Below are 112,928 nucleotides of genomic sequence, written 5' to 3'. Positions count from 1 at the left end.
TCTGGCACCAACAACCATGCCACGCTCAAAATTGCTTAAATCACCTTTCTTTCCCATTCTGACATTCAGTTTGGGGTTCAGGAGATTGTCTTGACCAGGACCACACCCCTAAATGCATTAAAGCAACTGCCATGTGATTGGTTGATTAGATAATTGCATTAATGAGAAATTCAACAGGTGTTCCTAATAATCCTTTAGGTGAGTGTATTTGTAAAGCCAAAATAATACACTTGCTGTCTAAACTGTATTATATTTCAACTGGCTTCTTTGTACCATTTGGTGGTGCTACAAACTGGTGCTTTTCACTGTACAGTTTTATACATTGGTAAGACTTCTATTTGCTCAAATCCTCTATCTTTGCTTAGTGTTGAATGTCTTATTTCAGGTAATTGGTAGTTGGTAACTTTGTAGGCGGGTCAATGTGTAATGACTGTGATATTTACAAAGGAACCATTAATAAATAAATGATCTTGTTGAAACAAAATGCTGTGTTTTGGTTAATTGTATACAGTACATTGTCACCTTACATGAAATCAGAGTTCAAACAAATGTATGACCAAATTGAACAAACCCGACGGCACGTTTCATATCCCGAAGCAGGAAACAACCTTCGCCATCTTCTCTGACGTGTCCCCATGTCCATTCACGTCACGTACTGTATGTCTACGCCAACGCTGAAGAGCGTGCCAGAATAATGCCACGCCCCCTTTCGCCTCTGCTCAGTGTCGATGCCAGTCCGTCAGACCTGGAAGCTATTTCATCATGCCGTTACAATGCAGCAGCTGTGACATGACACGACAGGTAAGTACATGTCCATCATACCGTATTACTACGAAATGCCACAGGAATGAGTGCAGCTGCTGTTCGCTGGCCTTTTCGGGAAAAACATGTGAGGGGAATGGATAAACTCTACCGAAGGGATTTGAAATAAATACAACAGATGCGTTCTTGTCCAAACCACTGTGGATAAGGTTGGCGCATAGTCTGGTCTAGAGCGCGGGGCAGGCACGTGCACAGGTAAGGCTAAACCTGTGCCGAGCACACGCCTCCTTTGCTCTCTAGTGCTTATGTCAGGTGACATATGTGCGTCGTCCGTCCACTTCACGTGTGTCACTCACTCCGACCGGCATACGTGGTTTCTTTCAACGCGCGTCACTCACTGCCACCGCATCACCTGTCCGTGTGAGCCGACAACTCCGCCCACTTTCTCAGGTTCAGCACATGCCCCTCGGAAAGGTCTGTGCCCGGCCCTGGTGTGGGACCGCTAGGGTGGCTGGTTTGAATACCCGGTCTGACAATGCTAAACAAAGCTGTCGTTCTGCCCTTGAGAAAAAACGCCCATAAGGTGTCGAGAGTCTGGCTAATGACCACGCTTGAATGAAACTCTTTTAACCGCTCAGCGGTGAAAGCGACCGCGGCCCATCACATCTAGTGCGGCAGACGTCCCACACAGCCCGCCTCTGCACATCATGCCCATCACATCTAGTGCGGCAGACGTCCCACACAGCCCGCCTCTGCACATCATGCCCATCACATCTAGTGCGGCAGACGTCCCACACAGCCCGCCTCTGCACATCATGCCCACTCACGTCAGCGTGTCCGGACAGAGCTGTGGGTTTCTGATGCGTCGAGCCGGTTTCCCAACGCCGGTTCGCGGTTTTTCTGATGAGATCGCTCCGCTTAAAATCAAATCCTCCAGGTGGCATTTGCATCGCCCGATCCTGAGCAGTTGACACTGGAGACGAGGGAAGAGAGGAGACGTTTATTTGGTTTCTACTTTAAAGGCAATCAGCTCTAGCGTTTTTGGCGGACTTAAGCAAAATGTTATTTGGGGCCCCCTCCCTTAGCAGTACTTAGCGGTTGGGGCCCTAAGTGTCTGCTTATGTCGCTTATGCCTAGCACCAGCCCTGTCAGCTGCCGTAGTACTGTAAATGTTTTTGTTGGGCAAACAAAAATCATATTCCTAACTCACGTGTGTGGGTAAAATAAGATATGAATTGTCTTTCTCTGGGAAGGCCAGTTCTTGGGAAAGTGAGAGTTAAAATGAAATGCCATTGATGGCCTTAATGCTCCCATAAAGTATTTCTTCCATTCGGAAAGAAACGTCACTGTTTATAGTTTTAGCCTTCAGTGTTGTGTTTTTTTTCCCAGCTGTATTTGCATACATTTGTTTGTTTAATTTGAGCATTAGTTCATCTAAATTGGAAACAGATTGGAGATTGGAATATCTCCACCTGATTAATTCGGCCTACCCTCCCTAGCAGAAGGCAGGGGGATTATAATGGAGTAGCCCCGTCCTTGTAAACCATTGGCTGGGCGTGGCCACGGAACAGTGACAGGTCCAGATCCGTGGTCCAAATGTATTCAGTTATTTGTGGTGTGCACACAGTGACAATTAATCATTCGTAATACTCCATTCCACAGTTCCTCTGTCGCTTGCACCCAATCAGACTGTCTGAGGAGGGGGTGGCGGGGGGGGTGGTACTTACCTGAGGTAATATTATGCTAAACGGGCCCAGTGTTGGGATGGATCTGAGATCTTTCATTAATTCCGCTGTTCACTGAACTGAAGACAGAGGAGATTGACAGGCAATGGGCGTTCTGTCCCTCCTTTCACTCTCTCTCTCCCGCGCCCTTGGTCTCTCCGACATCCATTCTCGAGGCTCTAAAATGAGACGGGCTGCCTTTTATCCATCCCATCCCTAAAAGGACACGGTCGCCTGCGTTCCTGACTTCCATCCCAATCCCACTGTATTTAACCTGTCTGTTAGTGCCCGCGTCGGGGGAAATAAATGACTTCGGAAAACTTCGCGAAGACAAGCAAACGACTGGGTGGCAAATCCATCTGCACCCATCAAAACACGTGCTAATCATACTCATCTCGTTCAGTCTAGGCAGGGCTGTTCATAATGACTTGATGGTCCGTTCTGTATAATAACCCGGGGTAATTCAAACGCTGATTGGCTAAAAACTGCAGTACGCAAGACCGTACAACACGGGAGTGAATTTATTTTGTACTAGCAACCAGTCTGTATTTGCAATGAGGCACCTCATCGGTCGGTTGTACGTGTTCACTATCCTGCAGCTAAAGTGTGATTCTAGGTTCTCCAGGAATTAGCCGTGGTGTCTTGGCCGTGACCCATGCCTCGTCTGGCCTTATTGCTTAATAAGTAAGCGTTTCTATTTATCCCCACAGTAGTCAAGAGACTGCATGTCTGGCGCTGGCTACGGTGAGTACTAGTAATGTAAATGTTACACTTTTCCTCTCTCCCTCGTTGCCTAGATCTGTCAAATTCAAACTCGCTTTCCAGCAGTTGAATGGAGCTCTGCAGCTGTAGGTATTGTCACTCGCAAAATAAACTTCTGGAATCCATCCTGGTTCTCTTTAATCTGTTACTCTTTGAACCTTCGACTGAGCAATGGAGCACGGTAAAGTGTTCACAATTCAAGGTTTTTAAACCCGCACTGTGATCGAGAGGCTCTGTTGTCAGGATCTGTGAACGAAAGCCATTTCAGTGAGCCAAACCTATTTCAGTCAGAAGAACCTGCTTTAGTGAGTCAAACCATTTCATGCTGAATCAAATCTGTCATCTTTTCTACACATGCAATGCAGGATTGAGCTTGACTTTGAGCTCTGTGAAAAGATTTAAGGAACTTGTGAAGGTGACCATAAACAGAAATTTCCTCTCCCCGTCACAGTTCCCCCCTCAGGCTGTTTGACAGTCTGACAGCCAAGGTTGTCTACAGTATCTGTGTCCAATGAGCACCAGGTACTTTAAAGACTTGGATGTGCCTGTGCCAAATAAAGGCTGGTGACAAATGAAACTAAAAACATTAAGTATCTCACTGAGGTGTTGAGCTGCCACAAACCACAAGCACAGTTTCAATGTGTCTTGGCAGAGATTCCATGAGTCTCTGGAACTCTACTAGAGGGATGGAATGCCAGCCTATCGAAATAAATTACCTAATTTGGTTTTGTTTAAAGTGGAGGGTGCCGTCAATCAAATTGGTCCAAATTCTCCCGTAGGTGTTCAACTGGGTTGAGATCTGGTGATAGTGAAGGCTGGGTTGAGATCTGGTGTCTGTGAAGGCTGGGTTGAGATCTGGTGTCTGTGAAGGCTGGGTTGAGGTCTGGTGACTGTGAAGGCCGGGTTGAGATCTGGTGTCCGTGAAGGCTGGGTTGAGATCTGGTGTCTGTGAAGGCTGGGTTGAGATCTGGTGACTGTGAAGGCTGGGTTGAGATCTGGTGTCTGTGAAGGCTGGGTTGAGGTCTGGTGACCATGAAGGCTGGGTTGAGGTCTGTTGACTGTGACGGCTGGGTTGAGATCTGGTGTCTGTGAAGGCTGGGTTGAGATCTGGTGACTGTGAAGGCCGGGTTGAGATCTGGTGTCCGTGAAGGCTGGGTTGAGATCTGGTGTCTGTGAAGGCTGGGTTGAGGTCTGTTGACTATGAAGACTGGGTTGAGATCTGGTGTCTGTGAAGGCTGGGTTGAGGTCTGGTGACTGTGAAGGCTGGGTTGAGGTCTGGTGACTGTGAAGGCTGGGTTGAGATCTGGTGACTGTGAAGGCTGGGTTGAGATCTGGTGACTGTGAAGGCTGGGTTGAGGTCTGGTGACTGTGAAGGCCATAGCATACTTTATGATGCAGATCACTGTCATACATGTCAAAATATTCAGTGACTTCTTGTGCCTTGTGGAAGGGGGCATTTTCATCCTATAAGAAACCCAATAATGGACCCTCTTTATAGTTGCGTTCCTTTCCTCTTGCCATCTTGATCCGTAACCGAGGCCAACTGGGCCTTGCTCAGCATTTTTATACACACTACAGAGCATGATGGGATGTTAATTGGTTGATTGTATTCAGAACACCTGTATGGAAGCATCTGGATTAGTAACGTTCCTCCACTGATTTACTCAGGTTTGTGCTTTAATTTGTCACCCCCCCTCTAAGTTGTGATGTGAGGATCGACTTGAGTGAGTATTGTGAACATGGGGCCATTTGACAATATGCGACATTGAGGCTATGTAACTGAAATGTTTGTGTGTGTACAGAAAGTGTGCCATATTCACAACACTCCCCTTTCACAACACTCCCCTTTCACAAAACTCCCCTTTGACAACTCTCCCTTTGCCCAAGGCCAGGTTGTCAATGTTTTAGGACATACGAGAAATGGCTTGGGGGGAAATACATCAATGTGGGTTCTATTTAATCGAGCTGAACTGCAAGCTGCTTACATCTTTTGCAATGCTTATCTGCTATTATAATGCTTATATCTGTTATAATGCTTATCATACCTCCCAACTGTCTCTGGTAGTGAGTTATTGACTGATTAGGGCCAGCTAATGACTATGACAACATTCCCCTCGTTAAGACATTATCATCGGGGAACATTATTATGATCCAATTAATGCATCATTAGGTTATTTTTTCATTAACAAAGGGAACATTTATCATTGTTGTTTGTATGAGGACAACTAGCAAAGCAACGTTATTACAAAAGCATTTCAAAATGTTGATTGATGGACCGTGCTTCTTGGCTACTTTCCGATCGACTCACTGTTTCCCTGCTTTAACATGACTGTCACCTCCACTGTTTCGTCACTGTGAATTGGGGGAGATGGGGGAGATGGGGGACAGAAAGACCACGATAAGTTTACCCAGGTGGAGGAAAGAAAAAAGCTGGAGTCTAACAGACTGGACACAGTCTGAACAAAGTTTTGACAGTCTGGACAGTTGTCTGTTGGTACTCATTCTGCATTCTGGGAAAGACTGAGCCAAAAGGCATGCCCAGCAGAACCATTTTAGATTTTAGATCTGTGAAGTGTGTTCTTCTTTGAATTACAAAGAGCTCTTCATAGAGTTCTCATATGATAATTGCGGAATAACTTTTCAGGTTCCACGTAGCAGCATTTTCTGTTTGACAATGCAGCTCCATTTGTCATCCTGACCAGTGCCTCCATCTCTCTCTTTCTGGACAGCTTAGCCTAAAGTCCATGTGTAGTTACAGTTTATTATTGTGAATAAAAGACAGTGAACACAAAATGCCTGACTAGTTAAATTAAGTTGTAGATGGTATTGATGGTATTATTCAGTAAATATGGATGTCTTTGCACGTACTGAGTCTTGACAGTATTTGCAGAGTGTGTCCCAAATTGTGTTAAGATACAAATACAGTAATTTAAATGGAAACATGACAATTCTGAACTCAGAATGTTACATGTGCGTAGAAATTGACCAGGGGACATTCTTCTCAGCCCTGTTATAAATCTACAGCATATAAGGCATGTCATTAGACTAAATACTGTGTTTAAACCAGTTCAGACCCGGTACAAAACCCAAGAGCCGCGCCAGGTTCAGTCTGGAATCAACGAACTCTTGACTATTTTTAACTTCCTTGTTACGGAGCCTTTTATCTCACAGGTATATCATGTTGTTCTTTTATACGATCTCAGCGGCTGTGTTTTTGATCAGAAGTCGGTGTTGTTGTTCGGCGTGTTCAGTGAGCCTTTGGAGACGGCCGACTGAAAGCCAGGCCGCTGTGAAATGACTGAGTTTGAAACTCAATTTTGCGTCTCAAATTGCCCCCCTGTTCGCTACTTAGGGCACTTCTTTTGACCAGGGCCATGGCGTACATTTGGAATGTGGCCCGCAACACTGCAGTCTACCGAGTACGGAGCGGAACAAAACACCGAAGAAAAAAAAAACTGCCGCACATTTTAACAGCAGGCGAAATGCGCTTCCATTACACCGCTCTTCGCCAGCCCTGTTACCCGTTCCAGCTCACTTCCTGAACCACACACACACACACACAACGTAGACGTTAATCCAATAAAGAGTTGCTATTTTAGGCCGAAAAACGTGAGTCAGTGGGAGTTCAAGCGGAGACCAGGGAAGGAGGAAAGAAAGAAGAAAGCCGCTCGCCGTGTTTAATGAGGTGCTGTATAAAATATTCATACGCCACGGCACGGCGGTGGGAGTCACACTTAGGATAATTGGAACAGAATACCTGTGTGAGCGGTGGGGTTGATGGAACAATAATAAAGACCCACTGAACAGTGAGGCTTGAACAAAATGAGATGGAAGGGGGAGGGGCTGAGGGATGACCGTGGCTTCTTTCTGAGCTGGTGCTATAGCTGTTGCTGCGTATATGGGAAAGACGGCATACGGTAATAACGGACGAACATGGGTGAGATAATGTCAGCCTCGGGTTGATTAGATAGTAGCTGGGAGCGTGCCAGGGAGTGGCTGTATTTTTGTTACATGTACAGATGGAAATGTGGTTCGGAATGTTAAAACCCAGAATGCATGCTGTGTTTATTTCTACACTTACCTTAGCATTTTCGTCATTTATTGCCCACAGCAACTTACCGCTACCATCACCAGCTACAGTAGATCAAAAAAGATGAGGACACATCACAACCAGTTTCAGTGTGTTGACAGGATTTTCATGTTACATATAAAAAGACACCTGGATTTTAATTAAATGCAATAAAAATGATTTTATTTCTATACATTACTTTTACTAGAATTGTGTCCTTTTATAATTGAACACTTTAATTAGTGCCCAACTATGAAACTTGCAGTGTCTGATAATTGTCTGACTTGTTTATGATAGTTGAGGTGGAACGTTTAAATTTCCTGTACTTTCAAATTTATTTGGCAAACCATTTGGAAGTGAGCTGCAAGATGCCGCCACAAATAAACTCAAATTACCTGAAAGTATTTGTAAAACTTTTTTTTGGGTCATATTACCCCAGCCAAAGCTGACATCCATGAGCATACCTGGGCTTGACACGTTCTAACACAGTATGTAACTTCCAGGTAAGCTACTCTCAGCTGAATGTGTGTACTCAGGAATTTCAATGCCCCTGGAAACGGAATACCGCTGGGCATTTAAAGGCCAAGTTTTTTCCGACTGATATCAAAATGTATGAGAGCAGCACCCACGTTTGTGTTCCCCCATGTCAGACCCACGCTGTTCCCCCAAACTGGGGCGGGACGAGGGAGACAGTTGGCAGTGATTAGTGTAGCCTGTCTTATTAAACTTGAGTCCTGGGAGAAGGGAGTCTGGGGATTAGTATGTCTGATCATAAATGGTGGTTTCAGGCACACGTCCTTATTAACGACACTGTAGGAGGGATGTGAAATATTTTGGGGAGTGATATAGCCATAGACATGACACCTCATCCTAATAGGCTTTTGTCTGAGCTTCTTTTTCTTGTCCTCTGTACGTGTGGAAACACATTGTTCTCTTGAAACTGTGTCGAAACACGTGTTATGCTACTGTCGCCTTTTTGTCAAACAACACATGATGTCAGACCCACATCCTAAAATGGGCTGAACTGGGAGGGTGGACCACTTTTGATCAGTTCTTTAAATCAAAACTCCCTCCAGAATCTCCGCTTCCACGGTCTTCTTCACAAGCCTCTCACACAAACCTGACACAGTTTCCATGACATTAATGTAAAGCCCACTATCTCCAACATGCTGAAACTACCAATGGTAGTGAATACGTTTTGACTTAACGGTAACACAAAATAATAATAAAACCACTTGAGAAAAAAAAAACGTTGGTGAACTATGACAGTTAGTTAATCAGAGGGGAAATGCCATTCACATTTTACACCATGACTCAACACGCTCATATAACTGCTGTAATATAACACCTGGTCCATAGGATGTTATTGCAGAGCTCTGTTTGTCTCTCGGGCTCATCGTCCCTCTCTGAAGTGTCAGTAATCTGCTTTCACCATTGATCTGGCAGAGACTTGAAGGCTCAATTCAATCAAAGCCGTTTTCCTGTATTTACTCAGTTGCTCAATAGTCTAATTAAAGATACTTGCCTGGGGTACTGTTTAAGTCACCAGTGACTACCACCATAGCATGCCTTAGCACAGGTTAGCTTTCTCTTTTCAGAGTTACTAGTGTGGTTGCACTTGGTGAATGTTTTAAATGTAGGCTTTGTGAACCTGTCTACAGCAGATTGAAATTAGTCCCAGCCTATGGTGGATTGAAATTAGTCCCAGCCTATGGTGGATTGGAATTAGTGCCAGACTATGGTGAATTGAAATTAGTCCCAGCCTATGGTGGATTGGAATTAGTGCCAGACTATGGTGGATTGGAATTAGTGCCAGACTATGGTGGATTGGAATTAGTCCCAGCCTATGGTGGATTGGAATTAGTCCCAGCCTATGGTGGATTGGAATTAGTCCCAGCCTATGGTGGATTGGAATTAGTCCCAGTCTATGTTGGATTGGAATTAGTCCCAGTCTATGTTGGATTGGAATTAGTCCCAGTCTATGGTGGATTGGAATTAGTCCCAGTCTATGTTGGATTGGAATTAGTCCCAGTCTATGTTGGATTGGAATTAGTCCCAGCCTATGGTGGATTGGAATTAGTCCCAGCCTATGGTGGATTGGAATTAGTCCCAGCCTATGGCGGATTGGAATTAGTCCCAGCCTATGGCGGATTGGAATCCTCTGTTGCATCCTCTGTCCTTTGTATTGTACTCTACCCCGTTTCTTATATTTTCTGCCCTGGTTATGTCACCAATGCATCTATCTTAGCAACAGTGACTTTACACGTTTCTAGAGTCCGTAATAACAAACAATTAAAAAAAAAATCAATGTTTGTGATTTGAAAATGTAGATATATTGCTTTTTTTTGCTTAATGAACACATCATGAACACAACTAATTAAACGGGGCATTTGTTTACCAATTTTTATTGACCAGATGGAGCGATGCCTCTTCCCCGTCTTACTCCATTGTAGTCCATTTCTGCAGGATCATTAAAACGGCTTAGTGAAGAACGCAGCGCAGCAAAGTGTCATCACTCTGATGAAAGCAAATAGATTGTATTGGCAAAAGGATTTCCAGAGAACAATCGGTGGCTCACCATCCAAGAGATCATCCGAGAGCACGGGAATATGATTTGTTGCCTCTCCCTATTCCACGCTGCGGAGGACATGAAACGGCACATATGGCCCATTCCTCCAGAAATCCCCTTGAAGCAGTGAATAATGATGAAGTCAAATGAACAACACAAGTCAAGTCTCACTCAAAATGATTAATCTGGGTGAAGCTATAACAGATCAGTGTGTGTGTGTGTGTGTGTGTGTATACAGTGAGTGTGTCTGTGTGACAGGCTGCGACCCAGGGCGGTGGAGTGCTGGCGGTGATGTAATTTGACCATAGGGGACGTTGGGGACACTCAGGCAGCTCCAGCCTTGATGAAGTGCCAGGCAGTTTGACTCGGCCGTGGGCTTCCAGCCAAGTCTCCCACTCCTTGGTGACGCTGCTGGGGGGGGCAATTACACAAACTGCGGGGAACAATCGGGGCCTTGTGTGAGTCAAAGATCTCCATGTCACTTCAAGTGGAGCATTCCCAGAAGGTACCTCTGACTTGGAGCATGCCCAGAAGACACCACAGACAGCGGGAAAGGCCTTGCCTTGTCGCAGCGACTCCGCCAGGGCTTCCTGCGTCCAGATCACGCTGCTCTCTCTCTCTCGACCGGGAACCGTTTACAGGCACGTGTGCGTCGGAGGCGATCGCACTCCCCCTGCCAATGACGCCGGTTGAGCTCACAGGTGCCCGACCTACCACAAGGAGCCACTTGAGCGCGATGACATAAGGCAGAACTGCACGACATCCATCCCCCCCGGGGGTTAGGGTTTAGGCGATTTGCAGGCCGGGTCAACCTACTCACTCTATATCAGAGTGGCACATCAAAGTGTGTGGTTCCAATAGTAGACCATTTTGCCGTGACATCTAATCGGTTCGTGGCTTTCTGACTCTAAGTTTTGGAGAACACATCTAATTGCACCAGAACAAAAGGCAAATTAATCATTTGAACTCTCATGATGCAATTATATCCCAAGATCAAATCGATGAGGTATTTACTATCTTAGAAGGAATACGGTATTTGAGCTGTAGATGCATTACGACAACAAAAACACTAAAGAATATCAATATCACAGCGTTGGGCTAAAGCAGATTATCTGACAGCATGACGAACAGCTTTAGGCACGGTTATTGATTAAAGTAATTAACGTAATATACAAGGCCGTTCTCTAAATATCAACTGAGAAGCCAGTCAATAAAGTCCAACTCAATATATTTGACATTTGTCGTCCCATCCTTCGGCTTTCACACTCTTCTCTCTGTCCAACAATGTGCCGAGACTTGATAAAATGATTTTGTCCATTTTTTTTAGGCGTAAACAATGCTTTTAAATAGGTTCTCAAACCACTTAAAATAAACATTTTGTCATTGCATTTTTAAAATTGAACAACTACATGCACAATGAGACAGAGAGGCTCACAGCATAATGAACGTGTTACAGACACCATGAAATGACATGACACTTAAAACACTGCCTGGTATATGCAGGGTTTATATAAAGTCAAATGAAGGGCTATGATAGTATAAAGAAGCTGTTTGAAAGACAGAATAGGGCTAATCTGAAACACACAAATTGGTTATTCAGTCTTATTCAGGCACATGTTTTTAAACAGTGTCAAACAATCAAATGGAAAAATGCTAATATTTCATGGCATGAACGTGAATGGCAACGAGGGTCTTTTGGGATTACTTTTTGTGGAATTCCACCTTCATTTAGTTTTTTCTTCTTTATTTTGACAGATTAGAAGCCGGAGGAGAAAAAGTGAAAGTGGGACAGGAAGAAGAGGGAATTAAAATCCAGACATCGGGAGCAGTAAGATGGTACATTTATTGGAATTTCCAAACAAATGTAAACATACAATATAGAAAAGAGGTAAGCGGGTGAATTTAAATGTACTTAAAACTCAACTGAGATATACTGAACAGAGAATGCAAGATAAGACAAGTTGTATAATTAATTTGTTAATTTCATTTAAATAGAGAAGAAATCCAATATAATATATTGCTAAAAAATTTAACACATTTAATGACGATATTTTAATAAAGAGCATCTATGTAAACACAAGTCGGATTTAAATTGCTCTGCACTATTTTTAAAGGATTGTGGGTAATTAAAATGTCAAAGTTATCATTGTAAACAATATGTAAATATGTTGTTTAATTGATTTGTAAAATATTAAGCAGATTGCTGTGCCAAGAGGTGTGATGGATCATGATAAGAAAACCGTCAGGTAAGTTCATTAGGAAGATAAGGAGAGAAAGCCCTTCCTCTAGGCCGCTCTATGATAATGAAACCTCTCTATTCTCCAGATAGGACCGAACATCAACCTTCTAAATCGTCCTAACGCAGACAAACACACACAGTGATACACACACCACAGACCTTGGGGCTGTTCCAAACCAGTGTCTCGCTGGTGCCATCCATGTGTTCCAGACAGGTAGCCGACACGGTGACCCACTGTGACAGCCGCCCCGGGCCCTGGTCCTCCGCAATGCCGGCCTACGGACGTCAACGCAACCGTCTAAATGCAAATGGTTAATCATCCACGGGGTTCACCTCCGGGCCGTGTCTGAGTCGCCGACACACGCTCAGTTGTGTTGCTGCGCGGTGGGTCTGCGGTGAACGCGCACAGCGGCACCATCAAATATTCAAAACACCATTAACCCCCCACTGTGGTTCCTCCACCAGTGCAGAAAGCCTGCACCCGTGGTGACGTGCAGCCGTTGTAGAAAACGTTGTTTTGAGGGACCTGGGTAGTCTTATGTCCCTTTAATACGATCAACGAATGTTTCAACCCCAGATATGCATGGACTTTATTTAAAGACTATTTATATTTCTATACATCACCTGGTTTCACAGAGCCCCTCTATAATTCAAAACAACAGAATGCATAAACAGATTGTGCCACCAGTCCAACTGTCCTGCCACCATTGACTTGGATGGAGGGCATTGGTTCTATTTATTCTATTTCTGTGATCTACCATATTTGCATTCATTTGACGCTCATTATTCGCTCAAAGGAAAGTTAATTACACATTCACGTAGATGTCGGCATTTGACCTTCCGTGACCCCAATACATTCGCCGTTTTCACCCCCAGGGAAACACAACACATGCAGCGTGGATCAAGAACTGGGGCAATTAAACACAGATCTACCCCAGACAGGTGTTCTGTGACACTGATGCAGCGGGGAGTCCTAAATGCAGATTATTATCAGGGCAACAAACTGCGGTAGAAGGCCCAGTATGTTAAAATGTCTAATTAGTTTCAGACGAAAGACTAGAAGACTGCTTGAATGGTGCACATGTTACTTAAAACAAATATATTCGATATCCATGAATATTTGATGTCATCTGTGTTCCTTCGGCAAATGTAGTTTGACAATGAGGGTAGTACGCGCTGGCCTGTTCTTGGAAGATTAAAACCATAATTCTCCGGTTCTCGTTATACAGAGATCACTTTAGAGTGGACGAACCAGTATCCTTCAGGGCTGTCCATGACAGACTTTGAACACTCGCTGCTTTCAAGCCAATGTAACCCGCTCTTTTTGTTTGGCCTTCATATTATTTTTGATTTTATTTTTTTTCCATGCAATATGAAAATGAGAACGTAAGATATGGAAGAAAAGAGAGAATGAGAGCGACCGAGAGAGAGAAAATAGTTGTTCTTCTGAAGCAAACCCCCTGCCGTGGGTTGAACTCAACTAGAACCTTGAGCTACTTCTGGTTTGCAGCCACGTCTCATAGAATTATTTGACTCCTTTTCTGATTTCATTTCTCCATCATGCACCTCAGAATGAACTGCAAGGTGAGACGTTTGGAAGGTTTGTGTCAAAGAAACATCAGTCGTGTTTTACAGCGCTGCAGGACTTGGGCTCATTTTTTGAAAGACAGCCACACTACACCAAACATCGTCTTCAGTTGTTTTATTGTCTCTACAATCCCTGTAGAAATGAGACATTATTGCTGTTTCCCATTGAGGCTAAGAGACAGACAGGGCATGCCTAATGTACTGTAAAGACACTGTGACAACACAGTCAATTACATAGGCAGCATATCGGGGACGTTTACTTATTATGTTCTCCTTTGTTTAAACAACATAATTATAATGCATCTCGGAGATGGTTAATTTGTCGCGTGGCAGCAAACCTACGAGACAGGGCCCAACCTCTTTCCCGTGTGTTGTACACATTCCACTTCGAGCATCTGTCAGAATGTATATTCCCCCGCCTACACACACACACGCACACACACACACACACAGAGACCCGTACACACACAAGCATTTCAAGGACATATCAATTAGTAGCAGTGGAAGCAGGCAGATGGCTGTGAAGGACAGTTTCTCTGCCTCAGGTGAAAGGCTTTTGATGACAGGGAACAACTGTCAACTTGAACGCCTCTGATGATCCTGCGAGTCACACATTTCCCTCTGAGCGTCTTTCCCTCCATCTCTCGGCCCATTCTCACTTTCCCTCCACGCTCCATCTCTCACTCTCTCTCTTCCCCTCTCTGTCCTCTCTTTATACCCTCCCACTTTCAGTAATTTCTCTCGTTCTCTTTCAGACACACAGCTTCTAACCACCATAAGGAATGGACGGGTGACTTGAGGTTATGATAGATTTGTCAGAAATCTTTCTCTTATCTCTGTGAGTAGAAGAATAAGGAATTCACAATCTGAGAGATGTGGATGTGAGTGAAAAACTAAAAGCCATAAAGCCAGTGGAAACCAAAGATTTTCCAATTCCAGTTTTTCAATTACAGATTAGTCTGGGCGCAATCTGTTTGCCCATCAGACACCAAAGACACGAAACACAGAGAGATTTCCCCTCATCCACTGACAAGATAAAACAAGTAAACAGAATGAACATCTTATCTGACAGGCACCAGGACAATCGTGGTCTTGCCGTACAGACACGGTGGAAAGACCCAAGGCGTGTAACGGCGTCACAGCCTTGTAGCAACCGGTGTTGGGAGGCAGATAAACCGGAGGTTGTGAGGAGACACCAAAAGGAACCGCAATCAATTATCTTGCTATTGTCTCACATTCATCCATAATTAATGACGGACAAAGACATCCGTCCTCGCTACCAACAGAGGAAAACAAAGGAGCAGGCTGCTGTGTCTGTTTCTGGGTGTGTGTGTGTCTGTGTGTGTGTGTCTGTGAGTGTGTGTATGCGTTAGAGCACGTTGCGGCGCTTAAGGGAGAAAGTCATGAATAATAAGGACAAGCAGCAATCAACAACACCAACAGATACATAAAACACTTGTAAAGCGAAGGAAGGACAACCTGAGGCAGAGCAGACGAGGCACACCCCTCTGAGGATGTAGAATGTGCGCTAGAAGAAACCAGACTTGGCTGGGAGGCAATGGAGGTTCCATTATCTTCTACTTTTCTCAAACAATGTGTTTCTTGTTAGGCCATAAGATTTGTATTTACATTTTACATTTTGGTAACTAAGTAGACATTGCTAGAGCACTGCTGAGCATCGTCCTGACACTGCTTTTTCATCAACACAACCAGTTCTTGTAGAGAAGCAGTTTGATTGCTATCAGAGACACAAACATCAACACAACGTCTACACAACGTCTACACAACGTCTACACAACGTCTACACAACGTCAACACAACGTCTACACAATTCCGACTTTAACAGCACGCGTGGCAAATTAACGGGGACGCGGAAGCTCTGCAGATATTCAGCCCAGTCAAAAGTTATCAAATGGCTAAACACAAAATGATAAACATAAGATAATGATCTTGGCGTTCCTCGTTCCATCTCTCTGACTTTTGACCCAAACCCCATTTGGGGAGCAGGGCGCTGTGTGGAATGTCAACTTACAGTAGCTCATTACTCATCCAGAGGTAATCTGTCTTTGTTTATTTCTGACGCCCCAACGCCCCCAGGGACTTTGACTGAGCTTAATTTCCATTCATTATCAGAGGGACAACAATTAGACGACGTTACGGCTCCACCCAGAGCTGTAGATCTTGACGATCCATATCTGTCATTGAAAATCACTGCGTCATTCATAAAGTGTCAGAGTTAACAATGATTAACTGTTTCAATGGGATGGCCAACCTTCACTATTCCTAAGGGACACCTTTAAAATCCCTAGATGGCAGAGAGAGAAGTGGAGAGGGTTCACATCTTGGTACCCTGGTGGGGACAAAGACAATTCACCAGGATGGCAAAACAAGGAACATTTGAGGCATTTTTCGCTGATACCCATGAGGAAAAGGGCTCTTAAGGGTAGGTATACCCGTTTCCTGGAGAACTACTGTCCTGTAGGTTCTCTTCAACCGCGTGTGTGACTGACCTGATTTAGCTTTTTCATCCAGACAATTTTTTAGAATCAGGTGTGCTAAATTAGAGTTGGAGAGAAAACCTACAGGAGTTAGAATCCGGGGTTAGTGTTTGGAGTCAGGGTTGGACCTGGGAGTGCCCTGGGGTGGGGGCTTGTTGGGGGACATGATGGACAGCTTGTGACACCCAAAATAGCCGCTCATTTATGAAACTTTTTTTTAAATTAATGTTCTTGTTTTATTATGGCAATTAATAAATGAATACAATTCAAAAATATACTATTTTGCAAACAGCTAAGAGTCCTTGATGAGCTTGAGCTCTCTGTGTGTGTGTGTGTGCTTGTGGGAAAAATCCTCATGTGGTTTTGATTCGTGTGGCTGCCATCAGCTTTACTGCACCCTGGTGATCTTAAGGCAATGAGAATTATTTCCATTTGGTCTTAAAAGACTCTGGAGAGTAAAATTATTTCCCAAGCCAAGAGCTGCGGTAGCAGCTCACTCCCGCACCATAAAAATGGAAATGCAAACCCTGACTTGAAATTATAAGTCTTAATTTTACTGCCTTTTATTTCCATTCCTTCACATCCATTATCCTTAAGCACTGTATATCTGGCCAGCTGGGGTATTCAAGATATGCTAGGAGCTTTCTGGCTTCTGAAATGTTAATTAAATTATAAATTGGATTGAGAGAAAGTGCAAATTCTGTGATTGGGTTTCGGGGAGATGGAGTGCGATGGCGTGCTGGGTTTCATTCATCCCGGCTTTTAAGAAGAACATTAAGGAGATGACTTATGGAGGCTGAGGCCCAAATCCAACCCTAGCCCCTAAAACTCAGACCAGAGTCCCTACAGTAGGTCCAAAGGCACTGCGTCTCATTTACAGTATTTCCTCGGGTGTTATAATTGGGATGCAGCCCCCCCCCCCCCCACACCCGTCTGGTCATGAATTAACAAAATGGTCCAACTGTTGCAGGAACACTTCCCCTGGACCTACTGCACTTATTGATTTTTCTCATTCTCTGTATAACTGGCTGTATGTTTGTCTCTTTGTCACACACACACACACATACACACGCGCGCACACTCATTCCCAGTGCCGTTCGCCTTCCTGACTCCTGAGGGACACATCAGTGTCGGCGAATCCACGGGAAAACAGCAAACGGCCTGATTATGACCTTGGAGCGTCACGGATCCAACCCGACTTCCACCTGACATCCGTCAGCGCCGTCACGGGTTCCGTTTAAATCTTCAACTGACATTTAGTGGGCGTGGCTCAGGCTGCCTGGCCAATCTGCCAGACACCGTCTTGCCTGTCCGTTCCGTCTCCGTTCGTCCCCTGCCAAACGTCAGTCAGAGCGGTTTTACGGCTCCTTGGTTTCAGAAGGTAACTGGGACCAGGATGTGTCCACCACCGCGACCCTACGGCAGGTACAGTATATGTTATATTTAGTGAACAGCGCACGGATAGAATTCACCTGTCGCACACTTAAAAATCAGGACTGTGGCATCATTTGCGAAGCTTGCCTTTAAGTGCCTGGATGGGAGACTCACACCCAATAGATCAAAGAACAAATACATCTCACGGAAGAGATGAGGAGACCTCAGACACCTCAAAACATCCACCCTGTCTGTCTGCCTGTCTGTATGTCAATCTGTCTGTCTGTAGGTCAATCTGTCTGTCTGCATTGTCTGTCGGACTGTCTGTCTATATGGATATTTATCTGCCAGCCTGTTTGGATTTCCTGTATGTCTGCCTGCTTTTCTGTCTGTCTATCTGCCAGCCTGTTTGGCTTTCCTGTCAGTCTACCTGCCTGCCTGCCTGTCTTTCTGTCTGTCTTCCTGTCTGTCTGGCGGTGTGTCTGGCTGTCTTCCTGCCTATCTCTACTCCCAATCTGTTGCTCCCAGAATCAAAAGGAGCTGTGTGTTACTGGTCTCCTAATCTGGAGAATAATTGGGTCTACCATAATGATGCCTGTTCCATTTCCATCCCAGTTCCCCGTTTCCCATCGTACGCCTCCTCGTTAGCCCTCAATGTCAGACAATGTTACCAGCCGCTGATTAATGTGATTGCACCGATATCATATCCTGAATATTATAAGTGGGGAAATGTGATAACATCACTAATATCACTGTTGAGTGCATTTGATTGGATGCACTGTCTCGGCGCTGTGCCAAACAAGCCATCCGGCATGCGTTTAACTGTAGACATCATTTCAGATCATTTGTCTGACTAGAATGATCAGCGATGGATGGTCGCACCTGTAAATCACTCTGTTTTAGGGTGTCTGCTAAACGACTGAAAATGTAAATGTCACTGTACAGAACGTACGAGCGTCTCCTCTGGAAGCCACACCGTCCATGGTTCCAACAGGCAGAGTGTGACCCACGTTACCGAACAGCACGACGGAGAACGGCCAACGCCGGGCTCCAACGAGCGCCCTGAAGTGGAAAGCCTTTTCCGGTGCCCCCTCAGTGCCAGCCTGTGAGAGGGGGGTGAGAGTGTAGGAGAGGGTGATCGGGGGGTCTTTATGTAGACCCGTCAACTGACGGGTGTTGTAATGCGTAACGGCGATGAGCCAGATTTAAGCTTTCTGTCAGCACCAGCAGCCAGGAAATAGGAGGGCGTTTAATTAGTGAAAGGTAGACCCTTATCGCCATGGGAACGGCCGTGGCAGTCTTCATGACATGTTTTGCCACCTTTGAGGCTCAATGCCTTTTTACGTGCCTTTTCTCGCTCGCCCCCTCTCTTTCGCTTTCTCTGTCTCTCTTTCACACACACATTCCCTTTGTACCCCTCACAAACACATTCTCTCTCTTTCTCTCTCTCACACACAACACAGAAGGTATTCCTAATAGTTAATCCAATGCACTAAATAATGTGAGAGTGTGTGTGTGTGTGTGTGTGTGTAGGCGTGCTTAGGATCTAAACTAGAATGTATTTGAACTGTTTAAGTGGTAAATGGTACGTTCTGGAGTGCTGTACAAGCAGCCGTTGATGTTGTTCACAGAGTCCAACATCCAGACACGGTAATTAAAGACATTGACTGCACGCTGGTTACACATGAGACCATTCCTCTCCATTAGCACGCTGTCCCAGCTGGTGTTTGGGTTGTAACACTCTAAAACACGCTTTACTGCTATTCATTTTAACTCTTCCCTGTTCTCATCACCTTCCTCCCTACACCAATCCCTAACTCCTAACCTTCCTCCCTACACCAATCCCTAACTCCTAACCTTCCTCCCTACACCAATCCCTAACTCCTAACCATCCTCCCTACACCAATCCCTAACTCCTAACCATGCTCCCTACACCAATCCCTAACTCCTAACCTTCCTCCCTACACCCATCCCTAACTCCTAACCATCCTCCCTACACCAATCCCTAACTCCTAACCATCCTCCCTACACCAATCCCTAACTCCTAACCATCCTCCCTACACCCATCCCTAACTCCTAACCATCCTCCCTACACCAATCCCTAACTCCTAACCATCCTCCCTACCTCAGCCCTTAACTCCTAACTTCCCTACCTCCCTCCCCTCAGTCCCTAAGTCCTCACCTCCCTCCCAACCTCCTTCGATCCGTAACTCCCTCCCTCCCTCTCCCTCTCCCTAGAAGGCCACAACACAATAACTCCCTTTGCTCGCACCCTCTCCTTTTCTCTCCCAACTTTCTCCTCCGCTTTATCTCCTTTTTCCTCTCACCCACCTCTCCTCGCTTCCCCTTTCTCTCCTCCCTCCCGCCCACCCGCCACTCCTCCCCTTCTTCTCTGGCCAGTCTGGCAGGTAATTGCAGTCTGAGGGGGTACAGGCGCGCCGACAATAGAACCACAGCGTCCAGAATGCTTCCTTTCACTGGCCATGTAATTACCTAATTGAAAAGCTCACAGGGGAGACGGAGGAGAGACGGAGGAGAGACGGAGGAGAGACGGCGCGAGGCAGCGAGTGATTGTGAAGGACAGAGAGGCAGAGACAGAAGGTTGCTGGATGGAGAGGAGAACCGAGCCAATGATCCTCTGCCATCCATCATCCATCCATTCATCCATCCATCCATCCTTGCACTCCTCCCCTCAATCAGGTTAACAATGTTGAGCAGGGAAGGAGAGATGGAACAGGGGGATGAATGTAGGTATGGGTGGGGTTTGCCTGTAATGGGAAATGTATTGTTAAATGTTCAGGACGCATCTGGAGACAAGGGTACAATGGAAACAGACCGGAAAGGGGTGTGCTCTTCGCAGAGATCTCCCTTTCTGTTGGTTTTCCAAGAGCCCTTCGGAGTATTGTCTGGAGTGTGAATCTGCCGTCACACTACTGACTCTACCTGCCTGTCTGTTTCTCACAAACTGTTTACACATCAGCAATGGCTTTCACTGCCTGCGGATGAATGATGGCCTATAAAACGTAGCCTGATTTGAAGATTGCTATTAAATCTCAGAGGGTTTGCATACAAAGAGCAAAGTTTACTTTGAACAAAACCGTTGAAAGGCCCCCATTTTGCTGAATATACATATTTAGCTGTAGAATTATCTGCCAGTTGAAAGCCTTGGAACATGGTGAAGTGGGAGATCTTTTGTCCGTGGGTAACGCTCCAGCCCCAAAATTCAGGTGAGGTTTATAAAACTTTTGGTTTGTTTTTGTTTCAGGCCTCTGTGGTTCTGGTACAAAGGAGAGAAAAAATATTTCCCAAGGCTTCTATTTAACTACTGCAGACCTAAGTTACTTTTCATACTTGAGGAAAAATATTTTGCAATAACATCCATCTCTGAAAAAGCCTTACTAGCTTTTCTAGCTTCCAGATACTGGAATCTTTTCAAAGTTCTTAAAATATTTTTTTCTGTTTTATACAAAGTTTTGTGTGTCAGTGGAGTGCTACATCAAATGATAAGTGAAACCCACTTTGTAGAGCAAAAGGAGGCTACCTCTCTGTACATACCCCTCATATCTCTCTATCTTAAATAAGTTGGTGTGTTGTTGGGAGAGCTCACATCCTGATGGCGCTCCAGTTTTGAGGAATGAATAGTCTCAAAAAGCGATTTCTCACCTCCCCGCGCTGTGTCCTGTTGGTCAGGACGTCCGCGGCCCACTGAGTGATGGACCTGGACACGCCTAGCTTGCATAGTTGTCTTGTAGCACCTCTGGAATGACGGTATCGAAGGCTCACGCGGGCAGGAAAGTCCTTCTGAGTGGATCCGCTGGAGTCAAATCTGCAGCAGAGCTTGTTTGCTTTATTCGGCAGTGAACGGTCACTTATTGCTCGCGGGGCTTTGGGTTTGTAATCTGTTTAATTTCAGACCGACTGCTCGAGATCTATGACTCTTGTCTGACTATGGAATTGGGCCGCTTTAATTCCCCCCGGAAGCTTTTTCCGTATTCGCAGGAACGGCAGAGTAATCAAGGTGGTGTTGAGCTGATACCAGAACGGGTCGGTTGCTGTTCCGGTATCAGTCGGGAAGCACTGGCGTCACCGTCTCCATGTAAACAGAGAGCCCACCGGCCAACGTAGGAGAAAGCCGACACCAGCAACTGACTATGGCCTCGTTCCTTGTGGCAAACTATAATATACAGTGCACTACCTCCAAGCTCAACGTGTTTTAAGGGCTCTTGTAAAACGTAGTACGCTGGGGAATAGGGTGGCATTTGGGATTGAAGTTATGGAGAAGGCAACTGTGCCGTATATCTCCTGTTACTACTGGCTGTGACAAGCGTAACACAGTTTCCCTCGTACACTGGATGTCACTCGCGATATACTGACGGTGTATTTTAAAATTCTACGAGCGAATGTCGTCGAATCCAATATGCACGGTGTATGTTATTTCACAGCCCAGGGGGTTGAGTTGGGCAAGGACGGAGTGTGGAAAACTGCAAAACCTAGTAGCCCCGCCTTTTAATGATGTTTCGTCCTAAATGATCGATTGACAAAATGCTGACGAATGTTCCGCGGACTTCATTCATTTAATCCCGTCTTTACATCATTCCGCCGTAACGTTCCAGCTTGGTAGCAATACGGGGGGATTTAAATAATAATATAAGGCATAGGCTACATCCTCAAAGACACTGTATTCCCTATGTAGCTGTACACTCCTCCTGAGCACACCCCATTGAGCTCTAGTCCACGGAGCCACCTGGGACGTGGAGTAATTGAAAAATGAACAGCAGAAGGCCCTTGGCAAGCTGTTGAAATTACTCAGCCAAACTCCACTCATCCTCAGCCTGTGTAGCTTTTTCTCCACGGCGCAAGGAAAAGGAAAATATCAGGAAGCAGCCTCTTCTCCATCGCCATAGAATACGACGATTGTATTTCTTTGATTTCGATGTGACCTTCCCCTTTTGTTGCTTACACAGTGAAATCGTTGTGGGAAAACTGTTATTTCGTGGGATTTTCAAGTATAACAGCCTTGTCCTCTTCTGCTGTTCTCTTCTAAACCTTTTGTACTGTCTGCCCTATATCTTTCTACTCACTCTGTACGATCCACTCACTCTCTTAGCCCTCTCTACTCACTCTGTACTACCTTTTTACTCTCCTCTTTCTCTACTGCCCCTCTACTCCCTCGCCTCTTCCACTTTCTCGCAGCTCCTCTGCGCTTCACCTTTTTTTTCCTAACACATTCATTACTGTAGCCGCAGAAAAAAACGACACCTCTCCTCAGGCATAACAAGGCCTCCTCAAGACAAGCTTGTAACCTTGTCAGCCACTGGAAATAAATATATTTTATTTTGGATGGACCATAACACCATGTAACTGGTGCTCAATCCCTTCTCACGTAGTCTTCATCTCGTGGGAATAAGTATTATTTTGTAGGCTTGACCACAAAGGTCAATCAAATGAATTGATCATGTCTTATAGATATGATGATAAATGAATCACACTAACAATGTCCCAAATAGCTGTGTTCCAAACTGCATCATATTACCTACTAAGTGCACTACATTGGGCAGTATGTTACATAAGGAATAGGGTGGCATTTGGCACACAGATGTACTTGCTCACCATGACACCATCCCCTGTCGATGCTTTACAGCGCCAGAAAGCCTGTACGAGTGTTGTCGTTGGTCCGTCAGTTTCAGTTTACGAGGAGCTCCGGTCGGAGGCGGGGCCACGAGGGCCCCAGGTGGTCAACATTGATCCAGCGGGAAGGGCCGTAGTTAACACGCCATCAATCTAGCTCAAGTCCCGGGCCCCTGAGGAATAAATTAAAAGACGCCGCGTATCGGGGAAAATATAAAAATCTAAATGAATTGTGTCGGCGGTGAGAGTTTGTTCCGTCGTTTGCTTGGAGCTGATGTGGAGATATTGTTCAATCGATGACGACACCGGTCAGGCCACTGCCGAACTGGCACTAACTCAGAAGAGTTATTAGAATGGCTTCGGAGGAATATCAGCTATTGATTTTCACCCTCTGAACAGATGACAGATTGATTGCAATAGAAATAGCATGCCATTACACTAGAGACATGTGATATGTGAAATAGCATGCCATTACACTAGAGACATGTGATATGCTGATGTTGCCATTGGGAGCATTCGTAACTGTCATGGGAGTGTCGGTTTGATACTGTAGGTTTATCTTTTTCCCCCACTCACCCCAACTGAAGTTCCATCTGGAGAAATTAAGTTATTCAATTTATTTAATCTAGCTGATGCATGTTGTTCCAGACCTATTTCTGTTTCTTGAGATAGATATTATGTGTAGATAAATATAAAACATCCGGGACTGATACTCTCCTCACTGCAACTGTTTTCTGTGGCTCATAAATGATCACTTCTTGTCTGTCCAGCTCTCAAATAACATACAGCTGAATGTGCTAAAAAAGACAGCATTAGAAGAAATTAGTTTGGAAGAAATAGTTTCCAAAACGGCATTCAACCTTTTAATGTATAAAATATACTGCAGTGATCAGTTTGCACAGAAATGCACACAAAGTTAAACAAAGCACAGTGTAATGACATGAGACGAACACAGCGCAATGTGACGAACACAGTGTAATGACATGAGACGAACACAGCGCAATGTGACGAACACAGTGTAATGACATGAGACGAACACAGCGCAATGTGACAAACACAGTGTAATGACATGAGACGAACACAGGGCAATGTGACAAACACAGTGTAATGACATGAGACGAACACAGCGCAATGTGACAAACACAGTGTAATGACATGAGACGAACACAGGGCAATGTGACAAACACAGTGTAATGACATGAGACGAATACACTGATAATGGAAACTGAACCTAAAGCATGAGTAGGTGTTCATAGAAGGTTCCGAATAATATAACTTTGGCAATAGCGATCAACAACCACTTATTTGTAATATGTACAACACCAAACAATATTTCACCAACAATTGAAAACTAAAAAACTGTGATTTTTTTTCTTTCTTTCTGCAATATTCTAACCAAGACAATTCTCTGGCATGTTTCATGGACAGAACTAGCCAAAATATCACATTCTATTATTTTATAAAAAATAAAATATACAAAGAAAAACTGTTAGTGCAAATACACAAATGGCATCAGTAATTCCAGAGGTACTGTATTTCATCAAATGCATGAAACACAGAATATGATGATTGTTGTGTAACAGTTTCTGGTCAATAGTCCTCCTAAACAATAGGAAGAATGCTCCTGGATATTAAACATGTGACTGTTGAATGTAAAGCAGTACAGTGTCCAATCTTAGCTGCATTTCTATTCGTTCCAGACCTTTTAATGTGAAGGGGTAAGACCAGCACTGGAAAAAGTGCATTTAAAAACGTGTTTTATCTACAAATCCACAGGACCAACCCTTAGTCCGTGACCCCCCTTAACATTTCTAACATTACCCAGAATGCTTGGAGTAGTTGTTTTTCAGTACGAGTGGTACCATTAAGCTCACTGCGACTGCTCCATCTATGATTTAGTGTTTTTGCGGCTGTAAAATACAATTCTCCAATATGGATGAGTATCTAAGACACGGCACACATCTCTATAACAGCAGTGCTCCTCCAGCATGGGAAGTGCCAAACATCGCTGACGGCGCGTAGATGACGAAGCACCACACAAGGATGAGGAAGATGGATTGGCGTCGATGCCAGTTCAAAGTCATCTGCATTCAAAGTCATTATCCACTGATGTCTATTTTGGCCTCTCCCAGCCACGGGTCTGACCGCGGACGGCCCTCAGGATGACCCGAGGGCCCGGGAGTCCATCATGGGATTTGGAAGCTGTCCGAAGGGAAACCCTCGTCGTAGTTTCCCACCGACAAACATCATGCGCTGTTGCGCACCAGGGTGAATCCCCTTCACGCTTCGCCCACTGTGACGGAGACACTAAATTCATTGGATGGGTAACATCTAGAGGAGGAAGTCTGGGGGAAAAAACGCCCTGACGAGCAGGAACCAGGCTACCCTCCGTGTGGCGGCCCCTTGTTAGGATCTCTGTTGACGTTGGCCAGGCTATGAGACAGTCTCTTCGTAAACAGAACGTGGGATTTACTGCAGTATGTACTGGTGGTCTTCAGGAGCTCCTCTTCCAGTGGCATCAGCAGAGAGCCCACGGGGTCCTCCCCAAACGAGTACTGAGAGGAACATTCACATTATCAATCGCCTCACACGTTTCGTATTCACAGATGAAGACATGCAACACGGTTACCTAGACCAAGTTCAATACACGTCTTATTTGATTCCTTTAGTAGAAGCTTTTATTTGGAGCGACTTGTAATCAATTCATGGTTCAGCATCTTAGCATGCACGTCGTGCATGCTTTTTATGGTGTGATCAAACGGAATGGGTAGTGAAAATAAACCCTAACAAAGACATCCACAGTCTATGTTTTCACTTTCACATCAAAATGTTAATGAAGATGCTGAGGGGTTGTAAAAGTGGAGCGATAAAGCTGCCATGTTGTTAAAATACACTTTAGCACCACAGTTCGATTCCAGCTACGGTCTTCAATAATGAAGGTACTCTTACAGAACTCACAGGTGATAAAGGATTACAATTTCAAGTCTTCTAATTTGCCTGTGGTTTAGTAAAGGAATAAGGCGTTGGGAGGTGTGGTAAATAGCCAATGTACTGCAGTTAGGGCAGTTTTTCGGCACGACACAACACAGAGTGCCTAGATACAGCTCTTCTGCAAGGTGCATATACCAGAACACCTTAGAATGCCTGTATTGCGATTATAATGCTGTTACCAATACAATTACAAAGATAACAACATCTGTCTTGTTATACCAGTGGAACTAATCTCATATACTGCACATTTAGCCAATCAGCATTCATGGTTTCAACCACCTGGTTAGTAATCCCCGATGTGACACGTCCCGCAGGCATGACGTCTGTGGCAGGCTATTCCACATCATTAAGCGAACCCTCCGCCAGGCCTGGTAGACGTCTCTGCTGCTCGACCTACCTGGCGTATAGCATCGTAGACCGCCCTGAAGGCCGGCTGTTTGAGGTCGTGGTACACGCCTCGGTTCCCGTGGAGGACAAAGACACCTTCCTCCTCGGCCGAAACACAATTGCTGCCGTAGATGCAGTGGTCAGGACGATAGTTCCAGTGGCACGGTATCTCCAACAGGCACTCTGTGGGGGGGGGGGGGCAGGTTAGAGCTGCACAAGTAAAAAAAAAAAAAACTTTTTTTCCTGTGACTGGGGTTTGGCAAAGTCTGGATATCACTGACTGGACAGGATTACATTCGTAGAAATATAATTAATGAATGGGTAAGTACTTGACTTGTATTATGTCTATTAGTTTTATTTTTATTCATTTATTCCTACATGAGAGGTACAATTCAAATATACCTTTCAGCAAGGGTTTCTCTGAAGTTGTCCTAGCTCCTTGACTTAGTTTACTTACAGTGTATGGGGGTGTGGCATTAATGAACATTAATCTGACCACGTTGTATGATGTACCAAAGCAGATAGTGTGTGTTGAGTCTCACCAGGGTTGTGGTGAAAGATAATGTTGAGTAGGTCCTGATCTCCCCAGGTGATGTTTAGTTTATATTTCTGCAGTAGGGGCATGAGTAGCTCCTCCCACCTCAGACCAACAGACGTCATGTCATTCTAAACACAAACACAAAGATATCACATAATTCTAAATACAAACGCAAAGATATTCTAAACACAAACACAAGGATGTGATGTCATTCTAAACACAAATACAGTGATGTCATGTCATTCTAAACACAAATACAGTGATGTCATGTCATTCTAAACACAAATACAGTGATGTCATGTCATTCTAAACACAAATGCAGTGATGTCATGTCATTCTAAACACAAATGCAGTGATGTCTCGTCATTCTAAACACAAATACAGTGATGTCATGTCATTCTAAACACAAATGCAGTGATGTCATGTCATTCTAAACACAAATGCAGTGATGTCATGTCATTCTAAACACAAATGCAGTGATGTCATGTCATTCTAAACACAAAGAAAAAGGTTCCAGGAAGAAGGATTCCAGGGATGTGACTGAACATGGAGCATTGCGATACTCCATTATAGACAGGCTGTATTGCAATGGTGAACTCTTCTGGCCAGTGTCTATATTGCAGTTCCGAAGGCAGCCTATAAAGTCAACAGGTCAACATAATCTACTTTCTACTCTAACAGGTTCACACAATACAACAATAATGCCTATAATCGGTCAAGAATTAAACAAAAAGTATTCACATCAAACTCGTAAAAAAATTAACTCACCCTGAAGTAGGTGGCCCTGATGCGAGTCACATTCATCAGCATGACCCCGGAGTTGACGCCAGTCCGGCCGTAGTAGGGGTGGCGGGCGAAGCGGTTGTACCAGGCGATGCGCGGTTCCTCGTGCTCCGGCGCCATGGCGGCCAGCTGGGTGTCATTGAAGTGAGCCAGCAGGGACCACAGTGCGTCCACCGGCTGGAGGAACAAGATGTCCGAGTCCACATAGACCAGTGAGTCCAGCTCCTTCAGGATCAGCTGGGGGAGACGGGGAAAGAGGAATACACAGGGAGGGGTGAGTCAGGATCAACTGGGGGAGACGGGGAAAAAGGAATACACAGGGAGGGGTGAGTCAGGATCAACTGGGGGAGACGGGGAAATTGGAACACACAGGGAGGGATGAGTCAGGATCAACTGGGGGAGACGGGGAAATGGGAACACTCAGGGAGGGGTGAGTCAAGATCAAGTGGGGGAGACTGTAAAAGGAACACACAGGGAGGGGTGAGTCAGGATCAACTGGGGTAGATGGTAATAGGAACACACTGGGAGGGGTGAGTCAGGATCAACTGGGGGAGACTGTAAAAGGAACACACAGGGAGGGATGAGTCAGGATCAACTGAGGGAGACTGTAAAAGGAACACACAGGGAGGGGTGAGTCAGGATCAACTGGGGGAGACGGGGAAATGGGAACACTCAGGGAGGGGTGAGTCAAGATCAAGTGGGGGAGACTGTAAAAGGAACACACAGGGAGGGGTGAGTCAGGATCAACTGGGGTAGATGGTAATAGGAACACACTGGGAGGGGTGAGTCAGGATCAACTGGGGGAGACTGTAAAAGGAACACACAGGGAGGGATGAGTCAGGATCAACTGAGGGAGACTGTAAAAGGAACACACAGGGAGGGGTGAGTCAGGATCAACTGAGGGAGACTGTAAAAGGAACACACAGGGAGGGGTGAGTCAGGATCAACTGAGGGAGACTGTAAAAGGAACACACAGGGAGGGGTGAGTCAGGATCAACTGGGGGAGACGGTAATAGGAACACACAGGGAGGGGTGAGTCAGGATCAACTGGGGGAGACGGTAATAGGAACACACAGGGAGGGGTGAGTCAGGAGAAGAAATATCTAAATATTATGATCGCACCGCACATCGAAATAAAGAGAGAAATGCTTCCATCACTGCCCCCAACCCAGCCACAAACAAGCATTGGAAGCAACAAAGCACGTACCTTGAATAGCTGCTGTATAATTATGTTTGGAATATATTTTTCTGAGACCCAGTCAGGTAAATACTCCACAAAAAGTGCTTTGAGAGATTGGTACCACGGCTTTTCGCACAGACAAAGGGTTCACTCAACTTCATATAAAAACACACAAATACAGTGGAGGGTTCGTCCAAAGTAAAAGTCTAAGAACCATCCGTGTTTCTCTCCTAAACAAAATGAGTGCATTAGCCCACCTCGTGAAAACGGCACACTGAATGTGTTTGGCCTGCAAAGCAGAGAGCTATCCAGCTCAATTACTACAGCCCATCCACTTACCCACATCAGCCCCACGGAAAATGGAATCTTACAAAGGAGCTCGCCCTGGTGAAGTAGACGGTGATGCATTTTTGTCACTTAACTAAGGGGTCACGAACAAAAACATTGGAGCGGTTTTAGGGAAAAACATCTACTTTGCAGCCATGGCAACGGGTCAGGACAGTACAGAACAAATAAACGCACCGGGAGGAAGAGTCTCTGGGAAGCGCACAGTTTGAAGAGCTTCTTCCACTCCCCAGCGTTCCGCCGAGGAAAGGTGATGGGGTACACAGAGTAACTGAACCTGGGGCGCAACGACCCCGGCCACGACTCCAGCTGGACACGGGAGAATAACGAAGACAGCAATGGGGCACAATTGGTTGGGCTGTATGTTTGCCAGAACGCGAAACAGTTTGTTGTTAAAAATATCATCTTACATTCCTAAATCAATGACAGTTCACTGTCCGTTCAGTACTGCCCTCAGTATTTAACTGAACGAAGTCTGTGTTAATACTGCACAGTGATTTTAAAGGGAAAAACAACAGATATCATGTAAAAAAGTTAATATTCAGCACATTTACATTCATGGACTTGACCGTAGCACATTCATTAAGCCATGTGATGGAGTGGCAAACTACTTATGCATTACTGCATGTGTTATTACCAGTCACTACAAAGTTATAACGTGTTTACAATGAGAAAACATGTTACAACGACATAACTACAACATGATCTGCCCCAGTCACACAGCTCGCTGCTCTCGGCGCCATGGCGGTACTCACGACACGGATGAAGCTGGCATGCAGCTGGTCATCGGCGAAGATGTGCAGGCGGAGCGGTTTGATGCTGAACATCACAGCGGACTTCAGCATGGTGAGAGTCTCTTCCAGCCTCTGGCCACATGTCACCACAGCCAGGTGCATCTGCTCAGGTACAGCCCCTCCCACAACGCCAGCATGACCCTCCGCCTTCCTCATGATGTACCTGCAGATCGAAAGGGAACACACACACACACACACACACGTCAAATAGAAGCTTGTGGCTTGTTTAAAATCGCCAGGTTTACCTCACAACTCATGTTGGAATAGTTCTGATGGTGGACAAGTGGCAAAAGCACCCGCTCATCTGAACGTTTACACCATCGACCGGTTGGGTTTGAAGCGGAAGTTAAGCTTCAGTTGGACCTCGAGTGCAACTGACAAATACATTATGTTACCACTTCATTTCAAACCTTTGTTTTAGGAGTGAGTGGGATACCCAATCGGATAATCGTGTTTGACATTCACACTAGTTTCTCCACTGTACACTCGCTTTTTAATGGCACATCCAGGTGTAGCTAAATGAATACAACAATAGGTTGCTGAGCAAATAGCAATCAGACTTCAGACAAAGCTGTCTGGCAGATATTTGCCTGACATTTCAACAGCTGCAGTTGTTTTAATGAATGAACAAATATTCAAAGATATGAGGACCCCCCACCCGGAACATGTTTTAAAAAGACATCTGTTGAAACTGGTAGGGTAGTCAAACTCACGTCAAAGGGCTTGTCAAAAGGGTGAGAAAAACAGATCAGTTGTAAGAACAAACAAAGCTGTGTTTGCAGCTGGTCTGACTTCATTAATTAAACATGTTCATTACATAACTGAAACGTATTGTTTCAGCTGAATACACCACCGCCTATGCTCTTAAACAGTAAGTACAGTTGTTCAAACAGTACTGATAAATAAAATTATTAACATATGTAATTATTGGGCTTTATGCTGGGCCGTCTTTCAATACCAATTAAGACAATCTAACTAAACCACGATATGTTTGTAAAACTAAATCTACATCGAATTACACAGAATAGCCAACACTATATATATATATATGTAATCAATTTCTGAATACATGTTATGCCTTTATCTTTTGCAGGCAGAACAGTTAGTAATGCGTTGTTTGAGCTAAGCAGTGGAACAAGCAGTGCATTGTCACTCCGGCATTAATGATAACATGCAACAAGTTAGGCAGTGGAATAGTTACAATGGGTCTTTGTATCCATACATTTGTAGCGGCAGTGATTTGCAAATAACCTGACGCAAAACGCATAGGCTTTTGACCAGATAGCCGTTTGCTATTTACTTCTGGGACTGCATTATTATCATCATCATTTGTCAGTGGTGAACATTCCAATACACTGCTCGGAGATTACGTTTTTTTTTTGCCCAACTTATTATTTTGTTTGGTTTGAATTCTTAACTTACACATCATATTAATGTATGTCTAAATATCACCTATTGTACCAGTGTTGATCGGCTGGGCCTTTCTTGTCCGGCCCTCGCCTGCTTCCATGTCCACTGTCCCTCGGGTTTGGGGCGGCCGCGGCTCGTTGGAGGACATTCCTCCCACCCCCTCCTCCGACCGAGAGATCCGCGTAAAATAGTTTGCTATACACGTACAATGCCGAGAACACAGCGAACACCATGCACAGGATGAGAGCACGGATGTAACGCCGCATTATTAAAAGTAAAAGCGCGTTTAAAGCTCAAATGCATGACACCATGACACAGAAAGAAGCTGGCTATCGCCAGCCGGGCAAAACGCTAGTCTCTGTGGGAACCATAGGGGGAGGGGAGGCGTGTAAATATTATTGAAACCCTCCCCCCCGAAAGTGTGTGATTACTTTCGGAGGAAGAAAGTAGGCTATACAGTGTGTTATTTCCAAAATCAAATGTCCAAGTAGCCTTCCAAAATTGCCGCTAGCTTATCATATTTCTTAAAATATTTAGATGTATTGGCGAAATATTTGATTGGATAAGTGGGTTTACGCTAGATGGCAGTATTTGTATGTAAAATCCCAAATAGGCTTGTCGGGTTGTCGTACAAGTATTACATAAATTGGAGGCGCAACATCTCAGGACATCCGTGCATAGCACTCTCAACAGCCCATAACAGCCTTTGGGGTTTCAAGCCTCAACCAGAGTAGTTAATGATTCGTCCTTACAGTTGTTAATTTCCTCCTAAAGACAAAACAGATTTGATTCAACGTCTTAACTTGCTGAATGTGCCAGTGACACTTTTCCCCACTATTGTCAAAAACAACTTTAAGTCATGGTGTAGAGTTTTGCTAAAATAAGTGTGGTAATTATGTATATACTGGGGCTATTCTGGTACTATTTTGTAGTTTTTTTGCAGTGCAAGTTAAGACTGAAAAAACAGAAATTAGTCAGCCAATCACAGCGTAGGCAAAGGCCAGGAGAAGGTCGTGGTTGAACGTGAAGGAGATTTAGACATTTTGTTAATTTAATCCGCATAATGGTCAAGGTTGATGGATGGTTAAGGATTCCGTTAGGGAACAACCATCGTCACACCTACAGTAGCAAAGGTATTCCATCCAGTATTTATGACCGAATGGGACGTAGTACCTCGTCATTCATTTCCGCATGGCGAGGTGGGTTGCATTTTTGTTACCTTTTTCACCTGAGTTTGCACCCCGATCATATTATGTATGTACCAAATCCACTGGTCAGTAGAAGAACGTATGTATGTGCGTATAACGATAACGCGCTTGTTGGCATAGCAACAGGACTTGTTGGCAAAGTTTACCTTTGTGCTTGTCGGCGTGCGTCGCATAGCAAATTTGTTTGAACAAAAGTTTAGATCAGGGTCATTTCAACTCTGGTCCTCGAAACCAGTTGTTCTCCATTTGACAAATGCATCACTTTAATCGGGGTTTTATTTAAATCTGGGACTAGACGGATGCAATTAATGATAACAGCAGGCAGCTGGCTCTCCTTGGTTAATAAGTGTGTATCACACTTCCCAAATCCCAACATAATGCTTGCATACGCCCATGTAAACGACATATTACACAACCAGAACAAAAGGTAAAAAAATGAAAACAATTGGTTTGCTTTTTTAATATCTGAAACGTAATAGTCTACCTCCACTGATGTGTTTAGATCTCTATACATAAAAAGTGCTACTATCAGCATTTCTATCTGACCCTTTGAGATAGCTGGCAGATCTTCACATTCACAGCACGGATGTTGATGCTCATCAGAATAGCTTATTTTTATTAAAAGTTACATAACAGCGGTCACTTGTTTTCCTTCCACAGTGAACTCCATCTTCATTTAAACAAAAAACTGAAGCGCTTTAGGCCCAACGGCCACAGATGACAACAAGCAATCAATCATCAACAATCAGTTCACAAATAAAGAGACATGGTTCAAATGAAATAAAATGGCTCAACAAGAGACTTAGTGAAGAAAAAGCTTTTGACTGATGATTCTGACCAAACTGAAATTGTTCTAGAAGACTCCGTACAACACTTGTGAATGATCATCGGCCAGAAACCCTCCACAGGGATTTTCTTGTGGGCAGAGCCAAACAATTTCTTGGTCTGCTGACACACCTTCTCATGAGGTGAAAGGAGATTCTTCTCCTCGGTGCAACTGGACAGGTCATTTCATCTTTAAGAAAACAACAAATTGGTACATTTGTCATGGTTGAAACGTGTTGTCGGTCATGCTTACTATATACTGAAAGGTAATGACATAATACTCATCAGGCATCTCTTTGATAGTTAGTGATTAGTTAATATGAAAGCAATGAGAACATTCACATTGATGATATTGTCAAACTCCCAGTTGCATGGTCAATATGACTAACATGGTGATCAGTTAAAACCCAACCTCATGGGAAATGTGGTTTCACAAAATTCCACTCTAACAAAGGACGTTCAAGCCTATTTGTGATAATCAGTTTTCAGTGTTTACTTTTAACCCTCTTGTAGTTAAATGAAAACCACATGCTTCCCTGGGGGGACAAGGCAAAAACAATCTACACTAAGTGCTAGTTAAAGACAGGGAAGCTCAGGATACCAGGGGTATCACAGGAAGTAACACAGGAAGCTGCGGGAGAGGCTTCCTCTCTAGACCTTGGCAGTCAGGGCTTCTGCCAAAGGTCAAAACACGCCTGCTTCCGACCCGTCTCTGTCTGGACACGCGCTCGCTTGCGCTAACGCCACCGCGCTGACCCTGTCTCATCCATTGTTAAACGTTGACAATGACTGTCCAGAAGGTGGCGCCATTACAAGCTGCTGAAAATACGACTTGGGGCGGGGTCACGCCCCTCGGGTCAACTTGACGTTTTGTCATAAAATTAGATTCCAAGGTTTTCTTTTCTTCTCGGCGGGCGGCCCTTCAAGTTGGCCTCGATGGAGGATGCCACATCTGTCAAGAGTAATGACATGTTTTTACAGTTGACTTTTCATTTCAGCGTTGTTGCATTTGGAGCCTGGATCCCGGTGGATCTTCGATGTTGTGAGGCCGTCTTGCGGTCACGCTGTTTCAGTCCACGGTATCATGACCGCTGCCTGGTACCCGGCAAATAACCCCAAGCACGCTTCCATGACCGTGGGTTGTTCTTTGAAAATGACAGTCGTGAGTGTCTGATGTCTACAGACATACTGCCCTGGTTGAAGTCATCATGCCATTTGTGTTTGTAAAACATGTTCAAAGCCTCGTCAGAAATGTTCCATATTTACTTGCCCAGTTCAGCTAATTCAAGTGTGAAAAGGTCTGCAGTAAACTATCCAGATCCTCTTCCGTCCTGTTTAAATCAACTGACCTTTAAACGTGTTTGTTGTTCAAAAGATGAAAAATATATTTTTATTTATGGTTTCAATTTGTTCATCCGAAGATTGAAACCATAAATAAACTGAAGAGCCCATGCCCTCCTGGGTCTTCCCAGATCTACAGCCCTTCAACAAAGTCACACCAGCCATGTCACCACACCATCTCCCACCATGCACCAGACAACTCACAGCCAAGCCAGACATTTCACCAGATATCACCCTCCCAGTTACCAGGACACACGCCCTGGACAGAACAGCCTCCCACACAATGTTACTGGCGAAGTCACAGATGCAGAGTGTGCGAACGTCTTCTGACCACACCGCCCTCCTGTCCTGACCACACCCACCACGGTCTGCTGAGCTGAAGGGCACCATGTGATTGGCCAGCTGGTTGTAACATAATGTACGATTACGCTGTTGTTCTTCATTGTAGCCAAGAAAGAACATTGATGTGTGAGGCTCTTGGTGGCCACAGTGTTTGACTGAAAGCTTTTCATACACTGGCCGGCAATCACTGAAAAGCGACGCGTTGGGCTGTTGTTCACCACCGTGTAACGTGTAATGTTACAGGGACAAACAGACCGTTTTTGGGACTCCATCAGACAGGCCTCATTTGCTCCCAGGACCCGATCCCCATGAGGCAGAGCTGCCACATGTCTTCAGCTGTACAGAGATAAGCCGCCTGAGTCTTTCCTGTGTCGGTGGAACCAGCGATAGGAGGGGGGCTTGGGGGCTTGGCTGCGCATGATAAGCCCAGCGATGCCATCCTGTGGGCCTTATCGTCCGTGCCAGCGCGCCTCGACAGTTAGACCCGTGGCCAAAGAACTGTTGTCATGACGCCGGCGTCGGCTTGTCTTCCAGCAGAACGCGTCGCGGTGTGTCTGTCAGAATGCATGACCGCAGTGTCTGTGTGTAACATTGGGTGAACAACAGCACGGTTCTTCACCGATTGTTAAACACAGTCCTATTTTCACTTCTCATTTGAAACCGCGGCCCCAAAGCATGTTAAGAAAACGCTCCAGCTAAAACATCAACTGAAATTATGTCAGATCTCATTCTGGATAAGGACTGTGCAGTGAAGTTAAATTGCATATGTATACATGTGTTGTTGTTGTTGTAAATTGTCTTATAAAAATGTTGAAGATTTGAACTTTTGATATGTACCATAACTGATTTTTAAGTGTCCAAATGAAAAAAAAGTAATAAAAAACAAAGAATACTTCAGTAAGAAATCAATCAATCACATTTATTTGTAAAGCCCTTTTTACCACAGCATTTGTCACAAAGTGCTTTACAGAGACACCCGGCCTTAAACCCCAAGGAACAAACGACAGTAGTGTTGGATTTCAGTGGCTAGGAAAAACTCCCTAAGAAGGCCGAATTTTAGGAAGAAACCTAGAGAGGACCCTGGCTCAGAGGGGTGACCAGTCCTCTTCTGGCTGTGCCGGGTGAGATATTATGAGTCCAATTAGAATAATAAATACATTTCTCTGGGCTAAATCCAGAGTCTATTTGATTCTAGACTAGTTCAAAAGTATGACCAGGTGGACAAGAACAGGGACAGCAACGGGCCCCCCAAACCAGGTACTCCGCAGGTGTGAACCAGGACCTCATCTCCTCCTAAGATTTAAAACTGGAGGAGACTGAGAAAAGTTAGAAAGTGCATTCCTCATATCCCCCAGCACAATAATATAGCAGCGTTACACCTTGGAACTGAGACGGGGGGGGGGTCCGGCAACACTGTGGCCCTACCCGGGGGAGGCCCCGGACAGGGCCCAACAGGCAGGAAATCAATCCACCCACATTGAAAGAAATGACACGCTTCTCTGTAAAACAAGTAATAATGACAGTTATTATACTCACAAAATCATTAAATATAGGTCTATAATTATTCAAAACTACTGTTATTGTAGAATTACCCATAATATGTAGGTACATAATATTTATAAATAGCACTTCCGCTTTTCTGTAAAATTAAGCCCCAACAGTTTGTTCTAAATATTTGATAAAAGGCTGTCAATTGTAGTGCAAGTGGTATAAAGTAAGGTGTTCCTGAAATACTGAGAAACTTAATACATTATCCAGGATAAGAGGCTATTGTAATATCAGTTGACTTGGAGTGTTTTGGAGCATTTTACAAAATGCTTAGACACATTTTCAAATACATTGTGGTCATTCATTACAGGGGCTGTCCATGTTTATACATCTCTCTGTTTAAAAAAGAATTCTCTGTGCTAAAAAGAAGCATTCTGAGAGATTATCAGCACAGAAGTAAGACACAATGAAAAACTGGCCCAATTCCCCTGTAAGACACTTTGTAGTGAGGTAAAATCACAATGTGGGGGGCTCTACCTCTCGTCTGAGAGACAGAAAGAATGATTTGATGTGTGATGCTGTGAGCTATGGTGTACCGTCTCCGGCAACATAACTGGCTCCATTTAGAAACGTCCAAAAATTATTCTGGAAAAAAATCAACCTTCCTTTGCAAGGAAAATGACACTGAACTTTTTCTGAAAAAATTTTAGTATTGTCTGCCCTCTTGGAATCACGCAACAGAATTTAAAATGTGTTAAGCACTTTGAGATGACTATTGACAAAATGTTAAGAAAGTTGGGGTTTGATTTGAAGAGGTATTTTTTCCCCATTTACTGTACATCCAGAGTGACTTAAAGGAACAATTCAGTTTAAGAGCCATGTTCAAGGGCACAACAGATTTTCTACCTTTTGAGCTCAGGGATTCAAACCGTCAACTTTAGGATACACATCCAACGCTGAAGCAACATCAAAACGCTGTTCAGCAACATCAAAACATTTCAGAAAAAGGGTCAGTGTTGTTTTCCCTGCAAAGGGGCCAATAATCTTTTTGCCCAAGACAAATGTTAAACAGTTTAATTGGCTGTTCAGGATGTAACAGTTTATGCGCATTTCATGTCAAAATGTGGTGACATGCGACAAGGGAAATAGTTCGCACGTATTATCTGCAGAAAGCAAAAAGATATTATTTACTTTACCATTTTCTCATAATACAAATAACAATCAGAGTAGATCCTTTGATAAACACCTGTTGGCAAAAGTTTGCATCCATTAATGGAGACTGAGACAGTTTTCAAAGAAATCACAAAATGGCGCCAGGGCTACTGTCTTCCTTTCATTCATTGGTCTGAGATGGCGGCAGAAACTAAACAAACAAAACCCCCTAAAAGACACTGTTGCCGGAGTCAAAAGCTTTCCTCGCACTCCGAGGCGTACACTGGCCCACGCGCAAACCTTGGCATGGAATGGGGCTAAAGCCAACTGCACTCCCCTCGAATAACAGCCGCCTGTCAGCGTCCCACACCTCATGTCAGATCGCTCTGAACGATAAAAGGAAAACGGACGGGAGCGTTGGAAACAACACTCCCGCAGGCAACACCTTTTCCCAATCTGGGACTACTGGTTCAGCTTCCCAAGAGTAGACGTGAGCCCCGGTCTTTGGCCGTGGTTCTGAGATCCAGATCATTGGAAGATTGAACAAGTAGTAGGAGAAGCATAATGTTACACTAAAGCTGAACCAAACACGAAGACAACTAACACGAAACAATGTTTAGATTATCTTGGTAATGTATTACAATGATAGGCACAAAACATACGAAGACAATAATCCACAAAAACCAGAACAAACAGTGATATACATAAGAGGCAGGTGTGAAATAAAAATAACGAAATAATTAGCTTTTCTTTTAAAAAACGTGACCCCAAACTTTTCAAAGGTAAGGTATATTCACTCCACACCTTCTCCCTCCTCACCTACTCAGTCCTCACATCATCATCTCTCCTCTCCACACCTCCTCGCCCCACAATCTCTCCTCTCCGGCCTCCTTTGTGTGAATGTGCAGAAATATGTTTGTATTTAATTACACATTCATTCTCCCACCACAACCCGCTTGCGATCCAACAAGTTACTTTACAGAGGTCAGTCCCAAATGTATGTGTCAAGTCAGAAAAGAGAAAGATAAAGGATCTGTGCCAGTTTTATAATAAAAATAACTGCAACAATTTCTCAGCTTAATGGAAAAATTTGTAGAATTGATAGAAATTAGCTTTAAAACAGCAACATTGTGCCATAAACTTCATATGAACTGACTCTCCTCCAAAACTCAGTTTGGTTTCTGGGTCACAGAGAAACGAGGATGAACGACACGATTTAGGAGGAACTACAAAACGAGAAAGCTCTACAGACACAAAAATGTTGGTGTACTTTTTCCCAGAAACAAGGGGTGGCTACACTAAGCCTTTTCAAAACAAGTCACATATCAATACATCTAGTCTGAAAGTGAAAAAACAGAAGATGTTTCCCTGAAATCTCTTTGTGTCCTTACATGCAAGGAAGCAGCCTATCAGCACCTCAAGATGTGGAACCTAATTCTCATGCAAAGTCCTATATCAACATTTGGATTCTGCAAGCAAGAGCAAAGGGTCTGGAAGGGACATGAAGGGGTAATGTTTTGCAAACAACCATGGTAGGTCCGGTATGTGAACATGTGAGGGATGCCTAATGACATTCCAAATGTTGCATGAGAGCGGGTCATTTTCTCGCGGTGGTGGTGCTCTCACGCCTGAGCTCCGGACAGTTTCTCCTCTACTACTTCTGCGCCCCACAATAATAAATAAGCCTGATGTGGACCTTACATCTGCTTATCCCGGCCTCTCTGGGTAATGTGACACAGACGTTTGCCAGGCCGAGCGGCCCAACAGAGGCGATAGGGAGTGAAGGGGTTGGGCAGCCTCACTTTCTCATCCCTTCGCATCTGTTCGCCATTACGCTGCGTCCTTCTGGCCTAGGAACTCAATCCCTCCACTTCAGTCAAGAATGGCTTGGTCAAGCACAGGTCAGTCCCTCCCTTCTGTCGTGTCTTGACAGACTGTATTCTGGGAGCCGTGGTATTTGTTGTGGGGGAACGTATGCCGGACGGGGCCCCCAGCAGTGGAAAACACACCCCGCCCAACAAGTATCATGCCCTCTGGACGTTAGTGCAGAAATAAATTGCCGCTTCCAGACCTGTTTTTGCTGTAATTCCAACTCCTGAAAATTAACATCGAAGTTGGCAGGACAAAACAAATGGATCTCTATGCACAACACATTATGTGGATGATGTTTTCTCTTTCCAGAATTGTTTTGAAATGTCATAACACTTCATAACAACGGTTTTATTTCATGACAAACAAATATTTATTTTGTGGTATAACGTTTGTGTTGCAGTTTTCTGGTTGTGTCAAACAATGTGACAGCTCTGCAACCAGCTGAGGTCTGACAGATGCAATGTCCTGAGGGGTTCCTACTGTTTTCTGATAAGCTAATGTACCCTGCATATTCGCATAACATAACTGGCCCCTCAATTCAGTTTTCACGGCAATCTTGTCATGAAATAATAAAGAGACCTAGTCACTGATTACACATTATTTGTGTAGCAGACACTTATTTCCGAGCAACTTACAAGAGCAATTACAGTTAAGTGCCAAGATAATGGGCAGCAGCTGCTGAGGTAAATTACAGTGAATACCAAATATAAAATAAAGCAATGAATGGCATGTCATCAGCTGAGGGGATACCGTTGGTGAGATAATGTGGGCACAAATGGCTACAGACTTTCCCTGGACGTTGACTTAGAAATGACCCTCATATTTCCCATGTTCACTCTGCTAACAGCAGAGTTTTTCTCAGCACCTTTTGGCTTGGACCAATTTAAACGCCAGATTCTGGTGAGAAAACTCCGAAGCAAAGCAGCGAGCGTTCGGGGGCCTCTGTATCACTTCCATATTCAACACACCGGGGAGGCTTCATATGTTCTCCACGCATCTGAGAGCTGCCTCGTTTAACACGCAACATACCGCCTAATTGCTCACACAAACGGTTCATGTCTCCGAAATGTCAGCGCTTGGAATGGAATTAACATGGTTTCACGAACTAATCAGTTCTAACTGTACAACTGATTAGTTAACTATAATGTATTGGCCCAATGGGCCCTACTATGCATTATGTTGGAGAACCCTACGGTTTGGCTTTCATCACACGCCAGCCAAAGCTGTCTGACTCCCAGTTGTGGGCTTAACCTGACTCATGAATTATTACACAGAAACATGTACAGTATAAACACGTTCTCCCATGAGGATCTCCACTCTGCTCGCGTGACAAGTCATCTCACCGGAGTCTCCCCGCTTTTCCACTCCAGCGACGCCCTCTCCGCCCCAATCCCTCCATATCCCGTCCACTGAAAGTCCACTCCCCCATATCGTTCCGGTCAGGATGTTTCCTTCCTCGTTGTTTTTCCCCCTCTCCATGGCTTTTCCGATTTCTATGGGAATTCCTGGTTTTGGGGCCCAATCATTTTAGTTTTTATTAAGATGGGCTGATAAGATGCGCTGGGATGATTGCCGCGTGGAGCCACATGAGGAAAGGGCGAGGTGGAGACACTCAATTAGGCCTAATTTAAAGCAGCCTGCATAAGATAAAACAATTAGGGCATGGCTGCAGGGAAACTGGCCCTATAAAAGGAGGCTCGATATCAGGACTCAAAACAGTGGAAGCCCTGGTGAACGGCACGGTGGTCTTGGATCCAGGAATAGTTGTGGAATTAATCTCTTCTTACAGTATGGATCCGCCAGAGCAAAGTTAGAATGTGGCGAAAGCATTGAGATTATTGAGAGTGCAAAAAAAGCTGATTAACTAAATTCTAAATAAATACATACTATTTTTATGTGCTGCATATTGATTTCGTAACACGATATCTAGTTTTCCCCTCTACCCTGCAAAGGTCAGACGCTGTAATAGTATAAAAAAACCGTCTTCAGTGGCTTTTTGCTGTTAATCATTGATTTATTCTGATTGACTCGTTTGTTATTGCATCAGAAAACAAAATACTACATTGATCATATGACGGTCCAGGCTGTTTGTGAATATAGCCTTGGTAGAGCAGTGCTTTTGCAAAAAATATGTCAAAGCTTAATCGCTCACATTTCATATTTGCAACCGACTGAGACTCTGAGATTTTCCTCTCGTTATCTTTGTAATTGCTTCAACTAGAATTATGCTTTATCTCAGTGCACGAACTGTGTAGTTCTCCCTTCCTCCACCTTGGATTGTAAAACTACATGTATTCCCTGTCGGCTGTCCTTTGGCCACTCACCGTCTTCTTTCAACAGGCTGGATCTTGTATGACAGGGGGTCTTTAACAGGAAGGGACAGCAGCTAATGTCATTAGCTAATGACCGAATTAGTGTTTCCTCTCTTTTTATCTATCCAAACATCCAACAACACTTTGCTTTTCATATAGGTTCATACAGGTTCCATTATGGCACCAGTTTGTTCTCTGAGTACTCTGACGTCAATGAAAATGTGCTTGAAGCCATGTACACATAATACAGTAATCATAGCTAATCGGGAGCTTTGAAGTGTAACACTTATGGTAGAGGCCTTTTTCTCAACTAATATGTCCTTTTCTATAATTGCATTTTAAATCATCTCACAGACGATCATATCCACAGATACATACAGAAGCAATTAGGCTGTAAGGGCCATGCTAAAGGGCAGAAAAGAGATTCGAACCGGCAATCTTTTCTATTTCTGCTCAAAACGTTCTTGTCACTAAATTGTCTGCCACTTGTATTGCCGTCCTTTGCATCAAAAAAAGGAATTTCACGATGTGATAAAAAACACCCTTAATGCCAAACACTTAAAGTGGACGTGTGTTTGATAGGTAGCTCCTTGCTGGACTCTGTAGCTTAACCAGAATGAATTGGTCACTGAACATCGAACTGAATCTCGCTGGTCAAAAGAGCCGGTGCTCTCTGCCATTTTTAAATGTCACTGACTACACCATGCTCTGCCCCAAAGGAGCTGGGTTTCCTTTTTTTCAAGTAATTCGCTGCACTTTTTCTGGTGTTTCTGGTGTAATGTTACCCTTGGAATAGTCCCACGAGTCTCTTCACATGGTCAGTGTATCACTGAAGGTATTTAATAGATCTTTTCTCAGTACGAATCCGCACAATTGACATGGCGGTGGGGTTGACATGGCGGTGGGGTTGACATGGCGGTGGGGTTGACATGGCGGTGGGTTGGCATGGCGGTGGGGTTGGCATGGCGGTGGGTTGGCATGGCGGTGGGTTGGCATGGCGGTGGGGTTGACATGGCGGTGGGGTTGACATGGCGGTGGGGTTGACATGGCGGTGGGTTGACATGGCGGTGGGTTGGCATGGCGGTGGGTTGGCATGGCGGTGGGGTTGACATGGCGGTGGGGTTGACATGGCGGCGGGTTGGCATGGCGGTGGGTTGGCATGGCGGTGGGTTGACATGGCGGTGGGGTTGACATGGCGGTGGGGTTGACATGGCGGTGGGTTGGCATGGCGGTGGGGTTGACATGGCGGTGGGGTTGACATGGCGGTGGGTAGGCATGGCGGTGGGTTGGCATGGCGGTGGGTTGACATGGCGGTGGGTTGGCATGGCGGTGGGTTGACATGGCGGTGGGTTGGCATGGCGGTGGGTTGGCATGGCGGTGGGTTGACATGGCGGTGGGTTGACATGGCGGTGGGTTGGCATGGCGGTGGGTTGGCATGGCGGTGGGTTGGCATGGCGGTGGGGTGAACGACAGAATTCCAGCAAGACAAGATTTGCCAATGCGTCCAATACCACGGTTTTAAATGCGATCGGTGAACCTGAACTGGAGTTTGACAGCAGCAGGTCGGTCTGGAATGCTTCACGGACACAACGGGTCGATGCTCGGATACCGTGCTGCCAGCGCAACCGTGTCGGGCTGCGTGGAACTGCTTTGAACCCCCTCCAGCTGCGTCGAGGCCAGACTAAGTGCTGTGGAGTCGCATTCTATAGGGCACCAGGATGTTGTACAGGAGCAGAGTTTGTGGACACCTCACATAAATAGCATGTTAGAAACAAGATGCCGGCCTGCGATTGCTCTTGATTGCCATCATCCAACATGCTAATCGCCTGCCTGCAGAGGCCTTCCTTCAAGTCGTCTTATCAGGGGCCACAACTGTGCTTCTCCAGTCTGGGCCCCAGGAAACTAGGGGTGTGGTGCTGTTTAATGGGGATGGGGTCGTGTGTGTGTTTGTGAGTGAGTGTGTGTGTATGTGTGCGTGAGTGTGTGTGTGTGTTTGTGCATGCATGTGTGTGTGTGTGGACAGTACAGGGACTCGCTAGGATGTTGCCTACACACCAAACCGCTCGCTTGTGCCATCACCGCCCTGTTCCACAGGAGAGACTACATAAGAATGTTTCTCATTCCAGAGGGGGATTTTGAACCCAATCCATTGGTTGAAGGTTCGAAAACTGCGTCGGTCATCGAGGGACCCAAGCCACGGAAAGAACAGTTGTGGAATGTTGCTTGGCAAATATCAGATATTTAACCCACATTATTATCCCTCAATACTACAAAGAAACATACCATAGCTTTTCTAGACAAAATGTACCCCTTATTTCTGTAGAACACAGACCCTGGTCCTTAAGCCCGCCATCACACAAACAGCTGTACCCAAAACAGTGCTTTATACAACACCACACAACGTCTGCCATTTCAAAGTGGCCAGCAATTTACAGATGAAGAACATTTGAAAAAGGGCGCCAACAAACATTCAAGTCCTGGTTCGAGTCAAACGTATTCATCTCCGGTTCTAGTAGTCATGTAGCCATGATCCCTCTGCTCATATCTCAGTTAAAAGCCGTTCCAGAACCATGCCTGTTGACGGCAGAATAAATCAGCCCCCCCCCGAAGCAGCTGCCGGCTGAGGTCACTGGACAAGGCCTGGTTGTGTGATGGATAGACTTGGGGTTTCTCTAAGGTAGTGGGAACAGGGGATCCCCTTACAGGAGAACATAGCTCAAGGTTGAAGGGATCCCATTTTTGTCGTGCAGGACGTAGCGTCAGCGCATGAAGGACGGTGACCCTGAGGTGACCGCCTGGGGGTAAATCCTAGTCCCCACGGTTACCCGTTTAAGAAAGAAACACTTCAACTTTAAGTTTTCAAAACACAATGCATGCACAAGATAAGCAAGGGATGACTAATGGTCCCAAACCTTATAATTCTGCTCTGCATCTCTAGTCCTTGCATGGAAGGAGTGTTGAGGTTACCAGACATCTCTAGTCTTTGCATGGAAGGAGTGTTGAGGTTACCAGACATCTCTAGTCTTTACATGGAAGGAGTGTTGAGGTTACCAGACATCTCTAGTCTTTCATCGAAGGAGTGTTGAGGTTACCAGACATCTCTAGTCTTTACATGGAAGGAGTGTTGAGGTTACCAGACATCTCTAGTCTTTGCATGGATGGAGTGTTGAGGTTACCAGACATCTCTAGTCTTTACATGGAAGGAGTGTTGAGGTTACATTGTGACGGTTGCCGTGGATAGCGTTTGTATTTCATAGCAGTCATCCCCTCACCATGATATACAGTGATAACGGCATTGGGACTAGTTGGAAGGACTCATTGACATCCGACTTTGGTAAAAACAAGAGCAATATGATTACAACAGCAGCATAAATAGAGGTCATGCTTGTAACTCCACCACAACACAAAAGCAGTCCTGGAGATCGTGCAAAACCACAGGTCCACGACCCCAGCAGCAATGCCTACTTCGCAGGTTATTACACTAAAAACACAAGAATGTCCAAAGAGTGGAAAGAGACCCCACTAACAGGAAGACAACGTTCTGTGGGGTTGGTTGGGGTGGGGTGAGTTGAGGGGCGTAGATTGTAAATCACCCCTTCTGCTCATTCTTCCTCGGCCAGACACTCAGTCTATAAATCTCTCAGGATCACTCAACAAATCCTGGGGTAAGACTCTCTGGGGGGAGCTGCGCTCTTTAAAAAGATTTTGGAACAAAAGGTCCATGGATGTGAAATAACAGTTTCTGACTTTGATGTTGTCTTCAGTCTTGAAACATTCACTTCTAGTGAGATTTTAAGTTATTTTGTTGTTTGTTGAAAAATATCTGTTATTTACTGAGACAGTTCAACACATCATTCAGATGGCCTGTATGAGTTTCAGGGCAATGCATTAGGGTGAAACTAGTCCCTCAAAATAGTTCACACATCCCAACTTTCAGTGTGTGTGGAACAATGTCTGGCAGAGGTTTCTTTAGGAGGTGCGGGATGTCGACTGTTAGAGTTGGGTCATACACTCCCCCACCTCTGAGTCAGTCTTGAGAAACGAGGGTCAACACGGCCTGGTCTTTTTCCGTCACCACAACTGGATCTCTGTTTCTGCTCAGGGCCTCAGGCAACACAACACACACTCAGTACAAGCTAGTCACAGGTTATGAATACTGATTACACTGAGACGATGATCAGAAGCCAGCCAAATGGCAAAGGTTCAGGTGGGCTGGGCCTTCCGAACACATGGGCAGAACCCCCTGGTAATCCTGTTCAAGATGACTGGAGAAGCCTGGAATGTTAAGAATGATTGTCATGTCAGAGGTGAACAAACTACTGTTTTTTCATGGGGGAGCTGTGACGGCGATGCCTCAAGTGTAAAGCAGCAGAATTACGAGCTTGATTCAACCAATCCTTTCTTCAATGGTAAAATTAACTCACAGTTTGGTCTTGGGTACTGTATAAAAATCTAGACCTACCAGAGGGATCCACCCCCCGGTTTATATTTCACATTCATAATGAGAAATCTGTGATCCCAGGATTCATCTTGTTATTGAAGACAGAGGAGAAGAACATTGCTCTGGCAGGTCTGTGGTGGAAGGAGATTGGGTTTTCTATGTTTGTGAAGAGTGATCGTCTTTAATCCATTATTTCTCCCAATGTCAGTTCTGTGAGCTGACATGGTTCGGCTGTGTTGAACAAGCGACTGTGAAACAGATGGTAACGTCCATCGTGTTGCACACAGTACTGTACCAAAGTGGGACCTCTGCGTGTTTCACGGTTAACAGCATCAACAGACCTGGCAACGGCAAATCTACACCTGCGGACGACGGTTAATTACACTTCGGGATGAGTAACTGCCAGTAAACAATCCCAATGGAATCCATAGTTTTCGGTGAAAGGCCTTTTTTAATTTCTTCTTGTGAACCGTGAAACACACAAAGGTTATTCGGCTAATCCTTTTTCGGGTTGAGGCGGCACCGCCGCTTTAAAAGTATGTCAGCCGTGACCATGAAATGCGAGAACAGCCTATTAGGGTAACCCACTGTCAACGTCCTCCGCCTATCACCTCCCCTCCAACCACCCACGCGCTCACCGCCACTCTCCCACACCTAGCCACCACATTAGAAAGACACGTGGCACTGAGTCCACCATATGACACCAGGCGTTGGTCTAAAATCATCACAGACGGCTGTGCTGGGTCAGTTGTGTAATGCCAGGGTTACGCGGAGCTCCCAGACCCCAGGGCCGGGCCTGTCGAGCCGAGGACTTGTTTGTTTTCCCAAAAAAATGTGCCTTTTGCTGTGGCTTGTGAGTGAACGTAGATAAATTGCCTAATGTCTTTCCTGGAATGTAGAGTTCACAGGGAGGGCTAGATCGAGATACCGATGGGTGCTGATAAAAATACCCGTCTGTTGTTGTATTGACTTTGATGTGGCAGATTTTCTCCAGAGCGAACAAAGTAATAGGCATCGGCTCAGCTGCGGTATTTCCATTAGAGATAGTACATGCTAGTCAGGTTTTTTGTAGCCAGGCTGACAGGGTTAAGTAACGGATTACAAGGGTCACCTATAACTTCAATCCGACCCAATACTTCAGAAAATGGGTTGGACGTATTGATTGGAGGAAAGCTGTTCATAAGAACAAATAATTTCATTTTGTGTTACGTTATCAGGATACTGGCTCGACTGGAAAGAAAAATTGGCAGATTTTTTGGACATCTTTGAAAGCTTTTTCTTTCTGTTAAAGTCTATTTTCTGTCTATAACTATCCTTGGCTGCTTTCCAGATAAACGTATTTCACCAAAAAATGTCTGACTGACAAATTATCAAGATATTAATTTATTGAACTAGCATAAGGATTGTATTTATATTTTCACACGGTCGCCCTGTGGGAATAGAACCCATAACTTTGGCATTACCATCCCTTCTGCTCCATTCCCAAACACCAAGATGATATTCATAAAAATCAGCAGCATTCCCAGCTAAATCTCTTGTTTCAGTCAAACAAATGGACTAAAAAGAGCAGTTGAGGGTCATCAGACTGTGCCCCACCTGTTTTTGGTTTCAAGTACCAAATGTTAAGCCTAGTGACATGCATTATATAGAGCATGTCACTAGGCCCATCATACAATTCATTATAATCCTTCAATCTCATGAGAAAAAAGGTTTTATATTTGTTTGTGTTATGCATTATTGTCACTAAGATTTGTAGTTTCTTCTCTGGGCAGCCAAGCAGTAACACACCTGAGGTCAATTCATAGTCACCGGATCATTATGATGAATCCTCCATACATGGTAATGATGAAAACGTATTGACTTAACCCAGTGGTAAACTGCTTCTCAAACTACCCAACACGCAGGACAGATCCACACAATACTCCAGAACAGCCATAACCCATCTTTTATAGGTTGTAAAAATAACCCGTGAAGGGTTTTGCCGTGAAGGGAGTAGGGGTGCTAAAGCAAGAAGTACTGTCTATAAACACTGGGAGACAGAATGTAGTAAAAAAGGAAATAGTTTAAAGGGAAAGAGGAGAAAGTATGTAGAAACGGAAGGAAGAGAAGAGATGAAGAGATATGGAAATGCTCAAAAGGGGCAATTAATCACATAACCAAAAGCTTTGGGGATATTTTCATAACCCGATAGATGAATTACGGCTGTTAGGCTGTTGAACCACGGTTTGGTCAACGGTTTTGTCGCATCTGTTTTGAAAGTGTTGAAGTTCCTTTCTCCGGTTCCGCTTGACTTGCTGACCATGGTCACTTCTCTTGAACCTTTTCAGACATATAGCAGCCACCTTCCAGACAAAATAATGCAGCATCCGAAGCGTCTCTAGTGTGTCAGATACACCCAAAGCACTTTCAAGGTGTCACAGTCCCATAGCACTGCCTTTAAAACGCTTTGATTACAGCATGGTCATCTGTAAGGGCAAAATACGGCATTACACAAAACCTCTGGATAGTTTTCAAGCACCACTGATCTTGCGTTCCCTTGTTTAAATGAACACTGGTGCTGGTATCCATAACTAACTGAACTGTCAATCAAATATTACTGCTTCATCCTGGCAGCCTGCCTCTCTGAACACTTTCATTAAAAAGTACATTATTGTTTATTAACATGACTTAAGATATATAGGAAAAACTGAATGTATCTTGCTACCCTACCATAAAAGACTGAATAAAAAGAACATGTAGCACATTCAACTGCAATGTTTATATTTGTCAGTAAAACATTCACTGCCGGAGTAGAATTCTACGGTCTGAAATTATTTATCTATCAGAACAAAAACCTCTGGAGTACTAACTATTATTTGTAGCAAAAATTTTAAAAAATGTAAGCGGATACTAAATTGTCTTAAATATTATCAGTTGCCGCTATTACCAAGTTACTAGTAGTGGTTTATTCCTGAAAAACTGTAAAATCCCTCTCTCAGTGTTTGTACGTTGTCTGTCTCTCTCTCTCTCTCTCTCTTGCTCTCTCTTCGACTCTCTCACTGATGATCTGATTGGATCTCAACAGGTCAATTAATTTGATTCTTCCCTATGACCTCCTTTGATTAGTTCTGCAAAGGAAACGTCTCTGGACCAGCTGTCGCTTCGCTTCAGCGTTCGGTGGACTCTCTCCTTATCTGGCGGCCTGTCCTGCAATCTGGTCTCATGTTAATGTGTTCACTGTGAGATGGACCGATGAAGCACACCCCTCACAGCCAGTGCAACACAGACATCCAAACATCCAACCCAGCAAGCAGGCTGGAGAGAACATCGTAGCGAAAGGGTTAGAAAATCCCCCGACTTGCAGAGGCAATTCCCAGCAGGTCTGGGAACAGGTCCGCCAGGGTTGAGCTTTGAGAAACACGCGGCTGGCAACGTTTGAATGGGTGCTGCCCCTCATTCATGAAGCTCTTTGGGCCTCGCGGTGGCCCCCTGCCCTGTGGTAATTCAGTGAAAGGCAGAGGATTGTCAACTTAAACAGGCCCTTGGTGGGAACCAATGACAGAGGGATCATTGGGGGTGGAGTCTATAGTGGAACAGCCAGCCTGGGGCAGGTTGGCTTGCTACGGTACCCTGGGACAGATAACTGCGCAGAATCCAAATTCGCTGAGACACTTTCTTATGTACACCAGCAGACCCGATAGGTTATTGGGCAGAAGAAAATAGTCCTTGTAGTTTCTTCTGTTGCTCAAAACAAGTGACGAATTGGTCATGGTTAAATAGGGCTACATTTTGACAGTGGAAACCGTAATGGCATTATAATGTTTATTCTGTATGACATTTGTTGTAGTCTGTGGAACAATAATAACTGTGAAAGAAATATCTGTTTACTCTGATGTCAAACTACCAGGAATCCTGAGGAGTCAGGCAGTGGAGGGGTTAACTCAGATTGACAGACAGGTCTTTGAGAGACGTGGACATAGTGAGAGACATGGATATAGTGAGAGATGTGGACAAAGTGAGAGACGTGGACATAGTGAGAGACGTGGACATAGTGAGAGACATGGACATAGTGAGAGACATGGTCATAGTGAGAGATGTGGACATAGTGAGAGACGTGGTCATAGTGAGAGACGTGGACATAGTGAGAGACGTAGACATTGTGAGAAACGTGGTCATAGTGAGAGACGTGGACATAGTGAGAGACATGGTCATAGTGAGAGACATGGACATAGTGAGAGACATGGTCATAGTGAGAGATGTGGTCATAGTGAGAGACGTGGACATAGTCAATCAATCAATCAAAATGTATTTATAAAGCGCTTTTTACAACAGCAGTTGTCACAAAGTGCTTTACAGAGACACCCGGCCTTAAACCCCAAGGATCAAACAACAGTAGTGTTGAATTTCAGTGGCTAGGAAAAACTCCCTAAGAAGGTCGAATTTTAGGAAGAAACCTAGAGAGGACCCAGGCTCAGAGGGGTGACCAGTCCTCTTCTGGCTGTGCCGGGTGAGATATTAAGAGTCCAATTGGAGTAATAAATAAATTTCTCTTGGCTAAATCCAGAGTATATTTGATTTTAGACTAGGTCAGAAGTATGACCAGGTGGACAAGGACAGGAACAGCAACGGTCCCCCCAAACCAGGTAATCCGCAGGTGTGGACCAGGACCTCATCTCCTTCTAAAATTTAAAATTGGAGGAAACTGAGAAAAGTTAGTAGTACATCCCTCATGTCCCCCAGCACAATAATATAGCAGCGTAACACCTTGGAAACTGAGACGGGGGGGTCCGGTGACACTGTGGCCCTACCCGGGGGAGGCCCCGGACAGGGCCCAACAGGTAGGAAATCAATCCAACCACATTGCCAGGCATCAACCAAAGGGACACCCACCAACCGCAACCCCCCTGAATGAGGGCCGAGTATTGCTAGTAGCGTACAGCCCAACTGCACAAGTGCGCAATAGAGAGTCAACAACAAGCCAGTGACTCTTCCCCCGAAGGGCATTGGAGGGAGGGCATCCCAGTGGCGACGAGAGCCCACCTGGCAAGACAGCAAGGGTGGACAGTATCAAGCCTACTGGTCACCTTCACGCCCCCGGGCCAGGCTACACCTAATTATAAACCGTGCTGTAGAGATGAGTTTTTAGTAGACACTTGAAAGTTTGCACTGAGTTTGCATTTCTAACCTTAATTGGCAGATCATTCCACAGGAGTGGAGCTCTATGAGAAAAGGCCCTGCCGCCAATTGTTTGTTTAGAAATTCTAGGTACAATTAAAAGGCCTGCGTCTTGCGATCTAAGGTTACGTGTAGGTATATATGGCTGGATCATTTCAGCAAGGTAAGTAGGAGCAAGTCCATGTATTGATTTATAGGTTAAGAGTAAAACCTTAAAATCAGCCCTAACCCTAACAGGCAGCCAATGTAAGGATGCCAGGACAGGAGTAATGTGTTCAAATTTTTTTGTTCTAGTTAGGATTCTAGCAGCTGTGTGCAGCACTAATTGAAGTGTATTTATTAATTTGTCTGGATAACCAGAGATAAGAGCATTGCAGTAATCTAATCTAGAAGTAACGAAAGCATGGATTAATTTTTCTGCATCAGTTTTTGATAGGAAGTTTCTAATTTTTGCGATGTTTCGAAGATGAAAATAAGCAACTCTTGAGACATATTTTATATGTTCTTCAAAGGAGAGGTCAGGGTCAAGGGTAACGCCAAGGTTTTTTACAGTTTTTTGGGATACGACCATGCAGCCGTCGAGGTTCACAGTGAGATCTGCTAACAACGCTATTTGTTTTTTGGGTCCTAAAAGGAGCATTTCTGTTTTATTTGAGTTTAAGAGCAAGAAATTCTCTGTCATCCACTTCCTAATGTCTGAAACGCATGCTTCCAAAATAGCTAATTTAGGGGCTTCTCCATGCTTCATTGAAATATATAACTGTGTGTCATCAGCATAACAGTGAAAGTTAATATTGTGATTTCGGATTACATCGCCCAGAGGGAGCATGTATAGTGAGAAAAGTAATGGGCCCAGAACCGAGCCTTGAGGAACTCCAAAGCATACCTTCGACTTGTCAGAGGATATGCCATCCACACTAACGAACTGATATCTTTCAGATAAATAAGATTTAAACCAGGCTAGAACATGTCCACGTAGCCCAATATTGGTTTCCAGTCTCTCTAAGAGAAGGGAGTGATCAATAGTGTCAAAAGCAGCACTAAGATCAAGAAGCAACAGGACGGATGCGGAACCTTTGTCTGAGGCCATTAGAAGATCATTTGTTACCTTCACGAGTGCAGTCTCAGTACTATGATGGGATCTAAAACCAGACTGGAATATTTCATAAATGTTTTTTGTCTTTAGGAAGGCATTCAGTTGTTGGGAAACACATTTTTCTAAGATTTTTGAGAGGAACGGGAGGTTCGATATTGGCCTATAATTGTTTAATATGTCGGGATCTAGATTAGATTTTTTTAGAAGAGGCTTAATTTCCGCAATTTTTAGTGAGTTTGGTACGCATCCGGAGGAAAGGGAGCAATTTATTATGTTCAGCATTGGCTGACCTAGCACAGGAAATAACTCCTTAAGTAATTTTGTAGGAATCGGGTCTAGCTGAGAGTTTGTGGGTTTAGAACTCATTACAAATTTTGTAAATGTGTCGAGCGATACGGTATCAAAAAACTCAAGTGTCCCCATTGACACCTGATCAGGGAGGCTCCGGAAATTTTCCGGACAACCGAGATTTTTAGGACCATAACTATTTAGGGATTCAGTTATTTGTTTTCTAATGGTGACGATCTTTTCATCAAAGTAGTTCATGTATTCATTACAACTAAAGTGAAGACCCACTTCACATGCTAAGCTTTGCTTTTTTGTTAACTTTGCAACTGTATCAAAGAGAAATTTTGGATTGTTTTTGTTCGCCTCAATCAGGTTGGAGAAATAAGCTGATCGAGCAGACGTGAGTGATTTTCGGTATTGTACTGTACTGTCTATCCAGGCTAGTCTAAATACTTCCAACTTGGTGGAGCGCCACTTTCGCTCCAATTTTCTGGAGGCTTGCTTAAGTGCTCTAGTATTGTCGGTGTACCAAGGAGCAAGTTTCTTGTTGCGTATTTCTTTAGTTTTTAGTGGTGCAACTATGTCTAATGTATTTCGCAGTATTGAGTTTAGATCCTCGATTTGATCGTTTACAGATTTATTTACTCTGTCATTTAAGAGCGAACTAGTAAGAATATCAAGGAATTTATTTGTAATCCGAGAATTTATAGTACGGCTTTTGAAACTCATTGTTTGGGGGGCAAGTGAATTTCTTGTTTTAACGGTAAATGTAATAAGACAGTGATCCGATAATCCTGGATTTTGGGTGTAAATTATTAGATCTACAATATCTATTTCTCGTGACAGGACTAAATCTAAAGTATGATTGTGGCAATGTGTTGGACCTGAGACATGTTGGATGAAACCCATTGAGTCGATTATGGCTTGAAAGGCTTTTTGAAGAGGATCATGGGGGTTTTCCATATGGATATTGAAATCGCCAAAAATTAGAATACTATCTGCCATGACTACAAGGTTAGACAAGAATTCTGGAAACTCATTGAGGAACAATGTGTATGGCCCGGGGGGCCTATAAATAGTAGCTATGTAAAATGATTTATCGGCCTGGTTAACTTTCATGAGTAAAACTTCGAAAGAATGAAACTCTGTGATATGTTTGAGAGTAAGTTTATATTTACTGTCATAAATATTAGCGACACCCCCTCCTTTTCGGGATGCACGAGGGATATGATCACTAGTATAGCCAGGAGGAGAGGCCTCATTTAAGGCAGTGAATTCTTTAGGCTTTAGCCACGTTTCACATAAACCAATAGCATCTAGTTTATGATCAGAGATTAATTCATTTACCGCAACTGCCTTTGGAGCAAGAGATCTAATATTTAGGAGTCCCATTTTGAGATGCGAAGTGATACAATTATTTTTATTTTTGACCGAGGTGGAGGAAGGCTTTATCTTAATAAGGTTGTTTTTGTTAGCACTACCTTGTTTAACTTTTCTCAGCCTGGAACGAGTCACAGTGGCAATAGGTAAAGCTGTACTAACTACTCTGGCTATGCTATTGACAGACTCCACTATGCTAGCAGGCTGGCTAACAGCCTGCAGCCTGACCTGCACCCTATCTCATGTTAAAGCTATAGGAGTGAGACTCCTGTCAATGTTCCTAGACAAAAGAAGAGCACCACTCCAGCTAGGATGGAGTCCGTCGCTTCTCAGCAGATCAGGCCTGGCCCTATTTCTGGGAGAGTCCCAAAAAGAAGGCCAGTTATCTACAAACTCTACCTCCTGCGACGGGCAGAACTCCGTTTTCAGCCAGCGATTGAGTTGCGCAAGTCTGCTGTAGAGCTCGTCACCACCCCTAGCTGGGAGGGGGCCAGAGACAATTACTCGATGCCGACACATCTTTCTAGCTAATTTACACGCTGATGCTATGTTCTGCTTCGTAACCTCTGACTGTTTCATCCTAACATCGTTGGTGCCAACGTGGATAACAATATCTCTGTACTCTCTATACTTGCCAGTTTTAGACTTCGCTAGCACCAACCCCAGATTTGCGGCTACGTCGGTGGCTCTGCCCCCCGGTAAACAATGTACGATCGCCGGCTGATTCTTTAGTCTAATACTGCGTGTGATGGAATCGCCAATGACTAAAGTTTTCAGTTTTTCAAGTCCACCGGTAGAACATGCCTGCCGACCATTCCCCTCCGAAGACGGCTCGGGTCTTGACTCCGACTCCAGTGGGGAAAACCTGTTCAAAGTCTCAGTTGGTTTTAGCAACGATTCAGGTTTAACTGGTCGACGGCATTTCTTCCCAGTGACCAAGAGAAAGTTATTGCCCGGCTGCAGGAGCTGTGCCGGGGGGCTAACAAAACTATCGTTTCTACCTGGTGGCACTGACGCAGATTTTTCTATTTCTACACTAGCATAATCCTTGCCTGGCATTTGCGTCAGAAGCCGAGCCTCTAACTCTGCTATCTTTAACTTAAGACGAACATTCTCCTCCGTGTTGTTGCTACAACAATTACAGTGAAAAGGCATTGTAATGATACTTAGCCTCGGGTGTTCAGGGGTGAGTAGTTCTGTTAATTATGTCCAAAAAGAGTCCCGGTGTAGAAAAGTTGGGTAAGAGGTCAACAGATAAATATTGCGTTGGTAAAACTCTAAAATAGAATTTTGACCAATTAGTTTATATCGAGTAAATTCGAAAAAGTTTGGCAGGTAGCCAGGTAGGTAACAGCAGGCAGGGTACAGCACGTCAACAATCTTAGTGAGAGACATGGTCATAGTGAGAGACATGGACATAGTGAGAGACATGGACATAGTGAGAGATGTGGTCATAGTGAGAGACGTGGTCATAGTGAGAGACGTGGACATAGTGAGAGACGTGGTCATAGTGAGAGACGTGGACATAGTGAGAGACGTGGACATAGTGAGAGACATGGACATAGTGAGAGACGTGGACATAGTGAGAGACATGGACATAGTGAGAGACGTGGACATAGTGAGAGACATGGACATAGTGAGAGACGTGGACATAGTGAGCGGTCAGATCACAAATGATTCGGTCACCCTGTTTTGTTCCTATAACAGCATCAACATATGTGTCCTATAATTTATCTAGCCCAATGGAATCATACTGTATGTAGCCTACAGCAGCAGCTTAAGCTTGACATAATCAGAGTAGATCCGACCCTGGATAATGTGCTCTGCAGCCTGGTTCATCAGGCTTCCCTCGTGGTCTGTGCCTGACGTTAGCATTCGGCAGTGATCAGATAGGAATTCCAAAGTACAGAACATCTGTATCTGATAGAGAATTGACAATCCTATCATGACATGGTGCTGATATCTCTAAGCTAGCAATTAGCCTACTTCAACACCTCCGTCACATTTGTTAAGTTAAACTGTACTGGTGAGGGAAATGTCATAATTCAACTCTAAATCAGTAAAACATGTATTATATAAGGTTTTAGTTCCTTCAACAGGGTTTTTACGTTTTTTATTTTGACTGCACTTCAACTTGTATATTTTGCTAAAGAAATAAAACCAATCAAAAAGCTTATTTTCAATCAGTCAACATTTGGGTACATTTGTTCTTTTACTTTTTGTAATAGATGTCTCTGTCATTATTCCAACATTACCCTCTTATCATTGTCATTATTCTAACATTACCACCTTAAATATTAGAGTAGTGACTCTAACATTACCTCCTTGAATATTAGAGTCGTGACTCTAACATTACTTCCTTAAATATTAGAGTCGTGACTCTAACATTACCTCTTAAAATATTAGAGTCCTGACTCTAACATTACCTCCTTAAATATTAGAGTAGTGACTCTAACATTACCTCCTTGAATATTAGAGTCGTGACTCTAACATTACTTCCTTAAATATTAGAGTCGTGACTCTAACATTACCTCTTAAAATATTAGAGTCCAGACTCTAACATTAGCTCCTTAAATATTGTAGTCCTGACTCTAACATTACCTCCTTAAATATTATAGTCCTGACTCTAACATTACCTCCTTAAATATTATAGTCATGACTCTAACATTACCTCCTTAAATATTATAGTCATGACTCTAACATTACCTCCTTAAATATTATAGCCCTGACTCTAACATTACCTCCTTAAATATTATAGTCATGACTCTAACATTACTTTCTCAAATATTAGAATCGTGACTCCAACATTACCTCTGTAAATATCATTGTCATTATTTTAACATTACATTTTGTGTACTACAAGACAAACCGTATAACATCAGAACTTGTATTAAAGAGAGAGTGATATCTGAAACATTTATTTAGACGTGTTTTTTATTGAGACTCCACGTTATACCAATTGTGGTACACGTTGTTCTGTGTGTATTAGCAGTAGTCCTTCATTGATCGAGCCATTGGTTGTCTATTAGTGATGTTACCATAAGCAGATATATTAATAATGTATTAATAATAATGTAATTAATAATTAAAATGTACATAATTAAAATGGCCTGCAGGATCTCTACACAGAGAGGTGTAGGAGGAGGAGCAAACGGATCATTACAGATCCCAGCCATCAGGCAGAAGGTACAGGAGTATTCAATCCAAAACTAACAGGCTACGGGACAGTTTCTTTCCTCAGGCCGTAAGGCTGCTCAATTCAGGAACCCCTCTTCCCTTCCATCCATAGTCTCATGCACCTCCAGGGTCACCTCCAGGGTCACCTCCAGGGTCACCTCCAGGGTCACCTCCAGGGTCACCTCCAGGGTCACTGCCACTAATGTCTTATCCATGACTGTGACACTTTGCTCACCAAAACACAATTTCAGTGTTGTGCTTGTGTGTGTAAGACAAGATCCGACCCTTTGAGAAGAACCGGTCATTACCAGTAATGGGAATATATGTTTTTTAACCTTTACTTATACAGAGAAATCAAGACCCAGGTCTCTATCACAGATGCGTCCTGTGTTACAACAACGAAAACACACACAATTGGATATAAGACAGACATCAAGAAAAACAATTGACAAATAAAAGGACCTTAGATTAAATTAAAGCCACAAAAAAGTCTTACAGGTCATAAAAGATTTAAAAAAAAAAAACAGCTAATCATTCACTAGAAAATAAAAAAATTACATTCAATATTAATCCAATCCCAGGTGGATGCAAGGACATCATTAACACTCATGACAAATTATTATATTATAGCTGATTAGCAATCCATCACGTGGTTATTTCACTGGCCAAGTGTCATCACTGTGCGTCTTGCCAAAGACCTGATTCTACCGCTGACTTTTTCAAAAGACTAAACACCCAACAGAGAGGAAACCCAGCATGAGCAAAGTGCACTAGGGGGTGGAGTTAAAACCCAGGCCAGTCCATTCTGCCCTGCCATTGGTCCCCGCGAAAGCTGCACCAATTTAAAGCCAGACACCAGTTTGTCTCCTCTGGTCACACTCCTACTATTACTACTACAGATAGAGAAAGAGAGAGGCACTGTGTGAGAGATAGAGGGACAGCCCAAGATAAGCAGAGAGAGAGACACCCTGACAGACAGACTCAGTGTATTCCATGCCTGCATACGCCACCAACATGAGGTTAAAGTTCCCTATCCTGGCTCTGACCCTGGAGATTATCACCATCATCCTCTTTTCTGTGTTCGTGGTCTACGATGACGGGGAGAAACACGATGGACACGGAGACCATGGCAACAGCAACAGCTCGCACAAGGAGGCCAAGGACCCAATGACCCTCTACCCCAGTAAGTGAGCCTTGGTCCTCTCTAGGTTTCTTCCCCGGTTTCTGACTTTTCTGGGGAGTTTTTTCTAGAAAATATTCTTCAACATTGTTATTGCTTTGGGGCTTTTGTGAAAACCACTGATGTAAATAGGGCTTTTTGATTGAGTTATTGATTAATTTATTAATTGATAACTTAGTTGTTGCTGTCTTGGCATGATAATGACCACATTGAGATGAACAGACATACTTAGATCTTGAAGTGGGTAACCTCAGTTTGATGCCTGTATCCCTGTCAGTCTGGCTGAAGAATCATGGATCTGTTTGCATTATTTGCTCAAAGGAATGATCCACTCAAGAACAAACTCGTGGTGTTTGTTTTGCTAGTGTGTTGATACAAACTGTGTTGGATATCAGCAATCATGTTGTCAAGATACTGAACATTCCAAATACAGTTAACGCAGAGATAATGCAGAAAACAGTTCATGCAATGTTAAACACTTTTTCTTTTTCAGATCTTGGGTAGACAGTGAATAGAACATCATCATGCTATTGGTTATTAAAAAACCCTCAGTTGCCAGTAACTCCTTCACATTTTGTGAATCTGTTGTTTGTTGGTTGCTGTGTTTTGGTTATCTGTGTGTATTCAGCACCGATGCTTGTAGATGTACACCGCGGAGGTTTGGGAGGGGCAGGTGTGACCCAAAGAGATTAGCAGAGAATCTAGTTTTGGGGCTGTATATTTCCCAAAACCTGTCTCACTTTCTAAGGTATCTTGGTTGTTTTAAGTAATCAGAGGAACAATAAAAAAACAAGTAAAATAATAATAGAAACTGTTTAATAGCTCACACGTGTGAATGAAGGAGATATTGACAGGGTTTATTTTCCTTAGGAAAACTGTGGCATTCTACTAATTTGTCAGCTAATTCATTCAAAACAATGCAAATTCACACCTCGTAATGTTTTCTTGGCCAGTTACGGCTGTTTTGCTGTCTGGCATCTGGCCATCATACAGACTCATTCAGGCCCCATAGCTTTTCCATTCAGCTGTACAAACACAAGTTACCAAAACAACTACACAGAAAAACAACAACTGAACTGGACTATGAGAACGTATCAGAAGTCTAATGTTGCATGCGACGCTGGGTTGTCTTTATGATGTATTCCAAAGCGCCGCAATTAGAGCTTCAAAGCAGAGGAAGTAAGCGGAGGAATGCATTTTTGCAACGGCGAAAATCATCAAGGGACACAATCAGTGTTGATTGAGATGTAATTGGGAGGAACTAATGGGTTCTGCGTCCCTGTGAAAAACGCTTTTCCCTTGGAGAAGGTGGTTCTTAGTGGGTTTGATTCCTGGGTCCACCCAAAGCAGGGTCTGCATGTACTGTACAACAGCTCGAATTAGGAGTCATCAAATTGGAATTTACAGCTCAGGAACAAAATTAAGAGACCACTGCACCTTTTTCTTTCCTTTCCAAAATTTGAAAGTTCACTCAAAACCTTCCTTTTCAACTTTTTTGGAAAGGAAAGAAAAAGGTGCAGTGGTCTCTTAATTATTTCCAGAGCTGTATTACATTAGTTCAATAGACTATGCTTATTTGTTTTGCTTTTTCGATTGAATGTTCTCCCCTTCCAGTTTAATGGTGTCCAATTCACGATTGTGCACTTTCCTCATTGCAAGAATTTTCCAGCAGTTTCAGGAGAGTTGAAGATCGAGAGGTGCCTTCTCTTATGTCTCTCAAAGCTTTGAGGCTTCTTATTGCATTGCTACCAGGAAGGATTTGCTGGCAAATATGTGCCTCTGGTGTATTGAGCTTGCAGGTGTTCAACCAATCACAAGGTCTAGTCATAACACAGTGACTTAGACCAGTAGTGTAATCCCTTTCCCTGATGGCTTAACCTTTCTTCCTATTGGGCGCATAGCTAATATTGGACATTAAACATACATTTTGCGTTCTGCTTTTCTTAGGGCACCATTCCCTTGCAACCGTTTAATTATTGTGAGTCAACTTTTCGCATGTTGTTTAATACAGTCACAATTAGCGCACTCAATCAGTGCCAAAGAACCAAAAAAACATTGCATGCAACGTATAAACAACAAAAACATAGATTTGTTCAGTTACAATAGTCAAATCAACACACACGGATTTGTATATCCTATTGTGTATATATCTTACAAGGGCTGTTTGTATACATTACATATCCGACATTGTTCAGAATACGATTTCATGGAACAGATTAATATATTTGAGTTGTTTATTTGTAGGCGGATGGGCGAGGGTGTTCTGACCAATGCCAGAGCTGTTATAATGTATCCTATGACGTCTACGAAGCATGTGCAAAAAGTAATATTAAACCTGGTTTATAATCACAGCCCGTAACTGAACGCCATCCAGTGCCCTGAGTTACTGAGGGGGTCAGAGTCAGGCGCAGATAAGCACAATAATAAAAGAGGAATTCTAATGGGAGACAGCATCTGTTTAGGAGAGCCCATCCTGTTTATTCGGTCGCCATGCTTTGTGGCAGAGAGACAGGGATGGAGACACTGGACAAACTCAACTGTAAAAGCCCGTTAATCCCAAATCTAGGAAGTTATATTCCTCAAGGCGACGTGTTGCCCCGATCTTTTCCTAGAGATCCCCGTTAGACATTACACAGGAAGACAGCAAGCTCGAAATGAACTAAAAAATATACTTTTTGAGATATGCCAGATGGCTAGCCCCCCCACCCACACAGTGTTCCAGAGAAACATAAGAGATAGCGATGTTTATACATGGATACGCAATGATCTATGACATCAGCCTGTCCATTGTTTTTATATCTACAGTATGTATGGAATGACACGCTGGTTAGACATGTCCCCTGGAGACACAACACACATCCTGGTGCATAACTGACCCACATAGTCACAAAAAGTCAAGCATTTCTGGTCAAATTCTCCTTACAAAGATTGGTGCAAGTCAATTTGCTTTTTTTTTCTTATTTCTTCCAATTCCAAGGGCATCAACATGATTGGCTGCTTTTTATCTCATCCATATCGTCTCATTGGTAACATTAAGTTTACATCTGTCTGTCCACAAGATATTATACTGCTGCCAATCATATTGAAAACATTCCCTAGAACTGACTTTAACGAGCCTGTTTGCTTCGCTGGTGTCCTGACAACGCCAACCCGACCACACCCCATTGTTTTTACTGTCTGCCAACAGCAACACCTTGATGCACTTTCCAGATGAGCGCTCGTCATCCATTGCACAGAGACCGATGGCTTTTGGGAATTGATAGCCTGGCTTGCTGTGGACAGGCATTTTGGGGGATGGGATTTTTGGTTTGTGAGGAAGGATATGAGTGAGAATAGGAGTGGAGATTGAAGAATGAAGATCAGTCCCATAACACAGAGTCTGTAGCCTGAACCTTATCAGCAGACAGAACGACAGAGCGTCCATCCTACTGTACACACACACAAAGCACTTCTGTAGTGTCTGTCTGAATGTCTGTCTGTAGTGTCTGTCTGAATGTCTGTCTGAGTGTCTGTCTGTAGTGTTTGTCTGAATGTCTGTCTGTAGTGTCTGTCTGAGTGTCTGTCTGTAGTGTCTGTCTGTGGTGTCTGTCTGTGTGTCTGTCTGAGTGTCTGTCTGAGTGTCTGTCTGTAGTGTCTGTCTGAGTGTCTGTCTGTAGTGTTTGTCTGAGTGTCTGTCTGTAGTGTCCGTCTGTAGTGTCTGTCTGTAGTGTCTGTCTGAGTGTCTGTCTATAGTGTCTGTCTGAGTGTCTGTCTGTAGTGTCTGTCTGTAGTGTTTGTCTGTGGTGTCTGTCTGTAGTGTCTGTCTGTAGTGTCTGTCTGAGTGTCTGTCTGTAGTGTCTGTCTGTAGTGTCTGTCTGTAGTGTCTGTCTATAGTGTCTGTCTATAGTGTCTGTCTGAGTGTCTGTCTGTAGTGTCTGTCTGTAGTGTTTGTCTGTGGTGTCTGTCTGTAGTGTCTGTCTGTAGTGTCTGTCCTCCGCTATACATCCATCTAAACACACAGAACATGTGAGTACGGTCAACCATGTACAACACCCCAGTCCTTACGCATGCAGGAAGGAAACAGCAACATTATCCAGCAGCGATGGTAATTGTGAACAATGTTGTTGATTGCAGTCAGTTGGCATTTCACTGTAGGGGTTAAAAACTGTCTTGCGTTAAGCCAGACATTTCACACGTCACTAACTTCAGGAGCCTCTTTAAATCCAGATTGTAATGATTGTACACGTGTATTGCATTTCCTGCTGTGCGGGGCAATTCCCAACGAACAAAAGAGAACATCTGTGCCTTTTGGTGATCTGAAAGAGCAGGGATGTGTTTAACTGTGCTCTGTCTCCCATCTCAAGCCCTCTAATACGTTTAGAGGACTTGATTAAGATCTCGTGAAGTTGGTGAGTAGAACAGCGTGGGTCACTGCGTAAAACAAGTTTATCGGGCGTCTCAGTTCTCCATAACCCTGTTTGCAGACTAACTGAATTGCTCTTCCCTTCTCTGACCGCTCATGATTAACGGACCTCTTCGCGGCGACAGAGGTTCCCGTGTCTACCGTCCGCACAATGCCACGCCGGCACAGCTCTGTGAATCATTTGCGGAGCAGAAGGTTTAACAATGTCAGGAATCCTTTCCCCCCACTAACAGCCCAGGTTTGACGAAGTGCTCTCTGATCCATGTTGTTATTGTCTCCATTTTAATATGTTTTACGTCCTTGTGATTACTGGAACAAACAGGGGCGGTCTGGGCGGTCTGGCCCTGACAGACCTTCAGTAGAACCGCGTCACGGCGGGTCAAGTAGGGAAATTCCGCCGAGTTGACCTCTGACCTTTCCCTCCAGTGTTTCAGGATGTCCACGTGATGATCTTCATCGGTTTCGGCTTCCTGATGACGTTCCTGAAGAGGTATGGCTTCAGCAGCGTGGGCCTCAACCTCCTCCTCGCCGCCTTCGCCCTGCAGTGGGGTCTCCTCATGCAAGGCCTCTGGCACCTGGACGCCGACGGGAAGATCAGAGTCGACGTCTTCAAGTAAACACAATAAGTACAGTCAGGGGGACCGCAGCTGGGAGTGGCGCGGTGATACCCGAGATTTTCAGTAAATAACACATTCACTCAGAACAGCAATAATCAGTTTGCAAAGTCTGCAAATGTAAGGGGGACGGTCAAGAAGCAGAATATTCTAGATATATTGACTAGTTAGCAGAATAAATGAAACTAAGCTATTCTAGATATATTGGCTAATTAGCTGAATGACTGAAGCTAAGCTATTCTAGATATATTGGCTAATTAGCTGAATGACTGAAGCTAAGCTATTCTAGATATATTGGCTAATTAGCTGAATGACTGAAGCTAAGCTATTCTAGATATATTGGCTAATTAGCTGAATGACTGAAGCAAAGCGGTAGCAGCATAATTTGAACACGAGAAAGGACAGTTATAGAGAAATGCTGGAGTGCTGTTATCATCCCCAGTCTCTCTCTTACTCTTGTCCTGTACCTCCTCACCCGAAAAGGATGATCAACGCAGACTTCAGCACAGCCACTGTGTTGATCTCCTTCGGGGCGGTCCTCGGTAAAACCAGCCCCGTCCAGCTCCTCATTATGACCATCCTGGAGATTACCATATTCGGCATCAACGAACATCTGGTGGCCAACGTCCTGGGGGTGAGTGCCCCTAACCACAACATGGGCTTCAAAGTCGCAGCAACTATCAATATATTCCATGGTTTTCCATTCCCTCCTGATTACAGTAACTCCAACTGGGATTTCAGGTAAACCAAGGAATTTACTGAATGATCCCATAATTTTGCAACCCTATGTGCATGAACAGTATATCTTGACAGGTGGCTCCTAACACTATCTGGGGTCTTATATCAAAGGAGGTCTGGTAGAACACTCAAACCTGGCCTTCATTAGCCAACAGGAGAATTGTGAGAAATTCCTGCCACCTAAAACATTAGTTTGATTGGCTTAGTCTACAGACCAATCATTTGCTACAACACATTCTCCCACTTCGATGTATGAATTGTGCTATATAAATAAACTTGCTTGCTTGCTTCCAAACACCAAAAACTATATTGAAACGTTGTGAAAAAGGTGTTGGTGTAGGCTGTCAGTTGATTGGCAGATCTTTTTTTGTTTTGAAATGACTGGCTCTGACTGGTTGTAATCAAACTGTTGGTTTTTCATTTCATGCCACACCTCGCTGTATTTTTATACGCTGAAATAAAACAATTACAAATAGCAGAATCAGTAAGGTTACTGTCTGTAGGACAATTGCTGCTGGTTGTCATGTCAAACTAATATGTGCCAGTGTATTAGGGACAAGATAACCCAAGAACCATCACCAGACACACCACATCACCCACAACCAGACACACCACATCACCCATAACCAGAGTGACCTCTAGTGGTGAGAAGTGGCAGACCAAGACTATCACGACAAGACTCATCCTCATCAAAAGGACTTTAGCAAACAACATCACTGTGTTCATTCTTAGGGATTAACACGCACAGGGTAATACGTTCACGGTCAGTGGGGTAAAACTGTGGTACTGACATCCTCAAATCTGGCCAAGTCACATTTCCAACCAATCACATCACCCGTTAAGCAGACTGCGGTATGTGCCGGACTGTATTCAAATGACATCATAAATCGTTTTCTTCCATTTGTCCCGCATCGCAGGCCAACGACGTCGGGGCCTCCATGATCATCCACGCCTTCGGGGCGTACTTCGGACTGGCGGTGGCCCGGGTGCTGTACCGACCCGCTCTGAGGGACCATGAGAACAACGGTTCTGTCTACCACTCGGACCTCTTTGCCATGATCGGTAGGAGGGGCTCAGACCGTCACCACAGTGGATTGTAAAAAGCCAGTTGAACGCTGCTTCTGAAATCTCTCACTACAGATGCTGTATCTTAATTTGAGGCGGGGCTGAAAGAGTATAGCGCTTTGCTGCTTGCATTTCAGAAACATCCCTGGAACAATAGAATGACTATATTAAGTTGTGGCATCTGCAACTACTATAAATGATTAAATCAATCAATCAAATTCATTTATAAAGCCCTTTTTACAACAGCATTTGTCACAAAGTGCTTTACAGAGACACCCGGCCTTAAACCCCAAGGAGCAAACAACAGTAGTGTTGAATTTCAAAATAGAAGAGCTACCTATTGATAAAAAACCTAATCCGGCAATGCGCATCTCAGCAAATGCCAAGGCTGTATCAAATATTTCAGAGCATGGATGCAAATTTAAGATCACAAAAAAAATTATTAAATGGGCAGACGTGACCTGATCCTAGATCTGCGCGGAAAGAATCTTTTACTCATTATAACAAAAGTCCCCAGAAGGTATGTAATTGAAAGCATGGTCAAGACTCCTCCACATCATCTTACTCACATACGCCACCTGGTGGACTTGCTGTGAATCTGCCCAAAAACCAAATCCAACAGCAGTAGACCTCAACCAAAGGTTTGAAAACAACATTTAAACTTTAATATCTTCTCCAGGCACCGTGTTCCTCTGGATGTTTTGGCCCAGTTTCAACTCCGCCATCGCTAACCCCGGCGCTGACCAGCTCATGGCCGTCACCAACACCTACTTCTCCTTGGCCGCCTGCGTGCTCTCTGCCTACGCCATATCCAGCCTGGTGGAGCACAAAGGGAAGCTGGACATGGTGAGGCATTCAGCTAAAGGGTCAGATCGGTGCAATGCAAAAGGGCAGTGTTCTTCATTGCGTGGCCCGCGGGCTGCAGTTGGTCCCTGGTGGGCGTCCGCGCGGCCCGCTTGATGTGTCCTCTGTTGCATTAAGGATTGCAGTGTTTTGTCTCGTGGCGGCCCTCACCACAGATGTCAAAGTGACAATATCACCTCACCAACTGTGACTATAACATAGCTCAATCACCGGCACTTTTGTCTCATGTTTTTCAAAGGTCCACATCCAGAACGCCACCCTGGCCGGAGGTGTTGCCGTGGGAACCTGCGCTGACATGAACATCGGGCCTTTCGGGGCCATGCTCATCGGGTTCGTGGCTGGCATCATCTCAACACTGGGCTTCAAGTTTCTCTCTGTGGGTACCAAGGTCACACAACTCTGAACCAATAAGGATAAAGGATAGGACACTTTTTGGGAGCTGATTGTGTTTGAATAAACCAGTTTCAGGGGTCTGTTTGTGTTTGAATAAGCCAGTTTCAGGGGTCTGTTTGTGTTTGAATAAACCAGTTTCAGGGGTCTGTTTGTGTTTGAATAAACCAGTTTCAGGGGTCTGTTTGTGTTTGAATAAGCCAGTTTCAGGGGTCTGTTTGTGTTTGAATAAACCAGTTTCAGGGGTCTGTTTGTGTTTGAATAAGCCAGTTTCAGGGATCTGGTTGCGTTTGAATAGACCAGCTTTGTGCCCCCCCCCCCGACTCAGTCAGACCAGAACATGATGAAGTGAGTGAACAATATTGTTTTCCTTGTGGTTTCAGCCCATCCTGGCATCCCACCTGGGCATCCAGGACACCTGTGGCGTCCACAACCTGCACGGTATGCCCGGCATCCTGGGGGGCATCGCCGGCATTGTGGCTGTAGCAATGGGCAAAAAGAATGGGTAAGGCTTATTCGACTGCGATCTTCATGTTTTACATCCCCTGTCCCTGTGAATCAATTAAAACACTGAGCTGAAAGTCAAAGCGCGTAACACCTGGTGCTTTCTGCGTACCCGGAAGCGTTTTCAGTGCAGGCGGCCTCGTCTGGCGTTAGACAACAATGGAAGACTTAAAGGGTGCAGAGTAAAGGAACTCCTAGATGTTTTCGGAGGAGGCCCAATTCTGATATTTTTCACATAGAGGTGTTACACATGAAGAAAAATTACGATAATAATTTTGCCTCGTTCCCCGTTCGTCCCCTCAGGAGTGCTGCGATGCAAGCTTGCGCCCTGGCCTCATCCCTCGGGTTCGCTTTGGTGGGAGGAGCCATAACAGGTGGGTGGAGAGAACGGCTTTGGAAAGCTTTCGAAATGTCCAGGTTTTTCAATAAACAATTCGACTGACATTCTGAACTGGTTTCCACGTGCTTCCATATGTTTGATTAAATAACACTGAGAATGTCTATTCATGCAGGTCTGATAATGAAGCTTCCGTTCTGGGGGCAGCCTCCAGATCAGAACTGCTTTGACGATTCCATTTATTGGGAGGTAAACATCTGTCTCACGCTGACCACTAGCGATGGCCATTCGAGGCTTCATTAGCGTTATTTTAGCAGCAGGATATTTTGTTGACAGCACTCGGATTTTCTTTATCACAATAAAAGTAATTATTGAAATGTATAAGGCAATATAGTTTACAATCTAGTCTGTGAAAAAGAACAGACAAGAATAACATTGGAACGGACATTAAACATAAAACATACAGACTAGATTGTTAACTTTATTACATTATATATTTCAATTGTGGCTTTTATTTTGAAAAAGAAAATCAGATAATATCCTGCTGCTAGAAGAATGGTAATGAAGCCTGTAATAGCCATCACTACTGACCACACACCACCGATATGACATGGAATCCCTTTCAGTGGTTCTAACAGCATTGGTGCTCATTCACAAAGCGACGAGGCTCGAGAGTTTGTGGCCAATATATTACTTTTAGGTTCTGTCCCCAGGGTCCGTACGTTGCATTGAGCCAAAAAACAGCCGTAAGCCGCAGTATTCTGGCCATTCACCACACCCCCACTGACCTTAGTTTGTACATCGGATGTGTCCTATCAAGTTCAGATTTAGTGCCACATGGTCTCTGTGCCCAACTGTAATGTATTACATTTGACTAGAGGCAAGCCACCTGGGCCTCAAAATATTTGATTTGTAAAGGAAAATAAAAGTCAAACGTACGACTTGGCGTTGATGAAATGACATCTAAACTGTCAGCCGTGTGACTGTCCTCAGGTTCCTGAAGAAGAGGAGGCAGAGGAAAGCCTGGCTCACGGAGAACATTCCACTAACAAAGCCGAGGCCTAAAGCCACCGCCCGACAATGCACATGCATGAACCCACAAGCCTCTAAGCTGGAGATGGGACAGCGAGGAATCCTGAAACAGACGATAGAGATTGGGTGCATCTCAATAGTATTTACTGGCATCCTCTCCTCCTCCCCTCTCTTTTTTTCTAATTCGTAGATCCATTACCGAAGGCAGAGGAGAGAAAGCCAGGTGAAACTATTGAGATCAACCCAGGATGACAAATTGTCAGATGGTTTTCACCCACAGCATAAACCGTTGGATTGATTTAAGACATATTGAGACCGCATTTATTAATGTTTGAAGTTATTCTCAACATGATTAAATTATATGAGATGTAGTTCATGCTACCCTTGCAGATCTCTAATTCAACTAGAACAGCAGTAAAATGTCAGCTCATGTAGCACTTTTCAGTGTAACAAAATGATGTATTGTTATAGTTATACATATATTTTTTTATTGTGAATTAAATATGTCCACTGTGGGGCATTTAGGAAAGCAGCCACATGGATGTATTGCATACAGGAAATGTGTTATCAGTCCTCAATTCAATTGAGTTTCTTTTATAGTTGACCTCTACTACAGTGTACCATTCAGCCAATAACTGTTCTTCAATATGATTGGAGGAAAGATGCTTTCAGGGAATCTTCTTTTTTTTTTTACACTGAATTTGATGACCAATAATTGTGCTACCCCTGTGAGCCAATAGAAATATACAGACATAGTTAAAAGTAATGTGATAAGCTGACATTCAATCATATCACCAATCCTTCTCAGATGTTTTGTGACACCATCAAATGTCAAAATACTTTCGTTTTTTTGCTTATTAGTTAGGGGTTTGTTTATTTTTTTCACTGTCGATGTGGAAATGACCTTGCTGATATTGTGTGCTATAGCTAAGCCTTGTTTCATCAAGAGAATCAATTGCTAGGTTACACTGCTAGGTTACTCCGCTAGGTTACTCTTTTAGGCTGTGAAAGCTAGGCTACCTTACCAGAGCCCCCTACCCCTGCCAGAGAGAATCTGATCCCAGACCAAGCTATGAAGAATAAGCAACAACTAAGGGCCGATACTGATCAAGCGTCGCAAAGTGAGAATACTGGATTACTATCAGTTTTGCCTTTATGAAACTATGCATATAATCTGAAACGCTGGGTCAATACAGGGCCATCAAGGATCTGAGCTGGGCTAGGATGGGTCTCTCTGTGTGTTAAATACAGGTCCAACAAAGATTGGAGCTGGGCTAGGATGGGTCACTCTGTGTGGTAAATATAGGTCCAACAAGGATTGGAGCTGGGCTAGGATGGGTCTCTGTGTGATTCTGAATACTCTAAGGTGGCTTTCCTTCTTCAGTCCCAGTCACCTCACCACTACAGTGGAGTGGAATCCAATACATGAAGGGCGCATAGAGAGCCAATTAAAAACCACAATAAGCTACAGTATGTCAGTGTCCCACTGGGGGCCCACATTTTTGTTGTAGCCCTGAACTGCCACATCCGATTCAGTGATCAAGTGCTTCACGATGATTGGACAAGATGCGTCCAATCAGGTGTGATCGTTACATTTGTTAAAACACGTGAAACTGCTTGGGGGGTCCTGAGGAGAACCGCCGGGTTAGATCATTTCACAGCCGTAATACAGATAAGGAATGAATGGGGCGTGAGAAAGAAAGCCGCTGAGAAGTTTAGAATACATGATGTTTCCTTTTGTTCACTTCTTATTGTAACCTTGTTATGTACAGTGTAGTTAGTTTTTACCTAATGGATATAGTCAGTTTTTCCAAATCCCTGAGCCCAGGACTAGAAAGTGCTACTGAGTGTTTTAGATCAAAAAGGGCCTTCTTTATACATTTCAGCCATTTTGCTGAAAATAGCTAAGATTATACCTTAAAATGCTAGAGGAAAATGGTCTAAAATAGTTCCTGTAATAGACCATTGTGGCAGGGAAAGAGGAAACTGACTACAGATAGATAGTAGCCTTGTATTTCAACTGGCTGATGTAGAAGCCTATTTGAGATTTAGATGTATGCCTAATGTTTAATCTTTAAGAAAATGTAATAATAAATGCTTGATAAGTGCTTGACATGACATATGCTTTTTTGTTAAAGAAAATATATATTACATTTTTGTTAATGTATAAACTGTCATTAATAAATTTGGTTTTATACAATTTCAGATTGACTTTATATATTTGCTAAGATTCTATTGCATTATGTAACTTGTTTTCTTACGGAAAGTTGTTTATTTTGTTGAGAGGAACCAAAGCTTGTAATCTTTTTTTACATTTTGAAACTGCATAATGTGTTATGGAAACGGTATTGCAATACCTCAGATATACTTAAGTAAAAAGACATAACGGGAGTGGTATATGGCCATTGGCCAACATACCACGGCACAAGCGCCGCTCTTATGCACGACGCATTGCAATATACCAAAAAAAAGAGATGTTTTATTGCGCAATTAGACAATTAAAAAATGATGTGAAGTCATACCCTTGTTTTCTGTCATTTTGGCACGTAGGTCACGCGAAGCCGTTATCCAACCCAGATCTGCCCCCCTTAGAGATATTGCCTGCCTATCCGTTTCCCTCTGAAAAAGTCCCAATAACCGCATGGATGCTGCCTTCATAGAACCGGCGTTAGGCAAACAAACTAATACTCTGGAAGGCATATTCATTCTCTTAAAGTAACCGCACAAAGGTTAATATTATATTGACTCACACCCAAATAACGCTGTTGACATATCCTCCTTTGGCCAAAAATAAAACTCACATGAATAGCCTTTGTGTTTAAGACCGGTTCCCACACAGAAAATACCTAAATGCAACTATATTATAAGTAGTTGGCAATATTTAATAAAAAATATGTAAAACACGTCTTTCTTGGAAGTTTTTTTCCTGACATTATTATATATAACGTATAGTCATCGCTATGATTCAAGTCGAACTTTGAAGTATAATGGATTTGCTGAATACTCGAATATGTCAACAATCACAAAATCTGGTTTGGAAAGGTACTTCCTGTGTTTACTTCCAAAAACAAGAAATCATGCAGGGCTCTCTGGTGGGACGGCCAGCCAGTCAGCATTTAGTTTTTGAACCATTATCGTACTGTAGTTATCCTGCACTCAGCAGTCTTTGTTAGGTGAGGGGCGTCATTATCCTTTATTTCACCAAATTACTTCTTGTAGATTGAGAACTAATATCTCATAAGAGACGGTGGTTTTCTGTCATTCTGGCACGTATATGCAGCCTTTCGCCAGTCCAGATCCGTTGCCCTTGGAGTAGCTAATGCCTGCCTATCCGTTAACCGCATTGACGCTGCCTTCATGGAAATGTGTGTGTGTGCGTGTGTGCATCATTTCCACCACTAGGTGGCAGAAAAGTGTCTTACTTGATAGCAGAGGCTGGTGTTCTGGCTTCGTGGAAACTTGAGCTTGTGCAATCATACAGAGTTTGGTTTTGAAGCTCCTTCTCTGGCATTGGATTTTTTTTTACCACAGAAAGAGTTTATTGAAAACCCAACCTGACATGCAAGTTCTTCATTGTACCTCATGAATGGAGTCACTGCCTTCTCATGCTTTACTTCACTGCATCATGAACAATAATCTCACGCCAAACTGTTTAATTACCTCACCACATCACCACCCAGAACCTAACTGCATGACCAAACAGTCACCACATCACCACCCAGAACCTGTCAGCTGTATGACCACAACGTCACCACACCAGCACCCCAAACCCTGAAAGTGAGTCACTTGGTGATTCTGTAAAACAAGGAAAATCATGCGAATTAAGGGCATTTGACCGGTCCTCTCTTTAACAAGAAGCTGACAAAACCAGATAGACTATCATCTCGGAAAAATTAAGAGACCAGTGCACCATTTTCTTTCCTTTCCAAAAAAGTTGAAAAGGAAGATTTTGAGTGAGGAACAGAAGGGTTAAAATTAAGAGACCACTGCAAATTGAACGCTTCTGTTCCTCACTCGACACTTTCCTTTTCAACTTTTTTGGAAAGGAAAGAAAAAGGTGCAGTGGTCTATACATTTTTTCCAGAGCTGTAGGTATGACAATTATGGCAATAATATACATAACAATGTACACTAGCAGCAATTTTATGAAGAGTAGGATGGGGAATATGAACAACATGGGTAAAAGTATTGAATATTATAAATACATATGAGTGCAATATGCTTATGAATGGTACATGCAAAGGAATATTCTAATGTACATTAAAAGTACCTGAAAAGACATCAGAGCATCAGTATGATCATGGATCATTGTTGCTGGTTGAGTCAGTATGATCATGGATCATTGTTGCTGGTTGAGTCAGTATGATCATGGATCATTGTTGCTGATTGAGTCAGTATGATCATGGATCAGTGTTGCTGGTTGAGTCAATATGATCATGGATCATTGTTGCTGATTGAGTCAGTATGATCATGGATCATTGTTGCTGATTGAGTCAGTATGATCATGGATCAGTGTTGCTGGTTGAGTCAATATGATCATGGATCATTGTTGCTGATTGAGTCAGTATGATCATGGATCATTGTTGCTGGTTGAGTCAGTATGATCATGGATCATTGTTGCTGGTTGAGTCAGTATGATCATGGATCAGTGTTGCTGGTTGAGTCAGTATGATCATGGATCAGTGTTGCTGGTTGAGTCAGTATGATCATGGATCAGTGTTGCTGGTTGAGTCAGTATGATCATGGATCATTGTTGCTGGTTGATTCAGTATGATCATGGACCAGTGTTGCTGGTTGGGGAGCCTTATGGCCTGAGAGGAAAAAACGGTGTGCCTGGTAGTGCGTGCCCCAATGCTCCGGTAGCATCTACCAGACGGCAGCAGTGTGAACAGACCATAGCCTGGGTGGCTGTGATCTTTGATGATGTTCCATGCTTTTCTTAGGCAACTTGTATGGTAGATGCCTTGCACGGAGGGAAGATGGCAGCCAATAATGCGTTCCACAGACTTTACCACCCTCTGGAGGGACTTGCGGTCTGCAGTGGAGCAGCTGCCGCAACAGGCAGTAATGCAGCCTGAGAGGATGCTCTCAATGGTGCACTAACAGAAGTTGGTGAGAGTTTTTACCGACAAGCCAAACTTCTTGAGTCTCCTCAGTGTCATTTCTGACCAAACCAGAGAGATTGTCATCTCTGACCAAGTCTGTCAAACCATTGAAATGGAGAGTGACATGTATCATAAAAAACACTGATTATTACATACAACTTCACACCTCAACAACAAAACCAGCACTGCAATCAAGTGTACAAGAAAACAAAACCAATTTTCTACACACAAAGGCTGCCTCATTCAGATGCTTTTCTCTCTTCAGAGCACCTCTGTAGAAAACGTCCTGACGTCGTGTTTGAAAGGTCAGAATTGGGCGACCTGTTTAAACACAGGAACAGACTGGCATGTTTGCACTCACCCATATAATACTGAAGGTAGTTTCTGTCTGTTTGTGTATCATATTGAACACACACAGTGTATGAACAAATAACAGCTTTTATGTTCATGCAGAAAGCCACTGTGCACATTGACCTCATTACGTTTGGGTGGGCATTGTTGATATAGGAGAGACCTTTAAAAAGCTATTAAAAGATGACCCTGTCGCCCCACCAGTAACGTGTTGTCATGTTTAGCCCACATACACCATCTCCCATCATCTCCCTCTCTCCCCCCTCTATCTCCCTCCATCCCACTTGGTCTTTATCTCTCTCCCTCAACATTTCCGTCTTTATTGCTCTCTCTCCCCATCTCACCCAGTCTTTCTCCCTCTCTGTCCCTCTGTTCCCCAGTGTTTTTGTGTGTCTCTCTCTTTCTCCCTCTCTTTTTCTCTCTGTTCTTCTGTCTCCATCTTTTCGTTTCTGTTTCTCTGTCTCCTCTCTCTCTTTCTTCGTCTCTGTCGGTCCAGGTTCCCCAAAGTCTCTCTCTCTCTCTCTCTTTCTTCCCTTCGGTTTCTCTCTCTCCCTCTCTGTTACTCCATGACTCCCTCTCTTTCTCTCACACTGTCAGCTGATTATAATGGCTAAATAGGCTTACAAGCATTGCTATGGCAACTGGGCGTCATAAGAGGCTTCACAAGCCACTTCATCAAGGTCTGTGATCCTCCATTCCCAACTGACACAGTTCTCCCAACCACCAGGAACAAGCAACGACAGGCCAGGCCACCGGGGAGCTGGGGACTGTGTGTGTGTGTTTGTTTTTGTGTGAGATGGAGTGGTGGTGTTTTCTGTGCACTATAAGATAGAGTGAGAGGAGTGTGTGTGTGTGTGTGTGATCAGACACCAGTCGGAGAAGACAGAGAGCAACACGTCCTGCAACATCTCTCTCTTGTACTCTCTTGAGTCAAGGACTTACATTCACTCCATTGTGAAGTCACTTTCCTGCTACGGGTCTCAAGATCTAGATCAGTTCAGGTAAGAAGACTTTCATCCAATGCTTGTTTCAGTTCAAGGCTTTGCTGTTGTAGCTTAGTACGATAAGTGTCAGGTAAGACTCTCTGGTAGGGAGTTTTTCCTAGCCACTGAAATTCAACACTACTGTTGTTTGCTCCTTGGGATTTAAGGCCGGGTGTCTCTGTAAAGCACTTTGTGACAACTGCTGTTGTAAAAAGGGCTTTATAAATACATTTGATTGGTTGATTGATAGTTAGGGTGTCCAAGTGGAAAATGTTTTCACACGCCAACTCAATCTCAGTTTTGCCAACATGAACAGGAACTTGGGTATCCATCAGATATTTTCTCCAGACTTACTGAGAAACCAATATATCCTTAACAGAATGAAAACAATACAAAAATGTTGGTCACATTGAGTGTTATTTTTATTTTATTTTTTTCTCACCATATTTTTTTTACCAATCAGATCAGTTCTAAAAAAGAGTTGATTTGAAATAATCTGATGTCAGTACTTAAAAGACGAAGTAGAGAAAGAAAATCTGAATTGGTCTGTCTCTGTAAACATAGCCAGTGCTAATGGACTGATATGAAAAGCCTAGGCAGGTGAAAAGAACAACAGTGCTGTGGGTGTGAAACAACGTTCTGTGTTGATCCCCTGTTGGGAATATTTACAGATCTGTGGTAACAGTCTGTCTGGGGAGGACAACATGGTGGAAACACAAGTGATAAAAAGGCATTAGATAGTGAGGTATAACACAGTACTTGTAGAAACAAAAAGCCAGTAGATAGTGAGGTATAATACACTACCTGAAGAAACAAACAGCCAGTATATAGTGAGGTATAACACATTACCTGTAGAAACAAACAGCCAGTAGATAGTGAGGTATAACACACTACCTGTAGAAACAAATAGCCAGTAGATAGTGAGGTATAACACAGTACTTGTAGAAACAAAAAGCCAGTAGATAGTGAGGTATTACACAGTACCTGCAAAAACAAATAGCCAGTAGATAGTGAGGTATAACACAGTACCTGTAGAAACAAACAGCCAGTAAAAAGTGAGGTATAACGCACTACCTGTACAAACAAATAGCCAGTAGATAGTGAGGTATAACACACTATCGGAAGAAACAAGATTCTGTGTTACATAACTATCTAATTACATTTACAAAAAAATAAATACCTCTTTCTAACAACCAAAGAAGTCTAGAAACATTTGAGTCTTTAATCAGATGCTCTTTCCCAGAGCTCCTTACAGCAGCGGGTACAGTTCATACTTTCTTGTTCTAGTCCCCGGTTCTGCCAATGAAGTCAAATAATGATTCTGTGTACTGACCCTCACACTACTCTCCCTCCCCCCCACCAGCACGCGTTACACAGCGGGAGAGGGTGTCAGCGGCGATGGCCTCGTGGTTCGGTTGGGGCGGCGAGCCAGAGTACCGGGGTCCCCGGCGGGATCCGTCTGACGTGGTCACGGACACCTTGATGCTGGAGCTCAGTTGGCAGCTGAAGGAGGCTGAGAGGATGCAGCGCGAGAGGGACAACGAGTACCGGCGCCTTCAGACCGGCGTGGACTACAGCTGGCTGGCCAACACGCCACGCAGCACCTACGACCTGGCCGTCGGTGAGAGGATGGGTCTGGAGGACCTGTGCTCCAAGGTGCATCCGTCCTACTGTGGAGCCGTCATACTAAGGTGACTGAGATTGGTCTTGACCGTAACTGTTTCTGAAGCTAACGTCATTATCTACCCTGGACATCCGGTCATGTTCTTTGTGCAAGCAAAGCTTTGACCCATGAACCTTGAACTCTGGGACCAAAAATGGCCACCACAACGGCCCATTAAAATTCAGTGCTTAAAAAAACACTGAGCCCAGAGTCAATAGATTATTGGAATGCCAGATTAGAGTTTTCTCTGTTAGAGGTCTGTGATTGCTGGATTCTGGTAAATCAGCTCACACTGGTTACATGCAGGTATTATTTCTGGACCACTGACACTGTCAGCAATATACACCACATACTGGAGCTGTTTACATTGCGTTAATATACTGCATTTGGTGATTATTTTCCTTCTGTGGAGACAACATTCACCCACACTGTCGAAAAAGAGAGAGCGTGTTTTGGAAAAGAGGACAGAAAGTGCCGGAGGCCAATCGGCCAATCAGTAAACAGGAGCAGAGGAATGGTGGGGGCTGCTCTATTTAAAGGCCTTCTAAGAAATGATCAGCCTTGTCTTGAGAGGAGTAAGTGGCTTAAGTTGGCAGGCCTTCCTGACTCATCCTGCCCTGCTGCTCACACAGAGAGGCCACTGTAACTGTGAGGACACTATTTTCTGAGAGGCCACTATTACTGAGAGGCCACAGTTACTAAGAGGCCACTGTTACTGTGAGGCCTCTATTACTGTGAGGCCATTATTACTATGAGGCCACTGTTACTAAGAGGGCACTGTTACTGTGAGGCCACTGTTACTTTGAGGCCACTGTTACTTTGAGGCCACTGTTATTGTGAGCCCACTGTTACTGTGAGGCCATTATTACTGAGAGGCCACTGTTACTGTGAGACCACTATTACTGAGAGGACACTGTTACTGTGAGGCCATTATTACTGAGAGGCCACTGTTACTGTGAGGCCATTATTACTGAGAGGCCACTGTTACTGTGAGGCCACTATTATTGAGAGGCCACTGCTGAAAACTAGTGGCTGACAAGCAAAGGACTCAAGGGCAGTGGTGATATCACGAAAGCCTTGAGGAAAGTGGATTGCTTGGCTGCTATATTGGATCTTCCGGATCAGAGTTTTTCCCGGGTGCTCTAGTGATACATGCTGTTGTGGTACAGTGAGGACGGTAGAGGCGTCTGAGTGGAAAACTAACAGCTCATCCTCTTCCTACGCCTTGGAAATACAGACTCTCTGAACCCTCCGTGTGAGAAGTAACCAGTCCACCCACACGTTTTCCCTCCTCTGTTTATAACCAGGCAGAGAGACACCAAGATATCCATTACTTCAGGTGGCTGAACATCTCAGTTTTGACTATTTTTAAATCTGCAGGTTAACATTAATTTATTCTCAAGGCATGTTTATTGAAATGAGAGGAAACCACACAGGCAGATAGCCTAGCAGTAAGGGCATCAGACCAGCAGCCAAGAGGTTGCTGGATCTAATCCCCAAGTGGGCTTAGATCTGTCATTTTCCCCTTCAGCATGGCTGTTTAAATTCTCTTGTGTGGTAAATGACAATGTGCAATACATAAGAATAATAAACTTACACTCACTTAGATTTTAGTGATTCCTTGAGAAGAAGTCTGTAGGCTTAAAAATGCATTCCGGGTCTTATGCCAGTATAATATGTAAACTAAAGTTTTTAAATGTTCTCCCATTTTGAGATGCATGTGTAGTATGTTGCTTAAATCTGCATAGACAGATCATTATCATACCTGAGATAGTTGTTAAAGTCCAGTGGTTTGGTTGACATGGGGCACATATATGCCCACATCGCACAATCTTCGGGGACCGATTTTACCACGCCAGCACCACCTTTACAACCAGGACTATACATTCCAGAATACACTGGTTGGCCTTGGTGGCTTAACTGACCGGGTGGGACTGTAGCCCCTGTGTTGACAGATTTCTATTACACATGATGCTTTAATACATGATTCACTCTCTCCATATGTTGTATGTTATAGCCTTACTCTAAAAAGGAATAAAACAGATGTTTTTTTGTGGGCATTGTCAAATGTTTACAAACATTTTTTCAGGGCAGGAAATCAGGTGGGTATCCCCAAAAAACGGAATGCGTGGGTGTGTAACAATCATATACAAAATGGCATTGGTTTGAAATAGTCACAATGATCTGAGTTAACAGAGGATTTCAACTATTCAAGAAGAGACTTCCAGTCAGTTGACTGAAAACCTACCAGTGACATGAAGACCTGTGTTGGCCAGTTAATTTCAATGGGATTTAGATACGGGGTTAGCCTTAAGGCCAGGGCGTTCACCCAAAGAGTAACACAGGGTCTAGCAGTGAAACCCGGGTCGAACAGTAGCTCATGGGTCTAGCTGAGGCTGTGTTCCATGTTCCCCGACGTCCAGGTTCCGCCAGGTGGTGACTGAGAACGAGCCGGAGGTGCAGGAGGTGTCGCCCCTCTTCCGCACAGTCATCCTGGAGGCCCTGGACCGCATGAAGGAGGAGCAGGAGGCGCAGCGGCTCACGCGCCAGTGGAACAACAAGCGGGCCTTGAGCATGTCCCTCATGAACTTCAAGTCGCGCGTCAAGATCAACCCCTTCGGCAGCACGGCGAGCCTGGCCGCGAGCGGGGGCAGAGGGGAGGGCGCGTGCGAGCTGAAGACCGTGTCGGAGGACGTGGAGAAGGCCCGGGAGGAGAGGGAGGAGAGGGCCCAGAGGGTGTGGAGCATGCCCGACTTCAGACATAAAGGGTTGTACACTACCAAGGCAGTCTGAGACGTAGAGATTCAGCCTTCAGTGACCCCCACCCCCTCACCCCCTCACCAGAACTGTCCTTGGATGAGAATGGGGAAAATAAAGGGACAACCAGCCCATCCTCTCCTTTGGCAATCTGGCACTGACCACTACTGAAATATTTTGACTTGTATATTTTCTATGTGGGAGTTCTGCCGAGGGTATTTCATCACGTCTTGAGATCTTTCTGACATTCTTGGCTGTACCTTTATTGATGTCTTCATTCTCTTGTAATCTGTGTAGATTCTGAGCCAACTGTGTTGCACTTCCTTTTCCAGTGTCTTTGTTCATCCTAACATATTTGGTAATGTGTAGTCAAGTAGCCTAATGAACCCATGAGACTTACACAAAAAGCAATTAACAAGTTCTGTTATTTTCTCAAATTATTGTCTTGACACTGTCAAGGAAAGTTCTAATAAACATGACTTTTTAAGAGATACATTTTTATAAATTTAAAAAAAATCTACAATAAATCACTGACTGCTCTGACAGTTTGGCATTCAACTTTATAACATTGTAAAATATTAGAAATATTAATACTAAATATTGTTAATTCAATATGCCGCGTCTTGATTATTGGTTATTTTCTTCTAAATTTGTAAGCAGGAATACAACTGTATTATTCAACTGTATTGCTAAGCAACCAAGCTTGAGGATATTTATTGTGTCTAAGATTGACAATGCCCTGACACAAGACAAACTGGATATCGTGTTGAAGACTCCCAATGGCTGCAGTAATTAACACACAAAGGGAGTGGATGCTTTATTAGTTGTAGAATTTTACAACATACCTGTAGTATCTCTACAACAGCATTAGATTGCTGCTGAGTAAGAACAGTTATATTGGTTGGTCAGTCAGCTAACTGCATATCAAGTTCACCTCATATTAGCATATTAACATACCTCATATTAACGTGTCCGACTGACAGACCTGTATGCTATTTCTTAAAAATCACCAGCCAGTAAAGAAACAGCATTGCCAGTGATACAGTAATGGGCGAGCAACAGGACTGTTTTGGGACTTCTATTAAAAGTATTAAGGGTTAAACTAATTTATTCATGAACTGACCACATGGTCCAGCTGAATTGAAGAAGTACAGAGGGTTGCCACTTTGGATACCTGGAGAACACTCAGGGTAAACTGTCTAGCTTAAGGACAGGACAGATTTTCATGATGGCACTGGGATTTGAACCAGGGACCTTTTGGTTCGGGTCAGGTTCAATTGCCTGGGCTGTAAATTAGAAAAACAACACGCATCCAAAATACAATAGATTTATATTATAACATGGGATGACAATCCAGTCGACTCTCAGATTTATACAAACTATTGATTAAAAAATACCCTAGTCATTAAAGAACATAATACCAAAGGAGAACGCCAACAGTACAGCTGCGGGACAATTTTGGATCTTAAGACAATTACCAAACAATTATCAAACAATGAAATGACTGACTGGTGTTATATAGGACAGGATTATGCTACACTAAAGCTTACAGCCAACCACTCTGTGAGACCTGGGCTCAAATAGTTTTTGCTTTCAAATACTTTAAAGCACACCAGGAGTGAAAGATGGATTCCCTTTGGTTCCATTGTGCCAGGCAAGCTTAATCAACCACGGCTGAAATTATGAAAACAAGTACTATTTAAACCCAGGTATGTTGTTGGTGACTCAGACCTTAGCTGATGACACTAGTCTCCAGCATGGCAACAGTTCTACATTGTTGCACAACAACCCCTCGTGTGGACAAACAGTGAGTAAAAGTTTCCTCCAACATTATAGTAAAAATACAACTTTAAAAATCAAATGGGCATCAGTTATAGTTTGAAAATAAGTGGGGCGACAAACACAGGAGTGACAATGAACTTTTCAACAAGAGATACAACTTCTAAGTCAGAGACTTGGCAGTGCTGCAATTTAGCAACAACACGGTCAATCTCTGACATCTCTTGTCGTGATAACCCTCGAAAAAGATCTTCGTTCAGAGCTTTATCACAAAGGGTGTCTTTTCCTGAGTTCTGTTCTGGAAAAAAGTGGAAGGTTCTGGAACTAACGATGATAGCATTTACATTACAATGTAGAGTTGAGAAACTCCAGCAGTTCGGCGCGATTCTTGTCCCTCTGTCATAAAAAAAAAAACATTAAACATACTAGTATGCATGGGACAGTACATTTTTAAGTGAATGCCCTTTTTTAAGAGCAGTTTATGTATCACAATGATTCCTACCGTAAAATGTCCTACAGCTGTATATCCGGACCTTTCATTGTATCCTGACAGCAAGTTGTTGACCATCAGACTGTTCAGAAACATGTTTAATAACGCTCATACTCACCAGCTTGTCTTTCTTTGACTTCTTCAATTTCATTTTTATCTTCTTTCCTGAGATCATGCTGTACTTTCCTTTTCTCTTTCTCTCCTTTAAATACTGAAAGACAGACAATCCACTTTAAAACCACAGCGTTCAGAAAGTGTCAAACCACTGGCCTCACAGCATCAGTAGAAACAGTAGACTGGTAAAGGTGTTTTACCTTGGAGATCTGAATAGGTCCCGGTGCAGCTCCTTCCTCTAGCTTCCTTTTCTTCTCTTTCTTTCGTTTATGCTTCTTATCCTTCTTCGCTTTCTATAATAAACAGCACAATATTTGTACAAAAACATTTCTTAAAAAAAAAAAACTTCTCTCAAAGCATGGATCATAACTACAACCAAGTCCTGAGAAGAAATTAATATTTAAATAACAATACCTTTTTTTGTTGTTTTTCCTTTTTCCTTTTCTTAGAATTCTTTCTGGACTTGCTGTGAGAATCTAGAAGAGTTTAATAAAATATAGCTAAGACAATGTCCATCAGGCTTCGTCTTAAGGCCGGGTGTTTTGTGAAAGCACTTTGTGATAACTGCTGATATAAAAAGGTCTTTATAAATACATTCGATTGATTGATTGTCTACCTTTACATATAATATAATGCCTGGCGACTTCCAAATACACATGCTCCATTTCCAATCAAAAAAATCATCTTGGTACAGAGCCTTTAAAAAAGGCACATTTTTCTTTTACCAAACATTTACTACATTTGGAAAGTATTCAGACCTCTTTACATTTTGTTTATGTTACAGCCTTATTCTAAAAATGTATAAATGAAATTTATACAAAATACCCCATGATGACGAAGCAAAAACAGGTTTTTAGAAATGTTTGAAAAACCAAATCTTTACACCGATGACAAACACGGTTACAACTCACCCCTGCTGCTGCTAGAACTACTACCACAGGACGAGGATGATGAAGAGCTGGATGAAGAGGATGAAGAGGACGAAGAGGAGGAGGAGCTGGATGAGGAGGAAGATGATGATCTACTGCGGCTGCGTTTCCTTTTCTTTTTCTCTTTACCTTCAGCAGACAATGACAGAGCACAGCCAGGGCTATCCATGACTGAGACCCCATGACGAGCACTTGTGATATCGGCTAAAGATGCAGCCTGGGCCTTCTGTGATTAACACTATTTTTCAAACCTCCCATAATATCTCAGTCTTGAAATTACATAAATTGAGAATGGTTTTGATAATATGTGGCAGAAATTGGCACAGACATGACAGCACACAATTTACAGGGACCATTTTTGTTTGACAGTGCCACTTTTACAATCAATGGCCAAAATCCACAAACTGCATATTTAAGAAGTGATCAACTAGACTATCTGATTACCTGTACTTGTTGATCTTCTTTCTTCTCTTCTTGTGCTGGACTCAGTACTTCTTCTGTCACTACTCCTCACACCAGACTCAGTACTTATTCTACCATCTCTTCTTGTACTGGATTCAGTACTTCTTCTGTCATCTCTTCTTGTGGCAGACTCTGTACTTCTTCTGTTACCTCTTCTTGAGACAGACTCTGTACTTCTGTCATCTCTTGTGGAAAACTCAGTACTTCTTCTGTCATCTTTTCGTGTGGTGGACTCACTTCTCACTTTGTCTAATTTGGCAGACTAACAAAGACAAAGAGAAATGAAGTATGTGTGAATGTTTGCATTAAGAGCCCACAGCTTCACCATAAGCCTTTCACCGTTTACAAACACTGATCAGCTGATCACTAGTTAGCAAGCCAGTTACTGAAGTTAGGTAGCTAGTTAGCCTGTCAAGATAAACCTATACGACAGCTATCCTAACCTAGCCGTTCGTAAAGTTAGGATAGCGTTAGTTGGCGCTAACTCTGTATGTCCAACATCAGATTAACACCGACAAATGTAGCATAAGGATTTACTTATCTCCTTGACAATTTAGCCAGCTAGATAATTAGCACTCATGTAAATGTAGCAATTTGCACTCAGGTTTTAAGCTAACGTAACGTTAAGCAAAGCCAATACTGAAAGCAAAACTAGCATGTTGAAGCTAGCTCGGTCCTTACCATGGCGGTGTCGTCTCGAAAAAAGTGATGAATGCAAGAAAGGTGTATTATTCTCACAATTATAACCTCTATTCTATAACCCAGCAGCTATTATCAATGCGCTATAGGACGTGCTTTATTGTAAATGCAACGTTATGGCTATGAGATTTAGCTGGTTGGCTAGTTAGCAGACAACACGATGGAGCCATTTTGCGTCCCACAATGCACCACTGACAACTACCAAAGGTTGGTCCAATCCCAATGTCCCCTCTAAAGCCTAAACCCTCACAGACTTAACTGATGTGACCTGTTAAGTGATTGAGTGCAATAGGCTGCAAGGGCTCTAAATGCTACAAATAGTAATGGGACTGCCCTTTGGGACTTTAGCATGTTACCTTGCAGACGCAGAAACTTGTTGCACACTATTGTGGGTTTGGGACCATTTATTTTACGTTTTTTACTTTTTTCGCGGCCAATGCACTTAATAGACCGACTGCCTGATTTATATGTCTTGCAGGCTCTGGCCCTAGAGAGTGGACGTGAGGTAGTTGTCAATAATCAATGTACTATTTTTGGTCAAAACAGCATCGTTTAGCAAAAGCTAAAATAAATAGTAGAATAAACTAGGTGTGTAATAAGGTGATTGCATTCCTCAGATTTCCTGTGTTCTATGTGCCATTATGACTCCTTGTTAATGTAGGCCTAGAGTAGTTCACCGTTCTTATTTCTTTATGCGCACTTGACGATTTGACAGTGGGTCAGCCCTAAACCCTCCCAGACGTACCAGAACGCGCTTCAAAGTCCGCGAGTCTGTGAGTGTGGACATTGGGATTAGCTATCTATAACTGAACTGGGATAATCCAAATACCGTCGTTCAGTGACGCAGAGTTGGCAGAACCTGGAAAGGAAGTAGGCAGAGCAAACCACAAGCGCACATTCTGCTTCTTCTTCAGCGAGGTAAAGTTAGTTTTATAATGGACATTCATATTCGCCCGTCAAAACCAACTAATTTAGGACAACGAAAAGTATGGGTTCTTGATCAGGTGAAGGTGAACTACAATCCACACTTTTTAATGTATCAATCAATTTTTTTTATAATTGTGAATTTTTTCAAAATATACTTTTTTATAATGATATTAAAATTCAAAAGCGTCTACAAAAAGTGTGCCATGACAACAAAAGCGCTATATTCGGATTGAAAATATTTAGCACATTTTTGAGTTTACCCTTCAAAATTCAATGGCATCTAAAAAAGTGTGCCATGACAACATCCCTACACCCCTCCTCACCACTGCATTCAGACTATCCACATACCTAAACCCCTCCTTTTCACTGCATTCAGACTATCCACATACCTAAACCCCTCCTTACCATTGCATTCAGACTATCCACATACCTAAACCCCTCCTCACCACTGCGCTCAGACTATCCACATCCCTACACCCTTCCTCACCACAGCATTCAGAATATCCACACCCCTGCACCTGTCCTGACCACTGCATTCAGAATATCCACATCACTGCACCCCTCCTCACCACCTCCCATTCCATGCTAGCTCACTGACTGAAATGTATCCCAATCCGCTTTACTGAACACCCACCTCCATAACCCTTCTACTGTTTCCTCCTTCTCCCTCGGCCCCATTGCCACTGCACACACTACTCTCGTCCCTCTCCCTTCGTTCAGACACACCAACTGTCTCCAGTCCAAGAGCTCCTCAACCACTTGTCCATTACTATCTGTCTGTACACCTCCCCAAACATCACTATGCACATTAAAATCCCCACACTACATCTCCTTACTCCCACCCTGACCTGCCACCCCCCCAAGTGCCTCCAAAGAGGAGAGGAGAGAGGAAGGTGGAAACTGTGAAGAGAACAGGAAAGGAGGCTGAAGATGGTGAATAATGTCTGTCATAAAAGTAAACACCCATTCAGGTATAATCATATCTATATTCTTAATAGTAGAATTTATATTCATAAATATACACATTGTGAGACATGCATTAAAATGGTCTACCATACTGTAAAAAATAATCAACTGCTATGGAAACACTGTGCAAATTGTTAAACACGACTAATCCTTACCCAAATAGCCTATATGTAAAATTACTACAAGTATGAGCATTGTGTTATACCTCATTAGCTAATGGATGTTTCTTTCTACAAATATTGTGTTATACCTCAGCAAATGGATGTTTATCACCAACGACTTGGTTGTCGCCACCTGACCGAGTCTCAAAAAGACGGGCATAATATGGTATATGCTGTCATTTGGGATGCATTGTCTGTATATAATCTCTTCATCTGTCCCCTACTCATGACACTTTGTCCTAACTTTTAGTGAGAGGATAGCATACTTGTTTTAGTCAGAGATGATAGCCTCTCTGATTTGGTGAGTGATGATAGCCTCTCTGATTTGGTGAGTGATGATAGCCTTTCTGGTTTGGTGAGTAATGATGTTTATATATTACTGTAAATTGCAATTCCACTCACAGGTTATCAAGTGACTCACACTCAGGTCCAAGATGGTGACGGTGTCGTCAGACAGTTGATAGATTCTGATGTTAACCCAGAAAGAAATCAGTGTGTCTTAATAATAGAGGTGTGTTGGAGTGTTGGAGAGTCATGTTTCTTCTACAGTGCATAGTTCTGATCGCTCTTGTAATTCTTGTAATATGTAATCCATTGCTGAAGCCACATCCACCAAACAGGGTCAAAGTCCATCCAAGAAGATTTTGTGAAAACTAGTGTTTCAGTATGTTTAGGGACATACAGCTGTGAGGCTGTACATGTTTGTATTGGCCCCTCACTGGAATTGAACCAGCAACCCTGGAATCATTACGCTCAGCCAACTAAGATACACAGAACGGTAAATATATTTGTTTTCTACTTGAATACTACCTAGATTCACCAAAACCTGGTTCCTGGTATTTTCTCAATTCCCTACCTGAAGTACATGTGTAAGAGAAGGTTCGCATTTCTTTGGGGTCACAACCACATTTGCACAAACCAAGGAGGATAACATTGAATTACAGTATTTCCTCACTAATGTTGTTTCATAAATACTCAAATCTTATTATAATCAAATTTACAAACAATTCTTACCAAATGATAGTTATGGTCAGTTCTAGTTTTCTGTTGATTGATGGGCTACAAGATCCTTGTCTGGAGAGTGAATGCTTTGTGTAGTTCAAGGTCAACTGCTGTTTCTAAAACACCTTATTATTACTGATACTTATTGACAGGCTTTGCCAGAGTCATGTGAGTAGAATGTGTAGCAAGAACTTTGAACTTCGAAATGTTGCTCCCTCTTTTGGTGACAGGTGACTTTAATAATCTTTCCTCACTACTGTGTGGTCTAGCTGCCAGCTGAGAGGTGCTTCGGCTGTTTGTCTTTCAGTTAAAGGACGTGATATTTACATTGATAGTTAGACTGCTAGTCAGCTCATTAGAAGTCCAAGTGAATGCTGATGTAAACCTACATACAACCCAGTCTACATATGTAATGTACTCTTTATTGTTATACTTCCCACTTTGTATCATCTCAATGCCCTGGATATCCCAGATCTCAGAACTATAAAATGAGACAATAAGTTGTCTTTCATTTGCTGCAGAAAACGAAACACATTCTAGGCTGCAAGAGATGAAGAGGAGAGGCTGCTGAGGAATCTGAACAGGAGAGGAGAGAGGAAGGTGGAAACAGAAGAGAACAGGAGAGAAGAGAGGAGAGAGGAAGGTGGAAACAGAAGAGAACAGGAGAGAAGAGAGGAGGCTGAAGACTGAAGACGGTGAATAATGTCTGTCATAAAAGTAAACACCCATTCAGGTATAATCATATCTATATTCTTAATAGTAGAATCTGTATTCATAGTCGTACAATATACACAATGTGAGACATGCATTAAAATGGTCTACCATACTGTAAAAATAATAAACTGCTATGGAAACACTGTGCAAATTGTTAAACACAACTAATCCTTACCCAAATAGCCTATATGTAAAATTATTATTTTATTGAAATGAATTTGTTTGTGCCTTGCGCCTTTTTGTATGTGGTTGCAGATTCTCCTTTTTGCTGGTTGTTGGAAGCCAATAAAAGGAATGTTTATGCATTATTGATCTGCGCCTTGGGTCCTGCATACCAGACGTGACAATGACCGTGTTAAATACAACATCTTAGTCATTGTTTCATGTCGAATCCAATGTGCTGGAGTACAGAGCCAAAACCTCAAATCTTGAATCATTATCCAAACACTTATGGACTATATTGTAGTACAACAAATCATTACTGCAATTCTGCAATGAAAATATAGTTCAGTGGAACATTATTACTGGTGTTAGGTGTTCCACTATCTGTCTTCTACTGTTTTTTCAATGATTGTATGAAGAAAAAAACAAAGTTTGAATTTGAAGAAGATTACAAGCTGTAAAGTAATTGTTGACAAACAAGAACAGAGTGCAGATAAATATTTGTTTGTTCTATAAAACTTTGTTATGAATAGCATGCATAGACATAACCTCAAATACATAATCAAAGACTGATTCCCACAGTAGTGAACATCATTATGTCATTTCAATTGTAACAATCAAAAGGTATTCCCTCTCTCTTTCTCACTGTCAGCTGACTCCCTCCATCTCTCAGATCTGAGGATTGTCATGTTGGGGTCCAGATGGGCTGGGAAGAGTTCATCAGGAAACACCATCCTGGGCAGAAAGGAGTTTGACCTGAGGACATCTGCTCAGTGTGTGAAGAGACAGGGAGAAGTAGCAGGGAGGCAGGTCACTGTGGTCGACACTCCAGGATGGTGGGAGAATTACCCTATAGAGAAGACTCCTGAGCTGATTAAACAGGAGATCATGCTCAGTGTGTCTCTGTGTCCCCCAGGACCCCACACTCTCCTCCTGGTCATACGAGTGGATAGATCATTCACTGAGGAACACAGAAGATCAATAGAGGAACACCTGGGTCTTCTCAGTGAGCTGGTCTGGAGTCACACTATAGTGTTGTTCACCTGGGGGGACTCTCTGGGAGACACAACCATTGAACAGCACATTGAGAGTGAAGGGAAGGACCTCCAGTGGCTTGTTGAGAAATGTGGAAACAGGTATCATGTTCTCAACAATAAGAACAGGGGTGATGGAACTCAGGTCACAGAGCTGCTGGAGAAGATCGAGGAGATGTTGGCAAGAAACAGAGGAGGACATTATGAGATAAACAGAGAGATACTGGAGAAGATAGAAGAGAGAAGGATGACAGAGAAAGAAAGAGGGAAACAGAGACTGATGAAGGTGAAGGAACAGAGACAGAGCCTCAGATCACTAATGGGTGAGTTTACTATTGTCTCTGTGGGTTATTCATATTAATGCTATGTCATCTATACAGTAAAATACATTGTTGAGTAGCTTTGAAAAGTATAAATATAATGTTCATGACAAGCAGTAAAATACACAATTTCTACAAATTATTATCCAAGTTAATACAAAAAGAAAAAACATGCATGTCAACATGTCTACCTTTCAGTGTGTATGTCCCAGAAGAAACACAAGATTTTTGAGAAAAAAATTAAAAACAAACAATAAATTACTGTCAACATGTTTCTAGATAACTTAGTATGGATACTAATGAAACCAATTTTTACTGACTGAAATTGTGACACCTCAGTTCTATAGCTGGGAAAATAAAATGGTTGATCTCCCTCTCTCTCCTCTCTGTCATGTGACTCCCTCCATATCTAAGATCGGAGGATTATCCTGTTGGGGTCCAGAATATCTGGGAAGAGTTCATCAGGAAACACCATCCTGGGCAGAGAGGAGTTTGACCTGAGGACATCTGCTCAGTGTGTGAAGAGACAGGGAGAAGTAGCAGGGAGGCAGGTCACTGTGGTCGACACTCCAGGATGGTGGAGGAATTACCCAATAGAGATGACTTCTGAGCTGATTAAACAGGAGATCATGCTCAGTGTGTCTCTGTGTCCTCCAGGACCCCACACTCTCCTCCTGGTCATATGGGTGGATAGATCATTCACTGAGAAACACAGAAGATCAATAGAGGAACACCTGGGTCTTCTCAGTGAACTGGTCTGGAATCACACTATAGTGTTTTTCACCAGAGGGGACTTTCTGGGAGACACAAGCATTGAAGAACACATTGAGTGTGAAGGGAAGAACCTCCAGTGGCTTGTTGAGAAATGTGGAAACAGGTATCATGTTCTCAACAATATGAACAGGGGTGATGGAACTCAGGTCACAGAACTGCTGGAGAAGATAGAGGAGATGGTGGCAGGAAACAGAGGAGGACATTATGAGATGAACAGAGAGATACTGGAGAAGGTAGAAGAGAAAAGGACGAAAGAGAAAGAAAGAGTGAAACAGAGACTGATGAAGGTGAAAGAACAGAGACAGACTCTCAGATCACTAATGGGTGAGTTTACTATTGTCTCTATACAGAAAAATGGTTTATTGTATAGCTTTAAAAAGTATTGTCTGTTCATGACAATCAATAAAATACATAATTCCTATCTTGTGTCAGTCAACACAAATCTACAAACGAACATTCAGTACCACACATCTTCCCCTACCTTTTGCTATATTAAGACAATAAACTTTTATATTTCAAATGTCCAGCTGTCTCAGATCAGTCAATCAAACTATACAATACATTCTGATCAGGCCTCACACTCGTCCCGAATTATTAAAAGTAAGTGAAAGTAAGTGTTCTTAAAATATCCCAATTCTGTGATGCTCTATAACTAACGAAAGTACTAGCCACAACCCAAAAAACGAACACGTGCTGGGTGGGAAAATGATAGGCTACTAGCTGTGCAGGCACTCTGAATAGCAGATTAACCAGTCAGAAACGTTGAAGATGCGGTGTAGAGAGTACTGCGACAGAATACTGTGGAGTAAGGAGAGGACATTGTGATAGACACTAAGGATGATTTGGTGCCAAAAAATATTAATCTTAATTTCTTTGGGAATATTTAGGGTTCCAGAGAAATGTCACAAACGAATGTACGCCTAATATTAAAAACCCTCAAGACGGTGATGAGAACAATATGAGGAGTCATGAAAAACATATTTCAACACATGGGAAACTTTTTTAGGTAAAGTGGGAGACTACATTATGATTATAATGAACTATTAGACACATGAGAAAAACATTTTAACGGAATTCATGCGTACAGAAAATATAATTACATACAGATATCATATAATCAAAAATGAAATGTAATAAAAGATTAATTTTTGTGAGAAACATAAAGGCAAAATGAGTTCAAATAAAAATAAATCTGGTCAAATGAATTAGGTCTACTCTTTTTGGCAGAACGCTCTGACATCCTATGGAAATTCCCATAATGCTCCCTGTGAACAACATCCTATGGAAATTCCCATAATGCTCCCTGTGAACGACATCCTATGGAAATTCCCATAATGCTCCCTGTGAACGTTGTACTCCCTGTGGTTGAATGAGAATTAACTGAACAATGAGAATGAAGTGTAATGTTGATGACACAGTTGATCGATATTGATCACATGCAGTGCGACAAAATCTGTTTTACCACTAAACTTAGAATTGCAATCTTATTCATTATATTCCTTTTTTGTTAGGAGAGAAACAAAATATGAAACATATAATCTGTCTGAATAAGACATTTCGCTCATTATTTCATAGATCCATGAAGATGATCCAGCTTCCTATATAATTCATCAAAGATATCACAGTAATTAATTATTTGTGAAACAAAATAAAAACGATATCCTTGACCAGAGGCACTGATCGGATCACAATATTCGGGGCTTAGCACCCACTCAAATAATGACAAACATGCATGTCAACATGTCTTCCTTTTAGTGTGTTTTATTTAAGAGAACAAAATTAAAAAACAAACAATAAAAAACTTTAAAAATGTATACATTAACGTGGTATGGATAATATTGAACACTGATTATTACTGACTGAAATTGTGACCCCTCAGTTCTACAGCTGGGAAAATGAAATGGGTGATCTCTCTCCTCTTCTCTCTCTATCAGGTGACTCCTTCCATCTCTCAGATCTGAGGATTGTCCTTCTGGGATACAGACAATCTGGGAAGAGTTCATCAGGAAACACCATCCTGGGCAGAGAGGAGTTTGAACTGAGGACATCTGCTCTGTGTGTGAAGAGACAGGGAGAAGTAGCAGGGAGGCAGGTCACTGTGGTCGACACTCCAGGATGGTGGGAGAGTTACCCAATAGAGATGACTCCTGAGCTGATTAAACAGGAGATCATGCTCAGTGTGTCTCTGTGTCTCCCAGGACCCCACATTCTCCTCCTGGTCATACAGGTGGATGTTTCATTCACTGAGAAACACAGAAGATCAGTAGAGGAACACCTGGGTCTTCTCAGAGAGCTGGTCTGGAGTCACACTATAGTGTTGTTCACCAGGGGGGACTGTCTGGGAGATACAAGCATTGAACAGCACATTGAGAGTGAAGGGAAGGACCTCCAGTGGCTTGTTGAGAAATGTGGAAACAGGTATCATGTTCTCAACAATATGAACAGGGGTGATGGAACTCAGGTCACAGATCTGCTGGAGAGGATAGAGGAGATGGTGGCAGGAAACAGAGGAGGACATTATGAAATGAACAGAGAGATACTGGAGAAGGTACAAGAGAGAAGGAAGAAAGAGAAAGAAAGAGTGAAACAGAGACTGATGAAGGTGAAGGAACAGAGACAGACTCTCAGATCACTAATGGGTGAGTTTACTATTGTCTCTATACAGAAAAATGGTTTATTGTATAGCTTTAAAAAGTATTGTCTGTTCATGACAATCAATAAAATACATAATTCCTATCTTGTGTCAGTCAACACAAATCTACAAACGAACATTCAGTACCACACATCTTCCCCTACCTTTTGCTATATTAAGACAATAAACTTTTATATTTCAAATGTCCAGCTGTCTCAGATCAGTCAATCAAACTATACAATACATTCTGATCAGGCCTCACACTCGTCCCGAATTATTAAAAGTAAGTGAAAGTAAGTGTTCTTAAAATATCCCAATTCTGTGATGCTCTATAACTAACGAAAGTACTAGCCACAACCCAAAAAACGAACACGTGCTGGGTGGGAAAATGATAGGCTACTAGCTGTGCAGGCACTCTGAATAGCAGATTAACCAGTCAGAAACGTTGAAGATGCGGTGTAGAGAGTACTGCGACAGAATACTGTGGAGTAAGGAGAGGACATTGTGATAGACACTAAGGATGATTTGGTGCCAAAAAATATTAATCTTAATTTCTTTGGGAATATTTAGGGTTCCAGAGAAATGTCACAAACGAATGTACGCCTAATATTAAAAACCCTCAAGACGGTGATGAGAACAATATGAGGAGTCATGAAAAACATATTTCAACACATGGGAAACTTTTTTAGGTAAAGTGGGAGACTACATTATGATTATAATGAACTATTAGACACATGAGAAAAACATTTTAACGGAATTCATGCGTACAGAAAATATAATTACATACAGATATCATATAATCAAAAATGAAATGTAATAAAAGATTAATTTTTGTGAGAAACATAAAGGCAAAATGAGTTCAAATAAAAATAAATCTGGTCAAATGAATTAGGTCTACTCTTTTTGGCAGAACGCTCTGACATCCTATGGAAATTCCCATAATGCTCCCTGTGAACAACATCCTATGGAAATTCCCATAATGCTCCCTGTGAACGACATCCTATGGAAATTCCCATAATGCTCCCTGTGAACGTTGTACTCCCTGTGGTTGAATGAGAATTAACTGAACAATGAGAATGAAGTGTAATGTTGATGACACAGTTGATCGATATTGATCACATGCAGTGCGACAAAATCTGTTTTACCACTAAACTTAGAATTGCAATCTTATTCATTATATTCCTTTTTTGTTAGGAGAGAAACAAAATATGAAACATATAATCTGTCTGAATAAGACATTTCGCTCATTATTTCATAGATCCATGAAGATGATCCAGCTTCCTATATAATTCATCAAAGATATCACAGTAATTAATTATTTGTGAAACAAAATAAAAACGATATCCTTGACCAGAGGCACTGATCGGATCACAATATTCGGGGCTTAGCACCCACTCAAATAATGACAAACATGCATGTCAACATGTCTTCCTTTTAGTGTGTTTTATTTAAGAGAACAAAATTAAAAAACAAACAATAAAAAACTTTAAAAATGTATACATTAACGTGGTATGGATAATATTGAACACTGATTATTACTGACTGAAATTGTGACCCCTCAGTTCTACAGCTGGGAAAATGAAATGGGTGATCTCTCTCCTCTTCTCTCTCTATCAGGTGACTCCTTCCATCTCTCAGATCTGAGGATTGTCCTTCTGGGATACAGACAATCTGGGAAGAGTTCATCAGGAAACACCATCCTGGGCAGAGAGGAGTTTGAACTGAGGACATCTGCTCTGTGTGTGAAGAGACAGGGAGAAGTAGCAGGGAGGCAGGTCACTGTGGTCGACACTCCAGGATGGTGGGAGAGTTACCCAATAGAGATGACTCCTGAGCTGATTAAACAGGAGATCATGCTCAGTGTGTCTCTGTGTCTCCCAGGACCCCACATTCTCCTCCTGGTCATACAGGTGGATGTTTCATTCACTGAGAAACACAGAAGATCAGTAGAGGAACACCTGGGTCTTCTCAGAGAGCTGGTCTGGAGTCACACTATAGTGTTGTTCACCAGGGGGGACTGTCTGGGAGATACAAGCATTGAACAGCACATTGAGAGTGAAGGGAAGGACCTCCAGTGGCTTGTTGAGAAATGTGGAAACAGGTATCATGTTCTCAACAATATGAACAGGGGTGATGGAACTCAGGTCACAGATCTGCTGGAGAGGATAGAGGAGATGGTGGCAGGAAACAGAGGAGGACATTATGAAATGAACAGAGAGATACTGGAGAAGGTACAAGAGAGAAGGAAGAAAGAGAAAGAAAGAGTGAAACAGAGACTGATGAAGGTGAAGGAACAGAGACAGACTCTCAGATCACTAATGGGTGAGTTTACTATTGTCTCTATACAGTAAAATAGTTTATTGTGTAGCTTTAAAAAGTATTGTCTGTTCATGACAATCAATAAAATACATAATTCCTACATTGTGTCGGTCAACACAAATCTATAAACGAACATTCAGTACCACACATCTTCCCCTACCTTTTGCTATATTAAGACAATAAACTTTTATATTTCAAATGTCCAGCTGTCTCAGATCGGTCAATCAAACTATACAATACATTCTGATCAGGCCTCACACTCGTCCCAAATTATTAAAAGTAAGTGAAAGTAAGTGTTCTTAAAATATCCCAATTCCGTGATGCTCTATAACTAACGAAAGTACTAGCCACAACCCAATAAACTAACACGTGCTGGGCGGGGAAATTATAGGCTACTAGCTGTGCAGGCACTCTGAACAGCAAATGAACCAGTCAGAAACTTTGAAGATGCGGTGTAGAGAGTACTGTGACAGAATACTGTGGAGTAAGGAGAGGACATTGTGATAGACACTAAGGATCATTTGGTGACAAAAAATAATTAATCTTAATTTCTTTGGGAATATTTAGGGTTCCAGAGAAATGTCACAAACGAATGTACGCCTAATATTAAAAACCCTCAAGACGGTGATGAGAACAATACGAGGAGTCATGAAAAACATATTTCAACACATGGGAAACTTTTTTAGGTAAAGTGGGAGACTACATTATGATTATAATGAACTATTAGACACATGAGAAAAACATTTTAACGGAATTCATGCGTACAGAAAATATAATTACATACAGTTATCATATAATCAAAAATAAAATGTAATAAAAGATTAATTTTTGTGAGAAACATAAAGGCAAAATAAGTTCAAATAAAAATAAATCTGATCAAAAGAATTAGGTGTACTCTTTTTGGCAGAACGCTCTGACATCCTATGGAAATTCCCATAATGCTCCCTGCAAATGTTGTACTCCCTGTGGTTGAATGAGAATTAACTGAACAATGAGAATGAAGTGTAATGTTGATGACACAGTTGATTTATATTAATCACATGCAGCGGGACAAAATGTGTTTACCACTAAACTTAGAATTGCAATCTTATTCATTAAATTCCTTTTTTGTTAGGAGAGAAACAAAATATGAAACATATAATCTGTCTGAATAAGACATTTCGCTCATTATTTCATAGATCCATGAAGATGATCCCGCTTCCTATGTAATTCATCAAAGGTATCACAGTAATTAATTATTAGTGAAACAAAATAAAAACGATATCCTTGACCAGAGGCGCTGCTCGGATCACAATTTTCGGGGCTTAGCACCCACTCAAATAATGACAAACATGCATGTCAACATGTCTTCCTTTTAGTGTGTTTTATTTAAGAGAACAAAATTAAAAAACAAAAAATAAATAACTTTGAAAAATGTATACATTAACGTGGTATGGATAATAATGAACACTGATTATTACTGACTGAAATTGTGACCCCTCAGTTCTACAGCTGGGAAAATGAAATGGGTGATCTCTCTCCTCTTCTCTCTCTATCAGGTGACTCCTTCCATCTCTCAGATCTGAGGATTGTCCTTCTGGGATACAGACGATCTGGGAAGAGTTCATCAGGAAACACCATCCTGGGGAGAGAGGAGTTTGACCTGAGGACATCTGCTCAGTGTGTGAAGAGACATGGAGAAGTAGCAGGGAGGCAGGTCACTGTGGTCGACACTCCAGGATGGTGGGAATATGATTCTCTAAAGGAGACTCCTGAGCTGGTTAAACAGGAGATCATGCTCAGTGTGTCTCTGTGTCCCCCAGGACCCCACACTCTCCTCCTGGTCTTACGGGTGGATGTATCATTCACTGAGGAACACAGAAGATCAGTAGAAGAACACCTGGGTCTTCTCAGTGAGTTGGTCTGGAGTCACACTATAGTGTTGTTCACCAGGGGGGACTCTTTGGGAGACACAAGCACTGAAGAACACATTGAGAGTGAAGGGAAGGACCTCCAGTGTCTTGTTGAAAAATGTGGAAACAGGTATCATGTTCTCAACAATAAGAACAGGGGTGATGGAACTCAGGTCACAGATCTGCTGGAGAAGATAGAGGAGATGGTGTCAGGAAACAGAGGAGGACATTATGAGATGAACAGAGAGATCCTGGAGAAGATAGAAGTGATGAAGAGAAAGAAAGTAGAACGAGCTGATGAGAGAACAAAGACTACAAGTAATCTGAGAGAAATACAACAAACATTTATTGGTGAGTTAAATTCTTATCTTTATAAATATGTTGAACAGTATGACAGGAAAAGTTGCTATCATATTACTGTGTTGAGTGCTTTGTATTAACCTCTTTGTTTCACACCTTAACTGATACGTTTTCTAGTAAAGATACAGTATTTAGACAAATCATTTTGTAGTTGTAAATCTGGTGCAATTGTTACTAGCTTCAAGATGTGTATTGACCATCCATCTATTATCTTTAAAACAGCATAAATAAATTGTTGCTTTGACATGGATGCACAACTACAGCTTATGTATGGAATAAAGTTATTTATATTACCATCTCTGCACATAAACTTTGTATTAATGGTCTTTACTGTTTTGAAAATAGTAATAAAGTTTGTTTCTGATTGTTTTGAAGTTGGCAATGCATTTTAAGTGCAATTAACCTTTTTTCTCATTGTTTTGAAGTTGGCAATGCATTTTAAGTGCAATGAAAGCATTACAATTTATTTTCAAAATGTCCCTCCTTATCAAAGAATTATGAAACTTCAATAAGGAAATTCTTCCTCTTTTTCTCTCTCAGATAAGTCCCTTAAACTCTTACCTCTGAGGATTGTCCTGTTGGGGTCCAGATGGGCTGGGAAAAGTTCATCAGGAAACACCATCCTGGGCAGAGAGGAGTTTATCATGAGGACATCTGCTCAGTGTGTGAAGAGACAGGGAGAAGTAGCAGGGAGGCAGGTCACTGTGGTCGACACTCCAGGATGGTGGGAGAATTACCCTATAGAGATGACTCCTGAGCTGATTAAACAGGAGATCATGCTCAGTGTGTCTCTGTGTTCCCCAGGACCCCACATTCTCCTCCTGGTCTTACAGGTGGATACATCATTCACTGAGAGACACAGAAGATCAATAGAGGAACACCTGGGTCTTCTCAGTGAGCTGGTCTGGAGTCACACTATAGTGTTGTTCACCAGGGGGGACTGTCTGGGAGACACAACTATTGAGCAACACATTGAAGGTGAAGGGAAGGACCTCCAGTGGCTTGTTGAGAAATGTGGAAACAGGTATCATGTTCTCAACAATAAGAACAGGGTTGATGGAACTCAGGTCACAGAGCTGCTGGAGAAGATCGAGGAGATGGTGGCAGGAAACAGTGGAGATTACTTTGTTATTTACCCTAAAATGGGCAAAGAAAAAATAAACTTTGGTCCTGAGGAGCCCCCCACTCCATTAGAGGACACAGACCATCATCTTGCCAGTAGTGAGTATGGTGTTCTGAGTTTTCAAAATGTTAATAAAATTAGCTTTAATATTACATTGGTATATTACATTTTATGACTGACATTTTCACAAGCGAGTAAAAATAGGAATGGAATAGGAATGGCTAAAAACAGACAATCCATTTGTAAGGAATCGGCCATGGCGTCTCCACTGCCATCTGCGCCACCTCCGCAAATCACAGGGCTACCCCTCCGCCCATACCCGAGACATGAAGACATGTCCCCCAGAGGGTACTGCACATCCTCCCCGGACGCGAACATATCCACCACGCTCAAGGACCTGCATAGTGTGAACAAGGGCCTGATAGTTAAATATTAAATATAGTCAATAGACACTCTGCAGAGAATTTACAGGCACACCTTTGTGACTCACACAATAGTGTTACCAAGCACCTGTAGTAAAATGTTTAGTTTGACAAACTATCCCTTAAAAGGACATTTGCAATACACTAAGCAGGACTTACAATATAAGGTCCCATTGTTTTACAGTGAACTATGTAAATGTATCTCCATCTGATCTGTTGATGTTTTATTCTACAGTGAGTGGAGACCACAGACCTGAGACTGGATATGAAGATGAACAGATGTCTGAGTGTGGAACCCTAGTTGAAATTGAAATAAAAGGTATTGTTGAGTACAACTACAAAAAAAGGTGCTACCTGGAACCTATATATATATACAGTTAAGTCCGTAACATATTTGTACACTGACGCAATTTTCATAATTTTGGCAATTGTAGTGCAGACTTTCAGCTTTAATTGAAGGGGTTGAACAAAAATGTTCTATGAAACGTTTAGGAATTGCAACAATTTTCATACACAGTCCCTTTATTTCAGGGGCTCAAATGTAATTGGACGAATTAACACAATCATAAATAAAATGTAAATTTTTAATACTTTGTCGAGAATCCTTTGCAGGCATGGATATCACCAAACGCTGGGTTTCCTCCTTTGTGATTATTTGCCAGGCCTTTACTGCAGATGTATTCAGTTGTTACTTCATGGGTCTTTCTGCCTTAAGTTTTGTCTTCAGCAAGTGAAACACATGCTCGATCGGGTTGAAATCAGGTGATAGACTCCCCCATTGCAGAATATTCCACTTCTTTGCTTTAAAAAACTCCTGGGTTGCTTGTGCAGTATGTCTTGGGTCATTGTTAATCTGTAAAGTGAAGCACCGTCCAATCAACTTTGCTGAATCTGAGAAGACAATATATCCCTATACACATCAGAATTCATCCTGCTGCTTCCGTCTTCTGTTACATCGTTAATAAACACTACTGACCCAGTGCCATTGGAAGCCATGCATGCCCATGCCATCACACTGTCTCCACCGTGTTTTACAGATGATGTGGTACGCTTCGGATAATGAGCCATTCCAAGCCCTCTCCATCCTTTTTTCTTCCCATCATTTTGGTACAGGTTGATTTTAGTTTCATCTGTCCAAAGAATACTGTTCAAGAACTGTGCTGGACTTTTTAGATGTTTTTTTAGTCTAATCTGGCCTATCTATTTATGAGGCTTATGAATGGTTTGCATCTTGTGGTGAACCCTCTGTATTTGCTCTTGTGAAGTCTTCTCTTTCTGGTAGACTTGGATAATGATATGCCTACCTCCTGAAGAGTGTTCTTCACTTGGCTGGATGTTGTGAAGGGGTTTTTCTTTACCATGGAAAGGATCCTATGATCATCCACCACTGTTGTCTTCCGTGGACGTCCAGGCCTTTTTGTGTTGCAGAGCTCACTGGTGCATTACCTTTTTTCTCAGAATGTACCAAACTGTTGATTTGGCCACTCCTAATGTTCCTGATATCTCTCTGATGGATGTTTTATTTTTTGCAGTCTAAGGATGGCCTGTTTCACTTGCATTGAGAGCTCCTTTGAGCTCATATTGTGGGTTCACAGCAACTGCTTCCCAATGCGAATGTCACACTTGGAATCAACACCAGACCTGCTTAATTTATGAAGAAATTATGAAGGAATAGCTCACACCTCTCCATGAAACTGTTTTTGAGTCAATTGTCCAATTATGTTAGTCCCTTGAAAAAGAGGGCTACATATTAAAGAGCTGTAATTCCTAAACCCTTCCTCCAATTTGGATGTAATTACCCCCAAATTAAAGCGAGAGACTGCACTTGAAGCCCATATTCATTATTTAACTGCAACTTGAATACATTTAGGTAAAGAGACAAAATAACAAAACTTATGGCAGTCCAATTTCCAGACCTAACTGTATAACAGTGTTCTTCCTTTATGCAAACACTGTACTATGAAACAATCTGACCCCCTTACCTTTTACACATGTTGTTATGTTAGATCCGTATTGTTGATTGGATCAATCTACAAACAATTCAAAATAATGACAAAGAAAGAAAAATCATATGTATTCAGACCCTTTGCTCTGACATTTGAAAATGTACTCTCATACATCCTGTTTCTGTTGATCATCCTTGATGTTTTTACAACTGGATAAGAGTGGAATAAATCCAATTTAATTTAATTCAAGGGGAATTACAATGATTATCTACAATTTCCATTAGTACATCAATCACTTAAAATAATTGTTGGACAGCCTCTTTATGCACACAACTCTCTCATTCAGGGGTAGTGAGTTATCTGGTTTTATTGCTCTCCCCTGAGTAGAACTTTGTCTAAAACAATTGTTTGCTTGAAAAACGAATGTTCTGTCACAGCAGAAACAAAACATTTGTGAATCCCAATCAATTGTGGTACATGCCATATACATTTAGAGATCAATGTCTGCCATCGGTTTTAAAGTTGACCTTTTCTAACATCTCCATAAACGGCTCATGTGCTTACTGAACAAGCCAATGGGCTGTCTGTTGGAGGAGAGTTAAAAGCAGAAGACATGTTTCAGTTGCACCTTGTGTTTAGTTGACTAAAATTGGATTGGAGGAGTTAAGGGCAGGACTGAAGAAAGAACAGGACGATGGGAAACAGAAACCTTCTGATCCAAACATCTGTGATTTGAGTACCAATGAAACCCATGTAAAAAGCATAATGACTTTAAGATGTGTTATGGTTACCATGGAGTAATGTACTAACAACTTTCTAATAGGGATGGGTTTGGATGAGCTGTGGAAGAAACCATCACTGCCAATAAAGGGAGCTAGGAGCATAGAACTTCCTCCTCCAAGCAGTGAGTATAGATCTCCGACATACCAGAATCTGAAGGTGCTTGGATATACAGTGGGGAGAACAAGTATTTGATACCCTGCCAATTTTGCAGTTTTTCCCACTTACAAAGCATGTAGAAGTCTATCATTTTTATCATACTAATTTCAGTAATCTTTCGTGCTAGCAAACAATTATTTAACTGCATACTGATAAAACAGCTGGTGATATTTGGTGACTTAAAACTGCCATTATGCAAACTATTTGCTGTAGCCACCACCCACAGCCTCTGTTATTCTACAGTGATGTCATCGGTAGCTAGCAAATGCTAAGTGGTTGTTCCGGGTTGTTAACAGCTGTTGCGTTGAAGCTTGAAAATATTGATACCACTGTGAACAAAACTGACCATTAAGCATACAGTAGGAAGTGTTGAAAATGTTATTTGAATAACGATATTAAAAATATTATTTCCGGGAATACAACATTGATTGGTTCTTTGAGATAAACAATCCCACTAGTCTTTGTTTGAAATGTTTTGGAGTAGGTTGTCTGCTTGCAATGCAGCTTTTGTTGCACAGATTCAATTCATGAATTTGGACAATGCTAATAATGCCAATTCCTGGCTGGGACAGAAGTGAATAATGGCTTGTTGTGAAAAAGGACCACATATACTAAGCCACATCTACAATATAATTTCCCATTGTGTTACAGTGAACTATGTAAATATGTCACCCCTCCAGAGAGGTTTCTTCATGATCTGACATGTTGTTTTATTCTACAGTGAGTGGAGACAGCAGACCTGAGACTGCCTATGATGAACAGATGTCTGAAGGTGGAACCAGAGTTAAAAATATAATAAAAGGTATTGTTGAGTTTTAACTAGATAAAAGGTGCTACCTGGAACCTAATAAGGTTATTTTGCTATGCATATATAAAAGTGGTCTTCTGTTATGCAAAAAGTGCATTCACCAAAGAATCTGACTCCTTTACCTTTTACACTTTTTGTTAAAGCCATATTGTAAAATAGATGATTCTACATACACAATCAAATAATGACAAAGCAAAAGATAAATGACACTTGAAAATGAGCTCAGGTACATCCTGTTTCTGTTAGTGATCATCCTTGAGGTCTTTCTACAACTTGGTAGGTCCACCTGTGAGGAATTCAATTGAATCTCACAAAAGAGGAATTACAATAAATATCTACAACTGGTCTAAGTTTATTAACCGTTTTAAAATAATTGTTGGACAGTATGCACACAAGTCTCTCATTCAGGGATAGTGAGTTATCTGATTTTATTGCTCTCCCCTGACTAGAACTTTGTGATATTACAATTTTCAATGTGAAAAAACAAAGGTTATTTCACAGGCACAGCTACAACACAACATAGATGGTTCATGGGCATACTGAAAAAGCCAACAAGCCGTCTTTGGACGAGAGTTATAAGCTGAAGACATGTTTCAGTTTCACCTTGTGTTTAGATAACTTAAATTGGATTGGAGGAGTTAAGGGCAGGACTGAAGAAAGAACAGGTCTACGGGAATCAGAAGCTTTCTGTATCCAAACGTCTGTGATTTGAGTGCCAATGAAACCCATGTAAAAAGCATAATGACTTCAATGCAAAGTGTCAACATTACAATGTGTTATGGTTACCATGTAGTAATGTACTAACAACTTTCTAATAGGGATGGATGAGCTGTGGAAGAGACCATCACTGCCAATAAAGGGAGCTAGGAGCATAGAACTTCCTCCTCCAAGCAGTGAGTATAGAACTCTGACATACCAGAATCTGAGGCTGGGTTGCACTAACATGTTTTAAATTAATTTTAGAATAAGAGCTAATCTATGTTTTTTAATCTAAGTTCAAAATTAATCAGAGTTGTGTTGCACTATTTAGTTTTAAACCTGGATCAGTAAATCTATGATAAACGGTATTAACCTATGATTAGTAACATACAGATTAGCCCACTGGACAGGCCACAAAGTTGCTTTACCATGAAACGATAAACAAAGTAGCTAACTAGCATTGCTGCAGTTATCTTTCCCGTATCTCTCCACACATTCACTACATTTGTAATGAGTCCTAAACCCACAAACTGTCAGCTAGACCCTATTCCAAGAACATTACTTACTTAAGGTGCCAGTTCTTGTGCTAGGTCAGCCAATGTTGAGCATAATTCCACACAGACACTAATTCCACACAGACTGATATATTTCGAGTGTTTATTTCTTTTAATTTTGATGATTATAACTGACAACTAATGAAAACCCCAAATTCAGTATCTCAGAAAATTTGAATATTGTGAATAGGTTCAATATTGAAGACACCTGGTGCCACACTTTAATCAGCTAATTAACTAAAAACACCTGCAAAGGCCTTTAAATGGTCTCTCAGTCTAGTTCTGTAGGCTACACAATCATGGGGAAGACTGCTGACTTGACAGCTGTCCAAAAGATGACCATTGACACCTTGCACAAGGTGGGCAAGACACAAAAGGTAATTGCTAAAGAGGCTGGCTGTTCAGAGTTCTGTGGCCAAGCACATTAATAGAGAGGCGAAGGGAAGGAAAAGATGTGGTAGAATAAAGTGCACAATTGATGTTTATTTATTGATTTATCAGTGTAATCGCAAAGAAGAGCATTGCAGTAATTTAATCTAGAAATAACAAACGCATGGATTTGTTTTTCTGCATCAGTTTTTGTAAAAAAGTTTCTGATTTTTGCAAGGAAAATAAAGAACTCTTGAGATATATTTGATATGTCAAAGGAAAGGTCAAGGTCATGGGTAATGCCGACTTTTTTTTACAGTTTTTTGGGATACGACCATACAGCTGTCAAGGTTCACAGTGAGATCTGCCAACAAAACACTTGTTTCTTGGGTCCTAAAATGAGCATTTCTGTTTTTCTTGAGTTTAAAAGCAAGAAGTTCTCTGTCATACGCTTCGTAATATCTGAAACGTAGCTAAATTTGGGGATTTAGCTACGTTTTTGGGATACTGTTGTTGGGAAGGTTCGGCATTGGCATATATTTGTTTATTACCTCCATCCACCATTTGGAAGCATCCAGGGCCACCAGGAGCTGAAGCATTGGAGGGACAGCTGCATTCCTATCACTCCCATGCTGAATGCCTGGTCCATTCCTATCACTCCCATGCTGAATGCCTGGTCCATTCCTATCACTCCCATGCTGAATGCCTGGTCCATTCCTATCACTCCCATGCTGAATGCCTGGTCCATTCCTATCACTCCCATTCTGAATGCCTGGTCCATTCCTATCACTCCCATTCTGAATGACTGGTCCAACCTTTGGGTTTAAATGAGTAACCTAGTCCTTGGAGAAGCTGTATCTTTTAGAAAAATATTTTAGAAAACATCATAAAACTCAAAAGCGTTTTACCTTTCTCTTATTTTTCAATGAGGAACTGTTGTAAATTTGCTCTCTCCCCCACAAATATGCTGCCATCTTTGTCAAGTTTAGCCACCTAAAGTGGCAGTTTAGAATTAATCTGTTATCTAAGTTAAAATAACAAAAAAAAATTTTGTTAAAGTTAATCTAGGTTTAAAGTAAAAAATAAACTTAGATTAGAGGAAGGATAACATTTAACTAGGATCAATTTGAATCTAGGTTTTACGTTTGGTGCAACAAGATTTATACACAAACCTTGATTTAACCACATTTAAAAGTTAATCTACAGCTCCGGAAAAAATTAAGAGACCACTGCACCTTTTTCTTTCCTTTCCAAATTGGTCGAAAAGAAAGGTTTTAAGAAGGGTTAAAATTAAGAGACCACTGCAAATTGAACGCTTCTGTTCCTCACTAAAAACTTTCCTTTTCAACTTTTTTGGAAAGAAAAGAAAAAGGTGCAGTGCTCTATAAAAAATGTCTGGAGCTGTATGTTGGTGCAACCCACCCTAAAGGTGCTTGGATATATGCAGTCAAGCAAACCACTTCTCTGTATTTCTACATGATCTGATCTGTTGTTTTATTTAACGGCCATTGCAAGATGCATGTTTTTTTCTAAATCATCCCATTTTTTGTTTTCTTATGTGTTTAGGGTCATTGTCACGCTGCATGACCCAACCTCTTTCATACTTCAGATAAGAGACAGTTACCCTGATATTCTCCTGTTGAATTTCACCATACAAGTTTGAATTTCATTGTTCCTTAAATGATTACAAGCCATCCAGGCCCGGAGGCAGCAAAGCAGCCCCAACCATGTTGCTCCCTCCACATCCATGTTTTTTGGCATACCTGAGATGAGCAGCAGTATCTTATTGACTGACTGACTAAGTGAGTGCCTGACTGACTTATTGACTCCCCATTATTAAATAGGGTAGTGGTTAAAGACGTGGTCAAAGACATGGTCTACAGAACAACAGATCCCACGTTCGACTCCCGTTACAGTCAAAACATATTATGCCTTAGGATCTGTTCAGGACAGACAAAAACCTTGCTGGCTACAACCTTCAGTTTCTATGTTAGAGGAAGCCTAAAATAAAACAGTACTGGTGGATATTAGTATTTGTTCAGGAGAAACAAACACTACGCTGTCTACGAAAAGATCAGTTATCGTCAGCTATATTGATAGATACTGTGTTAACGTCATTCACAAATGGCAAATTAGCGGTTAAAACAGCCAGTGGTGAAAGCCATACAGTTCATAGATGCTATTTGTGGTGGAGGTAAACGTAATAAGAAACATTAGTCATTTTAACAAAATGCTTAATGGTGTCTAGCGAAATATTACTGGCTAATAAGCTTTTATAAAGGCCACTGGCAAAAGTCATACTGTTCATAGATGCTATTTGTGGTGGAGTTAAACATAATAAGAAACGTTACTCGGTTCAACACAATGCTTAATGGGGTCTAGCAAAATATTCAAACTCAGCGTGATGTTAATGCATGACATAATGATCTAATGTTGAAATGAAAGTCCTGGCAGATGTGCAGCTTCGTGGCATAGTGGTTAAAGACCCAGCTTCTTATGTAGGACCCCTGGGTTTGAATCCAGGGAGGGCAACAACAATAATCACTTTTTATTGGCTTGCCTGGTGTCTTGTTTTGGGAGAGTAGTGGCATCTTTTGTTCAAATCTATCAATCAAATGTATTTTATAAAGTCCTTTTTAGATCAACAGTTGTCAGAAAGTGCTTTTGCTGAGACCATTCCTGAAACACCAAAGAGCAACAAGAGTTAATGCACAGTAAGTTGGGAAAACTCCCTAGTAGGGTTGAAGATTTTGAAGAAACAGAGAGAGGAACCTGACTCTGAGGGGTGACCAGTGCTCTTCTTGCTGTGCCGGGTGAAGGAAGATCTACTTGAAAAACATCAATGTTTTTGCATGATCAGAAGATTAACATGTCAATAAATGCAAGCAGCCTGTGACCAGAGTCCTTAAACAGAACAGAAAGTCCCATGCATAACCAGGTGGAGAAGGACAGGGACATTAAGGGACAATCAGGATGGGTCTGGGCAGTGGCCTCAGGAATAAACAGGCAGCAACCCGATCTGCAACACAACCAGGAGGACTTTGGACAGGAACAGATACCAGTCATTTGGGCCTGTGTCACAACCTCGGCTCATAAGTCATGACAAAGAGAAAGTCCACATGTACAAATTTATTAACTAAATAAACCAATTGATAATCCAGTGAGATGTGATAGTCAGCATATCAGTAATGTAGCGAGTGGATGATGGGAATGACTGGGTGAATGCATATGTTGAAAGGGGAAGAACAAAACAAAAACAAAACCTAAAAACCACTCAATATTGTTTCAAGAAGGGAGGTTCCCTAATGACTGAGAAGGTAAGCCTAATAAGCCCCAGCCACAGGTGTTCCCAATATCACCAACAATCCTCTCAGCTCCGCCCACCAGCCTGAGAGGATTGGTGGGCAGTTAAGCAGACAGAGCTAGAGGGCGAGAGGGCCGTCACCCCTGGTAGTCCTCAGGTGTGATGCTGTGTTTTCCCTGAAATACATCGTTTCAGGGAAAATTTCAGTAGGGCCCCTGGTTGACCTGTTTCTGGAGTTATACCTGATTTTGGATTGCCCTACTGGAAAATAAACTCTTCAAATATGTCAAATTCTGACTCTGGTCTATGCAGTTTTACATTAGGACAAACTATCCAATTAAATTTTTTTTGTAATATACAAAGCCACACCTACAATATAATTTCCCATTGTCTTACAGTGAACAATGTTAATGTGTCTCCCTCCAGAAAGGTTTCTTCATGATCTGAACTGTTGTTGTTTTATTTTACAGTGAGTGAAGACACCATACCAGAGTCTGGATATGATGAGGAACCGATATCTGAGTGCGGAACCCTAGTTGAAAGTAAAATGAAAGGTATTGTTGAGTACACCTAGAAAAAAGCCACCTGAAATCTAATAATGTTATTTTGCTACAGTGAGGGAAAAAATTATTTGATCCCCTGCTGATTTTGTACGTTTGCCCACAGACAAAGAAATTATCACTCTATAATTTTAATGGTAGGTTTATTTGAACAGTGAGAGACAGAATAACAGCAAAAATATTGCATGTCAACGCATGTCAAGAATGGTCAAGTGGGCACGTGAGCATCAGAACTGGACCATGGAGCAATGGAAGAAGGTGGCCTTTTACATCATGTGGATGGCTGGGTGCATGTGTGTTGTTTACCTGGAGAACACATGGTACCAGGATGCACTATGGGAAGGAGGCAAGCCGGCTGAAGCAGTGTGATGCTTTGGGAAATGTTCTGCTGGGAAACCTTGGGTCCTGCCATTCATGTGGATGTTACTTCAACACGTACCACCTACCTGAGCATTGTTGCAGACCATGTGCACCCTTTCATGGCAATGGTATTCCCTGATGCCAATGGCCTCTTTCACAAATAAAAAATGGTTCAGGAATGGTTTGAGGAACACAACAACCAGTTCAAGGTGTTGACTTGGCCTCCAATTCCCCAGTTCTCAATCTAATCGAGCATCTGTGGGATGTGCTGGACAAACAAGTCCGATCCATGGAAGCCCCACCTTACTGTATTTAAAAGATCTGCTGCTAACGTCTTGATGCCAGATACCACAGCACACCTTCAGAGGTCTAGTGGAGTCCATGCCTCGACAGGTCAGGGCTGTTTTGGCAGCAAAACGGGACCTACACAATATTAGCCAGGTGGTCATAATGTTATGGCTGATTGGTGTATAATAGTGTTCCTCTGCTAGGCAAACAAAAATTCAGACCTCCTTTTCCATATTTTGTAATGTTACAGCCTGAATGGAAAATTTATTTTTCTCATCAATCTACACACAATACCCCATAACGACAAAGCAAAAATATTTAAATTTTGCAAATTTATAAGAAAATATAAATATTACAAATGTATTCAGACCTTTTCCTATGACACTTGAAAATTTGAGTTTAAAGCAGAAGACACTTTTCAGTTGCACCTAGTGTTTAGTTGACTAAAATTGGAGGAGTTAAGGACAGGACTGAAGAAAGAACTGAACTAAGAGAATCAAAAACTTTTCTTATCCAAACATCTGTGATTTGAGTATCAATGAAATCAATGTGAAAAGCATAATAACAGGTATGTTATGGTTAACATGGAGTAATGCACTAACATGACATATCAATTCTATTAGGGATGAGTTTGGAGGAGATGTGGAAGAAACCATCACTGCCAATAAAGGGAGCTAGGAGCATAGAACATCCTCCTCCAAGTTGTGAGTATAAAACTCTGACTGACCTACCAAAATCTAAAGGTCATTAGATTAAGTCATGTCAACAACGTATCAAAGTTTCTCCAAGATCTGATCTCTTGCTGTTTTATTCTACAGTGAGCAGCAGATCTGAGTCTGGATTTAACTCTGAACAAAGGTCTGAGGGTGCATCAGTAGCAGAATCTCTGCAAAACCCAAAGAAAAGGATGTTAGACTTCATCTCTGAGGATCCAAAAGTTCTTCAGTAATAGACTGATATCATGTTGTGGTTCTTCAGTTGTAGACTGGTATCATGTCTTTGGGTGAAATTTCTTTATACAAAGGTTAATTATTCTGTCCTGAAATGTCTTTATACAAAGGTTACATCTATGTTCTTATGTCCAGTCCTTAGTGTAACAATGTTTGAATAGAATAATACTTTTTTGGATGATTATTTATTTTTTCTTTGGACAACTTTCATTCAAGGGATTATTTGAGTGTAAGATCAAGCTGATCAACAACAATATTTTCCACAGACTTTTTTGTTCATATTTACCAAGGGTGCCAATAATTCTGGAGGGCACTGTACAATGTAATTCCACGATCTAGGAACACACAACCAACAAAAAACACAGGATATTATACACACTGTGGTGACGTGTGTCCAGCCAGTGAGTCCATGGATTTACATCTGTGTCCTGATGATACAGGTTGAAAGTACAAATAATAACAAAATAGCAATAGCACATATGTATTTAAAAGCTTAGGACAAGGGCCATGGATGAATTAAAAATAAATAAATGTTGTGTTCAGAATGTATTAATGAATACACAACACAAGGTTCTGCTGCTGGGGGCCGTCATCTTGAACATCTTCCATTTTCTAATAATTGCGCCAACAGTTGTTGCCTTCTCACCAAGCTGCTTGCCTATTGTCCTGTAGCCCATCCCAGCCTTGTGCAGGTCTACAATTTTATCCCTGATGTCCTTACACAGCTCTCTGGTCTTGGCCATTGTGGAGCGGTTCAAGTCTGTTTGATTGAGTGTGTGGACAGGTGTCTTTTATACAGGTAACGAGTTCAAACAGGTGCAGTTAATACAGGTAATGAGTGGAGAACAGGAGGGCTGATCAAATACTTATGTCATGCAATAAAATGCTAATTAATTATTTAAAAATCATACAATGTGATTTTCTGGATTTTTGTTTAAGATTCCGTCTCTCACAGTTGAAGTGTACCTATGACAGACCTTTACATGCTTTTTAGGTAGGAACACCTGCAAAATCGTCAGTGTATCAAATAGTTGTTCTCCCCACTGTAATTCTATAAGAGAATGTCAGGCCACTCAACAACTAAATCTGATGTGTGTCTGGGTGATGCAACATGACAATATTTGAAGAAAAAACAAGAGAATCTACATCAGAATGGCTGAACAGCCATACATTTAAAGTCAGGGACCACTTTATGCAGTGGTGTCATACACATACATAGAATGAAAATTAACTACTGAACCAGTGTAAATGTATGATACAATTTCATTATTTGTGGTATTGGCTCTATTAGTTAGCTATGTGCACATTTCAAGGGAAGCTTTGTCCAAAAGAATCAAAGATTTTTTTACAACTAGGTCTTATTCATATATTAAAGGAACTCACTTGACTGTTTCCCCTCCCTGAAAATAACCTAGGAACCAATAATGGAGATTGCAAAGAAGTTGGGTAGGTAGAGTGAGGATTATCCTAGGTCTGTTTTTTTCACCTTTTCCATTTGACACCAAATAAACAGCAAGCACTGTTGTCTGTAACTTCCAGGCTTTACTAATGGGCTTCATGAGTTTAATGGGCTTAATGGGTGAATTATTATTAAATGGACAGTCACCAGTTTCTTGATTTTTTTTTTACACTATAAAAGAAACAAAATGTACTTTACAATGAATCACTGTTGTATTAAGCAGTATTGTATTGTCACACAAACATATTTATTAATATGGAATACATTTTGAGTCACAGAAGACATTTCATTCGGCCAACATTTTAAAATACTGTCTTCTAAATAAGTAGGAATTACGGATCCTTTGAACATTGATTAAACCAGCTCATTGTGCCTCCACTTTCCTCATCTTAAATCCAGACATTATGGCCATGGTAGCACTGACACTGCCAACGGTTTGGGTCTCCACTTCATGTTCAGTGTGGATATTGGTCCAGCTGCCCAAGGCCTGGAAATGTCACTCACGTCTGAACAAGAAAGAGCAGATAATCACCTATATATATAGGAGTAGGGTAGTATATAACCTTTGTCCATTCAGATTGACATATGCCTTTGGCATTATCTAACAAGTAAAACAATCTGGCAATTAACCAACATGTTTGCTCTGCCAATGCTGCACCCAAGAATGAACTCTAACTCTGGGTACAAATATTTTAAAATGGGGCCCACTCGCTCTACAAAAATCTCACAAGCAACATTCCAAGGCTCCATACTGAAACAGTGCAAAATAAATCTATAACTGGTATCTATTTCTTCACATACTCCAGAAATAAAATAAAACACAAATACCACACAAATTACATAGAGCTCACACCTACATTGAACTTGTGTGTATTATTTACACATTACCTCAAAATTCAAAGCAATGATTACTTCAGGACAATAACAGGTGAAATGTGTGTTTAAAGTATTGGGCTTTGAGTTGAACACATTGATAATATCATCATAATCCGAACTGTCAATAAGTGTCAAATTTTTCAGGCGTCCAGTCAGCATGGATGATCGCAGGCGCGTTTTCGATCCTATTTGTTGCGGAGAAAAGTCTCTCAACGCTGCAGGACGTTGAAGGCAGTGTTATGATCGCCCTCAAAATACTATTTATGTTGGGAAATATTTCGGGTAAGTTCTCCCGATCCATTCTACGTGTGATGTGCTGGATGAATACAGCATGTTCAGAACCAGCGATTTCAATACCATATAAAACACACGGACCACTTAAAATGTTTTTTTTTCTCCAAATGCAGGAGATCCAGGTGCTAAAGAGGCCGACGCACCGTGCAGCTAGCTAATGCTGCAAAAAAAACGCCACTTTGATGGCGCCAACGTGATACATGAGACATTTCTGATTTTTAACTTTTTTTGTAGCAACTGTATATATTTTAAATTATAAATGTTCTCAAGGATAGACAATTGCACATTAAAAATAAATAATTTATTTATGGATTCATTTATATTATTAATTTCATGAATCTGATTGGCCGAGCCACCTGTCAATCTGGATGGGCCTGTGTCCATCCAGGCCCATGCATAAATCTGGGCCTGGATTGTATCAGTGTGATAGTAGTTTCTTGGCAGTAACAGGAGCTTGGATGAATGAGTTTGAAAGAGTTCTATTGGGTTGGGGAAGTACAGCAGCAATGCATGAAAAGAATAAATACAAATATATATATA

General features: G+C 42.6%; 5 protein-coding genes and 1 long non-coding RNA gene across 11 annotated transcripts; 3 read left to right on the top strand and 3 right to left on the bottom strand.

The window, feature by feature from the left end:
- Window positions 1-24,385: 24,385 nt before the first annotated feature.
- LOC105024868 (glucoside xylosyltransferase 1) lies at window positions 24,386-33,080 on the bottom strand. 5 transcript variants are annotated; one of them, XM_020055999.2, is made up of 8 exons: window positions 32,995-33,080; window positions 30,192-30,393; window positions 29,614-29,745; window positions 29,431-29,475; window positions 27,897-28,148; window positions 27,133-27,256; window positions 26,601-26,773; window positions 24,386-25,767 (listed from the first exon to the last, which is right to left on the bottom strand). In XM_020055999.2, exons 2-8 carry the CDS (start codon window positions 30,384-30,386, stop codon window positions 25,594-25,596), a joined length of 1,095 nt encoding a protein of 364 aa, XP_019911558.2. In that variant the 5' UTR covers window positions 30,387-30,393; window positions 32,995-33,080; the 3' UTR covers window positions 24,386-25,593. The 5 variants fall into 5 exon arrangements, with proteins under 5 accessions (XP_019911558.2, XP_010893425.2, XP_010893424.2 ...); XM_010895123.3 differs by lacking the exon at window positions 32,995-33,080 and adding an exon at window positions 31,692-32,112; XM_010895122.3 differs by lacking the exon at window positions 32,995-33,080 and adding an exon at window positions 31,683-32,109.
- A 367-nt stretch (window positions 33,081-33,447) lies between these two features.
- On the bottom strand, window positions 33,448-36,181 carry LOC109616842. Its single transcript, XR_002198122.2, has 2 exons — window positions 35,023-36,181; window positions 33,448-33,863 (listed from the first exon to the last, which is right to left on the bottom strand). It is a non-coding gene; the product is annotated as an uncharacterized LOC109616842 (long non-coding RNA).
- Window positions 36,182-58,603: 22,422 nt separating this feature from the next.
- Window positions 58,604-71,361, top strand: rhag (Rh associated glycoprotein). The gene is made up of 10 exons (XM_010895121.4): window positions 58,604-58,899; window positions 63,725-63,911; window positions 64,396-64,546; window positions 65,568-65,712; window positions 66,395-66,561; window positions 66,818-66,955; window positions 67,353-67,474; window positions 67,777-67,847; window positions 67,986-68,059; window positions 68,804-71,361. Exons 1-10 carry the CDS (start codon window positions 58,710-58,712, stop codon window positions 68,873-68,875), a joined length of 1,317 nt encoding a protein of 438 aa, XP_010893423.2. The 5' UTR covers window positions 58,604-58,709; the 3' UTR covers window positions 68,876-71,361.
- A 3,500-nt stretch (window positions 71,362-74,861) lies between these two features.
- On the top strand, window positions 74,862-80,244 carry rd3 (retinal degeneration 3, GUCY2D regulator). The gene is made up of 3 exons (XM_010895120.3): window positions 74,862-75,299; window positions 76,645-76,972; window positions 79,368-80,244. Exons 2-3 carry the CDS (start codon window positions 76,680-76,682, stop codon window positions 79,735-79,737), a joined length of 663 nt encoding a protein of 220 aa, XP_010893422.2. The 5' UTR covers window positions 74,862-75,299; window positions 76,645-76,679; the 3' UTR covers window positions 79,738-80,244.
- A 261-nt stretch (window positions 80,245-80,505) lies between these two features.
- On the bottom strand, window positions 80,506-84,385 carry si:ch211-22i13.2 (uncharacterized protein LOC553945 homolog). 2 transcript variants are annotated; one of them, XM_020056031.3, is made up of 7 exons: window positions 84,157-84,385; window positions 83,458-83,737; window positions 82,996-83,184; window positions 82,499-82,560; window positions 82,285-82,377; window positions 82,089-82,181; window positions 80,506-81,876 (listed from the first exon to the last, which is right to left on the bottom strand). In XM_020056031.3, the coding sequence occupies exons 1-7, from the start codon at window positions 84,157-84,159 to the stop codon at window positions 81,826-81,828; spliced, it is 771 nt and encodes a 256-aa protein (XP_019911590.2). In that variant the 5' UTR covers window positions 84,160-84,385; the 3' UTR covers window positions 80,506-81,825. The 2 variants fall into 2 exon arrangements, with proteins under 2 accessions (XP_019911590.2, XP_010893421.2); XM_010895119.5 differs by having other exon boundaries at window positions 82,996-83,142; window positions 84,157-84,384.
- A 4,408-nt stretch (window positions 84,386-88,793) lies between these two features.
- Window positions 88,794-110,347, top strand: LOC109614630. The gene is given in 12 exon segments (XM_034287957.1): window positions 88,794-89,463; window positions 89,839-90,558; window positions 92,169-92,873; window positions 94,484-95,188; window positions 96,724-97,428; window positions 97,978-98,658; window positions 101,752-101,832; window positions 102,589-102,669; window positions 103,494-103,568; window positions 108,072-108,155; window positions 109,433-109,513; window positions 109,628-110,347. Coding segments are annotated over 12 exon segments (4,719 nt in total). The 3' UTR covers window positions 109,759-110,347.
- Window positions 110,348-112,928: the final 2,581 nt, after the last annotated feature.

This window comes from Esox lucius, chromosome 18 (assembly GCF_011004845.1).
Source record: "Esox lucius isolate fEsoLuc1 chromosome 18, fEsoLuc1.pri, whole genome shotgun sequence".
Lineage (NCBI taxonomy): Eukaryota > Metazoa > Chordata > Actinopteri > Esociformes > Esocidae > Esox > Esox lucius.
Note: the sequence above shows the minus strand (reverse complement) of the source record. Positions and strands in the feature narration are given on the sequence as shown.

Bases quoted from the DNA above. Each gene is read 5' to 3' on its own strand.
- LOC105024868 (XM_010895122.3), bottom strand. From the start codon at position 31,906: ATGCGGCGTTACATCCGTGCTCTCATCCTGTGCATGGTGTTCGCTGTG. The intron at 28,149-29,430 runs GTAAGTGGATGG...CGTCTCCCCCAG, and splicing joins TTTCCGTGGGGCTGATGTGG to CTGATCCTGAAGGAGCTGGA. The intron at 25,768-26,600 runs GTAGGTCGAGCA...TGTTCCTCTCAG, and splicing joins TCTACGATGCTATACGCCAG to TACTCGTTTGGGGAGGACCC.
- rhag (XM_010895121.4), top strand. From the start codon at position 58,710: ATGCCTGCATACGCCACCAACATGAGGTTAAAGTTCCCTATCCTGGCT. The intron at 66,956-67,352 runs GTGGGTACCAAG...TTGTGGTTTCAG, and splicing joins TGGGCTTCAAGTTTCTCTCT to CCCATCCTGGCATCCCACCT. The intron at 67,848-67,985 runs GTGGGTGGAGAG...CTATTCATGCAG, and splicing joins GGTGGGAGGAGCCATAACAG to GTCTGATAATGAAGCTTCCG.
- rd3 (XM_010895120.3), top strand. From the start codon at position 76,680: ATGGCCTCGTGGTTCGGTTGGGGCGGCGAGCCAGAGTACCGGGGTCCC. The intron at 76,973-79,367 runs GTGACTGAGATT...CCCGACGTCCAG, and splicing joins TGTGGAGCCGTCATACTAAG to GTTCCGCCAGGTGGTGACTG.
- si:ch211-22i13.2 (XM_020056031.3), bottom strand. The intron at 82,378-82,498 runs GTATTGTTATTT...TGTTTATTATAG, and splicing joins AGGAAAAACAACAAAAAAAG to AAAGCGAAGAAGGATAAGAA. The intron at 81,877-82,088 runs GTGAGTATGAGC...TTTTTATGACAG, and splicing joins AGTCAAAGAAAGACAAGCTG to AGGGACAAGAATCGCGCCGA.